Genomic DNA, 123,596 nt, shown 5'->3' on the forward strand with positions numbered 1-123,596 from the left:
AAGTGGAATCATACAGTATTTGTCCTTTTGTGACTGGCTTATTTCACTTAACATAAGTCAGAATTTCCTTCCTTTTTAAGGCTGAATAATATTTCATTGTGTATATGAATACCACATAATACCGCAATAATACCACATTTTGTTCATCCATTCATCCGTCTATGGACAGTTGTGTTGCTTCTACCTTTTGGTTACTGTGAATAATACTATGAACATGAGTGTACAAACATCTCTTCAAGACCCTACTTTCAGTTCTTTTGGGTGTCTACCCAGAAGTGGAATTGCTGGGTCATGTGGTAATTCTATTTTTAATTTTTTGAGGAACCTCTGTACTGTTTTCCATAGAGGCTGTACCATTTTACATTCCCACCAGCAGTGCACAAGCTTCCAATTTCTCCACATCCTCACCAACACTTGTTATTTTCTGGGTTTTGTGTGTGTGTGTGTGTGTGTGTGTGTGTGAGGAAGATTAGCCCTGAGCTAACACCTGTTGCCAATTCTTCTCTTTTTGCTGAGGAAGATTGGCCCTGGGCTAACATCCGTGCCCATCTTCCCCTACTTTATATGTGGGATGCCTGCCACAGCATGGCTTGCCAAACAGTGCGTAGGTCCACGCCCGGGATCTGAACCTGCAAACCCTGGGCCACTGAAGCAGAGCACACAAACTTAACCACTATGCCACCGGGCCGGCCCGTTTGTTTTTTATAATAGCCATCCTAATGTATGTGATGTGGTAGCTCATTGTGGTTTTGATTTGCATTTCCCTGATGACTAGTGACACAGAGCATCTGTTCACGTGCTTGTTGTCCATTTGTATATCTTCTTTGGAGAAATGTCTATTCAAGCCCTTCATACATTTTTAAAATCGGGTTGTTTATTTTGTCGTTGTTGTGCAACTTCTTTATATATTCTGGATATTAACCCCTTATTAGATATATAATTTGCAAATATTTTCTCCATTCCATGGGTTGCCTTTTCACTCTGTTGATACTATCTTTTGATGCACAAATCAAATATTTTTACAGTTCCAGTAGCAGCCTCTCCAGAAGTTTGTAAACTCTCTCTCAAATTATCCTTGGGTGACATGAACAAGCAAGGTCCATAGTTGGCTTCTCAGGTTTGGGTTTGGAGGACTCAGACTTTCCAAGCAGGAAAAGTGATTGCCTAGAGAATGCATGATATGTGAGTTATCTCCTTTGACCCTTGAAGTAGGCATGATGCGTATGTTATTTACAAAGAAACTGAGTCCCATGGGGATTGTGACTGAAGCAGACACAGCAGCAGAGATGCCGGCACCCTTGGAAGATGAGTCATATATCAGAACAGTTCTGTTTCCCCAAATGTAAACTGGCAGTGAACACACCTCCATGGGCACAAGTGTGGTGGTGAATGAAGCCCCAGGAGCCACATTACGTAGAATTTGGAGGCAGAGAAGATTAGAGACCCACTCCTGGGCCAGGGCTTTTACAGGCCTCCACATTTGCAGGGACCTCCCTAGTTCCCAAAGGGCTTTCATATCATCTTCTTTAAACCTTACAGAAATCTTATACGTACATATTCCCATCCACGGTCTACCATGTTACCTTGGGGTCACTAGACTTGGAATTGAAAGCTCTGCTTTCACATCTCAGCCCTGCCATTGAACAGCTTGAGCCACCAGGCCAGGCACTTTGCACAGCTTGTAACCTTGCTTTGTAAAAGGTGGATGAGAATGGCAAGCTCAAAGCTTACAACTGCCCCACCTAGCCCAGAACCTGGTGCATAATAAGTGTTCAATAAACGTGGGTTGACTCTGAGGAGGATATGAGACACAGACAGGAGAAATGACTCAGGGTGATTCTGGCCTTCAAGGAGAACGTCGGAGCAAGGAAACTATGTGCCAGGGGCTCTGCATCTACTTCATTTTCATAGCGGCCGTGTTACTCCCGTTGTAGGATTTAGAAACAGGCTCAGAAAGGTTAAGAAATTTAACCAAGCTCACACAGTTATGAACCTCAGATTTGAACACAAATAGTGTAATTTCCAAGGACCTGCTCCTCACCTTCAATTTTTTATTAAAAACATACAGAGGGCCAGCGACGGTGGCCTAGTGATTAAGTTCAGCACACTCCTCTTCGGCGGCCCGGGGTTCGGTTCCTGGGCGTGGACCTATACCGCTCTGTTAGCGGCCGTGCTGTGCTGGTGGTGCACATACTAAACGTACAGAAAAGTTGAAAGAACAATTCGTACCCACATACCCTTCCACCAGGTTCAGCAACCGTTAACACATTGCCACATTCACTTCAGCACACTTTCTCTAAATGTAGACATATTGTGAACCACTTGAAAGTAAGATACAGACATCATGACCTTCACCCCTGTTATGGACTGAATGTTTGTGTCCCCCCAAAATACATATGTTGAAGCCCTAACCCCCTATGTGATGGTATTTGGAGATGGGTCTTCGGGAGGTTATTAGGGTCAGATGAGGTCACGAGAGTGCAGTTCTCATAATGGCATCAGTGCCCTCATAAGAAGAGACACCAGAGAGCTCCCTCTCTCTCTGTCTCACTTTCCCTGCAGGCACACACCAAGGAAGGGCCGTGTAAGGTAAGCGGGAAGGTGACCACCTACAAGCCAGTAACGGGGCTCTCACCAGAACCCAACCATAGGGCACCCTGATCCCGGGCTTCCAGCCTCCAGAACCGTGAGAAAATTCAACTCTGTTGTTTAAGCCATCCAGTGTATTTTGTTACCGCAGCCTGAGCAGACTAAGATAACCCCTAAGTACCACCACGTGCCTCTGCTAAGAATAAATTCATTCTCCTACATACTCACACCCAAGGAAATTAGCAGTAACTCCGTAATATCTAACATCCTACCCAAAGTCAGATTTTCCCCAATTGTCCTAAGAATGTCTTTTTATAGTTGCTTTTTTTTTTTAACAGTCATTTATTTATTTATTTATTTATTGTGAGGAAGATCAGCCCAGAGCTAACATCCATGCTAATCCTCCTCTTTTTGCTGAGGAAGACCGGCTCTGAGCTAACATCTATTGCCAATCCTCCTCTTTTTGCCCCCCTCAAAGCCCGAGTAGATAGTTGCATGTCGTAGTTGCACATCCTTCTAGTTGCTGGACACAGAGACGCAGTACCGCGCGGGGATCTGAACACACACACACACAGGGGATCTGAACACACACACACACACACACACACACACACACACACACGGGATCTGAACACACACACACACCCGGCGCACACGCCCCGGTCTTTCTGTTCCGCAGGGGAGCCGCTGTCTGCGTCACACCGCCCCCTATGGGGCAGCCGGCAGGCAGTGGGGACACGTGGGTAGCGTGGTCTTGAGGACCCGCTGCCACCTCTGCACAAAGGGCCACCCGCCTTTCAGCTCAGCGCCTTTTTTGAAACCAGCAAAGTCAGCTGCCGTGGGGACCCGTAGTCCAGGGTTCCTCGCCCAAGATTCGCTCCCTGTCCCCCACGCCCGGCTCCCGCCCCTGGTGACCTACTGCACGGCCCGCCACGGCTCACGCTGGCGGCCTGCACGCCCGCGGAACCAATAGTGCCTGGCGCTCCGCTCGACGTCATCCGCCCGGACTCTCAATCGCGGAGCGCCGGCCGCCCGAGGACGCTGTTCCTGGTGGGCTTCCGGGCGCACGCTCTTCCGCCGCCGCCGCCGCCGCCGCCGCCGCCTGGCCGGAGCTCCGGTGCCGCCGTGGCCCGTCGGTTCTCCCAGTGCAGCCGCCGCCATGGGGATCCTGGAGAAGATCTCCGAGATCGAGAAGGAGATTGCTCGGACGCAGAAGAACAAGGGTGAGGGCCGGCGCGGCGGGGCCTCGGTTTCCCTCTCTGTAAAACGGGGCGGTAGCCCCGGCGTCGGGGCCGAGCGGGCCGGAGGCCGCTGAGGAGTGGCCGGCCGCCCAGCGCCCGAGGCGGGCGGGGCCAGACGGGACCGGGTCCCCCGCCCGGGTCCGATTGTGGACGACCCCTGAGCGGTCTGAGCAGTGGGGGACCGGGTGACCGAGTGACGTCCCGGCTCGCAGAGCTAGCGTCTGACCCGGGCAGAGAGAGGCAGGCTCGGGCCTCGAACCCCGGCTCCTGGTGGCCGGGCCCGGGGAGCTGGTGCCCTCCCCTTTTTTGCCGAGAGGCCGGGGAGGAGCCCTCGCGCAGGTGCAGCCTCTCCTAGCCCGCAGCCGGTAGGTGCAGCGGAGGCAGGCAGGGCTCTGGAGTCTGGGGGCCGGGATTGAACCCTGGCCCCACCACGCCTGCTGTGAAAGCGCGGAAAGCCACTTCACCTCCTTGAGCCTCAGTGTCCTCTTCTGCAAATGAGAATAATAATCCCCTGTCCCATCCTAGCTCACAGCTGAGTTAACTCAGACAGTGTTGCAAGGCCCTGGGCACGTGGTGAGCGCTAGCTATGTAAAGTGAAGCCCCAACGTAGAGAGCACATAATGAAGCATCGAGTCTGGACTTCAGATCCTAAGGGCCAGAGGAGCCAGAGAAGAGAGGGGAGGAGAGGAGAGTGACACCCAAGAAGGCTTCCAGGAGGAAGTGGGACTTGAGCTGGTTGAGGGGAGCGTATTGCAGGTGGGGGCTCCCCTGAGGCAAGGGCGTGGGAGTGGAGGTGAGCATGGTGTCTTCAGGGGACAGTGAGGAGGACAGTCTGGGTCAGAAGGAGCAATGGGAGATGGAGTTGGCCGAGGTGGGTGGGGCCCACTGCCTGGCCAGTCCTGCTGTGGGGTTGCAGGAGCGGGAGCAAGGAACGCTGGGTGGCTGGTCTCAGTGTCTGTCCTCCTTTGGCTCCACCTAGTTCTGAAGGCTGAGGCGTTGAGGGGCTTCCTGCATTGGTTCATTCTGTAAATCTTCACTGAGCTCTTACTTTGTGCTAGGCGCTGCGGTTAAAGCAGTGAACACAGCAGGCATGTCCCTGCCCTCACAGACTCATCTTCCAGTGGACAGTCTGTAAGCTAGTAACTAAATGAACAAGATAATTTCAGCCAGTGATAAATGCTGTGAAAACAAAGCAGGGTGATATAGTAAGAGTAGCGGGGGTGGGGGCTTGGCCTACTAAGGTGGAATGGTCAGAGAAGACCACCATGAGGTGGGGACGTTTGAGCTGAGACCAGAATGAGACGCAGGAACCAGCCATGCAAAGATCTGGGGGAAGAGTGTTCTGGCAGAGGAAACAGCTGGTGCAAAGGCCCTGAGGCAGTAACAAACTTGGCTTGTTCAAGGATTTGAAGGTCTGGGGCTGGAGTGCAGTGATGGGAAAGGAGAGGGCCAATCACGTAGGGCCTTGTAGGTCATGGAAAAGAGTCTGAGTTGTGTTCTAAGGGCAGTGGAAGCTAGTGGAGGCTGTTAAGCAGGGGAGAGACATAGTCTGATTTTTGTTTAAAAGTTCCCTCTGACTGCCCTGTGGAGTATCATCTACAGGGCTCAAGGAAAGTGGCAGGGGGGCTAGAGATGCTGCCTCTTTGGTAGTGGCAGAGGAGGTGATGTAAAGGCGATGAAAGGGTGAAGACCTAGTCCTTCCCTTCGGAGCTGCTCAGGGTCTTATGAGCTGGGGTGACGGGAAGGCCCGTGTGAACCTGACTGCTGAACCCATCTTGCCCATTTCTCACTGCTGTCAGTTCCCTCATTCAGTTGGTAAAACATTTCCCAAACACCCGCCCCATGCTGTGCTGCCGGAAGGTGGGGACCCTGCCCTACTGGAGTGAGGGAAATGAAGAAACTAAGTAGTTTCAAATAGTGATAAGAGCCGTGAAGACAGTAAACAGGGTCATGAGGCAGAGGGGGGCTTAGGGACAGGTGGGGGTTACTGTAGATAATAACAGTAACCAACTTTTGTTGGTTGCTTACTATGTGCTAGTCGTTGTTCTTAGTGCTTTCTTTAAGCCTTACAGGAGTAGTTCTTACTGTTAACATCCCTATTTTGCAGGTTGAGAAACTGGTGCACAAGAAGATTAAGGTTACCTTTTCCAAAGTAAAATGGCCAGTAATGGCAGGGTGGGATTGCATCACAGGCTCTTAACCTCTGCATGACATTGCTTCCTGAGGCCAGGCAAGGGAGGCCTCTTTGAAGAGATGACCTTTGAACTGAGCCTCAGATGTTGAGAAGGAGCCAGCCCTGGGAAGATAAGGTTGAAATGGAGGGAACAGCAAGTGTAAAGGTCCTGAGGCAGGAATGGGGTCAGCATGTTCTGAAGAAACAAAAAGACAGCCACTGTGGCTGAAATGTAGCAGATAAAAGGGAGCGTGGTAGGAGATGTTGGGGAAGAAGCCAGGGACCAGGTCACCTGGCCACAACCCCTTTTGTAGCGAAGATTTTGTAACACCCTCTTTACTGTCCTGAAACGCAGCTCCCCATCAATAGTGTAACTTTTATACACACACAATTTGAAAAAATCAGTATAATGCCCTGATGGTAGCATAAAGGAGGAGAAAAAGGGAAGTAACTTGTAATTAAGGTAGTGTTTATTTCAGTGTGTAAGTGTTGGGGCCCAGCCACGGTGTGGTGAGGTTACGGTGGAGCGATGAGGTGCTCGCGCACTCTGGGGAGAATCACTGGGCGTGGGGCGGCCACAATGCAGACCACCGCGGTGCGTTGTTGGCGACTCGGGTGCCCACGGGAGTCATCGCTGTGGGCAGCCTGGGCTCCCAAGGTGGTGAGCATCTAGGTAAGGTCTCAAACAAAATATGCTCCAGTCTTCCCTTCACACAGGAGTTGCGTTTCTGGAAGTTTCCGTGTTTATTAACGCTGTAACAAACGCCCTGTGTTTATGTGTGAAACAGTCAGGCTCTAGGCGCAGGTGGTCCTGCCCCTGGTTTCCCTCTGTGGGTGTCTTCGGGACGTGACAGTTTACGTGGGACACGGACAGTTCCTGATTGCTGGGCTGACTCACACCTTGTAGGGTAGCTGGCTCCCCTGCCTGATAAATGCCTGTGAGGATTTCACCATGACAGTGACAACAGAGAACATCCTGCGGAAAGCCCCGGGGAGTGCTGCTGCCCCTGTTGGGAACCACTGATGTGAGAGGGGTCGTGAGGTCCCAGTGAAGAGACTCGTTTTTATTCTGAATGGAGAGGCCAAGGGGGCATTTTAAGCAGAGGGGTGGTTTTTTCTTTCCTGATCTCCTTGACGATTGCTGTCTGGCTCTGATGTTCCCAGCCAGCATTTGGTTGTGTGGAGGGGCCACCCCCCCGCCCACAGGGCTCGGGTACGCTGGACACTTACCTTCTGTCTTGCTTTACGTCCTTTAGCCACCGAGTATCACCTGGGCCTGCTGAAAGCAAAACTCGCCAAGTATCGGGCCCAGCTCCTGGAACCGTCCAAGTCAGCCTCATCCAAAGGAGAGGGCTTCGATGTCATGAAGTCAGGAGACGCCCGCGTGGCACTGATTGGATTCCCCTCTGTGGGTAAGGTCAGTGATGGTCATGTGGGCCGTGGAGGAAGGCAGGTTGTCTCCTTTCAGACATGACTGCCTCCTCTCACTGCCTTTCTGAATTAGCTCCGGGGACCGAGAAGACCCAGCCTGCCCCTTTATCGTCCTGACGTAGCGAACAGTGTCCTCTCTCCAGCAGAAGTGGCTCCACTCTGGCTCTGGTCTCTGGCTCATCCATCGTGCACAGACACTTGCTGAGCGTGCACCGTGTGCCAGGCACCACACCAGGTGCTGGAGATACGGCAGGGACGAGGACGGTTCTGTCCCTGCCCCCACAGAATCCCAGTTCCTGGCGGAGAAGAGACAGTAAGCAATAGAGTAGGAGATCAGGTGGATCGGGTGGTGAGGACTCTCTGGATGGTGTGCGGGGTTGGGGGCTGAGGTCCCGCCAGTTTATGTCAGGGGTCCAGGAAGGCTGCTCTGGTGAGCAGATAGTTGAGCAGAGGCCTGAAGGAGGGGTGGGAGTTTGCAGAGCCCTCAGGAGAGAACATTCCAGGCAGAGAGGATGGTGAGTCAAAGGCCGTAAGTGGAGCTTGCTTGGTGTGTTCACAGGGGCCCCGGGCAGCGGGCTCTGAGTGGCCCACAGGGCAGCAGGAGATGAGTTAGACAGGCCTTGTGGGCTGCCGTACTACTTTGGCTTTGAGTGAAGCGGGAGCCGCTGCAGATTTTTCCAGAAGGTTTCTTCGGTAAAACCAAAGGCGTCCCAGTTTAGTGTAAAATCCGTATTTAATTTTTATGTGGGAAGTTAGACATCATTGCAGAGTTTTGAGCAGAAAAGGGACTGAACTGACTGGCTTTTTTTTTTTTTAATAAATTTTAGATTTTAGAGTAGTCTTAGATTTACAGAAAAATTGCAAAGATGCTACAGAGAGTCCCCGCGTGCGCTGCCCCCGCTGTCCTCTGCTGTTACATCTTCCATTAGTAGAGTGTACTTGTTGCGCTAATGAGTCAGTATTGACCTGTTATTATTAATGAAAGTCCACACTTGATTCAGATTTCCTCAGTTTTTCCCTAATGTCCTTTTTCTGTCCCAGGATCCCACCCAGGATCCCACATTACATTCAGTTGTCCTGTCTCCTTAGGATCCTCTAGACCTTTTCTTAGACTTGCCTTGATTTGAGGACTTGGACAGTTTGGAGAGGGGATGGTCAGCTGTTTTGTGGAACATCTCCCAGTGGAGATTTGTTTGGTGTTTTTCTCACGGCTGGACTGGGACTGTGGGCTTTTGGGAGGAGGAGACAGGTGAAGCGACATTTGTGTCACCTGTCCAGGGCACACACTCTCAGAGGGCTTGTCTCCCCTGGTGATGACCTTGAACCCAGGGCTGCGGCCGTGCGCGTCAGGGTCTGCACTGTGAGGTCCCTGTGTCCCTCCCCTGTGCGTACTCTCCTCTCAGGAGGGAAGTCGCTTGTGCAGCCCACGTCAGGAGTGGGGAGTTGGGGCCACCGCCTCGAGGGGGGGTAGCCACACAAATTATTCCGAGTTCTTCTGCATAGGAGGTTGCCTCTTCTCCCCCACTTACTTATATCAGTATAGACTCCTGGGAATGTATCTTGTACTTTGCGTTCCACCCTGTGCTGTGTTATGTTGTTACTCAGTTTGTTCTAGCTCTGGGGCTAGTTCAGGTGGCTTCTTCGACATCCTCCTGTTGTGTTTTGAGCACTTCCTTACTTTCTGGTACTGCAAGATGCTTCGGGCTCAGCTTGTATGTTCCCTGCCCCAGCCCTAGAATTGGCTGTTTTCCCAAGAAGCCCTGATCCTCTTAGTGGAGAATGGTATTTAGAAACCAAGATCTGGGTTGCTGACTTCCTTTGTGACAGGATCACTCTGGCTGTTGTGGGATAATAGGCTGGGGTAAGGGTGGAGGCAGGGAGGCCGGTGAAGAGGCTGCTCAGGTGTAGGCCGAGTGAGAACGGCCAGGGGGCTTGGACCAGGTGCAGGCGGAGGAGCCTTGAAATCAGTTCAGCTGAAAAATGTGTTGGCCCCATTGCTCTGGGCCACGCCTAGGGGAGGTTGGTAATGGCTGCCGTCTCTTGAGTGCTTGCTGCAGGCGGGGAGGATACTCTGTGCTGTCCGTGTGTTTTCTTGCCTTCGTTTTCCTCTCCGCCTATGTAATGGGGGTGGGGGTTGATCTGCTCTCTGACTCCTTCCCACGCACACAGTGAAAATCGGATCATATCTACATCTGCCACTGGCATTTGCACTTCACCGTGAATATGTGTCATGTTCATACATTGGAGTTACCTCGTCTCTTAACGGCTGCCTGGAATCCCCCGCTGTGGTCATATCACCAACAGTCTGTTCCTTCCCCTCCCGGTCGATGGTAGCTAGGTTGTCCCCGGGCTTCTATTCGACCACACAGTCCTGTAGTAACCGTCCTCGTGCTTGAATCTTTGCACCCTCGAGCTGGTGTTTCTGGAGGAAGCCTTCCTGGAAGTGAGCATGGTGGCTGAGGGGTTTGTGGGTTTTAGAAATGGCCATCGAGGGGCTGGCCCGGTGGCGTAGTGGTTAAGTTCATGTGCTTCGCTTCCGTGGCCTGGGGTTCGCAGTTCAAATCCTGGGCACAGACCTGCGTACCGCTCATCAAGCCATGCTGTGGCAGGCGTCCCACATAAAATAGAGGAAGATGGGCACAGATGTTAGCTCGGGGCTAATCTTCCTCACCAAATAAAAGAAAACAAAAATGGCCATCAGCACTGCCAGTTGCCCTGCAAAGAAGCTCTAGCTGACTCCATCTGGGGACAGTTAGGAGCGTCACCTAGTGTCTGCTCACGTACCGCCACACACATGGCTGTGTCAGAGCTGGGCTGTGTGCTGGGGCAGATGCAGATTGGAGTCAGACTGGTCTCTGCTTCGAAATCTGCAGAAGAATTCCTTCTTGATGGCATTAAGTGCTTGGTGATTTTCAGGAACACTCACCCCAGTTGGATTTTACTCTCGGTCCCCAGCTGCGTGCTTTTTTCTCTTTGTCCTCCATCGGTGTGGGCCCAGGAAATACCCTGTCACTTTAGTTATCGTCTGAGCCAGGTAGAATGAGGAAGGGAGGTTGCTGTGGAGGAAAGTTATAAAATACACTGGAAACCCTGCAGCTCCTGCTCCTCCAAGCCACTGGCAGCTCCTCTAGCCTGCCCTTCTCAACCCTTCCAGAGAACGTGAGCACCCTTTTACTTGCAGTTTCCGGGCCTGAGCTCAAAGACCTCTAGTGACTGAGTGCTCCTCACTCCCAGCTCCGCAAAGCTGGACACAGTGGCTCAGGGGCCTCCTGCTTCAGCCCCTGGGGAGGAGCTGACACCCCCACTGCAGGAGACCATCCAGCGGAAGAGGACCGGGACTGCCCCCAGGCGTGCCCTCTGCCAGCTGACCACCCTCACAGTCTTCAGTCCTGGCATGGCTTCCAGCTCCCCCTCTGCCTTTTTGGTCCTTTTTCATTTTTCCCACTTTTGAGTAATAAAGGCATCCAAACCTGCAGAAGAGGTGAAAGAACCAGCACAACATACCCTCTGTCTAGGTGTGTCGATTACTGGCGTTTCGCCGTATTGCTCTCTCTCTATATTTGTGTGTATGCGCATGGGGGGTTGTTTTTGTTTTGACTGAACCATTTGAGAATAAACTGTAGACGTCATGCTTCATGACCCTTCACCCCTAAATGTTTAAGCTTGTATCTCCAGAGAATAAGGACATTTTCCTACTTAGCCACAAACTGTAATATCACACCAAATAAAGTGAGCGGTCATCCAGTCTTCCTCTAGAGCCCAGGCCACATTCTGATGTCAGCAGTTACCCCAAGTGACCTTTGCAGCCGGTCTGCCCAAACTGGGGTCCGTTCTGGGACCACATGTGGCCCATGCATGTGTTGTCCCTATGTCTGCTTTAATCTAGAACTTTGTCAAGACCCTGGCTCTCTGACTCGCAGAAGGTCCTTGCTCTGGAGTTGTCTGCTTGCCTCATCGTGGGGTGCGTTAGCTTGTTCGTCTGTTTGTTGTGTTTCCTGTGAGCCGAAAGCCAGGTGGGAAGCAGGTCTGTGTTGGCAGGTTCCACCTGGGAGACGGTGTGTACCTCGTTTGTGCCATGCCTGAAAGCCCCTGAGAGCTGGTTGTGCTACCAGAACCACTGGGTTAAGAGGAGGAACACCATGTGTCCCCTCTGTATAGTTACATTCTTCCACCCCCCAGCAACCAGAAAGTCCCCTGCAGGGTGTCACTGTGGTGGCTCGCAGAGCTCAGGTCCTGGCAACACCCTTTTAGTGGCTCTGACACCCGTGGACTGTGCTTGCCTGGGGGTTCTTATTCACGTTGTCAAATGTCGATTTTCTAGTTCTCTTGTTCCTTCCTCACCTGTCAGCTGACATTCCTCTGTAAGCTAGCGCTTCTCTCAGCAGTGTGGGCTGTTTGGGTACCCTGAAAAAGTTGCTCCTGGAAAGGCAGGACAGATGCCTGTGTGTTGCACTTAAGTGACCAAGCAAGATGGTGGGTTCAGAGCTGTCCCACAGGGCGACAGGTGAGTATTTTCAGGCTTTAACTCTTCAGGTGTTATTATGGACTCATTAGTTTTAGCCTTTTCTTTTGATTTTATTTTACAGCCTGTCAAGGGCTTCTTTCCTAGGTGAGAAGCCCAGGCTGGGAGAAGCTGCTCTAGTTACCAAGGGCTGTGCCCCTGGGGTCTGGGCCCTGTGGCCAGATCCCACCGCCCTGTTGAGAATCTGTGCTTCCCGACCATGGGAAGGCCCAGGCCTCTCTCCTGCAGAGGCCAGACAGGATTGGGAGTGTCCTCCAGGTTGGCATCCAGTAGCCATTGTTGAGTGTCTTGGCAGCCATTGCTCTTGGGGCCACCCTGTCTACCCATACCTGTCCATCCTACAAGGTTGCAAGAGGTCCTCAGGGCAGAGAGTTTCTGGTTGTGAGGCCTGTGTTTCCTTCACATGCCCCATTCTGGGTTTCAGAGGTCTGAGGGTGTGTGAGTGAGATGTGTCCCCCTTCCTGCTTGCCAGTGAGGGGGCAGAGTCCAGGCGCCACTGGCCTCTTGCAGCTGCATCTCAGGCTTCTTGTTCCAGGTGCCCTGCTGACTAGGATGGGGCTGGGACGCCAGGGCTGGGTTTCTTCCCCTCCTGGCGCAGCCTTCTGCTTTGCTGGCCTCTGGGCCACAGTGTCCATCACTGTGGTCTCACTGTGCTCTGAGCCTGGTGCACCACGTGCCTTATCATCTCCTTTATGGCCACGCAGCCCCACGAGGTAGGGACTGGGTGCGTGTCCAGTCTACCTCTGAAGACTCTGAAGCTAAAGGATGAAGTTTCTTGCCCAGCGTCCACCAGCAGAGGTGGAATCCGGGGCAGGGTCTCTCTAACTCCCGGCCAGGTCACAGCCCTGTGCCCGCAGTGAACTGTGACATAAGTGTTCCCATCCAGATCCTTCCCAGCTTACCCCTCCCTTCCTCGCAGCACCTTCTTCCACATCTGGCTCTGTCTCAGACCGGAAGGTCGATATCTCCTTGCACATCTCCTCACCTTCCCTGGGTGAGCAGAAACTCTGAGTGCCATGGGGCTGTCTCCTGCTTAAAGTTCCCTGGGGCCCAGGAGGCTCTGGAGGGTTTTGTGGAGCTAAGGAAGGGCCCTTGATTTAGTCGGGGAACTCACTTAGAAACTAGGTTCCTGTGTCCGCCTAAGACAGGCCTTGAGACCTCCAAGGAACAGGGGGGCCGTCTGCTGCCTGAACCCCCCCAGGCAGGGCCAGAGGTGCCTTTTCCAGCTGTTCTCTTCACACCCACCAGGATTACCAAGCCGAGGGGGAGGAAGATCTCCCTGCTGCCTGCATGGCAGGCTCCCAGCCTGTGGGGATCCTCCAAGGAGGCTGGGACTAGCCTCCTCACTGCAATGACCTCCTTTCTCTCCTAGTCCACCTTCTTGAGTCTGATGACCTCCACAGCCAGTGAAGCTGCGTCCTATGAATTCACGACCCTGACGTGTATCCCTGGGGTCATTGAAGTAAGTTGTGGTTTGCTGGATCCCAGGGGACAGCGTGTGTGGTTGCGTCTGCGATTGTGTATATGTATGTTTTGTGTGGGTGTCCTTGTTGGAGGAAGGCTCTGAACTGAGCTGCTTTGCCCTCAAGCACCGGCATCTCTGGGGAGTCTGGCTGCTGGGACCCCAGGATGCCTGGCCAGTCCTGGAATCCTGACTAATACCTGAAATCAAGCCAGCATATGGCAGCTCTCCCTGGTGCCCTTTTGCACCACTGCCCCACACCACCCCAGCTCGGGTCACTCATTGCTGGTTGGCTGGATCCTTCTGTTTCCCATGAGGCTTCGGAGCCTTGGGCAGCTGGGGTCCTGTGGCCTTGAGCCTCCCACAGTGAAGTGATTTGTTTATGAAGAGCTGTTACCATCAGTGATGAGTGTTATGGGTTTGTAAAAACTCAAGCGTCCCCCCAGGTGGCTCTTCAGCTCACAGGATGTGCCGGGCTGGGGCAGTGACAAGGCTTAGGCTTGGCCCTGGAGGCGGACCCTGGGTTTCCTATAGCCGCTGAACCGCAGGCTGTTTTAGGTGTCCTGAGTTCAGGCAGGCCCGTCCCAGCGCTGACCCATCCTCAGTTTACCTTCTTCTCTTCTGCTTCCTAGTACAAAGGAGCCAACATCCAGCTCCTGGACCTTCCTGGAATCATTGAAGGCGCAGCGCAAGGTGGGAGGTGGGAGCAGGCGGTTGGGAGACAGGGTGGCACTCAGCACCTGGGCGCCCTCTTCCACTCTGGGTGTTGGGTGTATTGGCCTCACTGTTAAAATTGGGGGTGGCTGTGGAGGGTGATGGGTAGGGGTAGGCTCGCAACCCCTCCTACTCCTCAGTGCTCTGTACTTAAGGGACTCTGGCCTCCCACAAGGCCCCATCTTAAAGCCGAGGAAACTGAGGCCCAGCGAGGTGAAATGACTTGCCCAAGGTCACACAGCTCTCCAGGCAGGTTTGAATTCCGCTTCACTCCACGTGCTCCACCATGCCACTGGTTGGACGCCTGTGAGGAATGGACACTTGTCAGCTGGTCAGCTCGGACCACGCTCCTAGTCCTGGAGCCCTGCCCTTTGTTATTTTGTTTTGTGTTTTGAGGTGGGAACATGCCTGTGGCTTGTGGTGGCCGGTGGCTGCCTGCAGCATTTGCAGAGACGCTTACCAGCTGATGGTCACCCAGCACTTCTAAGTGCCGGGCTGTGTCCTGAGCGTTGTCTCACTGACCCCTCAGGTAGCCCTGGGACTTAGGACATGTCATCCTTTCCTTCTCGTAGCCGGGAGGGACCTCAGGGATGGAAAGGTAAAGGGTCTGTCCCAAACGACTGTCCGCCTGAAAGTGCTAGGGCTGATGCTGGAGCCTGGCTCTCTGGCTCTGCAGCCCGCCCTGCTGGGCCTCCTCCCTGGGGGTCCAGCTGCCGTCTCTCTTCTGCCCCCTCCCATGCCCCACCACCTTCATCGGGGCGAGGTCCTGCCTGCTTATATAGGGGTGGGAGGAATGGTGGTGGTCCCCCAGGAGCCCGCCATCCCAGCCAGCCTGATAGGGCCTGGGGGTGATCTGGCCACTGTCAGGGAAACACACCGGTGAGAATCGGGCAGCGGGCCGGGAGATCATCTGGTTCAGCGCCTGATTCGCAGAAGAGGAGGCAGGTCATGGTTGGAACCCACACTGTTTGGATCTGGTGCTGTGACCTCAGGCCCAACTTGCCATCTGACCTTAACAAGATGCCTGACTTCTCTGGTGACAGGGTCTGATCTTTGTGTGGCAGTTCCTAAAGCACCTCATCCCGTGTTGTCTTGTGTGATCTTTTCTGCAGCCCCAGGTGGGTGGGTTCTATCACCCAGTTTTCCGGAAAGGAGAGACAAATGCTGGTACCACACTAGCTTTGTGATCTTGGGCAAGTGACTGAGTAGCTCTCAGCCAAGCCTCAGTTTTCTCATCTGTAAAATGGGCTTGATAACGCTGACGATACAGGACAGTTCTGAGGATTAAGTGAGGAAATGTTCGTGAAGCACTTACCAAGGGCCTGCTGCACAGCAGGGGCAGGGGGAGGATGGAAGTCCTCCTAAGGTGAGGGTGTCGATTTCCTTCTAAAACAAGTCTCCAACGAGTGAAGCAGCCCGTGGCTTAAAGAAAAATGCCAAGGAAATCACAGCCTGGGGTTGGCAGGTGGCAGAGACCGTGGCAGGTCTGAAAAGGGCAGGAGTCTGGGGCGCCATGGGCTGGTAGGTGTCACATGGGTCCTACCTATGTCACTGTGTAACCACATCCCTTCCACCTGTCCAGGGAAAGGCCGTGGCCGGCAGGTGATTGCTGTGGCGCGCACAGCTGACGTTGTCATCATGATGCTGGACGCCACTAAGGGAGAGGTGCAGAGGTCCGCACAGTGGGGCAGGGGGCAGGCTGACGTGTCTGGGGAGGCCCCTCGGTGTGGCGGGGGAACACTGTGGCTCGAGCTGGTGTGTCTCTGAGCTCATGGTGGGCGGTGTGAGGGGCCTTGGCCCTCTCACGTGTGGGAGTGGCAGGACTGCCCCCAGGGGAAACCCAGTGCAGTCAGCTTGGAGCGTCCTCTCCGAAAGGCCTGCGTCTGGCACAGAGGTGTCTAGAGGCTGGGGGCTGTGCCAGCTGAAGCCCCTGCTGGATGCTCCTTGACAGCACAGGCTGTCCTGGCTCTGGCCTCTGCCTGCAGAGGCCCGGGTGCCCCAGTCACTGCCTACATCCCACCAGGGGTCCAGCCCCGAGCAGCAGAAGCCTTGTTCATGTCCTGGCCTGCTAGCTAATTGGCAGGCCTGCCTCTGCACACCGACCACAGACCCAGCCGGTCGCCCCTAAGACTGGGCAGAAGGTCCAGAGGCTCCTTCCTGTCAGCCTTGGGCTATTGGGAAGGGATGATCCGGGCTGCTGGTGGGGGGTAGAGGAGGGCGTTGGTGTCTGTCTGGTGGAAGGGCACTCCCTGTGTAATGTGGAAGCTGCACAGCCTGCTCCTGGGCACCCAGGTCTCTGCTGGAGAAGGAGCTGGAGTCGGTAGGCATCCGCCTCAACAAGCACAAGCCCAACATCTACTTCAAGGTGAGGCCCCTCCCCTGTGGGCAGGTTTGGGACTGCCTCAGCTGGCAGCTGCCCGTTGGTCAGCAGCTCTCCCTCTCTCCTCCTTCAGCCCAAGAAGGGTGGTGGCATCTCCTTTAACTCAACAGTCACGCTGACCCAGTGCTCGGAAAAGCTGGTGCAGCTGATCCTGCATGAATACAGTATCCTTCCCGGAAGAGCGGCGAGGCAGGGCCCACAGCCCTCAGGGCAGGGTGGGGCAACCTGGGGCAGGAGGCCCCGTGGCCCAGGGTGCCAGCAGACCACCTGAGCCACCTCGTCTCCCTCTGAGCAGCTCCAGGACAGCTGCAGCCGGCAGACTCGAGGCACTTCCTGTCCCCCTTGCCTCCCGGCTCACCAGGCTGGTGGGGCTGCAGCCACACACTCAACAGTGGCTTCCTGGCTTCTTGCTGGGGTCTAGGCGCTGTGGCCAGTTACATCTGGAAGGAAGACGAGGTGGTGAGGGAAACAGCCCCGGAGGACCGTGGGTTCCTGGCCTGGAGAAGCCTTTGTGCACACTGCTCAAGTATTGTCGGGGAGCTGGGGGAGTCCTAGGCCCCGGATGCCAGGGCGGGGCCCCAGAGGCAGAGTTGAGCTCAGCACAGGGAGAACTCGTGGTGGACAGGCTGTCTAGTGAGGTGATAAGGCCCCGTGACTGTGGGTGTGCGTGCAGAGGCGGGATGGGCCCCAGAGGAGGATGCTGCATGCGGTGGAGCTGGGTGAGAGCAGTGCTTGCAGACGCTGCTCCTGCACTGAAACCTGGGGTTCCACTGAGGTGCTTTGGGGATTCTGGCAAACATGTTATTTCTCTTGCCTAATAGTGAAGATTCAAACTATTGATTGAAATGTTTACATATTGTGGTTCCTTTTGAAGAAAAATGAGGGAGCTCCCCAAACTTTAAAATTTTATAAAGCCTCAAAAGCAGATAACTTCCGAGGTCCGTTCGAGCAGCGTATTTCCTGACAGGGGCACGAGGGGCTGCTGGCACGCAGGTGGCCCTTAATCTGAGCCTCTCAGAGATCTTCAATGCGGAAGTGCTCTTCCGAGAAGACTGCTCCCCAGATGAGTTCATCGATGTGATCGTGGGCAACCGCGTGTACATGCCCTGCTTGTATGTAAGTGGCGCCAACCCCACAGGGTGCCCGTGTGGGAGGGGGCCCTTGTCCCTGGCTGACCCCAGTGGAAGACAGGGTCTGAGAGGAGCAGGGAGCCTGGAGCCGTCTCCACCTTCCCCTCCCCGCTACCCTCGGGGCTGCTTGAACCTGGCAGATGTGTTTAGCTTGGCACAGGCGTTCTAGCCCAGCCTTTCCTTCTAGGGGCCGGTGGCCCCAGGGCCCTTCAGCCTTTCCCCATCCTTGAGGCACCGAGGGGAGGGAAGACACCTAGCATCAGCCCCCTCCCCTCGTGCCTTGGAGCGCAGGGGCGGAGCCATGTGGAGGCTGTGGCTGTCTGGGGCCCTGTTCCTGCGCTGCTTTGTTCCTTTCCTTCCCCAGCACCCACCTCCATCTTTTCAATCCCAGGTTTATAACAAAATTGACCAGATCTCAATGGAAGAAGTGGACCGTCTGGCCCGGAAACCCAACAGTGTGGTCATCAGGTGAGGCTCCCAGCATCCTGCTGCCCTTCTGTCTTTTCTGTGTGTGTGAGCCTGGCAGTCAGGCCTCCCAACCACCTCGGCTCACGGCCCAGGGCAGAGACCATCCTGGTAGCTGCTGGTGACCTTGGCCCATCCCACCCTGAATTGGCATGGGCAGGGTGAGTGGTGTGGGGTGGGCTCAGGTTAAGGAAACAGAACGATTTCATCCACCAAGATAAATGGTTCAGAGGCTTAGTGGTTACCTGCAGACCCCCAGAAAGCCCCAGAGTGTGAGCCGGCTGCTCCCGACGCTCTGGAAGATGTGGCTTCTGTCACCACGGTGGGGAGGGAAAAGGGAACTGAAGTCTTCAGGCAGGTGGGACTGTCCTTGGCCACCCCCTCCCTGCCCTTCCTCGAGGGTGGTCCTGAGGTTGCCGCCTGCGCTCTGGCTGAGGGCCGTGTGCTCACTTCCCACCTGCTGCGGGGTTCTCTTTTGGGCAGATTGACTGGGGTGTTCCACTCTGCTGGTTTCCCAGCTCAGACAAGGCGCTCTGTAGCTTCACAGTGAGGCTTGGCTTATGGGGAGTGAGATGCTCAGGGACCAAGCGGGGTGACTGGTGCCAATGATGGGTGAGGGTCCTGGACCCAAGTGTGAGGACCATTTCCTGGGCATTGCCAGCTGCCACAAAGGGCAGCAGAGAGCGGGTGTCCTTCCCGCAGGACAGCCTCGGTTCCTCTCCACCTGCATCCCAGGCTCCCTCAGGGGCTGCCTGAGGACATGGGCTTCCTCAGGGCGTGAGAACACCTAAATGGCACGCCTTTACCTGCTTGTGCTCACAACACCTCAGTGGAGGTCAGAATAACCGCTCAGGGTCATACCACTACAGGCCATCAAACCGAAGGCCACCCCATCACTGAAAACTGTGCTGGGCTGCCTTGGGCTCTTTCGCAGCCCCTCCTGCCTCTCGAGAGTGGGGAGCTCTGCATTGTCATCCTGTGCCCACAATCCTATCAGAGTCCCTCGCCAGGTGCCAGGAGGGAAGCCCAGCCTCCAGGCGCCCTGTGTCAGTTAGCGATGCCATGTGCCCTTCACAGAGCGCAGCTGTGATCCCCAGGAGAGACAGCTGAGCTTGCTTGGGTGTGATCGTGATTGGTGACTAGAGGCATTGGCAGCTGAAGTGTCAGGCTGCCATCAGAACTGTGGGCTTGATTCCCCACTGGCGCCATCTGGGCCACACTGGCCTGGGTGCCCGTGCCCAGCCAGATGGAGGTTGTCCTCTGCAGCAGTGGGAAAGCAGAGAACCCCGGCCTCTCAGCCCGTGGGGCTCCTCTGACTGGCCGCCTTCCTCCCCGGTAGCTGTGGCATGAAGCTGAACCTCGACTACTTGCTCGAGATGCTTTGGGAGTATTTGGCCCTGACCTGCATCTACACCAAGAAGAGAGGACGTGAGTTGTGTGGCATGTGGCCTGAGAAACGGGCTGAGCCTCACTCTCCCTAGACGGCTGCCAGGCCCTGCACGTGGTACCCAGAGGGCCCAGTGCCCCGGCCCCACTGGTCTTGTACACGTCTCAGCTTTTCTCCCATCTCAGAGCCAGCACCGCCCCAGCTCGGGCTGGTAGAGACCTTGGCCTGAGCCCTTACAGCAAAGAATGCCAAGTTCTGGGCTGCTGGTCTTGAGGGTGCCATGTGGGGCTGGGTGGGCAGTGGGATAGAGGCTGTCCTGGAGTTCCCCACCGGCTACAGCAGTGGCCCCGTCCTGACCTCCCCTAGCAGTGGCAGGCCCCATGTCAGGACTTTAGGCGACTGGAATACACAGGAGCCTTCCCCGTGACCCCATCCCCTGTATGCACACGTCGCACACCCCGGGACCTACCCGCTGAGTTCTGGAAGTTTGCGTCGACCTTGACCCAGTTGGCAAGAGAAGAGATGCAGCTGCCCCTGACTGGCCACCAGCAGCTGTCACGTCTTACCAGTTCAGTCCAGACGCTCCACGTGGCTCGTCTCAGTCGGGGCTCTCATGGCTGAGGGGGTTGCAGGCAGTTTGAATCCTGGACTTAGATTTATTTAGATTTTCTGTGTTAAGGTCAAGGTTGTGGAAGACTACACGGGGATCTATAGCAAGGGTGTGCCAAATGGTGGGGGGAAGGTTAAGCCAAGGCTGGGGGCCGGGAGGGCCTCTGTTCCCTTATGGAAGGGAATCACAAAGCAGCATGGGCCCATGACTGTGCTTGATTCCCTGTCGTCCCCTGCCCCCCCGCCCTTATGCAGAGAGGCCAGACTTCACAGACGCCATCATCCTCCGGAAAGGGGCCTCCGTGGAGCACGTGGTGAGTTGACGATGCCTGTCCAGACAAGGATGTCGGGAGCTCTCCATCCCATCTGAGGGGCTCTGCCTGACATGCCCTTAGCTGAGAGGCTGCGGTGGCAGAGTGGCTGAGGGCACGCTCTGGAGTTAGGCCTGGGTTTGCACCCCGACCCCCTTCCTAGCTGCACGTCGTGCCTCTCCTGTAAGACAGGGATGCTTCTGCCTACCCCACTGGCGTTAGGAGTGGGCATTGCTCGAGGTCAAGTGTGTGAAGTGCTCGGCATGCTGCCTGGAGCTTGGTAGATGTCCAGGAAGCAGTGGTCGTCTCTGTCCTGTCCTGTCGCTGTGCTGCAGGGTCCTCAGGGCCACAGCTATTGGGGTGTTCGTTCCAGGAGAGCTGCTGCTCTGGGCACTTCCGTATTTTACTCCACCTCGTGTTTCCCCAGGGCTGGCCTAGGGCTCCAAGTTGCCGCCTTCCATGCCCTTGGCCCCTACTGGCTTCCTGTCCCCCATTCTGCCCCAGTGTGACCTGCCCCTCCCTACTCCCACATCCTGCCCCCCAGCCCGGGGATGGCTCTGAATGCTTCCTGCACTCCGCATGCGTTTATTGAGCATCAACGATAAGCAAAGTAGCCCCAGTTCCTGCCAGAATCGGGGTCCTTTGGGGTCAAGAGATGTGAAACCTCCAGTCTCAGAGCTAAGCAGTCGCACACAAAGGTGAGTGCAGTGAAGGAGGAGGATGGCGAGTGGCGAAAGGTGGCGCCAAGTCTACACAGAGAAGCCAGGAGGTCATGGAGGAGGCGACCTGAGCGGGCCTGGAGAGCAAGCGGGCCCTGACAGTGAGGAGTTGGGGGTGGGGGAAGCCCCCAGGCAGGGGAGCGGGATGTGCAGAAGCCCCTAAGTGGAAGGGCTCTGGCTGAGCCTGTGGGCTCGGAGAGGGAGGGTGTGTTTTTGGGTCTGGAGCTTTGTTGGAGGCCCGGGGGTCACTCTGCCCCCTGGACATGACCCTGCCCGTCTTCTATGCAAGTGAAGCACAAGTGCACCTGCAGGGTGCAGGTGATGGCCTGAGAACCCGGGCTGAGGCTCCAGGTCACACAGCCGTATTCTTGTCCTTTTGTTTCCTTTGTTTTATTTTCCTCTGGCTCGTTTCTTCTCAGGATCTGTGCTGTGGCCCGTGGTGGGTGGGCCTGCAGTTTGATCTCATGCATTCGTCCATTCGGCAGGGCCAGCCTGAGGCCTCTGCTGGCCTAGAGATGCTGATACAAATGGGGCAGGGCTTGGCCTTGAAGGCTCGAGTGCTAGGCAGAAGCCAAGGAGACCCCTCCCGGATCCCTTACATGGCTCACAAGGAGCTCCATGAGGGAGTCCCTGTCCCCTGGGCCTATTTCAGAACCCGTGACTGCAGCGTCTTCTGCTGGGGGCCCGGCAGGCTGCTGACACAGGTGCCATGAGTACTGGCCTTGCCTGGGATTACCCTGCACCTTCTGGCCACTTCCCTCAACCCTCTCGGGCCCTTGGCCACTTGCCTAAGAGGATGTGATGCTTCAGCCACTCCAGGGAAGAAAAGCAGGAGATAGCGGAAGGTTGTTCCAGGCAGTGGGAATGACAGGTGCAGAGGCCAAGGGGCAGGAGCGAATGTGAGAAATGCTGGCTTGTTGCCATCAGCTGGCACAGAGGGTCACAGGCAGCAGGTGCTGGACCCAAGGGTGAGGAGGGGCTGGCAAGGTGATTAGGAGGGGCTGGCGGGTGAAGAGGGGCTGGAAGGCTGGTGAGGAGGGGCCTGCGGGGTGGTCAGGAGAGGCCGGCAGGGTGGTCAGGAGGGTGAGGAGAGGCTGGCAGCGTGGTCAGGAGGGTGAGGAGGGGCCGGCAGGGGGATGAAGAGCTTTAGAGGCCTTGCCCCAGAGCCTGGACTTTGTCCCAGAGAGGCCTGCTCTTCAATCGTCCCTGCGTGCCCTCGCCACAGTTGCCTCCCTCCCAGGACACCCAGCTGTCCCAGGTGCCATGGAGTGTATCTAAAGGCCTGCCTGAAGGCTGGCAACAGGGACCCAAAGTAGATGAACCAGGTAGACATTGCAGCCAGGCAGACCTGGAGTCCTACCCTGGCTCCACTATACTAGCTGTCAGCCTCCCTGTGCCTCAGTTTCTTCATCGGGGGTTAACCGACCCCCTGAGGCCTTTGTAATGCACCCAGCCCAGGCCACTGGCACGTATTTAGTGAGAGCCAACAAAGGCCTGGCCTGCAAGAGGGTCGTGGGCCGTAAGCCTCAGAGGCAGAGAGGACCGTGCAGGGCTCTCAGGAGCGAGAAGCACAGTGCACACTGAGGAGCAGTAGTCTTCCCATCTCCAGACAGTATGCTTTCTCCCTCACTGAAAAAGATGGCCTTGGGTGCCCTTCTGTTCTCTCCCATTGCCGGAGATGCAAGTCCAGAGACATACTTCTCTCCCACAAGCTCAGTAGTAGATGGCCTTTACTGATAATGCTTGACCTCAGTGTCAGAGACACTAGGGCACGGTGGGGCTGTCGCAAAGTGGAGCGTACATGCCCCGTCTGCCTTGAGGGCGTGAGCACCAGCCCAGTGCTCCCGAAGCTCTCAGGGTCCCAGGAGAATCCTTGTGATTATGTGACCTTGCCTTGTAAATTTTGCCAGTGGGCTCAGTTTTTTTTATTAGACAAGCTGAATAAATATAAAATGCATATTTACAGATGAGAGCTGACTTCTGGGCCATCAGATTTCATTCTGTGCTCTAGAAAATAGCAAGTGTTGGAACCGATTGTGTGGGTATCTATGCTTGTCACCGGCAGCGTGGCAGCAGTATCCTCTCTGCCATGGCCACCCAGAGGAGGTGCAGATCAGACTGGCTCCCTGTCTACACTCGGGAACTGTTCTTGCAGCCCTGGCGTCCCCACAGAAGCCGGGCGGAGGCATTTGCTCTCTGACCAGGGCCTGGAGGGCTTGTGGACACGTGGGAGGAGAGGCACCATCCACCGTCTTCTCCCCAGCCTGCCTCCACAGTGCCACCCAGCACTGTGCAGCGAGGGGCCCACGTGCTCAGGGGAAGAGCTGGCTGCCCCTCCAGGGTCTCCTCCTGCCAGCCTCCTCGGAGCTCTGGGATCCCATGACCTCAGCCCTCCCCGGGAATGCTAGAGGATGTGGGCTGACCGGGGGCCGGGGGGATATGATGTGACATGCTGGCGGGTCCAGGTCACAGCTCCGGCCAGGAGACAGTGACCAGGTCTGGGGACTCCAGGCTGAGGCGAAGTGTCCTGAAAGCCTCCCTTGCCCATCTGAAGGAGCATCTGTCAGGGCTTTTGTTCAGGCAAGGCAGGCAGAGGGCCACTGACAGCCAGATCCCGGACCTTCCTCTGCGAAGAACAGTCCTAACCGGGCACCACAGCCCTTGGACAAACCTGGAAGGGGGTATGAGAACAGCCTGCAGCTGTGAATATGAGTCTGCCTGTGGATTGAGCACGTGGTCTTCCTTGACACGAGGCCAGTGCTGTTTGAGCACCTGCCTTGGGAATTGCTGCTGCTTGGCACATGCCCAGGGCTTGGGCGTGTGGCTGAGCTCGGTGCGGGGTTGGGTGCAGCCTCATCTCGCTGTCTGCCTCTCGTCCTCTAGTGCCACCGCATCCACCGGTCGCTGGCCAGCCAGTTCAAGTACGCGCTGGTGTGGGTGAGTCTCTGGGTGGAAGGTGGCTGGGGTCACGCCCAACATAGCGCCTGGCTTAGGCAGGAGCAAGGCATTTATGCTGGTCTGCACGGTGTCCCACTGGGCGGGGTGTGCGTGCTGACCCAGCCTGGACTCGGGCCTCTCCCACCTTGGGATCCAGGGGTGGTCAGACCCCCGGCGATGTCCTCCTGTCTGAGGCCTGTGGGGTTTTCCAGTGCTGGGGCCCCTGCTTTAGACTCATGTTCACACACCCAGCACGCACTCCTTCCTCCCCGATAGCTCCCTCGACCTCGGTCAGTACAAGGCTGATGTGGCCCTTGCCCCGTTCCCCATGCAGGGCACCAGCACCAAGTACAGCCCGCAGCGGGTGGGCCTGACCCACACCATGGAGCATGAGGACGTCATCCAGATCGTCAAGAAGTAGTGGCTCCTGCCAGGCTCCCACCCGCCTTGTCTCCCTGGGGAGTCGGAACCAGTGGGACACACCAAAGCCCAAACAGGAAAAATACAAATACACCCCAGGAGAATCTCTTAAGTCTCTGCTGTTTCCAGAAGTTTCTTCACTAGGCAGATGATGAAGAATATGTTGGGGCAGAGGGAAGGATGAAGTTGGGGGATTTGGGTGGGGGGCATTTCCCATGAGACCAGCTCCTCAGATGGGGGTTCTGAGTATGGAACCCTGGGCCTGGGCCCCCCCCAACCCCCGGCCCCCTTCAGGCCCTAAGGGAGCAAGTTGTCCACCAGACCCCCAGCCAGGGCCTAACGCAGATGGCTTGCTTTGGTGCTGGGGTGGGGTGCCTGGCCTGCCTGGGTCCCTGGAGGCAGAAGTTACTGTGGGGGCCCCTTAGCCCCTGCCAGCTTCTCTGGCACTCAGGGAGGGGCTTCCCCAGGACAAAACCCCCACACAGAGCTGCCCTGTGGTGGAAACCGGAGGTCAGTGGTTTTAAAGGCCCTGCTCACACCTCTGTAGCCTGAGTGGGGTGCTGGAGTACCGCCCCCAGGCAGCCCTGGCTCAGCACAAACCCCGGAGCGGGGCCCTGCACGGACACCGGGGGTGGGGACTTGGGAGTTTGGGTTCTCTGTTCTCTCAACCCCTGCTGTCTCGGCTCTCCTTTCTGCAATAAAGGATGAAAACGCTTCCTGTTCTGACTGAGGCCAGTTTTATAAATTTGGTGAACCCAGTTGCCAGGTGATGAGAGAGTGGTGGAGCCTGGGCTGTGGGGAAGCAGGCCCAAGCCTGGGGTGCACGAGAGTCAGGTCTTCCAGAGCGGACTCTGCCCTGCAGGGTTGGCCAGGGGCTGTAGGCCCCAGATGTGGCCCCTCCTGAAGCCAGGCCCAGCTGCTGAGGTGGGCAGCATCCCTAGAAGGCCCCTGTAACTTTTGGGGTGGCAGGGAGGCTCCCCTGTGGCAGCAGGGTAGCCGGGTACACTTCCTGCTGCCTCAGAGGCAGGAGTGGAGGAGCCCCAGTGTGGCGGCAGGTGTTTGCTGAGTCCCTGCTGCCTCCCCGGGGCTGCGCGGCAGTCTCCACAGAGGTCTGTTCTCCAGGGGCAGCCCTGGGCTACTCAGCTTGTAAGTGCAGAGCCAGGATTTGAACCACAGTCTGAGACTTCTGAGCTGTAGGGAAGGCTTCCTGCTGGAGGTGCACCTTTTGGGGGTGAATGGTAACAAATTTTGTGAGGCTGCCAGGCAGTGGGCCACCAGGAAGGGTACAAGGCTCCCCTGGGGGTCTTCAGGCGGCGCTGGAGTGTGGAGCAGGCCCACTGCTGCTTTCCAGGCTGTTCTGGCTCCTCTGTCAGCTGCTCAGGCTCCTTTCCAGAGACAAAACAGGAATAATAGACATCATTAAATATACATGAGGCCCCAGGCGGTCGGCGTGGTGGGCTGGGCCTCCCTTCCCCACAACACTGAGCTGCTCTCCTGGGCCAGCCGCACTCCTGGGGCCAGCCACAGGACCCCCATTAGGCGGCATGCAGGCAGGGAGCAAGCCACGAGATCCAGGTAATGGCCCTGGGCCCTTGGGGTCTGCCACTTGCCCCCCCAGTTTGCAGAGGGGAAGAGGGAAGAGGGCAGTAGCAGAGCTGGGGCCTTGCCCCTAACTCACTGTGAGGTCCTTTTCTGAGCCTCAGTTTCTTCATCTATAAAACGGACATGAGGATGCCAATGAAATCCCCCCTTGGCGACAGTGGGATGCCAGGACAGGTAAGTGCTCAGTGGCTTACCTCAGCCCCTCTCTCCACTGCCACGAGGCATGGCCATGAGCTCCTCAGTGAGGGTTTCTGCCTGGGGAATGGTCACTGCCACTTCCTGCCTTATAGTAGGAAAGGGCCCTGCATTCATAGGGCTTTAGATCGAGGCCTATTCTGTCCCCAAGCTGGCCAAGAAAGGGTGGTACATGCGGCCTGGCTGGAGGTCGCGGCATCCTCAGGCAGTGTGGGCTCAGGGCAGGCAGCGTGAAAGGCTCCAGCTACTGAGCCACTGTTCCTTACCTTGGAGGGGCTTGTTTCCTGGGCCTGGTCTGTGTGTCCATGGATCAGAGCAGTCTGTCTGTGTGTGGAGTCCTTGGTTCTCTGGATCCGTGGTCGCCATGGTTATACTGTCGAGGCCTGCATGACAGCCAGAGGAGCCTCATGCTGTGCATGCCGAGGTCGGTGTCAACTGGCAGCTCACAGTGCCTCGTGCTGCGGGACGTGTCCTTAGGGCTGGAGAAGCCCCCCTAAGAGCCCCCCAAAAGTCCCTGCCTCAGCCCACCAGGGTGAACTCCAGGGTTGGGCCCTGCCACCGAGGGCCACCCTGTTCCCATCACTCACCCTCCCTGGGCCTTCTGGGCAGGGAAGCTCTGGCCAGGGTGACCCGCAATCCTTCCTGCTCAGACAGTCTGATCGTCTTTGTGAAGGTCAACACCACCGGCATCCTCACCCAGGCCCACACTGTGGGCCACAGGCAGACTCCCAGAGGGTGTGGCCCGCAGCTTCACGAGACTCGGGTGCAAAGGGGTCCAGGACGTGAGTGTTCATCCACGTCCGTGTGTTCGTCTCTATGTCCCATCCTCTCCAGTGTAGAGTCCACAGTTCTTCATTTCAGAAACTTCCTTTGGCAAGAAACCTTTAGCTCATCTGTCCTCCTCCAGATCCCATCTGGCCTGGCCCCAGGGGCAGTGCTGTGCCACCAGCGTCTCCCCACAGCACTGCCTGCCACAGCAGCTCTTCTAAACCTGCTCTGCGTCCTCGAAGCCTGGCTAGGAAACTCGAAACACCCCGACACTTATCCGCCCTCCCTGCTCCCTCCACGATGGAGAGACCACGTCCAGGCCACCTCCCTCAGGGCCTTCACACTCCAGGGATGATTCAACATCCCTTCTGTTTCTCAATATCGCCCTCTCTCTCTCAGTCTCTCTCTCTCTGTATCCATCCATCCATCCTCCCTCCCTCCCTCCTGGATCTGTCCCATTGATCTGCCAACTAATCTGTACTAGTTTGCTGGGGCTGCCATACAGTACCACAGACTGAGTGGCTTAAACAACAGAAATTCATTTCCTCACAGTTTCTGGAGGCTGGAAGTCCCAGATCAGAGTGAGTGCCGGCAGGGCTGGTGTCTCCGGAGGCCGGAGATGGCTTGGCTTGCAGATGGACCCCTTCCGGCTGCAACCTCACACAGCCTGTTCTCTGTGTGCCTCCCTCACTGAAAAAGCTACGAGCCCCCTGGATGCGTCATTCCCTGTGGCCACTTCGTTTTCATGACTTAGCTTCTGCAAGTCCACCGTGTCAATTCCCTCACCTTCCTCACCCCTCAGCCCTCTTCAACAGGCTGCCAGAACAGCTCCTCCAAGGCCTGAGGCCACATGTTGCTCCACAGCAACCAATTCCAGCCACACTTACTTGGCCCAGCACAGCTGGCGGCAGCCCCTCCTCCGGCTCCTCCTCCTCCTTCCTGCACAGTCGCTAAGGGCCAGAGTCGGAGGCCCCCTTCTGGCTCTGTCCCTCTCTTTGACAGACTCACCTCCCCCCACTTCACCTGACCTGTGGGTCTAAGCAGCGTCCTTGACTCTCCACCTGATGTCCCATAGTCACTCCAAACCCTCCACGTCCCAGACCAAACCTGTCATATTCCCACCCCATCCTGTCTCAGAGAATGATTCCCCCATTTGTCCAGATGCACCAAGCCAACCCGGAGAGTCCCCCAGGCTCCACCCTCCCCCCAGCCTCCATGCAGCCCCTCACTGAATGTGCCCACTGTACTCCGTCCAGCTGTCCCAGGCCAAGCCACTGTCCTCTCTCCCTGCCTGCACTGTGCATCCCCTCCCCGTCCGTCTCCACACTGTGGCCCAAGAGCTTTTTTCCAGATCACCTTCCAAGAGGCAGTGTGAGGCAGTGGCTGAGAGCACGGACACAGAGTCAGCTGCCTGGGCTTGAATCCAGTTTCAAGCTGCGTGGCCTCAGGCAACATACTGGATAAACCTCTCTGGGCCTGTTTCCCCATCTGTAGAGTGGGAAGAAGAATAGTCCCCACTTCCCGAGGTTGTAGTGGGGGCTGAATGAGGACTGCGTGGCCGGGTTCTCAGCACAGCCCCATCCCTTCCTCGCCGTGGGCTCGCTGCGGACGGAGCCCTTCATCTGTAAAATGGGAATAGCACTTCCCACCTTACGTATTGTGAACATCTAGTGAGATATTATAGGCAAGCATTCAGGACCAAGCCTAGCACTCAGGAAAACTTGGCAATGTTAGTTACTTTTATTATTATTTTCAAAATGCAGGTGTAGTCACAGCGCTCCTGACAGCTTAAAACCGTGCCATTGCGCCCCACCACCTTAGGGATGGAGACCAAAGTCCTGCCCCAGCCTCCACAGTCTTGTGGAGCTGCTCCCTCCTGCCTTCCTGGCCGGTTCTCACTCCACATGCCCCACATCACTCGACCCTTCTCACCACTTGGTCTTTGCACGTGCTGTTCCATCTGCCTGGAACACTGTTCCCTCTTCCATTTGATTAGCTCCCTCTCATTCTTCAGATCTTAGCTCACAGTCACCAACTCAAGGGAACCTTCCTGGTCTTCCAATGCAGTGCTCGCCCATCTCGGTCGTGGCCTGGTCTTCACAGCTCTTCTCACGGCTGCAGTTTCCCCCTTGTTAGTGTGGCCCTTTGCTTCAACTCTGTGTCTCCATGACACTGGGAGCTCCATGAAGGCAGAGACCATGCCTGGTTCTGCTAGACTCTGTGACCCCCAGTGCCCAGCACAGTGCCTGGCACATGGTAGGTACACAACCAATACTGAGGAATGAGTGAATACGTGAGAGATTTGTTCCCTGACACCCTCTCTGTGGCTGTTGCAGAGACTGGGGACCCCAAAGCCACCAAAGAAAGGGTAGCCCTGGCTGACTGGGGACACTGTCCCCAAAGCCTGGGGCAGCCTGGGCTCGAGCCCAGAAAGGGTCATGTGAGCAGGCCCTGCTGCCAGCAGTCACCCAGGCCTTCCCAGAGCAGACGGGGGCAGTGGCCTATCATAACAATGATGGCAGTTATAATAATAACCGCCTTTATTCCGGGCCAGGCACACTGCCTGGCTCTCTGTTTACCTCCTTTAGTGCTCACATCAGCCCCAGGAGTAGGGCTGCTATTAGCAGCCACACTTACAGATGAGGAGACCCAAGTGCAGGGGCTGCAGGACCTGCTGTGGTCAGACCAGGATGGGAACAGAACCTGACCCGGAGCTCCGAGCTGCCCAGCCCCTATTCCTCTGGGCTCCGTCTCTGAGAGCGTGGCCCTCCCACAGCTGGGTTCACCTCTCCGCGCTTCAGTCTCTTCATCTGAACAACGGGGCTTCGGAGCGCCAAGATGCCTGCCAAGGACCCTCCCCTTGGGGCTGGCAGGGGGTGTGGCTCCGGGAGGTGTCTTTGAGCTCGAACCCTCCCTGCCCTCTCTTCCCGCCTCAGTTTTCTCAAATGTCACACTGAGCTGGGGGGCAGGTTTGGAGCCTACAGTCTCAGGCCCTGCCGTTCTTCCGGGATCTCCTCTAAGGGGGTGTTTCCACTCACTCTCTCCAATTCCTTTGTTCCCATTTTCATTTTTTAAATGTTACTTTTGGGGCTGACCCGGTGGTGCAAGCGGTTAAGTGTGCGCGCTCTGCTGTGGCGGCCTGGGGTTCGCCACTTCGGATCCCGGGCACGCACCGACGCACCGCTTGGCAAGCCATGCTGTGGCGGCGTCGCATATAAAGTGGAGGAAGATGGGCACAGATGTTAGCCCAGGGCCAGTCTTCCTCAGCAAAACAAGAGGAGGATTGGCAGATGTTAGCACAGGGCTGATCTTCCTCACACACACACAAAAAAAGTTACTTTTTTGTGTGTTTGAATCAGAAATGCATTCACCTGGGTCAGATATCAAACTGACAGAAAGGTTTACAGCGAGATAACCATTTTCATCAATTTCTTGTGTATCCTTCCCAGTATTTCTACATGTAAATGAAAGCAAATATGAATTTATGTCCCCCCCCCACACACACTTCTTACAAAAAGAAAGGCCTAGGTATATACTATAGACAGCACTGTTCTGTGCCCTGCTCCGTTCATTAGCAGATCCTGGGGGTCAGCCACTGTCAGTACACAGAGATCCTCCACGTTCTTTTTTATAGCTGTGTACTACTCCATCATGGAATGTACAATAGTGCACGTAGCAACAAGCAGCTTGGTGTGTACATCCTTCCCGTGTGCACAAGGGGCTCTGGAGGATAGATTCCCAGCAGTGGGCTCCTCTCTCCCTCCCTCGCTTCCTTCTTCTTTTGTAACAGTTTTATTGAGATATAATTCACATACCATAGGGTTCACCTACTCAAGTGTGTATGATGCAGTGCGTTTTGCTATGCTCACAGGCATGCACGCTCTGTGACCACCACAGTCTTTTCTTCCTCGAACCTTCTCCCATCAGGCTGTCACTACCCTTGCACCCACCACTCCACCTGGACCACTCTTGTAGCTGCATCCAATGGTTGGCTGTCCGTCCTCACCTAACCTGCCCCATGTGCCCATCTGCTGCAGCTGCCCTGCCCTCCTACTCAGCCCCTCACCACCACCTGGTCCCCAAACAGTGCAGCTCCAGGGCTCACTCCCTGGTGTCATCCTGCAGAACTGTGGCTTCCACACCGCTACCGGCCACCGCCTCCCTAACTGAAGCCGTCAGCCCCAATCTCTGCAATGTACCCCCCAACTGCCTGGCAGTGCCCAACTGGCATCTGAAACCAACATGTCCAAAGCTGCCGCCTAGTCTTTCCTCCTCCACCTGCCCTGCCCACAGCCTTCCTCATCTCAGCTAATGGCCTCTCCGTCCTCCCCCTTGTTCAGTAAGGAAAGGTGCTTGTGACCTGCCTGTAAATCCTGGTGGCTCTGCCTGCAAAAGACACCAGCATCCCACCCTTTCTCTCCACCTCCCCTGGCGTCGCTCCCCGGACCACCACGGCAGCTTCCACCCCAGCCCCTGCTCCTGCCGTCACCTCCTGCAGTCTGTCTTCCCCAAAGCAGCCAGGGGGTCCTGTGAAGACTGAGGTCCAGTCTCTGACCTTACTCGGGGTCAAAGCCAGGTGCTCACCCCACCTCTGACTTCACCTCCACCTTCGCCCTGGCCTTGCTCTTCCTCCATCACATCAGGACCATTGTGCTTCCCCCACGGCTCGCTGCCTCTTCTCCTGCAGCTCTTGGCCCCCGTGTCACTTCCCAGTGTCGCCTTCCCCAGCCCCCATTCAGTATTGCACACCCCCCCACTTCTCGATGCCCCTTCCCCGCTTTATTTCAATCCACAGCACTCATCACCATCTGACCAATTCTATCTTTTACTTATTTTCCTTGTTTGTTGACAATCCCCCCCTGTACGTCAACTCCACGAGGGCAGGGTTTTTATCTGTTTCCTTCTTAGCTGTGTTCCCAATGCCTAGACAGCGCCTGGTGCACGGAAGGCTTTCAGCAAATACTTCTGAACGAGTGAAGGAACGAACAAGCAAATGAGTGCTGGCTACGGGACCCTGAGGGGCAGGGGCCAGGCTGACTGAGGAACCCAGGTGGGGGCCCCAAGGAGGCGCACGACCTGGGCAACCACCCGACCTGGGCAACCGCCATTGGCATGTCAGGGAGGAGCACTGTGGAGGTCTCACTGGGTCTCCAGCTTGCCCAGTGGCTCAAGCAGGGCCATCGGCCCCAGAACTCCCGGAAGGCCCAGGCTCTGGGGTGAGCTTTGTTAAGGCGCTGCCTCCAGCCGGTGTCCAGAGCTGCTTTCCTCCCGAATGACAGCCTAAGCACCCAGGAGCCCAGGGAGCAGGAGGGCCGAGGAAGGAAGGTGGCTCTGGACCCACCCAGGCCTGCCCTCCCAAACTGGGTGAACTTGAACAAGCCACTTCACTTCTCTGAATTTGTTTCCTCATCTGGAGAATGGAGATGATAGTGCTCACTCCACAGGCCTGTTGTGAGAATCTCAGGAGATAATAGTGGCCGAAGCCTGAATTTGGAAACGGGCTCCAGCAGGGGCAGGAGTGGGTGTTGGCATCTCTGCGCTCAGGAAGAATGAACCCTTTGCCCTTTGTTTTTCCTCATGTGGGCAGCAGCCACAGCCTGGAACGAGGCTGGAGAGTGGGCAGGGTAGGAGGCGAGGGGGAGAGTGGATGCCCCCTCAACATCCCATACTGCAGGAGGCCCGGTTCCTGCACGCCCCCCCAGAAGCTACCTGTGTCCTCAAGCGCACCTTCAACTCCCCGGGGGGCACCTGCAGCCCGCACCACCAGCCCCTGGCACAACCCGCCCGGACTGCTGGGCACCTGACTGGCTCTGCGTGAATCTTGGGGGATGAAGAGCAGAGACAAGAGGAGAAAAGCAAGAAGAGAAGGTGAGGAGAAGAGGAGAGGAGATGAGGAGAAAGAGACTTTTCTCATTCACCTCTCAGCTCCTCACCCCTCCTCTGAGACGGGCTTCTCTTCTCGCTGTCTCCATTTCACAGCTGAGGAAGCAGAGGCTGTGAAGCCACCTGAGGGCATGGGGTCGGCAGGTGGCAGAACCAGAGCCTCTCTGCTCTGAGGCCTCCTAGGCAAAACCTTAAACGACCAAAGAATTCACTGTAGGACTTGAAGACTAAGCAGTTCAGTGAGTGGAGAGCCTGACATCAGTTGGAGATCTGTCTTCAGCCACGCTGGGCCCTGTATGTCCTGATCCTTGATCTCTGGGCAGAGAGAGGAGGAGGGGGAGGGGGAGGCGGAGGAGGGAGGTTCCGGGGCTTCAGCTCCCAGAGCGGCCGGCTGCCCCCTTCAACTAACAAGCCACAGCCCCTACCTCTCATAGTGCAGATTCTCAAAAGTGGACTGGTCACTGGCCAGACAGTGGGCACATGGCCTTGGGTCAAGTGTCCACCCTGGAGCAATCAGCTGCACCCAGAGAGGGCAGGGGGCCACACAGCCACTGCCTTCTCAGCAAGGGCAGAAACTGGGAGGAGGGGCCAGGGCTGGGGCGGGACCTCAGATATGAGCCACACATGTGGCACCTCCAGCCACTCAGGTGCTCCATCAGGTCTTGCTTCCTCCTTGTTAAGGAGACAAAGCGTGGCTTATCACTCCCATCCTACAAATGAGGAAACAGGCCCAAAGAGGGCAAACGGCTTTCCTGAGGGCACACAGCCAGTCAGTGGCAGAGCTGGGGATCAGAGCCAGGCCTGACCCACCCTCTGTTTCTACTCCCCCAGCCCCCCAGCATGTAGCCTCACAAAGCCGTGCCAGAGTTCCACTGAGACGGCCCCATCTTAGCCTGCCTGCTGAGCCCACAGCCTGGTTCTCCCCAATGCATTATTCACGCTCCCCAGAACCAGCCAGCTCCAGTTACACTCACCACAGCCCTGGGCACCTGCCCTGCCACTCCCCTCCTCCCTTGCCCAAGACCTGGAGGGTCCGAGGTTCCCCTCCAAGGTGGCTTGGTGGGTTTTGAACGTCCCACCCTGGCTCAGGAAACCCAGCTCCTTCCGGCCCAGGACAGACATGCCGGTTGGTTTAGGGCTGGTGGCTTCCCCTCTCTGGGGCTCAGGGTGGTCCTCTGTGAAGTGACAATGACCCAAGCTCTCACTGGGGTGGGCTGAACCCACTGAGGCACAGGGAGGGCCTGACCCACGTCAGCATAGTTATCCCCGCCGGCGACTGGAGGGACAAGATGGTTCCCCCAGCGCAGGCCTCCGCCAGGCTTCCCCTGCTCCGGTAAACAACACCCAGGCACTTTCCGCCACGGCTTGAGGGTGAAACCCAAGGCGGCGCCTGGAGGAGATGAATTATGGATCCACCCTCTTGGAATCCCGGTTCCGGCCAGAAGAAGCTTGACCGTCCTTCCTCAGGCCACCCAGGCCAGTCCCAGCTGCTTTGAGCACAAGGAGGCTGCCTGTCCAGCCACAGGCAGGAGACTCAGCAGGTCCCCGTGTGTCCAAGTCCTTGAGCTTGTGGCACCGGCCCCAGCCACCATGGCAAAGGAGGAAGAAGATGAGAAGAAAGCCAAGAAAGGGAAGAAGGGGAAGAAGGCTCCGGAGCCGGAGAAGCCCAAACGGAGCCTGAAGGGGACGTCGCGGCTCTTCATGGGCTTCCGCGACCGCACGCCCAAGATCTCCAAGAAGAGCCAATTCCGCAGCGCGTCGGCCTTCTTCTGGGGCCTGCACACCGGCCCCCACAAGACCAAACGCAAGAAGAAGGCGCGCGCCGTGCTCAAGTCGACGTCGAAGCTCATGACGCAGATGCGCATGGGCAAGAAGAAGCGGGCGATGAAGGGCAAGAAGCCGTCCTTTATGGTGATCCGCTTCCCTGGGCGGCGCGGCTACGGCCGCCTACGGCCGCGCGCCCGGTCGCTCAGCAAGGCGTCCACGGCCATCAACTGGCTCACCAAGAAGTTCCTCATCAAGAAGGCCGAGGAGTCGGGCAGCGAGCAGGCCACGCTGGACGCCTGGCTCAACCGCTCCGGCTCCCGCGTGGGTTCCCGCAAGCTGCCCTTCCCGTCGGGCGCCGAGATCCTGCGGCACGGAGGCCGCCTCCGGAGGTTCCCCCGCAGCCGCAGCATCTACGCGGCGGGCGAGCCCGTGGGCTTCCTGCCCTTTGAGGACGAGGCCCCGTTCCAGCCCTCGGGCTCCCGCAAGTCCCTGTACGGGCTGGAGGGCTTCCAAGACCTGGGCGAGTATTACGACTACCACCGCGACGGCGACGACTACTACGACCAGCAGTCGCTCTACCAGTACGAGGAGGAGCAGGAGCCCTACCTGTCCGGCTACGGCCCCTACAGCGCGGCCTGGCCGCCCTACGGAGGCCACCCCCACGGGTACCCGCCTGAAGACCCCTATCACTACTACCACCTGGACTATTATGGGGGTTCCTACCACCCCACCTACGGCTACGGCTATGGCTACGACGATTACGAGCCCCCCTACGCGCCCCCGTCGGGGTACGCATCTCCTTACAGCTACTACGACGGGTCCGAGGGCGAGGCATACCCGCACGGCTACTACGTGGATCCTTATGCACCTTATGATGCGCCATACCCGCCCTACGACATGGCGTATGACCTCCCGTATGACGGACCCTACCTCGATCCCTACGGGGTGCCTTATGGCGCCCCCTATAGCACCCCCTACGCCGAAGGCATCTATGCTGGCGGGGACCAGGCCATCTACCCCCCGGCAGAGCCCTATCTTTACCCGGAGGAGTCGTCCTTCGCGTACCCGTGGGTGCCGCCACCCATCCTGTCGCCTCACAACCCGTACGCCCACCCCATGGATGACATCGCGGAGCTGGAGGAGCCGGAGGAGGCGGGCGGGGAGCGGCCGAGCACCTCCTTCCGCTTGCCCAGCGCCGCCTTCTTCGAGCAGCAGGGCATGGACAAGCCCGCCAGGTCCAAGCTGTCCCTCATCCGCAGGTTCCGCCTCTTCCCGCGGCCACAGGTGAAGCTGTTTGGGAAGGAGAAGTTGGAAGTGCCCCTGCCCCCGTCCCTGGACATCCCTCTGCCTTTGGGGGATGCAGATGAAGACGAGGAAGAGGAGGAGATGCCCCCGGTGCCATACGCCCACCCTTTCTGGGGCTTCCTCACGCCGCGCCAGCGCAACCTCCAGCGGGCCCTGTCGGCCTTCGGTGCCCACCGGGGCCTGGGCTTCAGCTCCGAGTTGGGTCGCCCCCCGCCTCGCCCGGCCACCTCGCTGGCGCGGTTCCTCAAAAAGACGCTGTCAGAGAAGAAGCCGCCCCCGAGGCTCAGGGGCAGCCAGAAGGCCCGGCTGGGAGGCCCGGCGGCCAGGGAGGCGGCCTACAAGCGCTTCGGCTACAAGCTGGCGGGCATGGACCCCGAGCGGCCCGGCACGCCCATCGTGCTGCGGAGGGCGCAGGCGCGCGCTCGCAACAACAACAACTCCCACCGCGCGCCCGCGCCGCCCTCCCCCTGGAGCGCGCTCCTCTCCCCGCCGGCCCCCCGGCGGCCCCCCAGCCCCGGCCCGCCGCCCGCCCCGCCCTTCTCCCCGGCCCTCTCGGGCCTCCCGCGGCCCGCCTCGCCCTACGGCTCCGTCCGCCGGCACCCGCCGCCCTGGGCCGCCCCCGCTCACGTGCCGCTCACGCCCCAGGCCAGCTGGTGGGCCTTCCTGGAGCCCCCTCCCGGGAGCCCGGAGGTGCCCCCCGACCTGCTGGCCTTCCCCGGAGCCCGGCCCTCCTTCAGGGGCTCCCGCGGGCCAGGGGCGGCCTTCGGCTTCCAGGGCCCCTCCCCACGGGCGTCGCGGAGGAGGGCCTGGCCGCCCCTGCCCTCGCCCCAGCCCTCGCTCAGGAGCCTGCCGGGCCCGGGCTGCCGCTCGCCCGCGGGGCCCGCGTCCCCTCAGCCCTCCGTCCGCGCCGGCCTCTTCCAGCCGTCCTTCTCGCCCCCGCCCCGCCGGCCCCGCTCGCGGCGGGAGCCCGCGTCCCCACTGCGAGCCTCGGGGCGCCTGGGCCCGCCTTGCTCGCGCGCACTGGGCTCCCCGCGGCCGCCCTCGCCGCCCCCGCTGCTGGGCTACAGCCCGCGGCGCCGCTCTCTCCACCTGCCCTCGTGCCTCGCGCACACGTGGCGCGGGCTCAGCGAGCCGCCCACCGGGGCCGTGAAGCCCAGGGTGCGCCAGCCGTTCCACCGGCCTCCCAGCGCCGGGGCTTGGCCGGCCGCTGCGGCTGCTCCGGAGCGCCGGGAGAGGCCACGTGAGCCCGAGGACTCGGAGACACTCTGGACGGTGCCCCCGCTGGCCCCCAGCTGGGACGTGGACATGCCTCCCACCCAGCACCCACCCTCACCCTGGCGAGGAGGTGTGGGCAGTCGGCGCGGCTTTTCCAGGCCACCACCTGTACCCGAAAACCCCTTCCTCCAGCACGTGGGCCCTGAGCCATCGCCTGCTCCCCAGCTACAGGGCCCAACTTCTGACTCGACCAGTGTGTTCCTGGGTAGACACCACGACCCGGGGCCTGGACAGCTGGCCGAATCGGCTGGCCCAAGCCCCAAAGAGCCTGAAGAAGAGGCCACCTTGGAGGACCCCCAGACACCAGCAGACACTGAGGTCCTGACCCCAACACCCCCCAAGGATCCCTCCCCAGAACAGAAGACACTAAGGCTTAGTCTCTCCCACCCACTGGCCTCGTGTGACTGGAAGAGGTCCACGTGGCCGCCGTGGCGCCACTGGGGGACCATGCCCAGTGCCCCAGCCCCCTTGGTGCCCTCTGGGGCCCCGGGGCCCCTGCCCAAGGTGGGTGAGCGGTGCCAGGCAGGCCTGGGGCGTTTTGCCGTGGTCATGCCTCAGGTGCAAAAGCTGAGCTCTTTCCAGCGCATTGGTCTTGCCACCCTGCAGCCCCCCATCCAGCCCACCCAGGAGCCAGAGCCCCATCCCAAGCCAAAAGCCTGGAGTCTGCTCTGGTCACACAGCCGCCTGCTGCCAGGGAAGGCCCACCAACCCTGGCCACAGGTACACAACCACCACCTGTCCTGCTGCCTGGGCCCTGGAGCTGCCTACCTGCCCCCCGGGGGCCCCTGGGAAGAGGTTGGCCCCAAAAGCTGGTGGAATAAGGTATGGGGGTGCAGGTCAGAGGGAGGGCTTGGGGTCCGTTCTGGGAAACAGGGCGGGAGACAGCCTCAGGACTTCAGTGAGCTGCTGCCTGCTTGGGCCTCAGTCTTCCCATCTGTAACTTGGGGAGAGCAGCCTGGGGCTCCCAGAGCCTCTGGAGGGTTGAACAAGGGGATGCTCAGCACAAGCAGGCACAGGACAGGTCACTCTGAGGAAGGGATCTTGTCCAGCCTGGGCTCTGAGCAGCCCTGTCCTGGTCCAGTCTAGATGGCATTTCCATCCCCAGCTGCCCTTCAGAGGTTTTGGCTGAGTGCAACACCGCAGTACTGGCCTGTCCACCCTGGCCCACCCCCACAGTGATGTCCATGTTGGTTCTCTTGCCTACCACTGACCCTCCCCAAGATTGGAGTCTTCTCTCTCTCTGGGGCTCCTGCATGAGGGCAGTCCCCTGGCCTGCAGGATTCTGGACTATCCGAGGGTGAGGGGCTCAGAAACCAAACTTCCAGCTCTTCATTGCACAGTGGGGAAGCCCAGGCCCAGAAGGTCACACAGTGGATCAAGGCTGAGCCAGGAGTTTCCCTGGGCCCACTGTGGGGTGCAGGGTAGGCATCTTGTCTGAGGGGTGCCAAACCTGTGCCTGGCCACCACGGTCATGGCGGAACACAAGCTCAGTGCCGAGTGGCCGTCAGCGGAGGGGGTTGGTCACTGGAGCCTCCCCCGGGACGCCTGGGGTGGGCGGGGCACGCAGGGGTGGCTGGTGTTTCTCAGCCTCTGCAGGAGTGTCCCGGGGAGTGGGCAGCCAGCCGGGCCCGGCAATGGCGACCGGGGCAGCCTGGCTGCTGGGGGGCCCCTGGCCCCGGCGGCGGGTGCCCCGTGCCGTGTGGGCCGCAGCATTGCGGGAGCGGGGCGCAGGGCGCCCAGGGGTGAGGGGCAAGGATGCCTGGGCCCTCCTCACCCTGGAATACGTGAGTGGCTGAATTATTTAGGGTCTGCAGCCACTGGCGCACATGGGCAGACGGGTGGGCAGGAGGCCAGGGCCTCAAGGGTGATACTCGCTGTGCCCTACTTAGCACACAGAGCTCCCTCCTGGTGTTCTCTTTCCTCACCTGCTCAGGGAGGGGTGCGGGCTGGATCTGAGCAGCTGGTAAGCGTACACACGTGCTCGCAGTCATGCGGGTCACCCCAGGCCTGTGTGCCTGGGACGTGTGCTTGGGCGAACTATAGCCAAGCAAGGAAAGTACGTGTGTGTGCGCGCCAAGGTCTGAGCAGACACGGCATCCATGGGGTCACACGTGTGCACATAGATGGGCACAGCGGAAATCCTGCAGCCCAAAAGTGGCATCGGGACTTTTGCTTCGAGACCCCCCAATTGTGGGGAGAGCCCCAGCTGTGAAATGGATGTTGAGCGTGTGTGCCTCCAGCAGGCACCGCAGGCCTGCATGCGTGTCCACAGGCATCTTGCATCTGTGTGTGGGAGTTGTATGAGTTGCAAATACCATTGTGTATAGGTCTGTGCGTGTGGGTCTACTGTTCGCCCCGAGCTGGGCACAGGTGCTGAATGGGACAGTCTCAGTGTTGGCCCTCCTGGAGGCCCCATGCACCAAGATACAGATGTTCCTCATGCTGTCACATAAGCAGAGACTTGGGGTCCACCCTGGGGAAGGGTGTCAGCACTGGGAGAGCATGAGGTTGGGACGGCTTCAGGCAAATCAGAGGGGCCAGTGCCCATGTGCGTGTGCTCATCCGCCTGGGTCAGGACACTTGGAAACACGTGGGAGCACCCCCTGCAGGGCACGTGTGGACAGAGGGCAGGCAGGTGTGTGTCCCTGTGAATAAGGGTTCCATGCAGGCTCCACGGGCCATGGCGTTCGGAGGCAAGGAGTTCTGCAGAACCCACCAGGCCTGGCCTTAAGGTTCCCTCCTGCTCAACGGGGGCAGGTCCCGGTCTTGTCCAAGCCAGAGGGCTGTGCACAGGCGCCCTCCCAGCGGGCCGACCATGGACTCTCTCTTGCAGATGCACTCCATCCGCAACCTGCCGTCCTCGAGGTTCCGAGAGCAGCACCGGGAGGAGGGTGTAGAAGACATGACCCAACTGGAGTGAGTGGGCGGGGCGGTGGGGTCAGTGAGGGGTCGCCTCGGGGTGGTCACACTCCTGGCCAGAGCGCCCCCTCCTCCCAGCGGTGCCTCACCTACTGGAGCATTTTCAGAGCCTCAGTTTCCTCTTCTGCAAAGTGACAGTCATGCAGTGTCATAGAAGCCAAGTGTGTGCAAGTCACAGCTCCGTGAGTCAGACGGGGCTGGGTTCAAATCCGAGCCCCACTGCTTACCAGCTGGGGGACCTTGGGCACATCACTTTGCCTCTCTGTGCTTCAGTTTCTCATCTACGAGACAGGACTGGGGTGGCTGTTGTGAGGGTGCTGGCACGTTGGAGGTGCCTAAAATGTGAGGGCTGTGCTGGTCAGTGTCATCATCCAGTCACGGTGACTCAGCCCTCAATGGCAGCTACCTAAGAGCTTCCCCCAACCAAGTGAGGCGGGGCAGTGATTATCATACCCATCGGACAGATGGAGAAACTGAGGCACAGAGAGGTTAAGTAACTTGCCCAAGGCTTCACGGTTTGTGTCAGAGAGAGGTCTTGAATTCAGGCCTTTCTGACCAAGGCCCTGCACCAAGGGGAAAGGTGGGCTCTGACTGCCCCTTTCCATGCACTGCCAGAGACCTCCAAGAGACCACCGTGCTGGCCAACCTCCAGAACAGATTTGAACGGAACCTCATCTATGTAAGTCCTAGAGCTGGTCTGCCCTGGGCTTAGATCTGGAAGGCAGCTGCCTCCCTGCCCCCTGGGGCCACAGTGGGAAGCAGAGATTTTCCTGCTGGGCCCCAGACATGAGGCCCCTGGTTTGAACACTGGGGTTTCTGTTTGAGCGTACTAGAACCCGGAGCTCTAAATCCCAAGTCCTGAAACCCAGAGTCTTCGAATGGTGAATGCCAGGGGCAGAGACCTGCAGACAGGGAACCGAGAAATGTGACCCCACCAGGAACCTGACGAGTACAGCTTCCGGAATCCTAGAATCCATAGACCTGGATCCCAGGATGGGAGCCCCTGGCCCAAAGTGATAGAACGGAGGCACAGAACCACAGGGCGGGAGGCAGGGCCGGAATCTCCTGGGCTCCCAGCTCCCTCCCCACTCCGGGCAGTGGAGGTGTGACCTCACTGTGAGGCAGAGGCTCCTGGAGCTGGCCAGACTATGAGTAAATGAAGTAGGCAGCAGCCAACACGACCGTGGCAGAACCGTGGCTGTGGGGCTTTACTTCCTCCAGACTCCTCCCAGCCTCAGCCTGGTAGAGTGCCTGAAATTCTACTCCCAGAGCAGATGACCCTCCAAGCTGTTAGAGGGTCCAAGGTGCGAACACGGAGGCCAGGCAGCCAGGAGCAGGGGAGGGAGGGACACGGGGCCGTGAGGACCCGGGGGCACTGAGGCCGCTGTCTGCCCCACAGACGTATATCGGCAGCATCCTGGTGTCAGTGAACCCCTACCGAATGTTTGGAATCTACGGGCCGGAGCAGGTGCAGCAGTACAGTGGGCGCGCCCTGGGAGAGAACCCCCCGTGAGTGGCTCTGGGGCTGGGGGAGGGGACTGCCCTGGGGTCTCCTGGGTCCCTGCCTGAGCTCTGCGACTGATGGCGGTGGGCAGCTCACCTGCTCAGCCCAGCGGTCTCTCCCCGAGCCTGGCCATGGTCCCCTCTGGGTTGGAGGCCACGGTGGCTCAGACCAGGATGGGGAGCATTGCAGGAAGCATTTCCCCGAGGGGGTGGGGGTGGTGCAGGCTTGGCTGCTTGGCTGGACAGAGATGCCCCCCTGCCTGCCCCCAGGAGGTTTGGGAGCAAGGAGGCAGGGGCCGGCTCCAGTGAGCCTGCAGCCTGTCTCTCCAGGCACCTCTTTGCAATTGCAAATGTCGCCTTCGCCAAAATGCTCGATGCCAAACAGAACCAGTGCATAATCATCAGGTGAGCAGCGGGAGGCCGGGACCTGTGCGTGCGCGTGTGTGGGGGCTGTGGGGGGGAATCTCAGGGGTCAGGCCAGACCTGCGGGGGCACTGGGGAAATCACTCCACGTCCCTGGCCGGCCTGCCTGCCCGTGTCCTCTTGAGTTGTGGCGGGGTTGGGGGAGCCCAGAAGAGGCAGTGAGCAGGTTGAAGCTCACTCTGCCCCTTTGCCCCGTCAGTGGAGAGAGCGGCTCTGGAAAAACTGAGGCCACGAAGCTGATTCTACGCTACCTGGCCGCCATGAACCAAAAACGGGGCATCATGCAGCAGGTGAGTCTGTCTGTTGCGTGGTCTGTCTGTCTTCCCAGATTCCTCAGCCGAGCGGCCCTCGTGCTCCCCAAGAGACAAGACTCCTTGGCCCCACTTGGAGGGCGGGGAGGCTGAGCCCAGGGTTGCACAGAGAGGGCATGTAGAACTGGGGCTCCAGGGCCCCGCCAGAGCAGAGGCCACGTGGGCAAGGGGAGCCACTCCAATTCCCCTGCCTGGCCTCGTCTTCCTGCTTGTGGCTCTTGGGCGTGAAGGAGGCAGGACAGGCCTGAGTGTGGGGGAGTAGATGCTGGGGCACTGAGGAGGCCGGGCCAGGGTCTGCAAGATGAAGGTTTGCTAAGAGTGCTGAATCCTCCGAACCTGCGAGTGTTAGAACTTCAGGGAAGGTTTTCTGAGGAGCTCCTGTGAGCCAGGCAGCAACAACGCAGACCGATGAATGTTCCTGCCCCCGTAGGAATTTCATCTTAGAGGAGGATTAGAATGAAAAATATACACAAGTAGATGACATATGTGTGAAAGGGTGGTAAGTTGTGGAGAAAAACAGTAGAGAGACGGGTGGGGAGACTTGGGGGGTTGTAATCTGAAGTGTAGTGGTCAGGGTGGGCCCTACTGAGAAGGCAAGGCAGCGACCCCTGAGGACGTCGGGGAGAAGAGCAGACAGGCAGAGGGGAGAGCAAGTGCAAAGGCCCTGGAGTGCAAGCCAGTCTGGTGTGCTCAAGGGACAGCAGAGGCAGTGTGGAGTCCAGGCGAGGGAGGACGGTGGCTTGGGCCAGGGAGGTGGCGATGGGGTTGGTGAGCACGGCTGGACCTGGTACAGTTCAAAGGCCAGCCAGCAACTTGCTGAGGAACCAGACAGGTGTGAGAGAGGAGAACAGTCCAAGGGCAGCTCCAGGCATTCAGTCTGAGCCACAGGCAGCACAGAGATGCCATCAGCTGAGCAGCAGGGCTGCAGAAAGAAGACACTGGTGCCCTTGAGGTGTCTGCTGGGCGTCCATGCAGCAGCGCTGGGGAGGCAGCAGATACGCCACGAGCCTGGAGCTCGGGGAGGGTGGGCTGCAGGCGAAGGCTCCCAGCTTAGACTCCAGAACCCGACTCTGCGACTCCCTGCCCTGGGCCCATGGAGGTGTGCAGATGGCCACAGTGTCCCAGCCAAGAGTGGTCTTGGCATCAGATGGGGGCTGCTCGGCCCTCGGTGGCGAGTGGGTTGGCCCAGGCTTTGTGGTCAGGAGGGGTTGCTTCCTGGCAGGCCCCCTCTGATGCCTGTCTTGTCCTGCCACCCCTCCCATCCCAGTTTGAGGCTCCTGGCAGCCAACCAGACCATCCCTTTGCTCCAGGCAGGGTTTAAAACCTCTAAGGGTTGACTTCTGGAAAAGCCGGCTAGGTCGGCGGGCAAATGTGTGCATCAGGCCTCTCCTGTGTGTTGGGTGCCTTCAGCTATGTCATCACACCAGCGCTTCTGTGCTGCCCTGGGGGCAGGTACATTTGTGTCCATTTACAGATGGGGAAACTGAGGCCTGGGAGGGGAGATGACTTGCCCAGTGTCCCAAAGTGAGAGGATGGAGGAGCTGGGATCTGCAGGTCATAGCAGAGAGCTGCCCTGACGGGTCGGGGAGGACGTTGGAGCCATGGGACGTGGCTGGGCACACAGTAGGTGTGGATGCACTTGCCAGCGGGAACAACCGCGGGCTCATTTTCTAGCCACCGCTTGGCTCTGCTGGTGTAATTGGATAGTCTGACCTGGGGTCAGTTTTAGGCGTGTCTGGATCCAGGGTCTTAAACAATGTCCCTTGTCTTGGCTCCACCCTCGCCAGGTATGGGCCTCATTCTCAACCTGTCTCCCATCGGTCAGCAAGACGGTGCACTGTACACAGCCCACACCTCCCAGTGTGCTGGGAAGCCTCAGGGCCCCTCTCGGTGGGCTGGTTTTGGCTGTGTGTCTTCACTGGACACAGTCGTGCCTTGACGAGCCGAGTGCCTCTGGGCTGGGAATGTGACAGGGGTTCCCGGGGTAGGGGGTGCCGGATGCTGCACAGCCCAAACCACAGGCATCACCTCACCTGGGGGCCGGGCTGGATGCCCCCACAGGGCCAGATGTTCACCCGCCTGGCCCACCAGTCCTCGCCCCGGCCCCTGGCTGCGTGCCCCACCCTGTGCTGGACATAGGAACAGAGAAGCAGCCAACCTTCTCCAGGTGCCCTGAAGGGGCTCCTAGGCTGAGGGGTCGCACAGGCGAGACCCTAGGCGGACCCTGACTCACCGAGCAACCCCAGGCTGGCCCCCGCTCCTCTCTGGGCCTCAGTCTACTCCTCTAGGCAACGGGCACAGTGTTTCCTGGCCGAAACAGGACCATGGGAGTGAGCAGATGGAGGGAACCGGCACCGTCCCCAGGGTGACAGTTACTGTTTCTGCAGAGACTGGGCCTCCCCTGCTTCTCCCCTAGGAGTTTATCTTGAGGAAACGCCTCAGCCAGAGAAAACGCCGTGTACACATTGTGCACGTGCTCGTCGAGGTGTGGTGATCTCCCTTTTACGGACCCTGGAATCCCTGGGCCCATCACCTCACCTCTCCAAGTCCCGGTTTCCTGATCTGTCAACAAGAGTGGTGTTAGGACCTGCCTCCTAGGACTGTGAGCAACCACGTAATGCGGGCAAAGGGCCTGCGCATGTGGGTGCTTACTGAGCAGGAGCTGTGATGAGCTATGCGCTGGGCCGCTCTGCTCATGTAAAATGCTGTTCCTTCTTGCATCCATTTAGCAGATATTTTTTGAGGGACTCCTCTGTACCAGGCCCTGTGTAGACGCTGGGACCCAGAGGTGTGCAGACAGATTCCTGCCGGTGGGGGCTGACATTCTGGTTGGGGGAGAAAGACGATATGAGGAAATGAGAGAATTTGCCAATGATGCTGAGGGGTAGAGAGGAAGGGAATTCTGGTGCCCAGAGGCAGGAGTGTGCTGGGTGTCCAGGGCACAGTCAGGAGGGCTGTGGTGCTGGGCAGAGCGAGGGAGGGGAGAAGGGACGGAGATGTGGCCAGCCAGGGCTGGGCTGCGCAGGGCCTTGGAGGTCACTTCGAGGACTTGGCCTTGAGCCTGAGTGAGGTAGGGGCCGTGGGGAGAATGTGACCCAGAACAGGTTTGCAAAGGAGCCCTGGAGGGAGCAAGGGCGGAGTCAGGGAGGACGCTCCTCCAGGAGCCCAGGTGATCCATGGCTGCAGTGGCCATGGGGGTGGGGAGAAGAGGACATCCCCAGAGCCTTTTGGCAGGTGGACCCAGCAGACTCCCACTCTGGGGTCACACTGCAGTCCTCAAGCCAGACCCCTGGGGTCGCTGAGGCTTGTTCTCACCTGGTGGCTCTCCTGCCCCCCGCAGGGGCCCAAAGGGGTTGACTAGTCCCTCCATGGTCTGAGGCCTCTGCTGTCCTGGGGGGAGAGGTGGTCAGTCTTACGGGTGACCCGCTTCTGTTCTTGTTCCTCTTTCCTCCTCCTCCTTCCTGGCCACTCCTGAAGATAAAGGTACTCAGTGTGTGCGTATGTTTGCACGCTCGTGACCCTGTGAAATGCATGTGTGGATTTGCATGTGTGTGCACACTTGTGTGTGACGGCAGGAAGGGGTGTCTGAAGGCCTGTCCGTGCTGGGGGCTGCTGTGCAAGGGGCCCCGGGGCTGGTGGAGGGGTAGCTGAGGTCTGCACGTGGGACTTGGGCAGCATGTGGTCGAGACACTGGGGAGACCCTGGGCTTCTGGGGGGAGCCCACCTCCAGTTGCCCCTCACAAAGGGCGTCCTTGGGGGGGTCTGTGTCTGGGGAAACCTAGAGGTGGCCATAGCCATGCTCCCCAGAACATTTCCCACATCTTCTTTTGGGGTCCAGATCCTGGAGGCAACACCCCTCTTGGAGTCCTTCGGTAACGCCAAAACCGTCAGGAACGACAACTCCAGCCGCTTTGGGAAGTTTGTGGAGATCTTTCTGGAAGGGTAGGTGGGACAGTGGAGGAGCGCCCCAAGGCCTGCAGCTCACTCTGTGTCCTGGAGCAGCCCCTCAGAGCCAACGCCAGCCACCCCCACCCCCCACCCCGTGCTTGAGCTGACTGTGCTCCCCACCTCAGGGGCGTGGTCTCTGGTGCCATAACCTCCCAGTACCTGCTCGAGAAGTCCAGGATTGTGTTTCAGGTGGGCCGGGCCCTCCCACACCCTGTGTGTTGGAAGGGGGTTGGGGTGGGGGTGTGTGCAGATGCTCAGAGCCTGGTCCCTGGCAAACGTGGCCAGGGGAATGGCCAAACGTGGAAGTAGTGAATGAATCCAGGTGTGTGTATGTGTGTAAGCGTGTAAGCGTATCCCCGCCCCTCCCCCATGCCCTCCAACCGCGTGGGCGCTTCCTTGTCCCTGGGCTTGATCCTGCCTCAGGGCCTTTGTAAGTACCATTCCTTCTACCTGGAGCACTCTTCCCCCAGACACCTGCATGGCCAAACCCCTCGCCTTCAAGTCTTCCCCGAAATGTCCCCTGCTCAGGGAGCTACCCCATTTAAACATGCAGCCCTCTCCATCCCGCCAAAACTCCCTGACCCCACCCCCTTCGCTGCGTTATTTCTCTCCGGAGCGCTTCTCATCGCCTGAAGGCTTTTCTGTCTTAACCAGTGATTTGCTGAGTGTCTGTCGCCCCAGCAAGCAGGTGGGCTCCGTAGGGTCAGGGGCATCTGTCTGCCCTGTTCCCACTGTGTCCCTAGAACAGGGCCTGCACGCGGTTAGTGCTCAGCCCCTGGCTGAGTGAATCCTCAGGAGGTGCCGTGTGCGCACGTCTGGTCTGTGGAGCCACGTGTACGTGGGCGTGCATAGTCGGCAGAAACTCGAGAAGGGCCACCTTGCTCTTATTTGTCTAAACAAAATTAAGTCCTGCCCAGAGTCCCCTCCCCGCCCCATCTCCCGGCTTTAGCTCCGCCCCCACCCCCGCCAGTGACAGACTGGGAGCTCCCTCATCACGGAGGTGCCTGTCTGCCCTGCGGGCCCGTGTCTTTGTGTTTGTGGGGACACCGGGGCCTGTGTGTGTGTCTGGGGGTCACCTAGGTGGGTGGCTCCCCTCTCCGTACCTACCCACCCACTTGCAGGCCAAAAACGAGAGGAACTACCACATCTTCTATGAGCTGCTGGCCGGGCTGCCCGCCCAGCTCCGGGAGGCCTTCAGCCTGCAGGAGGCCGAGACCTACTACTACCTGAACCAGGTGAGCGCCGGCAGGCGCGCGCGGGCCCCGGGCCTGTACCCCAACCCGTCAGCCCAGGGGGGCCTAAAGAGCCAGGTCATGGTGTCCTGATGGCCAGCCAAGGTGATGGAGGTTTGCGAGGGTGAATTTGGATTTCAGGTGTCTCATCATGGCAAGGGGACAAGCGTCTTTGGGGTGCACAGCCGGGGTCGGGGAGGCCTGCCTGACTCTTCACTTTCCTGGAGCCTAGAACAGAGCTGAACTTCCCCTCTAGTGCCTCGGATTCCTTAGCTGTGAACTGGGGACCCAGTCTAGTACCCGTCCTCAGGGACACAGTGAGGATTAGGTGCAGGAACTGTAGGTGAGGCACCTAGCATGGAGCCTCCGGCCCACGGGAACGGAGCAAGAGTTGAGTGACCAGCTTGGCCACGCTGCAGCTCTGGGCAGAGCGGTGACGTTGAGGGCTCCAGGCCCCCACTCGGGGTCCCTGACCCCTGCCCTGCCCTCGCCCAGGGCGGGAACTGTGAGATCTTGGGGAAGAGTGATGCGGGTGACTTCCGCCGGCTCCTGGCCGCCATGGAGGTGCTGGGCTTCAGCAGCGAGGACCAGGACAGCATCTTTCGCATCCTGGCCTCCATCCTGCACCTGGGCAACGTCTACTTTGAGAAGTATGAGGTGAGAGAACGTCGTGCCCGCCCCAGGGCCCGGTGCCCTGGGGACACAGGCGTCTTTTCAGAGGCCTCACAGTGCACATAACGTTTGTTCTTTTCCACTCCCCTTTGGGCTGTTCATCTTTTTCTTATTGATGTGTGAGAGCTGTTTACGTATGTTAAGGAAATCAGCCCTTTGTCTCTGATATGAATTGCAAATATATTTTCCAGTTTACCATTTATATTTTGGCTTTGTTTATGGGTTTTCTTGGTGTTTGTTTGTTTTGGCCATGCAAATTTTTAAAATTATTTTCAGGCATTTCATTTATAGATCTTTTCTTGTATAAATTTTAGACTTTTTATCTTTTTTTTTTTTTTTTGCTGAGGAAGATTCACCCTAAGCTAACATCTGTCGCCAGTCTTCCTCTATTTTGTATGTGGGCCACCGCCATAGCATGGTCACTAGTAGATGAGTGGTGTACATCCACATCTGGGAACCGAACCCTGTCCACTGAAGCGGAGTGTGCCGAACTTAACCACTAGGCCACCAGGGCTGGCCCCTTTTATCGTTTTTAGAGAGTCCTATCTCCCTAAAATTATAACAGCCTTCTCCCTTGATTTTTTCAAGACCTTTTATGGTTTTTTTGTGTATATATATTTTTTAACATTTAAATCTTTGGTTTGGGCCAGCCCCATGGCTTAGCGGTTAAGTGCGCGCACTCTGCTACTGGCGACCCAGGTTCAGATCCCGGGCGCGCACCGACACACCACTTCTCCAGCCATGCTGGGCCGCGTCCCACCTACAGCAACTAGAAGGATGTGCAACTATGATATACAACTATCTACTGAGGCTTTGGGGGAAAAAAAAGGTGGAGGATTGGCAATAGATGTTAGCTCAGAGCTGGTCTTCCTCAGCAAAAAGAGGAGGATTGGCATGGATGTTAGCTCAGGGCTGATCTTCCTCACACACACACACAAAAAAAATCTTTGGTTTATCAGGAATTTACCCTAGTAAGGTGTGAGGTAGGGATTCAGTTTATTTTTTTCCGGATGGTTACACAGTTATACTAATCCCCCAACTTGAGAGACACACATTTATCATGAACTAAATTCCCGTGGGCATTTATGTCTAATTCTAGACTTCCTGTTGTGCTTCATTAATCTGTGCACGTCCTCTATGCCTGTCACCACACTGTTTTGATTGTTGTAACTTTATGAAACGTTTTATCATCTTGTAGGGCCCCCTGCACTCTTCTTCTATTTCAGAATTGTCCTGGTTATTCTAGCTTGTTCGTGTTTTTTATTTGAATTTTAAACTCAGCTTATATAGCTCAGAACACGCTCCTGTGGTATTTTGCGTAGACGGATGCACAGGAGGTGGCCTCGGTGGTGAGCGCCCGGGAGATCCAGGCCGTGGCGGAGCTGCTGCAGGTCTCCCCCGAGGGCCTGCAGAAGGCCATCACCTTCAGAGTGACCGTGAGTCTCGGGCTCCGGGGACTCCGTCTGAGCCTCCTGCTGGCCCCCAGAGAGAGCGTCCTCGTGCCCCATCCTGTGTGGACCCTGTCTCCCTCTCCCTGCTCCTCCTGTCCCTCCCATCTTCTCCGTTGGGCCCAGAGGGGGGTGACCTCGGACCCCAAAGGCATTAGGCATTAGACCCCAATCTCCAGGCCTTTGCATAGGCTGTTCCCTCTGCCTCAAATGCTCTTTCCTTTTTCACACCTACTCATCCTTCAAGACCCAACACAGGCATCCCCCCCAGGGAGCCATCCCTGACCCTTGGCTGGGTCAGTACCTCCTTTGGCCTCTCACACCCCTGGCCCTTCCTCCCTTCCCATGGCTGGTCTCCCTGTGTCTGCTTATGCTCTTATGCTGCTTACACTCTCTGTGTCTGCTATGCCTCTGTCTCCCCCATTAGTCCAGTAGCCCGCACCCCCACAGCATAGCCGGGCAGAAGGAGGGATGAGGGGGTCCTGTTCTGCCCCTGGCTGACTGTGTGCCCAAGACCAGTCACACCGTCTCTCGGGCTCCCTTCCCTACGTGCCACCCCCGCCAATTCTCTGGGGACTTCCTGGAGATGGTGGCCAGCCTGCTGTCACTCAGGGGCTGTGTCCCTCCCCAGGAGACAATGCAAGAGAAGATCTTCACCCCCCTGACCGTGGAGAGTGCTGTGGATGCCAGGTGAGGCCACGTCCCTCCCTGCCTGAGCCCCCAGACCCCAGGCCGCCCCCTGTGCCTCAGCACCCCAACACCATCTCTGCTTCAGGGATGCCATTGCCAAGGTCTTGTACGCACTGTTGTTCAGCTGGCTCATTGCCAGGGTCAATGCGCTGGTGTCCCCACAGCAGGACATGCTGTCCATTGCCATCCTGGACATCTATGGCTTTGAGGTAAGGCCTCATGGGTGGGCAAGGAGCAGGGGACGTGAGGCTTCATCTCTCGCGTCTCTCTGCCTACAGCACGCGCCATTGTCTGTTCGGGGCCCTCCGTCACTGCCCTCTCCCATCTCTTCACTCACCCACAGGCACTCTCTGAGGCCTCTGAGGGCCAGGCCCTATGCTGGGCAACACCAGGGACCCTGGGAAGGGCCAGACCTGGGCCCTGCCCTTGGGGAGTTTCCAGAGGGACTGGGTGGGGGTGAGGGACTGACGCTGACAAACACACGTGGTCAGAGCCATAACAGAGGCAGCCTGGCACTGGGGGAGCCTAGAGAGGGCCCTTAGCTGGGCAGGGGTCAGGGAAGGCTTCCTGGAGGGGGAGGAGACATCCCTGAGCTAATTCTTTAAGAACCAGTAACGGCATTTGAGGTGGAGGAAACAGCATATGGAAAGGCTGAGAGGTGTGGTGGGGCATGGTGTCTGGGAGCTGGAAGTCATTTGCCCTGGGCAGGTGGGGTGGGGCAGGGCGGGGCCGGGGTGGGGGTGAGGGGTTGAGTGCACAGTGAAGGAAGTGGTGAGAGACAAGGTAAGGTCATCACAGTAAAAGTGATGGCTGGTCCTCACTTGGCACCTGTTGTGTGCCAGGTACTGTTCTGAGCACTTTATGTTTATTGTCACTCAATCCTTACAACCACCCTAGGATAGGTACTATCATTATCCCCATTTTACAGATAGGGAAACTGAGGCACAGAGGGGTTGCCCAGGGTCACATAGAAAGTGGCAGAGCCAGGATTGGCACCCAGGCAGAAGGTTCCAGCGCCTGGGACTTTGCCCACTACCTATGCTGCCTGTCATCGGGCCCTGGGCTGTCAGGCCCTCACCTGTGCACGGGGAGCCATAGAGGGTTCCAAGCAGGGGGTCTGTGGTCAGGGCTCAGCCTTCTGAAGCTGTGGCCACGGAGGGCAGGGAGGGCACTGAGCCTCAGCTTGGTTGTGGGGGCACGGACAGGGCCCTAGGCGGGGCCAGATGGGCTGCTGGCCAAGGAGGGACCAGGCCCAGCCTCACCGCCCACCTGGCAGGACCTGAGCTTCAACAGCTTCGAGCAGCTGTGCATCAACTATGCAAACGAGAACCTTCAGTACCTCTTCAACAAGATCGTCTTCCAGGAGGAGCAGGTGTGCGGGGCCTCCGTGGGCACGCCTGTGCCCATCCTGACTGGCCTTGGGGCCTCCCTGGAGACAGACAGGATATACTGGTTCTTTAAAGGCAAATCAGTGGTGGTCAGTAAACTGAACGGGGGAAAGGCATTCTGAGCTGGGGGCCGGCATGTGCAGTGCGAAGGCCTCTATTCTGGAGGGCAAGGTGCTGGGGTGCTGAGCCCAGACAAGGGGGATCTGCAGGGCTGGGGGAAGATCTTCTCACCCTCTGCAGGGCCGTCCCAGGTGGAGGGAGGAGCAGGGCCCAGAGGTGGCTCATGTTGTCCTGCTAGGGAGTGAGCTCCCTGTGCCAGGAGATGTGCGAGCAGAGGTGCCCCTGGCCAGGCCCATTCAGATGGATTCAGCCTGGGAGGCAATGTGGGTGCGACTTGGGCAGGGCTTGGAGGCTGAGCTCCTGCTGCCCTGCCCGCAGGAGGAGTACATCCGCGAACAGATCGACTGGCGGGAGATCAGCTTTGCCGACAATCAGCCCTGCATCAACCTCATCTCACTGAAGCCCTATGGCATCCTACGCATCCTCGATGACCAGTGCTGCTTTCCCCAGGTGAGCCACAGGCGCTGTGTGAGCCTGTTGGGTTGCTCAGTGTCTCTGAGCCTCATGTCCTCATCAGGCCTGAGTCCTGCAGTCTGCTCTGCTCTGGCCTGGCTATGGGGGCTCAGTACACCCAACCTGCCATGCACAACCTGGGTAGTTGTGACTGGATAGAGGGCTACGGGTGTCCAGAGGAGGGGCTGTGGCAGGCTGAGAAGTCACCGAAGGCTTCCTGGAGGAGCTGACCTTGGGATTGGGCCTCAGATTTTGATTGGAAAACACGAGGGTGGGATGGGTGCTCTGGGCAGTGGGATAAGAGCGTGCAAAGGCAGCTTGGCTGGAGCGGAGGTGGCTGGGAGCTAATCAGACTCACCTGTCTGCAGGGGTCCACTCAGGGCAATGGGCAGCCAGGGAAAACTGACCCCGTGCTCGCTGGGGACCAGTCAGGGCTGGAGAATTTGCCACTAGGCCGGGAACACGCTGCCCAGGCCTCCTGCCCACCTACTGACCCCCACCTACCCCCAGGCCACAGACCACACGTTTCTGCAGAAGTGCCATTACCACCATGGCGCCAACCCACTCTACTCCAAACCCAAGATGCCATTGCCCGAGTTCACCATCAGGCACTATGCAGGCAGAGTCACCTACCAGGTGAGACCAGGACAGCCCACGGCCTCCAGGGCCGCAGTCCCTGCTGTTGGACACGGAAGCACCACGTGGCTCCAGGCACTTGCACCTGGTCCCGGGTCTGGCCCCGCTGATCCTTATCTATGTGACCTTGGGCAGAGCACTTTACTTCTCTGAGCCTCAGTTTCCTCATCTGGGAAATGGGGATACTACAGTGCCCATGTCCTGGGGTGAGGGAGAGAAGTCTAGGGCTAGGCGGGTTTAATGCAGCGTGGCTGTGGTCAGTAGCAATGGTGCTGTGGTCGCTCTCATCACTGTTGTCTCAAGCACGTTCCTGCCCTGAGGTGTCTCGGACCAGGCTGCTAAGCCTCTGTCCCTGTCTGGGCCTCACTGTCATCGTCTGTAGAGTAGGCACTAGTCCAAGGCCTGGACTAGTCGTGTGAAGCTGCGGCTGGTGCCCCCCTACCCCAGGAGTAGAGAGGAGAGTGGGGGCTGAGGGGAGGGGCCCAGAGCGGGGGTGGGGGGTGGGAACCAGGAGACAGGCCTGGAGGGGCAGGGCTGGGGTCGCCCAGGGGCTGTAAAGAGGAAGGGAGGAGGAGGGGAGCAGGCAGGCTGACACACCCTGGGGGTTACCCTCGAGCGCATCCCCAGGCCGTGTGGGGTGGGGTCCAGCCCGAGCTGCCCCGCTGTAACCCCTTTGCAGGTGCACAAGTTCCTGGACAAGAACCACGACCAGGTGCGCCAGGACGTGCTGGACCTGTTCGTGCGGAGCCGGACGCGAGTGAGCAAGCCTTGCCTCCCGCCGCCCGGGCCCTGCGGTCAGGCTCCTCTCCCAGGGCACCTAGCCCACTGTCATGCTCCTCTCCCTGTCCAGGAAAAGGGGAGGTACCCTAGCCCACCCCCCAAGTCGTTCATCTGCCTCACCCCAGCCCCGACCAGGCCCTGACCCCAATCCCAACCCTAACCCTGCACGCCCCCAGCCTTGCCTCGCTCTGTACTTGCTCCCATCCCTGGCCCTGCCCAGCCCCTCTGGATTGCCCTGTCTCTCCTGGCCCATCCTGGTCACGCCCTCCCAGCCCTGCCCCATCCCCTCGTTGAGCAGTTCTCCCAGCTGCCGGTGTTCTCAGCCATCAGCTGCACTCTGGACTTCCACTTCCTCCTCTGTTAAGTGGGCACCCTCCTCCTGGGGTCGGTGCCAGAGTTCATGACCATGTGTGTAACAGGCCACCTTGGGGCCGGGTACACAGTCAGTCCTGTGTGTTCCCCAGACTGAAGAAAAAAGTCAGCCCAACCACAGGGTGGGTCCTTTGGGAGGTGCTGAGCACCCTGACTCGAGAGGTGTACAAGCCAGGAGCACAGTGGCCCTGCAGAGGGGACAGGGTCCAGTGGGTTAGTCTTCTGAGCCCTCTGGTCCAGAGACTTGACTCCTTTTGTTCTCTGCCTTTCCCTCTCCGTCTGTTTCTCTCCTCGTTTCTGTCTCTTGGCCCCTGCCTCTCCCTGTCTCCCTGTCTCTCGGCGCCGTGACCACTGCCGCGGCCCGCCGCCCGCCCCTGCCCAGGTGGTGGCCCACCTCTTCTCCAGCCACGCCCCACAGGCTGCCCCTCAGCGCCTGGGCAAGAGCAGCTCCACCACCCGGCTGTACAAGGCTCACACGGTGGCCGCTAAGTTCCAGCAGTCGCTCCTGGATCTGGTGGAAAAGATGGAGAGGTGGGCATGGCAGGTGGGAGGGTACCCTGCCTCACCTCGGACCCACTCCATGACCCTCAGCAGTAAGCACCTTTCTTCTCTGGGGCCTCACACTGCCGTCCTTCCGCCCCTGCCCAGGTGTAACCCCTTGTTCGTGCGTTGCCTGAAGCCCAACCACAAGAAGGTACGTGATGGCTGAGGTCCCTAGGAGAGCCAAATCCTCTTCCCCATGCTGTGTGACCTTGGGCAAGTGGCTTTGTCTCTCTGGCCCTCCATCTGCCCGGCCCACTGTGGGGGCTATTCACCATTGCTAGTGCCCTTTGCACATGGGTGGGCCAATGTGCAGACTCCCTATCTGTGTCCTCCCTGCAGGAGCCAGGCGTCTTTGAGCCAGATGTGGTAATGGCACAGTTACGCTATTCGGGGGTGCTGGAGACCATACGGATCCGCAAGGAGGGCTTTCCAGTGCGGCTGCCCTTCCAGGTGTTCATCGACAGGTACCTCAGACCCCTACCCAGCCCCCCATGACTCCAGGAATACACAATCCAGGCAGGAGAGGGCTTGCCATGCACAGTTGCTCAGGTTGTGCACTACATAAGATCACCACACGCTAGCTGTTATGTGGAAGATATATTTATTGTTTTGCATTTTTTCATTGTTTTATTATATATGTGTTGATTCTAAAGAATAGTTTTAATAGTTATTCTGACAAGCTTCCAGCAGATGGCAGTAAAGTGTCTTATTCTACTGAAACCATCTAACGATTTTCTGACACCCAAAAGTAGAGTTTTATTTATTTATTTATTTATTTATTTTTTGTGAGGAAGATCGGCACTGAGCTAACATCTGCCAATCCTCCTCTTTTTTTGCTGAGGAAGACTGGCCCTGGGCTAACATCCATGCCCATCTTCCTCCACTTTATATGGGACACTGCCACAGCATGGCTTGACAAGTGGTGTGTCAGTGCGCTCCCGGGATCTGAAGCGGCTAACCCCGGGCCGCCGCAGCGGAGTGCGTGCGCTTAACCGCTTGCGCCACCAGGCCGGCCCCCAGAAGTAGAGTTTTGAGGATGGAGTGCCTTTTTCTGATTAGAAGACACTATGAGTAGAGCCACTGCTGGGACCTGCGCCTCCTGGAGATAGGAGGATGGGGGTGGGGGACCCCATGGTCTAGTGGGCAGCTGAAGTAGGTCCCCCAGCCCCAGGCTGAGTTTGGGCCCCTGCAGGTACCGCTGTCTAGTGGCCCTCAAGCACAGCCTGCCAGCCACTGGGGACATGTGTGTGTCGCTGCTGAGCCGCCTGTGCACAGTCATGCCAAACATGTACCGTGTTGGTGTCAGCAAGGTGAGTTCCACGCCACACTCAGCCCCTGGGGGCCCCACGTTCAGGGGTTCCAGAACTGGAGCCCATGGACTCAGAATGCCCCTGCTAAAGATCCCTGTCCCAGGGGCCATCCCCTTGTGCTTGGTTAATGGAATCTAATCCCACCCCTGACCTTTGCTCGGTGTTCCCACTGCCTGATCCACCATCACCCTTTCTTCTCCCTCTCCAAACCCAGCCCTCCCCCCATCCAGCTGCCCTGTCTGTTCTGGCTCCATGGACTTCTGGAGAGGGCGGGCCCCCAGTCCAGTCACCTGGCCCTCACCTGCCTCTTGTCCGCAGCTGTTCCTTAAGGAACACCTACACCAGTTGCTGGAGAGCATGCGTGAGCACGTCCTGAACCTGGCTGCCCTCACGCTGCAGCGCTGCCTCCGGGGTTTCTTCATCCAGCGGCGTTTCCGCTCTCTGCGCCGCAAGATCATCCTGCTGCAAAGCCGGGCCCGCGGCTACCTGGCCAGGTGCGGTCCAGAGAGGGCAGGACTCCCTGAGCCTCCGGCTGGGCTTGGGAGGTGCTATGCCTTAGGTAGTAAGCTCCCTGTTGCTGGAGGCATGCAAGCTGAGCGTGGGGCCCCCCATAGGAAGGGTGATCAGATTCTCTGCGTCTCTGCTTTTGGATGTCCTTCCCTCCCACCCCTTGGCCCTTGTGACTGGTGTGTGGGTGGGAATCCATCCAACCAAGAGAGGCCCCACTTTGCATCTCAGGGACCCTGGGATGGCAACCTTGATGGGAAGTACATGGTCCAGTTGGTTAAATCCAGGACCTGCCACTTAATTTGCTGTGTGACCTTGGCCAAGTCACTGCCCTTCTCTGAGCCCCAGTTTCCCTTTGTGCCAAAGGGTCCCAGGGTGAAGTATAGGCACTGGCACCCAGGCCAGGCTGGTGTGGGCATCTCTGCCCCTTGGTCACTTGTGACCCCGACCCTAAGGGCCCCTGCCCAGACACTCCTTTCCTCCCCACCCCCAGGCAACGATATCAGCAGAAGAGGAGGAATCTGGTGAAGTTCCGGTCCCTGGTGCACACATACATGAGCCATCAGCGTCACCTCAAGGTGCAGGCCTGCCCCGCCCGGGGCTGGGGACAGCAGCATGGGGAGGAGGCACTTAGCACCCAGCAGGGACCATTGGCCTTGGACATTCTTGGGTTCGGACCCCGGTCTGCCACTCACAGCTGTGTGGCTGTGGCCCCTCTCTGGCCTCGCTGTCCCCCTACCCCTTAGGGTTGTGCAGAGGGTTAACTGAGATCTGCACGCAAGGCTTGGCCTGGTGCTGGGGTCGCAGCGGGGTCCTGGGTGACGGGGTATGATGAGAATCTGGCGACCGAACAGCACAGAGACGGTTTTGCTCTTACTTCGCTGCCGGCCTTGGCCCGCTGTCATGTCAACTGTCCACCAGAGAGATAAATGTAACTCCCCAAAGCACCGAGGAACTTCGTGGCTTTGACTGCAGGTTCTGTGGAGCGACAGGGAGGGGCTTCCTCATGCTCCTGGCTCCTTCCCAGAAACCCTCCTTGTGCAGAGCATCGTGCCCTCTGCCCTCTGCCTGTCTCTCTCTTGCTCTGTCCTCCCTTCCTCTCCTTTTCTCTGGCCACACCTCGCCTCCCCCATCTGTGAGGTGGGACAGTTGCTCCCCGACAACAGGTACACTGCCCCCCTGCTTCTCGTGCCGCCACCTTGTGTGAGCCTGGGGCCTGCCGTCGCCTCTGCCCCCACTTCCCGCCTTGACCGTCTGCTCTCCTGCAGCTGAGGGCAGAGCGGAGGCTCCGGGTGGAGGAGGCGCGGCTGCGGGAGCAGGAGGTGGGTGCGGGGGTCTGGGTGGAGCAGGGCACAGGAAGGGAGGCTGCAGGTGGGGCTTAGGGCAGGCCTGTCCCCTCACCCTGCATGGTCCCTCTAGGAGCTGAGCAAGCGGGAGGTGGTGGCTGTGGGGCATCTGGAGGTCCCAGCAGAGCTGGCTGCACTCTTACGAGCGGTGGCAGGTACACCAGCGCTGGACGGCGTGGTGGGGTGGGTGGGGTGGGCAAGGGAGCCAGGCACCTCATGCCCTTCTCTCTACAGGCCTCAGGCTGGCCCAGGAGCCCCGGGTGGCCCCCGTGCGGACTCCCCGGCTCCAGGCCGAGCCTGGTGTCACGCTGCCCCTGGATATCAACAACTACCCCATGGCCAAGTTCATCAGATGCCACTTCAAGGTAAGGGCTGGCTCAGGCCCAAGGGGCTCTGGCCAGTGGGCACTGACCGATGTGAACTGACCCTGTCGGCAGCCTGGGGCAGGCTCCTGGCTGTGCCCTGTGGGGCTGGGTGTGAGCCCTTCAGTTGCTGGCTCCTGAGGAGTCTGGGGACTCCTGGGGGCCTAGGTAGCAGTGGAGGGCCCTCAGGCTCGAGAAGTGGCTATTTCCAACAGTCTGGAAATGTTTCAGAAATTTAACAGGTGGTGGAGCCACCACATGTCATCCCTGCTGTAATTTCCTGCCCTCCAGAAGGGGCTTCGACAGGGCTCAGACTGTCTCCCCCACCAACTTGCTGAGGGTCGGCACCTGCCCCCCGAGCCTCAGTTTCCCCATCTGCACAGTGGAGACCGGTCTCCCACCTGGCACAGAGCTGGATCCAGATGTGCGTGTTAGTCCCTGCTCTGTCCCCACCTGCCTGCCTTGTGCCCCCAGGAACCTGCCTTTGGGATGCTGATGGTGCCACTGAGGATGCCCCTTACGCGGCTGCCGGTAGAGCTCCACGCGGAAGCTGTGAGCCTGTTCAAGCTGGTATGGGTCTACCCAGACCACCTTCGAATTCACAGCCCCTGCCCCCAAGGCCAGGCCACAAGGCCCCTCACCGGCCCTCCTGGACCCTCCACTAGCCCAAGCCATGAGCACAGGCCTCTTCCTTGGAGGAGAGACTTCTGTCAGGGGGCAGGGGGAATCTGGCCTCCTCTCTAGGCTGGGGTTGGGGGTTGGGAGCCTTTCTTTTCCCGGCCATCCTCCTGGCTAAAAGGCTGCCTCGGAGCCCATCTGGAGCTTCCCTGGGACAGGAAGAATAGATCCAGGTCCTCTCCTCGAGAACTTCCTAGTCTGAAGGAGGAGGCAGAGCAGACCTGACTGTTGACCACTAGCATAGACAGAGGGAGGCACGGAGGCTGGGGAGTCCAAATGGGCTAATCCTGCCCCTAATCCAGCTCTGGGCAGGGTCCGAGAAGGCTTCCTGGAGGAGGGGGTGTTTGAGCTAGAGTTGAAGGAGTAGTCAGGATATCCAGCCAGGGCGGGTGGAGAAGGCACCGGGAGAAGAGGGAACCGACGTGGTCAGAACAGAGGACCAGGAGAACGAAGGTGAGAGGTGTCACGAGGCCTTGACTGACAGACCCAGAGCTCAGATTTCATCCCAAGGGCCCTAGGGAGCCAAGGAAGGTGCTTCCATGGGAGGGATGTCATTGGATATGAATGTTGGAAGATATCCTCTGGGGCCTGGATGGAGCAGGAGGAGAGGCCAGCGGTGTGTGGAGGGGGCTGGGGCCGTATGGAGAGCGATAGAAGGTTTGTGAGCAAGAGAGAGAGTCAGTATGTACTTGGATCTTGACTTTTCCCCTAGTTGGGGTGAACTGCCTGGGTTTTGGCATAGGCTATGGTTATTCTTTTGTATTATGGGGGACTTTTATACGGGCAGGGGGACCCACGGGAAGGACATGAGAGGGATGCGTGTTGGGGGTGGGGATCTGGCAGGAACAACCTTCGGGAGGCCCAGGAGAGTCTGTTTGTGGCCCAGATCCTGCGTTTCATGGGTGACCCCCACCTGCACGGTGCCCAGGAAAACATCTTCGGGAACTACATTGTGCAGAAGGGGCTGGCGGTGCCCGAACTGCGGGACGAGGTCCTGGCACAGCTGGCTAACCAGGTGTGGCGCAACCCCAGTGCCCACAACGCTGAGCGGGGCTGGCTCCTGCTGGCTGCCTGCCTCAGCGGCTTTGCACCTTCCTCGAGCCTCAACAAGTACCTGCTCAAGTGAGTGGAACCAGGTTGGGCCGGGGCCTGGGGACAGTGACCCTGGGGTGGGATATTAAAGGTCAGGAGAGGAGTGAGGTCTCTGCGTGGGCGCTCAGGCACGGAGGCTGTCCGGGGACTACTCTCCGTCTCCACTGGGCTCAGAGCAAGAAAGAAGGGCACATCTTCACTGCGGAGGGTAGGAGTCAGGTGAGACTGGATTAAGGACTTCTAGAACTCAGAGGGTCACAAGACCAGGGTGTGGGGAATTTGGAAGAGAGACATTGACCTCTCATGTCATGGGAGTATAGCAGGGTAGTTAGGAGTATAGACTGACAGTTTGTGTTCAAATCCCAGCTCAACCATGTATGAGTTGTGTGACCTTGGGCAAATTACTTAACCTCTCTGAGCCTCAGTTTCCCCATCTATAAAATGGGGACAATAAGAGTACCTATTGCATAGGCTATGTAAGAATTAAGAAGTGCTTAGAAAAGAGCACATGGTATGTGAGTATAGCCATCGTCAGCATCCTGATGATGATTGGTGATGAGGTCACCTTGCTGGGTGATGAGGATGATCTGCAAGGAGAGGAGCTCAAGCAGACCCTGGGTGCGAATCCCAGGTCTGACACTTCCCTGCTCGGTGACCTAGGGCAAGTCACTGCTCCTCTCTGAGCCTCTTTCCCTACCTGTGAATTAGAGACGGTGACAGAACCCACCTTACAGGGGACCTGTGAGCCCAGAGTGGACAGAGCTTGGCCCGGGCCTCGTGCAGGAGGTGGGCAGCTCACTCAGCCAGTCTTGTGAGTCTGTGGCAGGAGGGTAGGGCTGCTGCCTGCCTGTCCGGGGCTTCCTGTGCACACAGCTCCAGGTTCCTGCTTGTAGTGTCTGAGGCCTGCTCTGCTGCTGCTCCAGGCCTGGCAGCGGGTGGGCGGCAGACAGGGACAAGGCACGAGGAGTACCTGCCCCTGGCAGGGGCCAGACTCCCTGGTCCCGGGTCAGGCTGACCCTCACAGCCATCTCTGGTGTGGAGGAGAGCTTGCAGGCAGGCTCAGAGAGGGCAGGTGAGCACCCGGGGTTGCCTGTTGGAAGAGCAGAGGGCAGAGTCCTCCAGAGTCAGGTGTTTGCCCACACCCTGCTGCAGACCCCACTCTGACAGTGACGTTTTGCTGCAGCAAGCTTAGGTAGGCAAACCTGCAGCCTCTTTGGCCTATCCTCAGACCTCTATGCGTGCTTGAGATACTTCTGGGCTAGCCTGGGACCGTTTCGACTTAGTCCTGGAATTCTGGGCTAGCTTGAGATCTTTTTTAGCCTCGTCTCAGACTCTGGGCTAGTCCAGGGCCTTTTCAGCCTCACCTTAGCGCTCTGGGCTAGCCTGGGCCTCCCTCAGACTAGCCTCAGAGTCTTTCCCCACCCCGGGCTAGCCTCAGATCCGTCTTCATCCTGACTCTAACTGCTGCCCCTCAGGTTTGTGTCTGATTATGGGCGGAATGGCTTCCAGGCCGTGTGTCAGCATCGCCTCATGCAGGCCATGGGCCGGGCCCAAGAACAGGGCTCCAAGGCTGCCCGCACCTTCCCTCCGACCCAGCTCGAGTGGATAGCAGCCCAGGAGAAGGCTGCCATGGCGCTGGATGTGGGCTGCTTCAACGGTGAGTTGCTTTCTCCCACCTTGCCTGCCTTCCCTCCCTCGCTCACGGAGGGGCAGCTGGAGTCAGCAGTCCCCAGTGTGCCCTGGGGTCAGGAAAGCCACGGAAGGTTCTGGAGCTGGGGAGGGGCCTGCTGGGTGTGGCCCCGGAAAGAGGTATGCGTGTGGATGGGAAGGCTGGACCTGGAGTTGGGGAGGGGACGCAGGGCTGTGAGGATGCAGTCCCAGGGTCCAGGATGAGAGCGCTGAGGCCTAAGAGCAGGAAGCAGGTGGGGAGGCAGCAGGACTGGACCACAGGCGTGCCCGGGCTGAGCCTGGCACTGCTGCCGCCCCAGGTGACCAGTTCTCGTGTCCTGTGCACTCCTGGAGCACGGGGGAAGAGGTGGCTGGAGACATTCTAAGGCACAGGTTGGTTCCTGGAATGCCCTGCCCAGCACACCCTCGTGCACCTGGGAAGGAAGGAGGGAGGGGCAGGAGGCCAGATCTCCCAAAGGGTCCCGTGGGGCCCACTCTGGTCATGCTTGGGGTCTGGCTCCTATCCCAGGGTCTCTTCAGCTGCTACCTCTTGGCTCCGCCCCTCATTTCTATCTTTCTACATGCCGTCACCAGGGGGCTGGCAGACGGCTGGCGCGGCTGGACAGTGGCCATGAAGAATGGGGTCCAGTGGGCAGAGCTGGCAGGCCACGACTACGTGCTGGACCTTGTGTCAGACCTGGAGCTGCTCAGGGACTTCCCGCGGCAGAAGTCTTACTTCATCGTGGGTGCAGAAGGGCCTGTGGCCGGCAGGGGAGGCTCCAGAGCGTAGGTGGCTCCCCGCCCCTCATCACACGGCCTCCCTTTGGCGTGAGGCTCCTCCCAGCTCCTGGGAGAGACTAAGTTCTGCCTAAGCTTCTTGAGGAGGTGGGGCTTACCAAAAGGTCCTGCCTTTAAAGGGAGAGTCATCTGATTCTAGGGCAGAAGACAATGGGGGGTTCTTCTGGGAGGGCCCTGGGTTTCTGGGGGTCAGCTGCTCCCTGTTCCCCTTCCCCACAGGGTGTTTGGGAACAGCTGGGACTCGGATGAGGATACGCCCACTAGGCCCCAGCCCCAGGGGCACGTGCCCACAGTGGCTGACTCTGATGGGTACTGCAGCCACAACCAGGACGGTATAGATGGGGAGCCGGAGGCCCAGAGAGGGACAGCAACCCACCAAGGTCAGCCAGCAGTGGCCGAAGAATCTGGTGGGGAAGGAGCCTGGGGGCGGCGGGAGGTGATCAGCCGGAGAAAAGAGCTTGACTTTTGTGGCTCCTCTCCCGCCGCACCAGACTTTGACAGCCTTGGAGAGCCTGCTATGCCCCACAAGGGCCTGGACTGCTACCTGGACAGCCTCTTCAACACCGTGCTGTCCTATGGGGACACGGTAGGGATGGGTGGGGCATTTGCGGACAGCGGGCACAGCATGTACACACCAAGTCACACACACCCACAGGGTGACACAGGAGCCTTTCCCCCCCAGAACCATGGGGTGGTGTGTCTCAAGTCTCTGCAGGGAGCTGGGCAAAGGAGGAGGGTGTCCTCATGGTTAGAGATGCTAGTGATGCCCCTGGCAGACTCCGGAAAGAGCCACGGCGAGAGGTCCAGGGCCCCTCCCCCATCTCCTGTGGGAGCCAGAACCCTCAGGCCCCTCGCTTGCTCTGGGAACTCCCAGGAGCCCCTCCATGGCGTGCTGTGCAGCCCTGTGCAGAGCACAGCCCTCTCTGAGCCTCAGTTTACTCCTTTATGAAAGAGGGTGGGTCGAGAGCTCAGGAGGTCGTGGGAGGACGGACTGGGATGCCGCCTGGGCAGAGGCTGGGCACAGAGCAGATACCGGGTCGGCAGGGGGCCCCCGGGGCAGAGAAGGTGGCTGGTGTCAGGTACCCGTTGCCTTGGAACCCTGGGTGTAAGGCATTGGGGCGGTCACTCAAACCACCTGCTCCCTCCAGGACCTAGAGAAGCCAACGGCCATTGCCTACCGCATGAAGGGGGGAGGCCAGCCTGGAAGAGGTGGCAGTAGCAGCATGGAAGACACCCCCAGGAGACCCCCAGAGCCAAAGCCAAAACCAAGTCAGTGCCTGCCCCCGGGTCAGTTCCAGGGCTGGGCAGGGCCCCCTGCTGGTTCCTGGGGCTCCTTCATGTGCTAGAACATGGAAGCAGCCATGGACATGGTGGGGGTGAGATGCTGGGGGGGGGGGGGTGGCGGGGCATGGTAGGGAATTTCCACTTCCCCCCATCTCCCACGCCTCGGGATCCACGCCCTCCGACCTGGCTCCCCCAGTCCCAGGCCTGGACGCTTCCACACTGGCTCTGCAGCAAGCCTTCATCCACAAACAGGCCGTGCTGCTGGTGAGTGCGGGAGGGGCTTCGGGGGGGCTCCAGGCATGGGCCTGCCTGGTCATCACCGCACCCTCTCCCCAGGCCCGCGAGATGACCCTGCAGGCCATGGCGCTCCAGCAGCAGCCCCTGGGTCCCGCCCCAAGGCCCTTGTTGCCTGAGGTGAGCCTGGCCCGCCCAGGGGAGCGCTGTGCTGCTCCAGGGCGTCATTGTGCCTCTCTGAGCCAGGAGCCCCACCGCCCACCCTGGGCAGACAGAGGGTCCCTGAGACCAGGCTGGTGTGTCCCAGGAAGCCCACCTCACAGCTTGTTTTCCACAGAAACCCCTAGCGCCAGAGGCATGGCCAACGTCGGTAGGCACTCGGCCCCCAGCCAAACCTGTGCTCCTGCGCCCGGCTCCAAAGCCTTTGGCCCCTGCCCGTCTGGCCAAGGCCCCCAGACCCCTCACCAAGCCTGTGGCTGCCCCCATTCTAGCTCAGGACCGGGCTTCTCCGGAAACCAGTGAGTGTCCTGTCCGAGCTGGGGCAGGGGTTCCCGGGATGGGGTGGGAGTGTGGTCCCACCCTGTCCCCCCGTCACCCCTCGCCCACAGCTGCGCCCTGCCTGGAGCTGGTGCGGTACTCAACGCTCAACTCGGAGCACTTCCCGCAGCCCACGCAGCAGATCAGGGACATCGTCAGGCAGTGCCAGCAGCTGCCGCGCGGAGGCCGGCCCGAAGCCCTCAGGTCAGTTCTGCCCCTACCCCAGTCCTCCTGCCCAGCGGCCTCGTCACCGGGCCTGAGCGCCAGCCATCCGTGTGCCCATCCACTGGTCAACAGCGCCCCCCCAGCAGCCTTTAGGGAGTGAGTCTATTTATGCAGGTGGTCCAGATGAGCCCCGAGCAGAGGGAGGCCCATTCTGCTCTGGGTGGTGCGGTGTGACCTCAAGCCAGTCCCTGATGCTCTCTGGGTCTCATTTATGATGATGGGGCGGAGGAAGGAGTTCCCTACTGTAGGAATTTGTGGCTGGGAAGAGGAGACTGAGTGTGCCACCCCCCAGGAAGGACTGTGGACGGGCGTTTGTGAAGCAGGCAGACCCCCATGAGGAGGCCCTGATGATCCTGAAGGGGCAGATGAGCCATCCGTCGGCAGCTCCTGGCGCCCAGGTGAGGGGCGGGGTCGGGCTGGGCCTGGGCAGACAGAAGACAAAGCGGGGCCTCCAGGGAGCTCAGAAACCAGCCGCCCTGTGAACTCTGGCCCTGCTGCTGCCCTCCACCGGTCCCACCTTGCCCCTGAGCACTCTCTTTGGGGTGGGGACAGGTCCCCAGAGAGGCTGTGGCCCTGGTGAAGCCAGTGACCAGTGCACCAAGGCCATCGGTGGGGCCCACTCCAGGTAAGGGGCACGAGGGAGGGAGGGGGCAGGGCAGGTGTCCAAGGGTACAAGTAAGTCATTGTGAGCACAGGTGCGTCTTGGTCTGCGTGTCAGTGGTGTGTGTGTGTCTCTGTCCCTGAGCTCGTGTGGGCCTCCTCTGTGAGCGTTTGTCTAATTATATCAGCACTTAAATAACACGGATTGCAGGCCAGGCCCACCCTGGCCTCACTAAATCCTCACTAAAACCCTTCGTTGCAGTACCGTTTGTGCCTACAGACGTTACAGATAGGGAAACAGGCAGAGAGCGGTTAAGTGACTTGCCCAAGATCACACAGCTCAAAAGTGTCAGACCAGGGATATAAACCCAGACCTCCTGGCATCATAATTGGAGCCCTGACCTCTACATCCTCTGCCTCACTGCAGTCACAATGTTAAGAGAGATAAATCAGCTCACATTGTGTCCTTGCCAAAAATGCTCCAGTGGCTCCTGGGATAGACTTCAGACTCTTCAGTGTGGCCTATGAAACTCTGCACATCTGCTCACCTCCCCAACCTCGTCTCTTCATACTCTGCTCTTGGTGTACTGTTCCTAGAACACACCAAGCCTGCTCCTGCCTCAGGGCCTTTGCACTTGCTATTCCCACTGCGTAGAATACTCTTCCCCAAAAGATCTTTGCATGCCTGGCCACTTCTTATCATTCAGGTCTCGAATGTCACCTCCTCAGAGAATTCTGCCAGAGCAACCAGACTGAAGGACCCTCACAGACCAGCCCTCCAGACTCTTTCCTGAGTCACCCAGTGTTATTTCCACCCCAGCTCCTAGCACTAAGAGCTTTGTGGCTTCTGAAGTGTCTATTCCACCCACACCTGCAAGGAGACTCGACACTCCAGGCAGCGCCTTGTCTGCCCTGTTGGCCGTAGCACCCCAGCACCTAGCACAGGCCTGCATACACTAGGTGCTCTATATATGTGTGGAAGGAAGGGTTGGGCGGTGAGAGTGTGTGTGTGTGCCCGCAGGATCAGGCGTGTCTGCGCCCAGGGTGTGGGAGGCCACTCTGCCCCAGCCCTTTACCTGACACGATCGCGCCGAGTCTCCCCCCGCTGACCCTCCTCTCTCGCTCATGCCGCCCCCACGCGCCGCAGCGCTGCGGTCGCGGTCGCTGGAGCCTGCGGAGGAGCCCGTGCAGACGCGGCTGCACCGCCTCCCCAACCCCAACGTCTACGGCTACCACGACGCCCCCTGGCGGCTCTTCCTGCGCAAAGAGGTGCCGGGAGCCAGGGGAGGGGCTGAAGGGGGCGGAGCGGCCCCGGGGGGCGGGGCCAGGGGAACCGGGTCAGGGCCAGGCGGGCTGGTACAGAGCAGGCTGTATCCAGTGGGTGGGGCTGGGAGTGGAGCAAGGTGAGGGGGCCTCGGAAGGTCCTCACTGAAGCGCGCCCCCACAGGTGTTTTACCCCAAGGACAGCTACAGCCACCCTGTGCAGCTCGACCTCCTGTTCCAGCAGGTGAGGGCCTCGCTTCCCTTTCTGCCTCAGTGTACTCAGCAGGGCAGTGGGCACGTAGACTAGCTGTCTGCAGTCTGCTTCTGCACTCTTGGGTTTGGGGTCCTTGACCAGTGAGGATGGGATGCTGTTCTCCTGAGTCCCCATCGCCGGTGAACACAGCCAGTGAGCCCACAGTTCGTCTCACCCCACTCATGGTTTATCCGAGTTAGGCAGAACCCAGAGGTCGAATGCAAGCCGGCTGTATAGGTTAGGAAACTGGGGCCTGGGAGAGGGGCGTGGCGTGCAAAGTGAGGAAGGAGAGGGCCCTTGGAGGTGGGCTCTGATTCACACACAGGACCCCACGCTGCATAAATGGGACCCCCACATTCCTGCTCCCTCACAAACAGTCCAGCCTGGGTTCCCAGCTGAGGGAGTCCCGCGGGCTGCCTGCGTCATGGCTCGTTCCCGCAGATCCTGCACGACACACTCTCCGAGGCCTGCCTGCGCATCTCCGAGGATGAGAGGCTCAAGATGAAGGCCCTGTTTGGTACCACATGGGGAGGGAAGGGATGTTGATGGGGCAGCCAGCTAGAGCCACAGCAGCCCTTTCCCAGAGGGAGACTGGTTCTGATGGGCCTAGCCCCATTGGCCTCCCAGGCACCCCTCCTCGCTTTGCTTCCGGCCTCTCCCGTGGCCAGGCCAGGTGGAGTTTGGCTCTGCCTGACAGGCTGTGTGGTCTCGGCCCTCCTGTCTGTCTCTGGATCTCAATTTCCCGGCATGGACACTGAGAGCACAATGATCCAATACCTTCTTGTTGTGTGTCGGCCTCCCTCCCTGCAGTGGGGGCCGGCAGGGGAGCAGGGAGAGGGTGCTGACCTGACCTGGTGTCCCCTAGCCCAGAACCAGCTGGACAGGCAGCGGCCCCTGGTGACGGAAAGTGTGAAGCGGGCCGTGGTCAACGCCGCACGCGACAGCTGGGAGGTCTACTTCTCGCGCCTCTTCCCCGCCACGGTTGGAGCCCCCCGCCCGCCCCCTACCTGCCCTGCCTGCCCCGGGGCTTTAGAGATGAGGCTAGACGACCCTGACGTGCCCATTATCCCCACCCCAGGGCAGCGTGGGCACTGGTGTGCAGATCCTAGCCGTGTCCCACACGGGCATCAAACTCCTGCGGATGGTCAGGGGCAGTCGGGAGGCCGGCAGGCAGCTGCGGGTCCTGCGCACATACAGGTGACCGGCAGGCGGGCCAGAATGGGGTCGCTGGACACTGGGGCATGGACTGGCTTCAGTGTTTCCTCGTGGCTGTGCCCACAGCCAGTTACTGAGTGCCTAGGGTGTGCGGGCTCTGTGCCGAGTGCTTTGATCAAGCCCATTTTACAGATGAGACAGGGCAGAGAGAGAAGTTGCTGCCTGAGGTCGCCCAGCCCCTGTCCTGCCGTCACCGAGCTCACTGCACAGTGGGGGCGACTGTGTTGTGAACAACCAAGTTGTGATGCGACCTGGAAGGGAAAGGGTGCTCGATGTGAGACCTTACCGAGTCCTCGGGCCCCTCCCTGCCCGCAGCCCCTTTGTCCTTGATAGCAGCAGGACAGGAAGAGAGCCTCACTCACCGGTTGGGTGAAAGCTCCTTGCTCTGAAAGATGGAGAGAATTTGGTCAATGAGTGAAAGAGATTTGTGTGGGCAAAATCTGGGAGGTTAGATCAAGAGGCGGGGGGAAAAAAAAAAAAAAGGCAAAGGGCAGGGAGGGGCTGGAATGTTGCCAGTTCAAAGGGTGGTGGGCAGTGAGCTGGAGCCGTCGGGGCAGGCAGGGGAGGCCGGTCCCAGAGGCTGGGCTTCAGGAACAGGACAGGGCAGGGGCAGAAGGAGCAGGATGGGTGGGGTGGAGGGTGTCCCTCTAGCCATGGGGTCCTGCCCTCATGCCACCTTTCATTCTCCAGCTTTGCAGATATCCTGTTTGTGGCCATCCCCTCCCAGAACATGCTGGAGTTCAACCTGGCCAGTGAGAAGGTCATCCTCTTCTCGGCCCGAGCTCACCAGGTCAAGACCCTGGTGGACAACTTCATCCTGGAGTTGAAGAAGGTCAGGGTCCTCCTACAGATGCCCCCCCACCAGGGACTGAGGGCCCAAGAACAGGGCTCTCCCACCCCAGATGTACACCAGCCACCCGTGCCTGGGAAGTATGGATGCGTGCGTGTCAGTCACTGTGTCTGCAGACTTTAGTCAGGCCTCAGGCCTTTGCACAGCCTGTGCCTGGGGTCCCCGCCTGGGATGCCCCTCTCTGTCTTTTGTGTGACCCTTACTAACGCCCTCAGCGGGGCTGTCACAGCACCTTCCCAAGCTCCACAGCAATTGCATTCCTGACCCTGCTGCAGTGACTGCACTGTCCCCCACTGCCCACTGCCGCGGCAGTGTCTACCCCCACCCTCCCTCCAGGCTGGGCAGCCCCGGGCCAGAGCAGGTCCTCTCTGCCTCAGGCCCAGCCTGGCCTCAGTGGGGAAGCTTTGCCGAGGGCTGGAGTGGATAGGGCATGTGCATGGGTGCTGACATCTGTGTGTTCAACACTCAGGCCTCCAGCCCTTTGGGGGGCCATCCCCTCCACCTGGAATGCCTTTTCCTCTGACCTCAGGAATGTTCCTTTGCTGATGAATCAGGAGGGATGCCTGCGGGTGTGAGGGGCAGGGGAGTGGCTGCAGGCCTCCAAGAGGAGGGGCATGGGACTGCAGCCGCTCACCCAGCCCCTGGCTGACCCAGGACTCGGACTATGTGGTCGCCGTGAGGAACTTCCTGCCTGAGGATCCGGCCCTGCTGGCCTTCCACAAGGGTGACATCATCCACCTGCAGCCCCTGGAGCCACCGCGAATGGGTCAGCGCCACACGGTAGGGTGGGGACAAGAGGGGGACCGGGGTCCCCTGGCGGTGCTGACAGAGCCTGGCCTGCAGGCTACAGTGCCGGCTGTGTGGTCCGCAAGAAGGTCGTGTACCTGGAGGAGCTGCGGCGGAAAGGCCCCGACTTCGGTGGGTCCCTGGGGTCCCCTTGTCCAGCCTCTGCTGCTCCGAAAGCTGGCACCTCGAAGCGGAGCTCAGCCCAGTTCCATGCACTCACACTGTAGTGGGTTCCCGGGGCGCCACAGGTGTCTGGCCTGGCTCAGTCTCCCAAGTGCCTGCCGTGGCCTGTCAGTGCCTCCTGGTGGCCATGCGGCCCAGCCCTCGGCCTGCATATCTGGCTGAGGGGTCTTGGTGGCATCAGTGTTTCCCTCTTTGTGGCTGAGACCACAAATGCTGCGTTTCCCTGCTCCACCTCCCTTAAGGCAGTGCCGTCTTTCCCTGAGCCCGTTTCCTCATCTGTAACTAGGCTCCCTGGCATGCCTCCCTCCCAGAGCTCTAGGGAGGGGCCGAGAAGCTGCTCAGGTCACCCCAGAGGGCCCCCTTAATCCCAAGAGGAGGCCCTCTGTTTGCCTCAGCCTCCTTCCCCGGCCCCTAGGCTGGAGGTTCGGGACCATCCACGGGCGCGTGGGCCGCTTCCCTTCCGAGCTGGTGCAGCCTGCGGCTGCCCCTGACTTCCTGCAACTGCCAGCGGAGCCAGGCCGGGGCCGGGCCGCTGCCGTAGCCGCTGCCGTGGCCTCCACTGCTGCTGCACGGGAGGTGGGCCGCAGGAGGGAGGTGAGACGGATGGGCCAGGGCGATGGGGTGGATCCAGCAAGGGGCATCAGCCTGACTGTGGAGGTGGGTGGGAGCAAAGTCATCCAAGGGCGTGAACACTCCTGGGATAGGGCGAACCTGGTAGGGCTAGCTGGATATGTGACCTGTGGGCTGTGACCAGAGATGGCTGGAGGTGTGGCCAAGTGGTGTTGGTAAGGGTGGGTCAGCGGAAGGTTGTGACCAGGCCACTGGGCAGGACCAGCCTGGGCCCACTGGTAGGTGAAGTTAGACTGAGATTGGGTGGGCTGGGTGAATGGGGTGGGGTTGGGCCTGTGGAGTGGAGCGAGCGAGGGGTGGGGTGAGGAGCAAGGTCAACCGGGACCAGGCAGTTGGGGAGGCCAACCCAGGCGGGGAGGGGTCTGGTGTTGGCGTGTGGCCAAGTAGGGCAGGGGGTGGGGTCAGCTGGGTGTAACCAGGCCAAGGAGGCGAGGTCAGGTGAGCAGGGTGGGTCCATATGGGCTGGGGGAGGGGCACAGTCAGCCTGGGGTCTCAGGCAGTCAGCTTTGACATGGGTGGGCAGGCGGGGTGTGGCGGGCTGAGCCCTCTTAGCTCTGGCCTTCCCGCAGGGTCCCCCAGTAAGGGCTGGCTCCGCTGACCGTGAGGAGGACGGTCTGGCTCTCCCACCACACACAATGCTCGAGTTTGCCCAGAAGTATTTCCGAGACCCTCAGAGGAAACCCCAGTGAGTGGTGGCCCCACCCCCCTCCGCACTCTGAGGAGGGTCCTCTTGGGGCGTCTTGCAGCCGTCCAAGTGGGGAGGCCCACCTGCAGCTCAGCTTCTGGAGCCTTCCTGCCTGCTTGACTGACGATGGGTCTAGAACATTCCTGTGTGGGAAAAGGATTTAGCCAAAGGCCCGGAGGCAAGACTGGTCAGTAGCACCCCCTTCCTATTGCAGGGATGGCCTCAGGCTGAAATCCAAGGAGGGTCAGGAGTCCAGAACCTTGGAGGACATGCTTTGCTTCACCAAGGTGTCCACCCCCAGGCCTCAGTTTCCCCCTCTGTAAAATGGTGATATAAGAGCCTCCTCCCAGGCCAGCCTCCTCCCAGGCCAGGACACAAGGCAGACAGCCTTGTGTTTAGCGGGACCTCCCAGGTCTCAGCCTCCGGGGCCTGGATTCTTCCCTGGGGGGCATCTGTCCCCAGTGTTGGCCGGCTCTCTTTTTGTTGTGTGGATCCTCCAGTTGTCGGACAGGAGGCGCCTCGAGGCCCTCCTCTGTCCTGACGTGTTCCTCCTCGTGGTGACACAGCTCCTCCCTCCCCTCACAGACACCACTCCAGGAATCCCTCATCGAGCTCAATGACAGCAGCCTCAACAAGATGGCCACAGACATGTTCCTAGGTGTGGGGGTGGGGCTGCGGCCAGGGCCCTGGGCCGGGTGGGCTCCAGCACTGTGTGACCCCCGCTCATCTCCACTCCTCTGGGCTTCAGATTCTTTCTCTTCCTCCACCTCAGGTGTGGGGCCCCTGTAAGAGAAAAGAAGCCTCCGGCCTCCTGGCCACAGCCTCTTAGTGAGGGGCCCAACTCTGGGGTCCCCTGAGGTGGGTGGGTAGCTGGGGGTCTGGTGGCCTGAGTCGAACAGGTGTTTTCTGCAGCTGTGATGCGGTTCATGGGGGATGCCCCGATGAAGGGCCAGAGTGAACTGGACGTGCTGTGTGCCCTCCTGAAGGTCAGTCCAGCCCACTTTGCCAGAAGCTCCCTTTCCTGCCTTGTGCCTCACTTTCCCCATCTGACAACCAGAGTTGCAGAACTGTGGAGTGGGAAGCTTCTTGTGTGGCCCAAAGAGGAATGCATCCCGCTGGTGGGAAGGGGCCTAGGGAAGGGACACCAGCCCTATCTCCGAGTGCCCACCCTGTTCTTACGTGCCTGGTGTGTGGCACGGGCCCTGGCCTGCCTCCTACAGCTGTGCGGGAACCACGAGGTCATGCGGGACGAGTGTTACTGCCAGGTTGTGAAGCAGGTCACAGACAACGCCAGCACCAAGCAGTGAGTGTGCTGGGCCTTTGACTCCGTCTTGCCCCTCCCCGACTGTGTCTGTGCCCAGGAGGGGCCGGTTCCGCCTCCCCCTCCCAGGCCTGTCCCCTCTCTGGTTCTCTCTCCCTTACCCTCCTTCTCACTCAATAGACAGGGCATGTGTATTTGGAATTGCGTGTTCTGGGACAAGCCGTTTCTGCTCTGTGAGCTTCAATTTTCTTGTCTGTAAAACAGCAATCGTAACATGTGAGTCCCAGGTTCTGGGTGCAAGTGACAGACCCAATTCAAGCTGGTTTAGGCAAAAGAGGGTTTGGGGAACTGAAAAATCCACCGTTTGGCTTCAGGTGTAACTGGATCCAGGTGTCATCAGGAAGCAGGTTTTCTCTGTATTCTGGTCCTGCTTTTTTCTGTGTTGATATTATTCCCAAGAAACATCTCCCATAGATTGGCAAGATGGTAGCTCTGGGGAGACATTTCCCAGCTCAGCAATCCCAGATAAAACAAGATTGACTCAATGTTTGCAGCAAGAATTCCCAAATCCAGTCTTATTGGCCTGACTTGGTCACATGCCCATCCCTGAACCAACCACAACGGCTGGAGGAGACAGAGCTCTGATTGGCTGGACTTGGGTCACATTCCTGCCTCCAAACCAATCCCCATAGCCAAAGGGAGGCTGAACTCTAATTGGCCGGACCTGGCTCCCGTGCCCATCTCCAAACCACAGGGACCCAGGGAGTGGTGGGTGGTTTCCCAAAGGGGGCCCAAGTGCTGTCGCAGACACGAGAGGTCCCCACAAGTGAAACCGTCACACCAGGGCAGTGTGAAGGTGCATTGCCGTGTCTTGCACAGGACGCACACACAGCAGGTGCCCAAAGTGTGCGCTGCTCTCCTTACCTCTGGGCTCCCTCTTATCCCCATCTGCTCCACCCCCTCCACTCACCCTCCACCCCTGGGAGTTTTAGACTCGCTCAGCACATCCTGCTGCCCCTCCAGCCCAGGCCTTACCTGCCCTATCTCTGCACAGCCCCAGCATGTTTCCCTGGCTCTCCTTCAAGGATCTTCACCCAGCAGCTTCTCCAGAGACGTTCTCCCTGGGGAAGGCTTGCTTCTTTGTGCATGTCGGGCATATCGGGGGCTTCATCCCCTTCCTTTCCTACCTCCCACCCTGGCTTCCCCAGCAGAACATACCTCCTGCGTGGCTTTGGGGCTGCTCCCTGCTCTCACTGGGCGGGGAGGAACATCCTCATAAGACAGGAGACCTCCAGCGCCATCCCAGGAGACTCTTGGCGTGGTGCTTTGGTGCTGTGGCCACCTGTGCTGTGGCCCTGTACGTGTGTCCTTGCAGGGACAGCTGCCAGCGAGGCTGGAGGCTGCTGTACATCGTGGCCGCCTACCACAGCTGCTCCGAGGTCCTCCAGCCACACCTCATTCGCTTTCTCCAAGATGTGAGCCGGACCCCAGGCCTGCCCTTCCAGGGTGAGGGGCCAGCAAGTGGGGACCCAGGGCTGAGGGCCTGTCTGCATGGGGACTGGCCAGGCAGCCAGCAGGAGGGAAACTCAGAGGGCCTGTCTCTTCACAGGTGCCAGGCAGTGTTTACTAATGTGAATTCACTCCCCAGATGCTTGTGAAGGCCCCGCAGGGGCTGATGCCATGGGTTGTCTGATCAGTAGTTGGCATGTCAGGGAAGGCTTCCTGGAGGAAGTGTTGCTCTGGTCGTGGGCATATGGAAGGGGTTTCTAGTTGGGCTGAGAGGGCAGGAGCAGAGGCCCAGAGGTGGATATGTGTGGCCTGTGGAAGAAGAGGAGAAAAAGGTGACAAGGGCCTGGAAGACTGGGCTGAGGCCCTACTTCTGTGGTCTTTGGGAACCAACAAGGCTCTTGAGTGGTCCAGGCAGGGGTGGGCCTAAAAAGCTGGTGGCAGGGTCTTAACCTTTCCCCGCTTGGACTATGGAGGAAAGGGGCCACTCCTCAGCCTTGTTGCCATAGCAACCCCTGGGTTCCCCTGAGAGAGAGGCCAGGGCCCCTGTGGTCACCACTGCAGCCGTGAAGGAGATAGGGGATCGCGCTCTTTCCTCTTCTGAATCCTCGTCTTTGATTCAATTAACAAACTTTCCCAGATTCAGAGATGAATAGACTCAGCTCCAGGGAAGGGCTCTTAGATCCATGAAGGCAGCAGAATGTGCCCTAGAACCCTGGACTCAACCCCTCCCCAGAGCAGGGGGAGGACACTGCTTCACCCAGAGAACCGGAGGAGCAGATGGGGGAGTCCCGCACTGGGACCCTGGGTGAGGGAGGGTGGTTGGCACGGGGGCCCCTCTAGCAGGGACCCAGCCGCATCACCAGCGCCATCACCCAGTCAATGGCTCCTGGGGACAGGTGTTTCCAGGGCTCCTAGGGAGCCAAGGGGACCAGGTGGTGGTGGGTTCGCCCCGGCTCCTGTGCTCCAGCTCTTGACCTCGGGCGGCTCACTCCCCTCTCTGAGCCCTTTCCACAGCTGTCAAATAGGAGAGTAAACGCCTCCCCATGGGTGCGGAGAGAATGCAGTGGGCTCGTTGCTGGCGGCCAGAGGAACCCCTTTTTCCCACAGCCTACCCTGGGCAAGGCCTTGACTCCCTGTCTCTGCAGGGGTCGCCAAAGCCTGTGAGCAGAACCTGCGGAAAACCTTGCGCTTCGGTGGCCGTCTGGAACTCCCCAGCAGCACGGAGCTGCGGGCCATGTTGGTGAGTGTGGGGTGGGAGGGGGCGTCGGGGATGAGCGTGAGACGCAAGCCCTGGCCAGAGACCCCGTCGTGGGCACTCACTGCTTAGAGCTTGCAGACGGGCCCTGTCAGGTCCAGGTGCACAAGTGTTCCTGTCCAGAGCCCCTCGGCTTGGGGACTCCCATGGCAGGGGACAATGGCTGGCCCAGATCCCAGACCCAGCTTCTCCCGTCTCCTCACTCCTCCTTGTTCCAGGCGGGCCGCACTTCCAAGAGGCAGCTCTTTCTTCTCCCCGGGGGCATCGAACGCCATCTGAAAATCAAAACGTGCACTGTAAGTGAAGGACTGTCTCCAGCAGGCAGGCACGGAGGGGTGGGGACACCCCAGCCTCCAGAGCAAGTTCCAGGGGTACTGAGCCCTCCCGGACTCTCCCACAGCGCCGTCAGGGAGGACTGAGTTCTCAGAAGAGCGAATGGAGCCCCAGGGGCTCAGGGTCTTACTGCAAATAAGGGGCGGAGCCGCATTGGAACCTGAGTCTCTCGACTCCCAAAGCCGTGCTCCTTCCCCGCGTGAGGCTCATTCTCAGAGACCTCGGAGGATCCTTGCCTCTGTGCAGAGGGGCTGAGGAACTCCGTGCTCAGCTCCTGGGGCCTGAGCGGGCTGGGAGGACAGAGGTCGCCCGCTGGCCAGTGCAGCCTCACTCTGCTCCCGCAGGTGGCCCTGGACGTGGTGGAGGAGATCTGTGCTGAGATGGCTCTGACACGCCCTGAGGCCTTTGATGAGTACGTCATCTTTGTTGTCACCAACCGAGGTAGGTGGCCAGGAGGACTGAGCATGCTGGGCTCGTGCCTGCCACTCGGCCTGTAAGGCCCAGGTCAGATGCCACTTCCTCCAGGAAGCCCCTTGACCCCCATGTGGAAGGACCTCTCTGCACATCGAACATCCCCAGCCCTCCGTCTGTCCCTCTCTGCTTCATTTTGCATAAGTTTGTCTCATCTAGCAGACTGGGAGCTTGTGGAGGACAGGGCCCTCTCTGATTCCTCCCTCTGCCCCTTGGGGTCTGCTCAGTGTGCCCTGGCCTCAAGGAGCTTCCACCCTAGGAAGGTTTCCCTTAATAGGCCCTGACTCCTGGAACCCACAAGCACAAGCATTTTCTCCTGCCTTTTGTGCCTTAATAGTGGCCGTAAGAGCGCCCTCCCTTGGTCTCACCAGGCCCTTCTCATGCGGCCCAGAGCGCCGTCCATTTGCTGCCCACCCACTCTAGAAGGCGGTCTTCCCTCTTGCTACCAGCTGGTCGGCTCCGTCCACCTCCAGCCGACTCTCCCCACTGCCGCCTCCCCACCGACCGTCTGTCCTCAGCCCTGTTTGCCCCGAGTCCAGCCAAGACATGGGGAGAGGGGAAGGTGGTAGCAAAATGGTCCCAATACCTGACACATATGGGGCAGATACAACGTCCCAGGCACCGTTCAGAGCATTTAATTCTATAAACTCCTTTAATTCCCACAACAGCTCTGTGAAATGGAGACCATTACCATCTCCATTTACAATGGGGAGGCCGAGGCCCAGGGACTCTGTATTAGTTTCCTGTTGCTGCTATAAGAAATCACCACATACTTAGTGGCTTAAAACAAGACACATTTGTTATCTTATAGTTCTGAGGGTCTGAAGTCCTGAAATCAGAGTGGCGTCAGGGTGGGCTCCTTCTGAGGCTCTAGGGGAGAATGTTTTTTTGCCTTTTCCAGCTTCTGAATGCTGCCTGCATTCCTTGGCTTGTGGCCCCCTCCTCCGTCTTCAAAGTCAGCAGTGTGGAATCTTCAAATCTCTCTCTCTTTTCCTCTCTCCGACCCTCCCTCCTCCTTCTTATAAGGACCCTTGAGATTACATTGGGTTCTCTTGGATAACCCTGGATACTCTCCCCGTCTCAAGATCCTTAACTTAATCTTGTTTGCAAAGTCCGTTTTGCCATGAAGGTAACATATTCACAGGTTCTGGGCATTAGGATGTGGACGTCTTTGGGGAGGGTCCGTTATTCAGCCTGCCACGGAGGTTAAGGGACTTAGCGAAGGTCACACAATTGGGATTTGAACCGAGGCAGTCTGGCCTCAAGAGTCTGGGCTTTATCATCATGCCACCCCGCTCCCACCTTTGGTAAAGTTTTCCTGAGAGTGTGGGATGCGGAGCAGAAATGTCAGAGCAGGAAATAAAAACTTAAGCCTCTCCTGTGAGCTCAATGCCAGACCCCAGTCCCCCCCGCCCCCCCACGATCCAGGAGCCCAGCAAGGGGTGTTTTCTGAAGGAGTTCTGCAGACAGGCACCCATTGGGTCTCATGATCTGAGTCCTATTATGCTTCTCCTTGTCCCCAGCCTCCTCTGGAATGGGGCTGGGCTTTCCCTGAGGCTAAGCCAGGGCTTTTTCCTAGACCCAGTTCGGCTGTGGCTTTGAGTTGGAGTCATTCCCGTCTGTGGTCATCAGCATCCACAGGCACGGGGCACCCTGTTCTGTGCACATGCTCTCCTTTACCGAGGAAGCCGTGTCCCAGAGCGGGGAGGGGGCTTGCCCCAGGAGATGCTTCAACTGGGTGGCAGGTTGGGGTCTGCACATGTGCTCTGCGCAGAGGCAAACACATGCACATGAGTGCCCCCGCCCAGCTGCCCCCGGCTCTCCGCAGGCCAGCACGTGTGCCCGCTCAGCCGCCGCACCTACATCCTGGATGTGGCCTCAGAGATGGAGCAGGTGGACGGCGGCTACATGCTCTGGTTCCGGCGTGTGCTCTGGGATCAGCCGCTCAAGTTCGAGAATGAGCTATACGTGACCATGCACTACAACCAGGTCAGCACGCGTGGGCCACTCTGATGCCCTGGAACCTTCCAGGCTCTCCCAGGCCTGTAAGGTCAGACACCGGCCTTGGCATTTGAGGCCTTCATGATTCAGGCCCTGCTGGCATTTCTAGCCATGAGGCTTCTGCTCCCCTGCATGGTCTTCCTGGAGTGGTCAAACCATGTCCCCCTTACTACCTAAGTCTCGGGCCTTTGCACGTGCTGTCACTCTGTCTGGCCTGCTCTTCCTGTGTCTCTGCTTATTTAAGTCCGCCCCTGCAAGGCTCCCCCAAACAGCACCTCTCCCATGAGGCCTCTCTGACTTCCCCTTTCCTGCTGATTTTCTCCTCTGTGCGAGCGCCTGGCCTGTCGCTCGCTCGAAGTCCTGAGCAGGCTTTGGCTGTCATTGTTGTCTTTCTATTTTTCCTCTTTGAGACTTGGTTCTTTAAGTCAGGATCGTGGGGTTTACAAAATCTGGTGTCCCCTCCTGGGCTAACATCTGTGGAAGTGCTGGGACAGAGAGCACGTGTTTTTGTGGAAGTGATGCCAAAGCTTCGGCACTTCTGAGTACAGAACACGGTCATGTAGCTTTTCAGGCCGTGTGGTGTTGCTATCGATGACCACCCTGAGCACTCAGTACAGTGCTGGTCAGGGTGTGGCCTTGCGGGCCAGCAGCGTCCCTCGGGACTTGTTAAAATGCACATCCTCAACCCTGCCCCAGAGCTAGTGACTCAGAGTCTGGGGGTGCAGCCCAGCATCTGTTTTAGTAACTCTGGCGCATATGCTCAGTTTTCAGAAACCCCAGCTCAGCAGACACTCCTGCACACCGCAGCGTGGATGCCCACACGCTTCCCGGGGCCCTGTGGGACTCCCCTGTGGGCTTCAAGGCCACAGCCCTTGCAGCTCACCCTCACACGCCTCCTTTATCTTTCCCCAAAGCCCAGGAAAGTGACAGGCCCCCCAACCCCAGGAGCAGAGGGGACTGGAACCACTCACGTTGTGTGTCTGTACATCCCTGCAGTTGCATGCCTGAGTGCGTGCCTGCCTGCAGCCCTCATCGGAGTGCTCCTCCGCAGGTCCTGCCCGACTACCTGAAGGGCCTCTTCAGCAGCGTGCCGGCCAGCCGGCCCAGCGAGCAGCAGCTGCAGCAGGTGTCCAAGCTGGCCTCCCTGCAGCACCGCGCCAAGGACCACTTGTTCCTGCCCAGTGTGTGAGCACCGCCCCTGCCAGCCCGGCTGCCAGGCTCCCCTCTTGCACAGTGAGGCTTTGTGGAAAGGGGCTGGCCTGGCCTGGAGCTGAAGGCCTCCAACTCGCCTGTGAGCTGGGTCCCTACCACACGTCACTTCTGCCTGGTATTAATAGCTCAGAGCAGGGTTACTGATCAGAAAGCTTTCAGGACACACACCCTCTGTGGTCTAGGAAACACACGTGGCCATGCAGAAAGATTTGCTCACAGAAACGTTCACCGTGGTGTTGCCTACAACAGCAATCTCCATCTCCAACAACAGGGGATTCCTTAAATAAATTCTCGGGCATTAGGCAGCCTTTAAAATGAGGTTCTCAAAGAGGTGATCACTTAGTCATTCTCAAACTTTTGGTCTCAGGACCATTTTACTTAAAAATAGGACCCCTAAGAGCTTTTGTTTATGTGGGTTGTATCTACCGATATATTTACCCTATTCAAAATTAAAACTGAGAAACAATTTAAAGTATTGATTTATTAATTCAAAAATAAGGATAATACATGTTAATATAAATAACTGTAATAACTATAATTATAATCATATGTAATAATTATAATACAAATAATATAAATTAACATTACATGTTAATGTAAATAACTTATGAAAAAACAACTGTATTTTCCAAAAAAATTTAGTGAGAAGAGTGGCACTGTTTTACATTTTGCAAATCTCTGCCATCTGGCTCAATAGAAGACAGCTGGATTCTCCTGTCTGCTTCTGCCGTCAGTCTGTTGTGATCTCACGTGTCATGTAGCCTCTGAGAGGAGGGAGGGAGAGGCAGACAGGGTCCCAGTGTCACTGTGGATGCGGCTTTGACCTCCCAGACCCTCGCCGTACTTGGAGAACTCCTGGTGTGAATAATAGTAAGATGATGTATGTACAGTGCATGTTCCAGTGCCCAGAGCACAGTAAGGGCTCAATATGTAAAGCTCTTTTTATGTTCTAATTCTAAGCAAAAAGCACAGGAAGCACACAAAGGTATAATCTCCATCCTGGAGGAAAATAATCATTGACTTCTTACTTTTTGCAAGGCACTCTGCACACATTATCTCAGCTAATCTTCCCAGCCGCACTTTGTTTTCCGTTTCACAGATAAGGAAACTGAGGCCCAGAGAGGTTACATGGCCTGCTGAAGTTTACCCAGCTAATAGGTGGGGGAGCCAGGATCCAAACCAGGGGAGGCTGGGTCCTGATGCCAGGCTCTCACCCCAGCAGTGCAAAGATGGAAAGATGTTGCCGGTAGCGGGGGAAGGGAGTTCCCCTGACTTTCTGCCAACCCTTCCCTAGTCTTCAGCCAGGGCAGCTCATGGTCTGGGACTGCTGCTGGTATTTTTCAGATGTCCTGAGAGGCAAAGGGGCTGCCCTGAGGGAGCCAGCATGTGTCAGAGAGAAGGGACTGGAGCAGGTGGGGGTGCTGATGGCCCTGGGGAGCCAACCTGGAGCCAGTGCTCCTCTGCCCCACGCTCTGACCAGCCGGTGGTGGTTGCTTTGCCCACCCTGATATCTCCCCCACCCGTGTGTTTGTCACCCCTCTGGCCTGGGTTTCTCCTTGGAGGCAGGGGCTACGAAGAACGAAACCGCCTTGGGTTGAAGTCTCGGCTCCCGACTCACTTAGTCACTGTGTGGACTTGGACTAGCTGGTGAATCTCTCAGAGCCTCAGTTCCCTCATCTTCAAACAGGGAGCCTAGTGGTACTGGCCAGCGGTTATTGAGTGCCTGCTGTATGCCAAGGCACTGTGTGAGCACTTGACACCCATCTTAAACCTGTCTGCACTCCCCGGCGTTTAGTCTACCAGGGGATGCAAAGATCACATCCATTTTGCATAACACCTGCCTCACAGTGAGGACAGAATGAGACTGCGTGTGCAGAGCACTTGCGGTGGTGGGCGCTCAGGACCACCTTTCCCTCCACACTCAGGCGAGAGGTCCAGGAGTACATTCCGGTCCAGCTCTACCGCACCCTGGCCGGCTCGGCTTGGCTCAACCTGGTCAGCCAGCACCGACAGCAGACGCAGGCGCTCAGCCCCCACCAGGCCCGTGCCCAGTTTCTGGGTAAGAGTCCAGGCTGGGGGAGATAATCATGGGGGGCTTTGCTGAGGAGGGGATCCTGGAGGGCGAGGATGGAGGCACCTTGTCCTGTGCACAAAGGCATTTTCCGTGTTAGCCAAGCTGAGCACCTACCTGGAGAAAACCCCTTTTTAAAATTTTCAGCACAGCACCAGCTAGGCTTGGGGTGGCCCTGGGTGGAGACAGCTGGCGCCAGGTGAGGGAGAAGAGCAGGGATGGAGGCGGGTGCCAGGATGGGGAGGCTGCAGGCATGGGAGGAGACCCGGACAGAGGGCTCACGTGCTGGATGCAGCTGAGGGCTGGCGCGCAGGTCAGGGCCGTGGCTGTGCCTGTTGAGCCGTGCTGTCGCGCTGACCGCCGCCTCCCCGCCCCAGGCCTCCTCGGCGCCTCGCCCATGTTCGGCGCCTCCTTCTTCTTCATCCAGAGCTGCAGCAGCATCGCTGTGCCCGCCCCCTGCATCCTGGCCGTCAACCAGAACGGCCTAAACTTCCTCAGCACCGAGACCCACGTGAGTGGCCTCAGCCTGGCACTGCCCCTTGCCGTCCTTCTTCCAGAGGCCGAGGTTCCCACTTACTCCTGTGTGACCTTGGGCAAGTCTCTTCCCGTCTCCAAGCCTCACCTCCTCATCTGGAACGTGGGCACGGTAGCGGAACCCACCCCGGGGGGCTGTGTGAAGGTGAAATGAGGTAGACCTCACGCTGAGCGCGCAAATGGCGTCTGAGTCTCACAGGCCCTGTGACAGGAGAGCGCAGACTGGGCGCTGCAGCAGCAGACAGTTACTCCTCACACTCCGGAGGCTGCGAGTCCGAGATCAGGGTGCTGGCGGGGCATTCCCTCTGAGGCCTCTCTCCTTGGCTCGTGGATGCCGTCGTCGCCCTGCGTCCTTTCTCTGCCCGCACATCCCTGGTGTCTTTGTTTTTCCGAATTGCCTCTTCTCAGAAGAACACCAGTCAGATTGGACTCAAGCCCACCCTGACTGCCTCGTTTTACCTTCATCAACTCTTTAGAGGCCCTGTCTCCCATGACAGTCACATTCTGAGGTACTGGGAATTAGGGCTTCAACATATGGATGGGGGGACACACACAATTCAGTCCCTAAAAAATAGGACTTCTGGGCCAGCCCTGGTGACCTAGCGGTTAAGTTCAGCGTGCTCCACTTCGGCAGTCTAGGTTCAGTTCCCAGGCGTGGACCTACACCACTCGTCTGTCAGTGGCCATGCTGTGGTGGTGGCCCACATACAAAAAGAGGCAGACTGGCACAGATGTTAGCTCAGGGCCAATCTTCCTCAGCAAAAAATAGAGCTGCTTTTTTTCAGTTCTTCCCCCGGAAGTGGACCCTGAGATGAGGACTCCAGGGCAGGTGGTTTATGTGGAGGTGATTCTAGGAAACACTGGAGCGAGGAGGTGAGACCCAGAAGGGACGGCTCACCCACCTTGGGAACACGCCTTGGGAAGGGTGTGTTAGCAAGCAACTTTCCGCTGTGGGAGCTGGCGCTCAGTCCGGCTGGGAACCCTGGGAGACAGCGTGTCTCCCACCCTCCTCAGAGGACGCCCTCCATCCTGGAGCGAGGGAGCCGTGGTGTCTCTCCACCCCATCGCCCTCTGTCATTCATCAAGGCATTAAGTCTTGTCCTTCTGGCTTTCCCTGCATGCACTCTGAGTTTGCTCCTGGGGCCAGAAAGAAAGCTCCAAAGAGATGCAGGTGTTAGAAGCAGCTTTGATGTGAAGGTCGGCACCACCGGCATCTTCTGCATTCCTGGATCCCGGTAGATGTATTTGTTGCGTCGGTATTTGTTGAATCAATTTCACCAGTGAGGAAACTGAGGTCCAGAGACGTAAAGCGACTTGCTCCAGGTCACACAGCAAGTCCCTGGGGAACTGGTACTCGAACCAGGGTGTCCTGCCTCCTACTAATCTGATCTACAGGAGAGGGGTAAGGGTGGGTGAGACTGTCCCATCTGCAAGCCTGTCTGCTCTCTTCCCCCTAGGAGCTGATGGTGAAGGTCCCCCTGAAGGAGATCCAGTCGATGCGGACCCAGCGGCCCACGGCCAGCTCCAGCTCCCCCTATGTGGAGCTCACCCTGGGGGATGCGGCGGCCCAGCGCACCATGCAGCTGCAGCTGGAGCAGGTGGGCCCCGACCTGCCCCCAGGCCTTGTTGCCCCGTGCCACCCTCCCTCATTGAGCTCACCAGGCTCTCCTCTGGGCCTGCCTCCAAGATTGGTCAGTCCTGGCTGTGCTTCAGGGAGTGTCCAGCCCAGTGCAGGAGACAGAGCTAACCTGACACTGCACAGGACCATGGGTCATTACAGGGCTCTCCCAGCGAAGCAGCCTGGTGGTGGGGTCATGGCAAAGGGCCCAGGTTGTTTGCAGAACAGTGAGGAGTTTTATGGGGAACTGGAGAGAGACAGCCAGGGCAGGGGAGGTCTTGAAGGTCCCTGAATTTCAACCTAAGAATTTGGGGCTTTCTCATGAGGGCACTAGGTAGCCTTAGAAAGTTGGTGAGAGGGCAGGGACACAGGAAGTTTGAGGAAGTTCCCCTGGGCTGAGGCTCAGATGGATTGTGGGGCCTGGGATTGAGGGTTGTGACAGACAGGGAAACAGGCCCACCCTGTCCCTTCTCATATTTGTAGCAGCCGCGGCTGCTTTTAACAGGCCGGGGCGACCTCTCGGCTCCTGTCCCAGTCTCACAGCCCCTGCAGGTGGGGCAGGACCAGAGTTCTCACCCCACTGGAGAGAGGATGGAGGCTCACAGAGTGGGCAGAATCAGGGCTAGGGTCCACACGTGTCTGCCCTTTTCTGCCCACCTCATCCCCCCTCAAGGTCTGAGCCCAGGACCACCCCCTATGCCAAGACCTGCCTTGAAGGGGTCAATTTCCCAGGGCAAGAGAGAGGGGCTTCCACTGCTCCAGCCCTGCCCCTGAGGCACAGGGCCAGAACAGAGCCCCCTTGGCCCCCTGCACCCCTGGGAGATCCTGCAACTCCAGACCAGGCTCCCCAGTCCACTTCCCACTGCGTCCTAGTCCTGCTCCTGCTGCCCCTGAGGCTTTCAAAACCATCTCTGCCGTGACAGCCCCCATATTTCTGTCTCCTGCCCTGACCCCTCAGCATCTCCCTTGAAAACCAGCAGGCCTCTCCACCTTCCCTCCCAGCTCTCACCGGGCTCCCAGGAGCACTTTTCACCTTGCCCCCTCCTCTCATTGTCTCTCTGGCCTCTGCTCTCACCCCTCTCTTCTCTGCTGGCTCGCTGGCAGCCCTGGCCTCGTCCAGCTCTCTGATGCCGAGCTTGCCCTCGTCTCCCTGCCCCAGACCCTTTGCACTCACTATGCCCTCTGCCTGGAATGCTGGCCCCCGGGTCATCACAGGGCTCCCTCCCTCCTTTTCTTCAGGTTTCAGCACAAACATCGTCTCCTTCTGGAAGCCTTCCCTGACGCTCCTCCCCGATAATCCACTCTCTCTGCCTCTGTAGGCCCCATTATGGGTTGCAAACCATTTAGTGATTTGTTTGTTTGCGTATTGTCTGTCTCCCCCAACAGAATGTCAGCCCCAAGAGAGCAGGACCATGTCCACAGCACAGTGCCTGGCATGGAGCAGATACTCAGGAAGTGGGTGGACGGAGGCCTTTTTGGCTTCTCTGTTTCCTTGCAGCCCCCCAACCTCTTTATGCTGCCCCCTCTGCCTCAGGCATGTATGTGGAAGGGGCAAGCATTTATTCATTCATCCATTCATTCAACACATACCCACTGAGCCTCTCTAGGTAGCAGGCTCTTACTGGTTCAGGGATACTGAAGTGACTGGGGGGAAGTAACAGGGGGGCTGGCCCCATGGCTTAGCGGTTAAGTGCACGCGCTCCGCTGGCAGCCCAGGTTTGGATCCCGGACGCGCACTGAGGCACCGCTTGTCAAGCAATGCTGTGGCGGCGTCCCATATAAAGTGGAGGAAGATGGGCACAGATGTTAGCCCAGGGCCAGTCTTCCTCAGCAAAAAGAGGAGGATTGGCATGGATGTTAGCTCAGGGCTGACCCTCCTCACACACACACAAAAATAATAATAAAAATAAATAAAATTAAAAAAATAAATGAAGTGACTGGGGACCCCCTAAGCCCTGGTTCTCACAGAGCTGTGAGTCTCATGGGGGAGACTGACATCAAAGAATCTTTCCAATAAACCATGACCAGTGCCAGGAGGGCATATGTGAGCTATCTGGGAGGTAATCAGGAAAGGCTTCCAGGAGGAGGTGATGTTTGAGTGTAGCAGGAATGTAGCCAACAGACCTGAGTCTCCATCCCACCTACTCTGCCAAGCTATGTGAGGGGGTCTCAAGGCAACCCCACTTCATATTGAGCCTCAGTTTCCACACCTGTCAAGAGGGGCAGCAGCCCCAGTGAACCTGGCGCACTGCAGCATGTGGGTAGGCAGAGGATCGGCTGGAGGGGAAGACCTCGTCATGCACACCCTTGTCTCAGTAGCCGAGGTGGCCCCTGGGGGGGCAGGCATAGCTCACCACAGCAAGGAGCACCTCAGAGCATGGCCGCGGCCTCTTGCCACCTGGGTTCAGGTCCCCACACCTGCCAGCTGTGAGCTCCGGGGCAAGTGGTTTCGTCACTCGGGCCTTAGTTTCCTCGCCTGTGGAATGGGCTCTAAGAGCGTCTGCCTCACAGGAACACTGCGGGCACTGGAGGGGTGTGACAGGACGCTCCCAAGACAGTGCTGGCTCGGTAGCTGCCCAGTGAGCGCCACCTTGTTCTCCGCGTCTCAGGGCAGCTTTCAGCAGGAACTTCCCGGGGGGCTCCGACACTGGCTGTGGTGTGAGAGCCGCGTGCACAGCTCCCCGCTCCCCCCCGGCCTCCCCACAACCAGGAGCCCTGAGGCGGGTCCAGCTTGTTCTAGGCTGTGGGTGCCAGGTGGTAACCATGGCAACACGTAGTCAGAAACTGTTACCAGCTATTGACTGGACTAATATTTTTAAAATCTAAAGAATTTACAGGTAATAAAATTTTATGGAATCCTCAGCACAGCCCTGTGAGGCAGGCCCTGGTAAACTGAGACCCTACAGATGAGCCCACTGAGGCTCAGAGAGGTGAAGGAACTGGCCCGGGGCCACACAGCTCTCGCACAGCAAAGTGGGCACCGCGCCTGGTCTCCTGCCGGCTCACTCCTCCCAGCCTGCGCCAACGTCACTCCTGCAGCTTCTCACGTCCTCCCAGTGTCCTGGGGGAGGGGGCCGAGGCTGGAGCCCGCCTCGCTGCCACCCACACCTCACCCCCAGGTGAGAGTCAGGGAGGTGGTGAGTGGGTGTGGACCCTCACTGTCTCCCCACAGGGCCTGGAGCTGTGTCGCGTGGTGGCTGAACACGTGGAGAGCCTGCTCAGTGCCCGCGAGAGGCGGCTCACGCTGCCCCCCAGCGAGATCACGCTGCTCTGACCCAGCGCCGGCCTCCAGCTGCCCTCTGCCAGAAGGCTTGCCGTGTGCCCCCAGGGGAGTTCCTGGGCCTCTCTGGGCCAGTGACCCCTGTAAGGGGCCAGAACCTTGGGGGACACCAAGAGGAGGTAGCAGGAGTAACCCAAGTCCCCAGGAACTGGAGAAGACCCATCCAGAGGTGGGATGGAATTACAGCATGCAGACTTGGGTCAGATAGCAAGAGGAACTTCTGAAGGCTGGCCAGTGGGCCTCCTGCCACGTTCCCCTGTGGGCCCTGCCCCTGACTCCTGCCAGTGGCAGGGCAGCCCCACACCAGGGCCTAGACAAGCTGGACTTCTCCTTTGGTTTGCCCAGGGTCTGACGTTCAGGTCTGCTCCAGCTCCACACCCCAGCCTCTCACAGGTCCTCCTCGGGTGCCCCCTCCACTGCCGCTCAGCTTGGATTTGTGACCCTTGGTCATTTCTGTGCAGATAAAAGGTGTGCCTGGCAGCCCTTTTTCCAGAGTTGCTGAGTGGCTGGAGAACAAGCCTGAGGGAGGAGGCGGGAGTTGGAAATCCACTTGTACCCTGGGCACTGCCCATGAACAGAGCTTCTGCAGAGACATCTGTCCTTACCTCTCCCTGCAGACCTCTGTGCTCCCACTCCACAGTCAGGTAGCCCCAACCCCAGGCCCCTATCACTGGATGGGCCACACAAGGTTCAAGAGTGGTATAGTGGAGGGAGAGAGAGATTTTTGTGTAAAGTGCTGGAGAGGGAGAAGTCTGGGAAGGGGCTTTCCAGAGTGGGACATTGGAGTTAGGTTATGAAGGATGAGAAGGAGTTTGTTTCTCCTAACAGAGAAAATGGTATTTTTTCCCTAGGACAGTGTTTAACACAAAGTAAGCACTTAAAAAATACTTGTCACATGACTGAAAAAATAAATAAATGATTGAATCTTAATGGAAAGTGCTGGTGCTTTGGGGAACTTGTGGGGGAGGGGAGCACTAGGCTCAGGATAGGAAGGCTGGATAGGTATGTGAGGGCATAATTGGCTGGAGCCATGGTATTAGAGGAAGGATTTATTTACTCATTCACTACCTACAAAGCACCTACTGTGTGCTACACATGTGCCAGGCACTGGGAGTTGCTCACAGTTAAATAACTATAAACCAGGACAAGACTTGTGAGTAGGAGTTAGTTAGGTGATGAGAGGAGGGAACAGCATTCCAGACAGAAGGAACAGCATGTGTGGGGACTCTGAAGTGGATATTACTAGGGAGTGGACATTCCTTGTAGTAGGACTTGAGACTGAAGAGGCTGCAGGGGTGGGTTGGGGAAGGCTTTGCAGGCTACACTAAGGATTTAGGATTTCATCCCAAGAGCCATGAGGAGGCTTCAAAGGTTTTTCAGTGGGAGGTGGCGCTGGGGCACTCTGCAGATTGTACTTTGGAAAGGTCATTCTGACCACAGAGCAGAGTGAACGTAGGAGGCAGGGAGCCCAGAAGAGAGGCTGCTGCAGCATCACCTAGAAACTGTGGCGTGGACACTGGTGGTGGTGACAGGTGGGGAGGAGAGAGATAATCTCTCTTGGGAGAAACTTAGGAGGTCCAGCAGGCAGGACTAAGGGATCAATCGAACGGTCCTGAGACCGGGAAGGTCAAGGAAGAGCCCTCTACACATATGCCACAGGGCTGTCCCATTACTGCCGCCCTAGGTTGGCTTCCCCCAGAAGCCGACCTGAGACGAGGAGTCCAGTGCACGGAGCTGATTTGGAAGGTGAGGGAGGCGGGGAAGGATCCAGAGAGTGTGTTATCCATCACGTTACCCCTGCTGCAGCAGCTCTGCCCAGGTGAGAGGTGAGCGGCCTTTTGGGCTTCAGAACCCAAGTGGGCCGTGGGAGCCACTTGGAAGTGCGTCCTCCAGGTCGACCTGCCCCGGCTGATGCGTGTGGAACAGAGAGGGGCCCCCGGGTGAACCCTGGCCGGATCTGTGAGATGGATAAGTGACTGAGGTCTAGGTTTTGGGGTGGTTTGTTACAGAACACTGGACAACCAGAACACTGGACAACCAGAATACCAAGGCTTTTGGATTTTAGGACCTGGGCCTTAAGGCATAAGGCTCATGTTTCAACAGCTGTTCTGGTGACTCTGTGGTGGCATCAGAGAGCCAAGCCCTTCTAAGAGGAGGCAACAGTCCTCATGAGGCAGAGTGGGAAGAGTCAGGGGTGGCAGGAGAGTCCTATGTCCCACAGACACCCTAGGTGTACCACACTGGGGCCCCCCACCGGGCCAAGACACAGGACAGGAACTCCAGGTCGATGTGGGGAGATCCAGAGCAGAGGCGACCAAACCCCAGGGTTCCTAGCCTAGCATGGGGTGTGAACAATACAAGAGAAATATCTAGGTGGCATGGGAGCCTGAGACAATCAACTGGTGAAGGCTTGGGATCCCAGAGGGGTGTGGCAGGATGGACCATATCTGGGTGCTGAAGGGTGACCGAAGGATCTCATTGCTGCCCCCATGTGGTACATGGGGCTGGACTTGGCCAGATCCCAGTGTCCACATACTCACCCCTCTGGTCTCCCCCTGCCCAGGGGTGCCTCCTCCTGCTCAGGACCCAAAAGCCTCTTAAGACAGTTTTGGCTTGGTAGTTGAAGGCCCAGGCTGTGGAGCCAGAGGCCTGTGTTCAAATTCCACATCTGTTTATTGATTAGCTGTGTGGCCTGTTGCAAATTTCTTGCACTCTCTGAGCTTCTGCTTCCTTTTTTATAAACTGGAAGCATTGACAGAAGCTTTAGGGCAAGTGCTTTCTAAGTGGTCATTATAATGTCCAGCATAGGATGCGAATGGATGTCTGGGGTCAGGAAGACTTTTTTTTAAAGCTAATTCTTATCAGGTTTTTACTATGCACCAGGCACTGTACACGTACTAACCAATTTAAGCCTCAAAATACCCCAATGAGGTGGGTACTATTATCATCCTTTTATATATGGAGAAACTGAGGCCCACAGAGGTGAAGCAAGTAACCACTAAGTGGCCTAGCCAAGATGCAGACGCAGGGAGGCTGACTCCAGGGTCCATGCTGTCTCTCACTGTGCCTCAGAGAAGGGAGGGCCCTGGCTCCAGAGCACAGTCAGGGAGGAGCACGTGGATGCTTCCGAGGGGGTCTCTCGGGTGGGAGGGGCTGTTGAGACCTAGAGCAGAGGTGATTCCAATTTTCGCCTCTGTGAGTGGAGCCGGGCCCCATAGAGGAGTCTCTGGGATGACTTGCTGAGGACTGAGGTAGTGAGCTCCCCGTCAGGCGGGTGTGTGAGCAGAGTCTCAGGCCACCCTGTCACAGGGCAGTTGAGAGATGAGCGCTGGGCTTCTGACGGGCCTGAGCCCTCGCAGCTGAACCGTCCATTATGCAGGCAAGGGGGTCCTGCCCAGGTGTCCACATGGTACGGCCCAGGCTGCCTGGCCCCCGACTTGCCCACTGGCCACCTTCTCCCTGCCTGCAGCTGCCTTTCTACCTCCATGACCACCCGTGCCCCACTAGGCTGTGGCAAAGTGGCAGGAGCCCAATTTACTACAGGCTTCCTACCTGCCCCATTTTTTCCCCTGCACCTGCTGCTGCTGCTCCTTCTTGGGAGGGAGGGTGGCCGGGTCACTACATAACCCCCACCTCTCAACAGAGATGGGAGGACCCTCAGTTTACAGATTCGGAAACCGAGGCCCAGCCTGGAGGTCAGCAATCCCCTCTGCTTAACATACATGACTTTATTACATCCTCACGACCACCATATGAGGTGGGTGCTGTTATTCCCCGAAATTCAGAGAGGAGAGGCCACTTGTCCAGAGTCATACGGCCTCTCATGAGGTCAAGATTCAAATCCATGTCTGTCCGATTCGAGTCTGTACTTACGCCCTGACATGCTGGCGCGGGGGCAGGGTGCCAGGAAGGCCCAGAGACATCCTGGCCGGGAGCAAAATGGCCAGGGAGGTGAAGCTGAAGGCACATCCAGAGGCCAGATCTACAGGCTAAGATGTATTTCGTTTCAGAGAGAATCTGGGAAGGCTGCTAGAAAGAGGTGAGCTGAGCCTCAAAAGATCAAAATGAAGGAGACGGGTGGAAAGGAACTGGCATTCCAGGTGGAAGCAAGAGCCTGGGCAAAGTCCAGGAGGTGTGACACGGTATGTTTGCAGACCTGGCAGTGCCAGGACGAGGCTGGGGCTCAGCGTTCCTGGAGGGGAGACGGGGCAAGGCCAGAAGGGTCTTGAACGCCAAGCAAAGCCGCTGAACTTTATCCTGGGGCGCCACGGGAGCCTTTCCAGAAGGCCGCGCCTGTGGCCCGGCCCGCGCGCAGCCCGAATTGCCGCGCCTCTGCTCCCGCCGAGCACCTGCCCGATCGTACTGCTTCCTAACTGCTGAACTGTCTCCAGTCATTCTCTACAGTCCTGCCTTATCCGTGCGCCTACTCTTGCCCTGGAGTTTCCTTCCGCCCTTCGGGAAGATGTGCGCCCCCACCCATCTCTAGCCCAGGGAGGAGCTACGCCACCGGCGGCGCGTGCCCGCGGCTGCGCACGCGCCCGCCGCCCCCGGGACGTGACTCGTGGAACGTCCACTCCCGGCGGCGGCGGCGGCAGGGGGCCAGGGAGGCGCCCCGACACTGCGTCCAGCTTCTGCGGCCGTCGTCGTCTGGGTTCCCGCAGTTTGAGAAGTTTACGCCGGTTTCAGAAGTTTCCTTAAGCGTCTGAGGGCTTTCCTGCTGTGGGATCTCCATTCAGGCATACATTTAGCCACCCATTCACCCTTCAGGGGTCCTCACCGCCCTCCCTGCCCTCCCGCAGCTAATTAAGTGACGGGCGCAGTAGCCTAGGCGACCGCCTGATTGACAGGCATGATTACCAACCAACTTCCGGAAGATCCCATCTGGGCCCGCCCGGCGCGTGGCCGGTGGCCCAATGAAAGGAGAGGAAGCGCCAAAAGGGGCGGTAACGCGGCAGCCTAGGTTGTGGCGGTTCCCTGGTGATTGCGCGCTAGGGGCTGAGGCGTTTGCGGGCGTTCGAACGATGCCGTGACGCAGCATAGCGACAGCGTTGACAGCGCGAGCGCACCCCGGTGGAGGGAGCCCTTCGGTCGCGGACGTGGCGCGGCTTGGAGACAGATTGCTATTTGATACTTGAAGGTGCTCCCTCGAAGCCCTCAGTGAGTGGGGGAGGGGCGGCGGAGGATGAGCGGTCCCCGTCTGCGCTTGCGCCGGCACCTCTGTTGACCCGGCCCGCACGCGCGCGCATGCTCGCTGCGCGCGGAGCCGCGGTGGCCGGCAGCACTGCGCGTGCGCGCTGAGGAGCCCGCTGAGGAGCGGCGCTGGCGGACGTCGGGCGGGCGGCCCGTGACGTCGTGAGGAGCGCTTTAAAGTGCGGGCCGGGCCGGGCGTCCGAGGGTCTGGCCGAGAGTCAGGCCGAGCCTCTGCAGCCGCCCTCCGCGGCATGAGGTGCTGCCGGCGCCCCTGCCCCCCAGGACGTGGAGAAGGTGGAGGAGGAGGAAGCCCCGTTGCCGCCGCCGCCGCTGCATGACCTGCCGCCCCTGAGTCCGACCCCACGCCCGGCCCCTCGACGCCCCCGCCAGGTCCTGCGGCCTCGCATGGGGGCCTGGCGCTGAGGCCCTCCCTCCCTCCGGGGCCCGGGGCGCGTCCCCCGAGAGCCATGCCCGGCCGCCCCGCCCGCCCCGGAGGACCGTAGAGCAGCGTCGCAGGGGCCATGGCGGCCGCCAGTGGTTACACGGACCTGCGTGAGAAGCTCAAGTCCATGACGGCCCGGGACAACTATAAGGCGAGCAGCCGGGAGGCAGCGGCCGCTGCGGCCGCCGCCGTGGCCGCCGCCGCCGCGGCCGCCGCCGCCGCGGAGCCCTACCCGGTGGCCGGGGCCAAGCGCAAGTACCAGGAGGACTCGGACCCCGAGCGCAGCGACTACGAGGAGCAGCAGCTGCAGAAGGAGGAGGAGGCGCGCAAGGTGAAGAGCGGCATCCGCCAGATGCGCCTGTTCAGCCAGGACGAGTGCGCCAAGATCGAGGCCCGCATCGACGAGGTGGTGTCCCGCGCCGAGAAGGGCCTGTACAACGAGCACACGGTGGACCGCGCCCCGCTGCGCAACAAGTACTTCTTCGGCGAGGGCTACACGTACGGCGCGCAGCTGCAGAAGCGCGGGCCCGGCCAGGAGCGCCTCTACCCGCCGGGCGATGTGGACGAGATCCCCGAGTGGGTGCACCAGCTGGTGATCCAGAAGCTGGTGGAGCACCGCGTCATCCCCGAGGGCTTCGTCAACAGCGCCGTCATCAACGACTACCAGCCCGGCGGCTGCATCGTGTCTCACGTGGACCCCATCCACATCTTCGAGCGCCCCATCGTGTCCGTGTCCTTCTTCAGCGACTCCGCGCTCTGCTTCGGATGCAAGTTCCAGTTCAAGCCTATCCGGGTGTCAGAACCGGTGCTTTCCCTGCCGGTGCGCAGGGGCAGCGTGACTGTGCTCAGGTAACCCACCTGGGAGGAGGGGGCGCCCTGCATCCTGCGGCCGTAGGCTGCCCACCCCGACTCAGGAGGCAGCAGCCAGTAGGAGCCGCGCTTTTCACAGTTCATACCCATTCTGTTTGTAGGAGGGGCGGGGAGGGGAAAGGAGTCTGCTTTTAAAACGTGTATACGTAGTAAGAAAGCAGGGAGGGGTCAGGGAACCGATCTAGAATTCTGTATCCCAAAGGCAGATTTGACGTGATCACGGACTTGACTGAGAGTTAATCTAAAGGCGTCTTTTCAGAAAGCTGAGATTTTAGGAGTCTCTTTCCTTTTGTGATTTTAGCAAGTCACTTTTCCCTTTTGGGCCTTTATTTCCAAATCTGTGTTTAAAAAGAAATGAGTTGGACTTACTGTTTAAAAGCGTTTCTAACTTTACCGTGCTTGGTTTTCTTAACAGAGAAAATGTTCATGGACTTCTTAAGAGTAAATACAGAGGAAGGCTCCTGAGTGTACTTAATTGATACACGGCTCTCCATTCCTAAGAGAGGGAGTGACTTCCCTGGAATTGAACAGATTAGTGATTGGGCCAGGAGTGGAGTGCAGCACACTCTTAAAATTCAGCTCCTGTTGGCTGCGGAAGGTCCCATCGGTCCTTTGTAAGAACCTGTTATCTGTTACCAGGACCAAATGAAACAAAATAAAACTGGTCTCTTTACCTGGAATTTGGCCTTGTGGTTATGTCAGCAGCAGAACTTAGGTTCTTGGCGTATTTTGGGTCCTAGATCCTGCTGAGAATTAGCTCAGTGCCCTGGCCCCCAGGGAAGATTGCCTGCTGGAACACCTTTGTTGTTTATATAAAGCAGAAAATTTATTTGGAAACTGCCTCCTTCCAGCCCTGAAATAAGTACATCTAGCAATGTACTTCAGTAATCCTTAAAACCTCTTAGGAGATCTAGATTGCAGCTGTTCAGAGTGGCTTGGTTGGCCACCCAATTCTAGTACGGGATCAGGACACACTGAGGTTTTGTTGTGAGCAGCTTAATCTGTGAGGTGCGGTCAGTGCCATAGGCCACAGTCATGGGGAAAAGTGGGGTCCCTGGAGCCCTCTTACTACCATGAGCAGGCTGTCTGTCTCATTTGAGTTGAACAGCTGAGGCTGCTTCTGTATTTGGGGATGGCAGTGGAGCCTCGTGATATCCAAGGTCTCCTGATGGGAAGTTTGGGAAGTCAGTGGCAGCAGAAGCAATGCTTCGGCTTCCTTGTGCATCTCAAACTTAGAGGGCCACTTATCTGTCAGATGCCTCTTTGTCATTTGGGCTTCCGAGCTTCTCCTCAGGTCTGCACATGGTGCTCCCAGATTGATGTCTTAGCAGAGCACTTTAAGGTGGAGTTTCCAGGGCATGCCTTCCCAAGTGGCTTGCTGTGTGAGATAGCTTGGTGTCTGACTTCACTGAAGGGCGCCGGGTGCTAAAAGGGTCTCACACAAGGGCCGTTTGGTCTCTTATTGGGATATTAATTTTCCACGTAGTCGCAGGCCCTCAGGGTTGTCGTCAGGAGGTCTAACAGTGGGCAGGTGTGTAATGGGGAGATCACAAGAGGCAGTTTGGACGTTGAGGCCCCTCCTCCCGCTGTATACACGTGCAGCCCTGTATTGAAGAGCAGAAGTTCCAAGTTCTGAAAATGCAGGTCTGTTAGTGATCAGCAACAGGATTGCATCATCAAGAAAATTCTCATCTTTTCCTTAGAATAGTCAAGTCCTAAAGCTTTCCCAGTCCCTTCCAACCCTCCTGGTTCAGACTTGGCTGTGGAGTCAGTGTGAGAGGCTCAGCCGTGTCCTGAGAAGTGCTGCCCCAGGCTTTGCATCCAGCTCTCGTTTGCTCTGGGATCTCGTGGGTGTTCTCTGAGCTGGCTTTCCCATCTATAAAGGGGATGATACCAGCTTCTAAAGCTTACTGGAATTAAATGTGGGGATTTGGTGTCTGACATAGGGCCTGGCACAGGGTAAGCACTTAATGGGTGCTTACTTTCATACACAACCATTTAATGATCCCCTGCTCTTCTGCTGGGGAAGGGGCTAGGGATTTGGTGGGGCCTAAAACATGGCTCTTCCTTTCATGGAGTTCATAGCCCAGGGGAGGCCATAGGCAGTTACAGCCCATGAAGGTAACTGCAGGAGTGCAGGAGTACACTGAGGGGGGACATCTTAACTGACTCTGGAGTGTTGGAAGTTTTTGAGAGGAAGTAAGCTGGAACTTGAAGGGTCACTAAGACTTAGTCAAGCAAAGAAAGTGAGGGGGTTTGGCAGCATGCAACTGCTTTGGTGGCAGTAGGAGGGAGTAGCCATAGGTAAGGGAGGCTGGTGGATGCTGACTTAAGGCAGATGGAGTTCATTATCAGTCCTCAGATGCAACCTGGACCTGAAGCAGAGATTCCGGTGAGGCATGCCTTGGTAAAGCTCTAGATCAGAACTTCTCGGCAGCAGTACTGTTGACGTTTTGGGCTGGCTAGTTGTTTGTTGTGTGGGGGCTGTCCTGTGCGTTGTAGAATGTTTAGTAGCATTCCTGGCTTGTGTCCAGTAGATGCCAGTACCACCTTCTGTGACAACCAGAAATGTTCCAGACGTTGCCAAATGTCTCTTGGGGGGCAAAATCATCCCTAGTTGATAGCCCTGGCTCTGGGGTTCTGGACACCCACCACCACCACCACCACCACCACTACCACTGCCACTGATTTAAATCTTCTGGCACCTGCTCACTTAGCACTCTCAGCTTACTTGGTGTGCAGGTGGGTGAACACCTGTCTGTTGGTATTGCCCCTCTTCAAATCCTGCCTGGGCTCCTCCCCAAGCTGCTGAGAGGCGATGCTTTCTTTCACTTCCTGGTCTGTATCCCAGCCCAGAGGTGATGAGCGGTGAAGCTGCAGATTGGAAAGGAGGAGCTGATGAAAAGAGTGGTTCTCTGTAGATGGGGAGGAGCTCTAGTAATTTTCATCTGACTCAGACTTCAGTTGTTGGTGGCAGTGATGACTACCCGTCCAAGGCAACGTGGCAGGAATTTAGTTTTATATTTGTAGTTGTCAGTGTGGATGTTAGTGTGTGGCAGACATTGACTGAGCAGTGTCCAAACGTGAGCATTTAGAGCAAGGCCTCACAGACCCTTCTGGAAGTGCTTCACTTTGTCCGAACCCAGTTGGCAGTTGTTTTCTTGTTACCTTCCTATGTTGGCCCTAGGTGAGTTTCCTCTTTTTTTTTTTTTTTGAATAGTTGTTGTTCACTCATTCAAAGGTCTTTATTTATTTACTTTTTGGTGAGGAAGATTGGCCCTGAGCTAACATCTGTGCCAGTCTTCCTCTATTTTGTATGCGGGTCCCGCCACAACATGGCTGATGACCAGTGGTGTAGGTATGTGCGTGGGAACTGAACTGAACCCCAGGCCACCGAAGCGGAGCACGCAGAACTTAACCACTAGGCCACGGGGCCAGCCCCTGGGTTTCCTCTTAATGGTGTTCTCTAGGGAAATAGATATCTTTTACCTGCTCTTCGTATTAGTTCATCCCACATTCTTTCTCCTGTTCCTTGTAGGATGAATGGGTAGATTAAAACAGATTTCAGTTGGATTAATTAGAATAATTACCTCAAGGCTAGTTGCTTACTTGCTGTGACTTTTAATCACTGCTGCATGGTCTGAGGTTGTGGTGGCTACATGCCCAGAGACCCAGGCCTTAGCCACCTGTCTGGAAACGATGTATCGCCCAGCTATGGGACATGCAAAGGTGAGCGTAGCCTGTGACTTCCAGTTAACAGTTGATATTGGCTGGAGTGGGCACCCATGTGAGTTCTGGGCTAAGGGCTGATCTTGTTCAGCTGGTTGAAAGCAAAATTTAGCTTTGTGGCTTAAAATAGTTGGGAAAGTAGGGCAGATAGGTCCTAGGTCACATCTCTTGTGTGGAATCTTCTGATTCCAGGGGAGGAGGAGGAACCTCAGGGTAAAGTCAGGGCTGTACATTCTCAGGAGGAGCTCTGGGCTGAGGGGTTGGCTGGCCTCAGTCCTGCCAGGCCTGACAAGAAGGCACAGAGGGCAACAAAGGCAAGGAAGCTAGCAGGCAAGCCGTGATCTTAATCATGAAGCTCAGAGCAAGCAGGAAATAAATAGGCCGTAAAAAGTTCAGGGCTGGCTGGCCATTTTTGGCTGGGCAGTTGGTGTGCAGCCGTCACTAAGATATGGTCCTGGGAGCATGGGCTCATCTTTGCAGACTTCTTCCAGGGCAGTAGTGGGTATGCATGTGTCCTTTGCTGAGGTCACCAAGGTCCCCAGGATGGATTGGACCTTGTCACCAGGAAACACAGGTGGACTTTTCTTCCTAGCCCTCATTACCTGCTCTACCACCAAAAAAACCAAGAAACAAAAACCAGTGTAGTATAGACACTGAACCTAAGAGTTTGATTGGAGTTCCACTGTCACCACGTTAGCTGTTTGACCTTGGGAAAGTTACTTAACCTCTCTGGGCCTTAGTTTTCCTCTGCAAAATGGGGCTATTGATGCCATAGAGTTGCTATTGAAAATTGAATCTCTTTCACACTGCTGAACGCTTGAAGTTAGGTAAAATGTCTGTGGACATGTGTTGCTGGGTGTGCTCAGCTACTCTTTATACCTTAATGTGTATAAAATTGTGACTTGGGCTGGCCCGGTGGCGTAGTGGTTAAGTGCGTGTGCTCCACTTCAGCGGCCCGGGGTTTGCAGGTTTGGATCCTGGGCATGCACCGACGCACTGCTTGTCAAGCCATGCTGTGGCGGCATCCCACATAAAGTTACAAATGTTAGCCCAGGGGCAGTCTTCCTCAGCAAAAAAAGAGGAGGATTGGTGTCGGATGTTACCTCAGGGCTGATCTTTCTCAAAAAAAAAAAAAAAAAAGAATTGTGACTCTGAGCAGGTTGACTCTCTTCCTTCTGGATTCAGAAAGCCCCAGGACTTCTCATAAAGTTAGGCCGTGGGTCTTCTTGGAGGTTCAGGTCTGCTTATAACTTGAGCCTGAGCTCACGATCCTGCCCCACCCTCTGCCCAGGTGGCTGGCCTGCTGCCCCCCCAAAGGCTAAGCTTCTCGGTCCTGTGGGCCTCTCAGTAGTGAGGCACGCTCGTGGGGGCTGCCTGGAGCAGATAGCCTCAGCCAGAGGGAGGCTGTCACCAAGCTGATACCTTGGCCAGGCTCTCCATTTCTGGTTCTGTGCTGTCCTGGGCAAGGTACAGGGTAGATGGGGAATGGTGGCCATCTTAGAAATGTGCCATTAACAACTCAGTCTCCAAGACTGTCCTCCAGAGGAGAAGTGTGCAGTCCCGCGCAGTCCCTGATAAATGAGTTTTTCAGATTCCTCATTTAACCTGCACCTTAGCCTCTGAGGAAGGACTTGGTGCGATCTCTGTTTTGCAGATGTAGAAACTGAGGCTTCAAAGCAGTAGAACATTTGAGCTCAACATACGTTTCCTGTAGTGTCCACTGTGTGCAGAGATGAGTTAGGCCTTTGCAGAGCTTTGTCTTTCAGGGAAGAGTTTCCACAAGGCCGAATGTAGTAGTGCAGAGGCATGGGTCGGCAGTGTGGGGGACTGGAGGAAGCTCTCAAGAGTCCCTCTCAGGCATAGGGCTAGTGGACGACAGAGCCAGAGCGGTTGGTCTTGATGCCTGCGGCATGCTGGTCACTGCTGCATAGGTTGGGGGCACTCGATGGGGGCTCAGTCCAGGCAGGGAGCAGGCAGGCTGACCAGCATGGGGTATTTCCTCCTCTCTCTGCCTTGTGAAAACACAAGAGCAGGAGGCACTGGAACTTTTCTTCATGCCAAGGGTAGGGCTGGACTCAGGGCATATTAAGTTTCAAGCTGGCAAACTAGGACTTTCAAACAGTTTGTCTTGTAGCGAGTAGGTTCCTTGGCAGTAAATAACCCTCTGTGGTCTCTGCTGGACACTTTCTGCAGAAGTTTGGCCAGAAAAGCTTCCCTTGGTCGGGACTTGGAGCATCCTGCTCCCAGAGGAGTCTGATACTCTGAGGTGGGGTCAGTAGGCTATGTCACACCTGCCCAGGAGGCTCTAGAAGGGCACTGTTAATGAGTTTGTCAGGTGGAGTTAGTGCCACAGTCATTTCTGTGGACCTGTGCAGTTTTGCCTCTACACTAGTTCTTCTGAGGCCTGGGCTCGGTGGCAGGAACCTGGCATGGCTTGTTCTTTATTCTAGAGCCCTTTGGGGGGTGGGATCAGTTAAGATTTGACAGGTGTCTGGATTTGCTCCAGAATTGCATTAAGGGAAGTGGTTCCTTGTTGGAGATGGGAAGTCACCACCCTTAGTAGTGCCTGTAGCCGTGTCGAACAGATTGGTAATACTTGTTGATAGTAGGGAAGGTTGCCTGCAGCCAGTACTGCAGATTCAGGCCCTAGATATGTGCCTTTGGGGAATTGGACTTAGCTCTTTGGGGAAGTCCTGTGTTTATATGGGACTGCCTTGCAGCCCAGACCCGCACGCCCCACCACGTGGAATAACAAGAGCATGGGAGGAGACCTAGAACTTCTAGCCCTGAGAATGGGGCCCAGGAGACCTCTGCTGCTGGCAGATCCCTGCAGGAGGGAGCCTGGATCACATCTCCTTGGCAGTGCTGAACCCGAGGCTCTGGCTTGCCCCAGGGTGGTCCAGGGCCCCTCTGGCTTGTGTCAGGCGCTTAGTAAATGGGAGTGGGGTGCCAGGCATCCTGTGTTATCTAACTTGATTCTCACAACAGCCCTGCGGGTAGGCCTCCCACTGCCCCTTTCCAGGGGTGCCAATCACGTAGTCATAGAACTCTGTAATTCTGCCTGGAAGGGAGGAGGCACTGTCCTACTTTTAAAATCTTAGAGTCATTGGTGGCCACGTAACATATACCTAAGGTATAAAGCATAACAAAATGAACACCCAGGAACATACTGTTGTCTGTATTACAGATGAAGAAACTGAGGTTTAAGCCCAGCAAGTGACTTAACTAAGGTCACAAAGTTAGTAGATGACAAAGCTCAGCTTCAAACCCAGGTCTCTTCAGCTCTTCCAGCCCCCTGTGGCATTTCTCACTGTGGGCCTACAGATAACTAATAGGTGTTATTTGAGAGAAGGTTCTTTGGTCAGTGCTCAGTTAAAGTCAGCAGATTCTTTAGCATAGTAATTCTCGGATCCTTTAACATACTAATGCTTTTTTAAACTCGTCAGTATTTTGCGAATTGCTTTGACTCTGGACGTTTGTCCATGGTTTCTCATGGGACTGGTGTTCACAGAGAAAAGTGAAAAACTCTGGTCTAGGAGCAGCTCTGAGGGGAAATCCCTAAAATAAAGATTCTTTTATTTACCCCTCCCATGGCCTCAAATTAAATTTCCAAATCAGAGCTGTTTCCCTCTTGGCCTTTTTATTATTTATTCGTTCTTGCATCCAGTTCTTGCCCGCACTTGAGGGGCCTGGCCATTCTGAGGAGTCCTTCTTGGGCCTGCAGTGTTTCTGACAGTTAAGCATGTGTCTTCACAGCTGCCCTTGAGAAGGGAGCTGATTAGCAGCCACGTAGAGGAAGAAGTGTGGTCAAGGGGTGGTCAAGGGAATCCTGAACAGGAGGAGAAGGCCGAGAAGGTACTCACCTCCCAGTAGGCCTGTGGTTGAGTGTGTTTCTGGCTGTGTAGAACTGCCTCAGCTCAGTGGAGGAACCTGGGGTGGGGTTCCTCTTAGGTGCCAATTCTCCCGTTGAGGGCATGTGAGGGGCTCAGGAAGCTGAGTTTCTTTCCAGAATTTCAAATCCCAAAGACATTAGCTGTGAAGAGGACAGTCATCTACCCACATTCATTGGTCTGTGAGCGGTTTTAAAAATTATGTAACTTGATGAAAATAAATAGATATTTAAGTGTGATGGAAATTCTTAAAATATCCCAAACACAGCTGTCTTTAAGATTTTGGATCCCCCCAAGTGGTGATTTTGAAAGCTTTTTTTTTCAAGTAGGCAAATTCTCTTTTTGAACATTGCAGTCTTAGTTCTCTCTGGTGACTCAGTGCTGTCAGCGTCTGCCTTGGCTTCCTCTGTGTGCCAAAGGGTGGGGGAAAGGGAGGGAAGAAGGAGGAGGTGCAGTTCTTGTCTTCTCACCAAGGTCTGGCCTGAGTCACTCCAGCTGCCTCTAAGGCCACTAAAGGTGTACCCTCTTGGGGGCCTTTTAAAAGAAAGACTCCTGAACAGGGAGATTCCTGCTTCAGTTTCTGCCTTGAAGGCCCTCCTTTGCCTCATCCCAGGTTTTTCCTTGAGTGGTTTCTGGGCAAAAGTGTCCTGGAGCTTAACATGTTATTTCCCTTCCGTATAGATCCTTGAACATCTCAAATAATGGAGCAGAGGGCAGCTATAAGACCTGAACCATATTTTTGTTTTCTTACGCCCCAGGAACTTTGGTTGTGTGTCTACTCTCCATGCTCACATGCTCTGTGTTTATTTTCAGTGGATATGCTGCTGATGAAATCACTCACTGCATACGGCCTCAGGACATCAAGGAGCGCAGAGCGGTCATCATCCTCAGGAAGTAAGTGCCCTGGTGTCTGGCACCTGCAGGCCTGTCTGGAGATGTAGGTCTGGGTTCCCTTAGAACTTGGCTCCTCTGTAGCAATAGCACGGCAGCGTGAAGCCTGAGAGCGAGGTCTGTTTACTTTTTGATTTTAATTCTGTGAGGATAAAGCTGTTTTGTCTTTTCTTCATCAGAAAATTAAGTTCTGTGGCTAACTAGGGAGGTTAGAGCTGAGCAAATGCACATGCTCCTGGTGTTTATGGGCACAGTCTTGAGACAAGATCTGGGGAACACTTTTCCAGACCCCCCTCTTCTTCTCCCTGCCTCCTTGCTTCTGACTTGTCACATGTTCTCTTGCTGATTATTTTTAGATAGTGCCTTAGCAGTCTGCTTTAAAAATCCCTCTATTTTCACTTCTGGGAGGAACAGGGAATGAGGAGAGGAAACGAAGATGGGAGGTTAGGCTGCAGTGTTGTGCAGGCACATGGCTAGTGGCTGTCCCTCCTCTCTGGCCAGGGAGTCGGGGATGTACTGACTAACATCGCCAAACCTGGCCTCACCAGTGCTTCCTTCTTTCTGCCCATGGGTGAATGGACTGAGCCAAGCAGACGCCGGGTCAAGACAAGCCTGTCTTTAGAATGGAGTTCCAGGGGGCTAGGTGGTTGCCCAGGGTTGTATGGATGTCAGTGAGCAGAGCAAGACCAGTCCCGAGACCCAGGCTGGAGCAGGATGTCCTATAGCTTGCCATCTTTTTTTTTTTTAATTAAACTTTATTTTTCAGAACAGTTTTAGGATTTCAGAAAATTGTGAAGATAGTACAGAGATTTCCCATGTACCCCACACCCCATTTCCCTTATTAATGCCTTACACTAGTGTGGTACATTTATTACAATTAATGAACCAATAGTGATCTATGATTATAAACTAAAGTCCAGACTTTATTCAGATTTCCTCGGTTTTTTCTAATGTGCTTTTTCTGTCCAGGATCCCACAGTACATTTGGTTGTCTCCTCTTGGCTTTGGCAGTTGCTCAGACTAGCCTCGTTTGTGATAATGCTGACTGGTCAGCTGTTTTGTAGAACGTACGTTTCTTTTTTTTTTTTAAAGATTTTCTTTATTTATTTTTTCCCCCCAAAGCCCAGTAGATAGTTGTATGTCATAGCTGCACATCCTTCTAGTTGCTGCATGTGGGACGCGGCCTCAGCATGGCCGGAGAAGCGGCGCGTCAGTGCGCGACCGGGATCCGAACCCGGGCCGCCAGCAGCGGAGCGCGAGCACTTAACCGCTAAGCCCCGGGGCCGGCCCAAGAACGTACGTTTCTTATTGGGACTTTCTGATGTTTTCTCACGGCTAGACTGGAGTTACAGGTCTTGGGGAGGAAGACCACAAAGAAGCACGCTTCTCCTCGTGTCATGTCTGGGCCCAGGACTCGTCCCCCTGATGTAGACCTTGAACCCAGGGCTGCGGCCGTGCGCGTCAGGGTCTGCACTGTGAGGTCCCTGTGTCCCTCCCCTGTGCGTACTCTCCTCTCAGGAGGCAAGTCGCTTGTGCAGCCCATGTCAGGAGTGGGGAGTTGGGGCTACCGCCTCAAGGAGTGGGTAGCCACACAAATTATTCCGAGTTCTTCTCACAGGAGGTTGTCTCTTCTCCCCCATTTGTGTATTTCTTTATTCAATCATTTACTTATATCAGTATGAACTCATTGGTAGGTATTTTATGCTCAACTTGTTCCAGCTTTGGCCATTGGGAGCTTTCTCTTTTTTAAAGTACATCCTTACTTTCTGGCTTGCCGTCTTTTTAATTTCAGTCGATAACTTTGGCATCTTGGCCACTTGGGCCGAGAACTCTAGAATAATGTGGTGGTGAAGTCTCTTTGGCATAGCTCTGCCACTTTGTCTCGTCAAAACTTTGAGACTCTATTTTATCACCTGTAGAATGGAGGTGATGCAGACCTGTGGGGCAGTCCTGTGGTGCAGGCAGAGCACTAGGCACGTTTAGGAGCTCCAGACGGGTCAGCTTGGCAGCTGGCAGCCTCTCTCCTCTAGCCTAAGAATATGCCCAGAATTCATCAGAAGAAAAGTTTTTATCTGCCTTTCCACTTTTTTTTTCCTGTGGTTCCAGCACAGGTCAAAACCCAGAACCTAGAAGTGATGGAGCCCAGAGTGTAGCACCCTTCTGGCCTCTTTTCCCCAGTCATTTCTTCTCGGGCTGTACCTGGCATCTCCAGCTCCACCTGCCCACCCAGGCTAGGAACCTGGAGAGGAGCTCCCAGGGTATATAGTACCAGAGCAACAACTTCCCAGGTCTGCCCTCCAAGCCTCTCCTAGTAGCTTATCCCAGGAAAATCTTCACTGGAGGTGCACATGGAGGTGGCCATAGCCAGTGACAGGTCTCTCTTCCAGCTGTTTCCTTCCTCTGGAATGGTGGCTCCCATACTTGGCTGCCCAGGCTGGCTGAATCGGATGCTCTTTGGTGGAGCTAGGAGTCTACACTGTTAACTAGCTGCCCCCTGGAAGCTCTTTGGTCACCTGGGCCCCTGGCAGTGGACGCGTCAGAGGAGGACAGTTCAGGCTGATGAGGAGCAGCTCCAGAGTAGCTGTAGAGGCTTGTCTTGGAAAAGAACAAGCTGTTGACAAGATAGAAAGGGGAGCATCCTGGCCCGGGTGCTGCCCAGATATCAGGGATATGGCCTTGGTGAGTACCTGGCTGACTTCTGGTGCAGCCGGGTCCCGGTGGGTGGAATTTGGGCATTGAGCCTGGTCCTGCTCCTCATGGTGGGGGTGGGGATAGAGCCAGTCCTGCTGCCTTTTAAGTTCAGGTAAGGATTGCACATGTCGCTGAGGGAGGGCCTGGGGGCTTTGTCATTGCTCAGGTCAGTCAGAGTTGGGTGGTCTTCCTAAGGGCCTTGGGGAGAAACAGGTGGGTGGCTGCCAAGTGCTTTCTGGTTCAGCAAAAGGTGGCTCCTTTGAATGTGGGTGGTGCTGAGTCTTCATGCACGTGGTACCATCGTGTCTCACAGGGAGGACTAGGAGGCTGGAAGTAACCTTCTGAGAGCTTCCACAGTAGTGGAATCCTTGGGCTGCAGCTTAGTGTTATAATTTGTTTGGGTCACAACCAGTACATGGCTGAGTGAGGCCTTGAACCTGGGTCTCCCAGTGCTGGGTCTTGTTGTCCCTTGGTGGTTTGCACAGTGGAGCACCCCAAGCCCTGCTCCTGCCCCAGTGTGTCGTTGGGGTGGATTCCATGAGTTTAAGAAACAAGCTCACATAGAGAAGAACTTTCTTGCCTCTGTTATGCAAGTAGAAAGCTGATTGGTGAGAGTGTTTTAAGTGGCAAGGGGGCTACTCTACAGAAAGTGGAGTGAGGCAGCAGCTGCAGGTTGGTCAGCTCCTCAGCATCCTCTGACTTCCCTGAATGTCGCTGTTTCTCAGCCCACCCAGGGCGAGCTGCCCAATATGCCGCTTTGTCAGTCATTGGTACCCCTGGCAGGGAAGCTGGGCCTAACTTTTTTGAAGATGTGGTTAAATTTTTAAATTACTGGTTAGAGAATGAAGAGGCTAACCAACTTCTAGGGTGTAGCAATTCGTCAGGGCCGATCGGGGGGGGTGGGGAGTGTTCCATTTTTTCCTACAGTTCCCTAATGTGCAACCTTCTGAAGGACCTTGCGTGCTGCCGCATGCCGAGTACCCACCTGTTAGGTGCCAGGCTCTGGGGAGAGTGTTGCCTACACATTAACCCTCAGAGTAGAGGGTGTGAACTCTGTTTGGAAAGAGGCTCAGGTAGGAATTGAGCTGCCTCAGGTCATCTAGCTAGTTTGGAGTCATCTTTGAGCAAGGATTCCTAACTTGGAAACAAGCATCTACCATGCACAAAGCACCTGAGGCAGGCATGCAGGAGACTTAGCGCTCCCTTGGTGCTTTGGTATTTAATAGGTTGGCACTTTGCAGGCCAGTACAACGCAAGTAGAGTGACCACTGTCCTAAAAGCACGGTATGTGTCCCCTGGGGCCCAGCAAAAACAAAAAATTACATCCAGCTTGTGTAAGTGGGGGAGCAGAATTTAAGGCAAAGACAGGCTTGGTAGATCTGGCTCCTGAGCTAGAAACTGCTGGCCAGGTAGAAATGGTAAGCTCAAAGGCTGGAAAGTGGTAAGTAAGGGGACATCTGTAGTTGAGGGGTGATGGGGGAAGGAGGCCTTGGATCAAAACTTGATTATCAGGAAAAGGCTTGTGGGTCCTCAGGCCTTCAGTTGATGGCCAGGGCACCTAGTCCCTTGGTCTTCAGGAGGCCCCCAGGGCTGCACCGGCTCTGCCTACAAGACTTTATTCCAGCATGTTAGTCCTCCAGTTAACGACATCCAGTGGCTCAAGGCAGTGTAAGTAGCCCACTTCTTGGTCAAGTGCTGCTCAGCTAAGAGTGAGCAGAAGCTAGGAAAAGCAGCTAGAGATTCATTTGCCAAATGTTAACCAAGGCTAGTGTGTGCTAGGCTCTGTGCTAGTGCCAGGAATGGTTAGTATACTAGTCTCTTCTCATTCCCTTTGTCTTTTGGGGAAAGGCAGACATTTAGCACCTGACTAGGGACTGCGCAAGGAAGGCTTTCCAAAGAAGTGCTACCTGAAGGTGGTCACGGAGGTGTGGGCCTCAGGCATGCATAGAAGAGGCTCAGGGGAAAGCCCATTCAGGCAGAAGAGATGCTCTTTACAGAGGCTCGGAGTCCGGGGACTTGGAGGTAATCTGTTCTGGAATACTGAGTAGAGATGGAGTGGAGCACATGATACGATCTAAGCTAGTCAGAGAGGACTGCGTGCTGTGCCAGAGAAATCTAGAGGGCCTTGGAGAGCCATGGAGGCGTGTGAGCAGGGGGTGGTGAGGGATTTGCATGGAAGAGAGTGTTTGTAGGAGGCTGAGCTAAATGGCTTATTTGGTCATTCACCCCAAAGGGTCCCAGGGGTCAGAGGGAGACCCTTCCTGAAAGCAGAGCAGCCCAGATGTAGGCTATGTGTGTGGATGAGTGGAAAGTGAGAATGGAGGGTGTGCTCTCGGCTTTGTCCCTCAGTGGAGTGGGAAGAGTGGCCAGCTCTTGGTTTCCCTGACCCTGGCCAGGCCTGAGATAGTGCCCCCACCGAGACTCTGCCATTACTTCTGTGTCCATGATTCTTGTCCCCTGTGCCAAGGGTTAGCCCACCTTTGTTCCCTGGTCCAGTGAATGTGTGTGTCTACGTGCATACGCCCTGCTCATTTGGCAGCCTGGCCAGCCTGATATGTCCACAACCTGCCCAAGGAATAAGGGGGCAATGAGGGGATGTGACTGGCTTGGGCTCCTGGCCTGGCTCTGCCTCTTCCTCACTGAATAGAGGTCGGTTACCTGATTCCTGTGTTGTCACCTGTAAATTGGGGCACTTGTGGTGCTGGGGATAGTTAAACTCGAGAATGCTGTGTGCGCTTCTCCTAGCCCCATCCTCACCATAGCTCCCCTCTGAGCTTGAGGGGTCAGAGGTAGGGGAGGAGGAAGGCTGTGCTCAGTCGGGGTACAGTGTGAGCAGAGGCACATGGAGTGGGAGGAAAGGGAAACCCAGAGGTGTCTTGTTCAGTGGCCCAGGTGGAGGGAAGGTAAGCTTGGTGTCTGGCCTTCTGGTGTCCTGGAGGATGGTATCTAGACCTTACAGACCTGAGCTGGGGGCATCCCTGGGCACTCATGATGCTGGCCCTGTTGTCTGGATGGCATCCCTGGAGCCCTGGCTCCTGGAGCCCTGGGTTACACACGTGTGTGTGACGGGTGGTAATCGGGCTGAACGATTTGGAGAGGCTCCCCTTGGGACCTGAGTATCTTGCAGGCTATGTATGGGGGCAGGTCTGCTGGAAGCCCAGGACCATGTACTTGGGTTGCCTTCTCTTTGGGTGACACCCCTCGTGTGCCTTGTAGGCTCTTGTGACCATAGCAGGCTTCTACACCTGTCTCAGAAGTACCTTGTCGGGGAGCAGGGCAGGAGTTGGAGAGGGTAATGTTGGAGGGAGGTTGATGGGAGGTGGTGCCAGGAGGGGGGGCAGTGGGTACTGTTGTAGGAGAAACAGTGGCACAGGTCTGTGCTTTGTGGGAGTCTGATACTCAGAAGTGCTGGAGCTTGGACCTAGGGGCCCAGGTTACTTAGTAGACAAGGGGGTGCTCAGCATGTGCGCCACACTGCTCCCTGCCCCCTGGCTCCTTTGCGAAAGCCAGGCTTTGTAGCACAAGGGCGCTTGGTGAGGGTGGAACCAGAAGTCGAGGGAGTGGTTGGTAGCCGGGCCTGGAGTGCAGACTGGTTCCCCATCTCCCAGAAAGGGTGGTCTGCCCGACAGCACTCTGCCCTGCTGCAGTGGAGAGAGCCCACCTGGGCTTCAGAGGCCACCATGGGGTAGTAGCTGTGTGATTTAGGCCAATGACTTGGTCTCTGAAGTAGCATTGTTTCCCACTCCCACACTGAGAATAATCTTCCCCACAGCTTCTCTGCAGGATTCCATGAATGATGAAGGAACAGGAGGGGAGCACCTGGGACAGAGTCCCTTCTTTCCCCCCAGGTCACATGTTAATGTGTTACGTTACTGCTCCGTCATCCTTCCTGTGTTCTGGCTTCCCCTGTACCTAGGCCCAGTCCCTGCTTTGTCCTGGGAGCTGTCCTGACACCCTGGCTGACCTTTCTGGGTATGGTGGTCTGCCTGATTAACCCTCACCTCACATGCCTGGGGTGCCTTGCTGTGACCTTGGGTGTTGACTCAGGTCTATAACACAGGTCTTCGTTCCTGTTGCCACCTGAGGAGGCCCAGGCCCAGACCTTACTGCTAGAACTGGGCTTCCTTATTCCAAACTTGTGGCTCTGTCCACTGAACCCTGAGGGGCCTGGCCTGTTCCCTGGGAGTTGACTGCCTTTTAAGAGGGGCGTGCTCTGAAGGTTAGCTGCTGGTGGGCTCTGGGCTGGCATCTGACTTTAGCCTGGCTTCCCACAGCTGGGTGGCTTTTGGAAGTGGAGGGAGAGCAGGAGCTTCTCTGCCTGTTCTGAGGCGTACTTGTAACAGCTCCAAGGGATGCTTCAGGAGCCCTTTTGGACCCCAGAGCTCATATTGTCCCCAAAGTGGGTGCAGGGGGCTGGGTTGCTGGTAGGGCCACCTCGTCATCCCCCATCTGAGGGCTGCCCCCTGATGGCAGCAGAGCTGTTAAGAGGGGGAGGGTAGGGGTGGGGAACAACACCATTCTCTTCCTTTAGGCAGCTGGAGAGAAACAGAGCCAGTCCATGTCCCTAGCCTGTCTGTCCAGTCTCAGCTTGTCCCACCTGTCTCCCCAGCCTCTCCAGAAGTCCTAGACCCGTTGTGAGGGGCCACTACCACTGCCCCGTGGCTGTGGGGCCACACCAGGGCTCAGCGTGTACCAGCTGTGCCCGCGTGGAAGGATGTGCTCGTGTTTTCCAGCCTCAGAGGTGTGTAGGCCAAGCTCTCCTCTTGATGACTCTGCTGTTCTCTTGCCATCTGTCACTCACCCCAGGAAACAACTCCAGGGTGGTAGGCCCTGCCCACCAGGGCTTAATTAGGGCTTTTTTGGGCAAACAGGCTTTCCTGCCCTGAGTGTGTGCTCCCTGGCACACGTGGGGTCTTAATGTTGGACTTAGCTCCATAGTACCAGAGGGGGAAGTGTTGGACTTAGCTCTGTGGTTGCCAAACGGGAACTTTCTTCAGTGAGGCTTCAGACCCTTGGAGTCCTCTGAGTCAAGCTTAATGGCTAATGTCTCATTTGGTCTGATTTCTGCCACGTGGACCTCTCAGTGCAGGGCTATGAGGCCTGGCCTGGTAAAGATGATGTCCTCAGGGCTCAGGTGATTCTAAATACCACCCTCATATCTGAGTGTTGCCCAGCACCACTTCTTCCTGGTGCCCATCTAAAGAATGAAGGAGGTGGACTTGTCTTCAGTTTCTAGACCTTCGGAACTGAAAGAAGCCTTAGAGTCAGTTGCATTTCTCCCTCCTTTGCTTAGGTGGGGAAACTGAGGCCCAGAGAGGGATGGTGACTAGGCTGGATTCTGAGTGGCAGCATCAGGGCTGGATCTTCTCTTGCTGCTAGGGCCTGCTTTCCTGAGCTTGGAGTGCCCATAGTGGAGGCTCAGACTAGTGGGCCCGTCTGTGCAGCTGGGCCCCTTTGGCCTCCGTGTCTATGAGGCCAAAGCAGAGGGCCAGGGACCAGTTGCTTCACCTGCCTGCTCACCTGTTTGGGCCTGAGGGCCTCAGAACATTGGTTCCCAGCCAGAAGGCACCCCCTGCTGGCCTCAGTGTAGAGACCCCTTCCTAGGTTTAGAGCCCTGTGGCTCCTGCCTCACCGGCTTAGAGTCTCACCTAGGCTTAAACCTTTCTTCCACGACTTCCAGGACATGTGACTTCCTGCCTTTGACCCAGTTTTCCCTATCTGTTTACAGCAGGCCAGCCAGCAGGGGTGGGGGAGCTGTGAGGACTGGACGTAGTTGTTACCGAGAATGCCAGGCAGCCTGGGCCGTAGCGGCTCTCAGCTTTCGCTCCTGCTCTCTTCCCTCAGCGTTCTTGGAAGGCCGTCCTTTGAGTCCTGCCCCGACTACAGCACCTTCTCTCAGAACCACGTTACTGCATTGTACCCAGCAGCCCATGGGAAAGGTGCCTTCCGCACTTCTGCCAGCTGTGCCCCCATCGCTCCCACCCCCAGCCTCACTCCTGCCCCTTGCAGCCACTGGTCTGACTTGCCAGCACGCTCTGTACTCTGTACACAAGAAACCTTGGGGCTTCTTTGAGGTTTCCCAGGCCAGCTTCCTGCTGGCCTGGCTTCATCTAGGACTCAGATCACTGTCTGGACTACCTCCCTGCCCAGCTTCTCTGTCCCCCTCTATACTTGCGTGTTTTCTCTTTACTAGTTGGTGTGTTCCTTGAAACTCACTCCCAGTGCTAGTGAGGACTTTGCCTTCAAAAATGCTCTGGCCTTGGCTCGGCCAGCATCCTGGAACGAGCAGAAGCTACCAGGTAGCTGTGGCAGGACCAGAGCCAAGTGTGTGAATGTGGAGTTCGGCTCTTGGCTCTGCACAGCCTCAGTGTCCCTGTGTGAGAGTAGGGAAGCTCTTACTCTTTTTCTCTCCAGCCCTTCCACAAGACTGGACCAGGAGAACCTTCCTGTCTTGGTGTTTCAGGCAAGGATGAAGGTGTCTCTTGGAGTATGTTGGTGCCCACCAGTGGGGCCCTCAGTCCTCTGGCAGGTGGAGTAAATGCCTCTGGAGAACCTGAGTGGGGTGAGGTGGGGCTGCCTCGTCCAGCTGAGAGAGAGTCCTGGGATCTTTCTCCTGGGGCAGCAGATCTCTATCATTGGAAGTCTCATAGGGAAGTCTCCAAACAGAAGTATTCCTATGCCTTACTGCTAAGCTTGAACTTAAGATGGTGGGTCTTTGGAAGTCAGCCAGACCAATCTCTAGTTGAACCGTGAGGAACCTGAGGCACAGAGCAGAGACTGCTAGCCTCTCTATTCAACCTGGCCAGAGAGAGAATTGGTCCGATGGGGCCAACACCCTCATCAGAGGCTCACTGGTGACCCCATGTGTGTTCTCTTTGCAGGACAAGATTAGATGCGCCCCGGTTGGAAACAAAGTCCCTGAGCAGCTCTGTGTTACCACCCAGCTATGCTTCAGATCGCCTATCGGGAAACAACAGGGACCCCACTCTGAAACCCAAGCGGTCCCACCGCAAAGCAGACCCTGATGCTGCCCACAGGTACTCGACTTAGGACCCTCAACAAAGGCCAGCAAAGTAGCCCCATGGGCTGGCTACAGGGCAGATGGGTGGGGGAGCCTGGCATTGCCCACCTTTCCAAAGCCTTATATCTGGTTCCCCTGGGTTGGTGGCGTTCCCATCTAACCCCTTATCGACTGCCTATCCCCACTGAGAGAGGGAGTTGGGCCGAGACCCTGACAAGTGGGAATGCTTCGTGGCCTGTCCGTATCCTCCCTTGTTCAGTCCACCCAGACACACTTTTGTGGTTTATACTTAAATGCTAGGAGATAAGCTTGAGACTTAGAAGATAGTGGACCAGGGACCCATTTGAGGAGGGTTGGGGGAGGTTTCTGAGGAAGTATTGTTTAAGCTGAGACCAGAAGGATGAGGAAGACATGCGGGAAGGGGGTTCTAGACAGGAGGTACTATACGGACTGAAACTCAGGCTGGAAGAGCTTGGTGGTTTCAGGGGCTAGTAGGATTGGTGAGCAGAGGCAGGGTGGGCAGAGAGAGAAAGTGGGAGTAGAGGGGAGGGTTGAGGAGTAGAGGTAGAGGGTGGGATCTTGAGGTTGTGAGAGGGAATGACTCTTTCTGTGTGGCAGCCTTGGCAGTACAGGGCACTGGACTCCAGAGCCAAGCAGACCCCACAGCGTAATTGGGAAATGTCTCAAAGACTAGGAGTGGCCACTAGCACTTAGTGGGCAAGGACAGTCACACCAGTGCTTCTGCCAGCACTGTCCTTTGTGGAGAAGCACCGAGCTGGAGTGAGCTGTACCGCATATGAGGGTCAGACCCTGGCGCAGAGGTAGGAGGCCGGGCCCCTTGGCCAGCCTCTCTGGTAATCCCTCATCCCTTTCCTTGCAGGCCTCGGATCCTGGAGATGGACAAGGAAGAGAACCGGCGCTCGGTGCTGCTGCCCACACACCGGCGGAGGGGTAGCTTCAGCTCTGAGAACTACTGGCGCAAGTCCTACGAGTCCGGGGAGGACTGCTCCGAGGCGGCAGGCAGCCCCGCCCGCAAGGTGAAGATGCGGAGGCACTGAGGCCTGCTGCGCCTCCAGGGACTCTCTTAATCCTCATGTAGCTGCCCCCTCCTTCAGTTTCGTTTTGAGGGTTTGTGTTTCCGTTTCTTTTTTTTTTTTTCGGGTTTTTTTTTTTTTTCTTTTTGAGCTTTATATTTTTTCCTTGGTTTGTTGCCTGATAAGGCTGAAGAACAGCGTTTGCTGGGACCTGGTTCTTATGTTCTTAGTTTTCCTCCTGGATGGAAAGGCTGTTGGCATCCGCAGGGGACAGAAGCTCATGCTGCAGTGGCCAGTAGAGGCCTGGGGGGCAGCTGTCCTCAAGTGGGGCTGTGTCATGCTGGGTTTATTTAAAAGCAACAAAATGTTTTGGTTAAGGAAATTCTTGTTTTGCTTTAAATGTAAATCTTCTCAGTGTTGTAAATGAAGTTCAGTCTCCTGTCCCCTCTCCGCCCACTGATGTCTGGGTTGAGGTCTTCTGGGCCTTGCCCGCTGCACAGGGGCCTGCTGTCCTCCCACCTCTCACCTGCTCTCCAGGCCCTGGAAGCTCATGCAAACGCCCTCTTACTCCTGCAGCAGTCATTCAGGATGACCAGGCAGGGGCTTACATAGTGCCAGCCCCTGCACCCCAGAGCTATTGGCTGAGCCCCCGGGCTTCCTTCACGCCCGCTGGCCTGCTCTGCCCATGGGTCGGTCCCAGGGCAGCTGAGGGGCTGGCTGCAGTGGTCCTGACCTCTCTTGCCAGGAGCATGCCTCTTGGCTGGGTTGCTCCCTTCAAGCATATGCGTGTGATTGTATGGAACAATTAGACTTGCCATGTTGGGGCAGTTTTAGAAATTGTTTCTAGCTAGAGGGACTGGCGTCCTTCCAAGTCTAGCATTTGGGGTATGGAAAATTGTTGTGGTGTGTGCTAGGGTTTCTGTTTTCTTTTGTTTCGAGTTTATTTTTTCCTTGGGTCTCCTGGCTTTTTCCTTTCCCTTTCCTTTCTCCTACCCTGGCCAGCTTGGGCCTTCTTCTTACGTCATCCCCATAGGAAGGCGTGTGCTGCCTCTGTCCGCCTGCAGCATGCATCTAAGGCCACAGCTCAGGCTTGCAAACTGGGTTGGTGCCTCCTCAGCCTTAGGGGTGTAGGAGCTGAGGAAGGGGCTTTTAAAAAATAATAATAAAAGGAAAGAAAAAGGTAAACTCTTTGGCAATTTCCACCTACTCAGATCCTCAAAGGCTGCAAGGTTTTGCTGATCTAGGTTCGTTAGAAATGTCTCCTTGCCAGCCAGGGCCAAGACCCCGGCCTGCTGAGAGTAGAGACCCTCCCAGTCCCCAGGCTGCCATCACCCCCAGGGGCCTTGTCTTACAGAGGCCCAGGCCTGAGGCTGCAGAAGTCGGGGGCAGTCACCATCGAGGAGCCCCTCTCAGGGGCCAGAACTCCTTTGCCAGCGTGGACTCCTCACATCGGGACTGCATAACTAAAGCAGTTGCAGTTTTATTTTTTTTTTACAGCTTTTTTCCCAAAAATGATTTGTAGTTGTGTGTGCAGCACTTTGCCCTGATATGTGTGCTCTACAATAAAAACCAAATCTAATATATTTTGAAACAGTTGTCTGATGCTGTCGTAAGAGAGGGCTTGCCTTTGGTGCTTCTTCCTTGATCCTTTTATTTTCTCTTTAAACTCTGAATGGGGCAGGGGGCAGGAGGCAGAGCTCATTGCCCACCAGAGCCCCAGAGGAGTCGCTGACCTGGAGTTGAAAGCTGAAGGTAGACTTGCCTACTGCTGTCTCTCCCACTCCAAGGAGGATGGATTTCATAAAGTGAGTGTCCAGGTGCCCAGGGTGCTATGGGCCCACAGGGGCCAGGATCACACCCTGCTGAGTTCTGGAAGCCCCTCTTCTGGGGGCGATCAGAGAGGCTGCATGCCAGTGAAGGAGGGACAGCCTGAGCAAAGGCAGGAGGAAGGCCTTTGTAGAAGATAGGCAAGTGGTTTTGCTCATTAAACAAATTCTTGAGTTCCTACTATATGCTGGCCAAGCTGTCAGTGTGGCCCCAATAGTGAACAAAACTCTTCTGGTCCCTGCTTTTTAAGATGTGTACAATAGAATTGTGGGATTTGGATCCAGGCATGAGGCAGAAGTTTTGGGGTGGAGTAGGATTGGGAGGGTTTTAGTCCCTCCAGATCCCGGACCTGGCTGCCAGGTTCTAGTCAAGGGCTTTGGTCTCGCATCGCCTTCATTTGCTTCCAGTACCCAGAACAAGTCTGCTTGGCCAAATTCTTGCTGTGGAAACCTGGCAAGCCCCTGAACTGCCCGTTTAACAGAGGAGAAGAGCGAGTCCAGAGGGAGCAAGTGGCCAGCCCAGGCTCAGTCCTGTACATTGGTGACAGGATATGAAGAGGGGGCCAGAGCCTCCCTGTGGTCTGTGCCCAGTTGGGCCTGCAGGGGGAGCCACTGGGCTGGGCAGACGGGGCCTGGATGCCTCAGAGGGGACACGTTGGAGCTGAGAGGGAACATGGCTTGCCAGAGATCATCCTGACTGTACATGGCATAGGTGGGCACCCCCACCCTAGGCCTGGGCCCCTGACACTGGGAGCATGGGATGGGGACACATGTGGAGGGACTCTTCTGTAGCTGTGACAAAGCCAGACTCAGGCTTTTCCTAGTCCCTGGGCGAAAGAGGCCCTTCGCCCTGCAGGATTGAGGGACAAGAGAAGCTAGAGGAAGGGGCTCCAGCCCCAGCAGGTCCTGCTGTGTCACTGGCTTCAGTCTCTGCACCTATACAGTGGCTCCAAAGCACCCCATCTCTGGGACTGTGATAATCCTCTGAGCAGTCCCCACGCCGGTGGGGGCCTTAAGGGAATGTGGGGGTCCCATACCTGATCCCTGAATCTGACTGTTGCCAGTCATCTCCTGGGGCACCAACTGTTTGGGCCAGGTGCTGAGTACCATCAATTTCTGCCCCAGCCCAGTCTTGCACACAGTAGGTGCTCTAATAACATCTGTACCAGACCTGCCCACCTGAGGAGCCCATCCCATTCCTCCAAACGTGTTGTGTGGTGGGGGAAACTGAGGCCCAAAGTCATGTTCATTCATTCAAAAAATATGAGTGCCCTACTATTGTGCCAAGCTCTGTGCTGGGTGCTGAGGATACAAGACAGACCTGGTATATGTCACATACACACATACATGTAAGGTTATTATAAACTGTACTGATATAAAAGATGTGTAGCACATAAATTGCAAGTAATAAAATATACAATATTCTTTATTATAAATTCTGTATAGCCAATTGTTTCTCACAGAATGCTGTTGTTGATTTTTTTTTTTTTTTGCTTAGTTCTTGTGTTTGTAGCCTACTGTGGTTGTAATTCAGCCATGATATGGCAAATGGAGTTGCATCCCATCTGCTTGCGTTAGTTTCCTAGGCTGCTATAACAAATTATCACGAACTTGGTGGCTTAAAACAAGAGAAATTTATTTTCTCACAGTTCTGGGAGGTCAGAAATCCAAAATCAGTATCATTGGGCTGAAATCACAGTGTGGGCAGGGCCATGTTCCTTCTGGAGGCTCTAGTCCTTGCCTCTGACAACTGGGGGCTGTTGACATTCCTTGACCTGTGGCCACACAACTCCTGTCTCTGCCTCTGTGGTTCCCTGGCCACCTCTTCTGTGTGTCTCCTGCCTCACTCTCATTAGGACACTCGTGATTGGATTTAGGGCCCACCTGGATAATCAGAAATAATCTCCCCATGTAAAGATCTTTAATCATATCTGCAAGGTAAAAAAAAAAAAAGGAAAAAATTTTACAAGTTCCAGGGATTAGGACCTGATATATTTGGGAGCCACTGTTCAGCCTACCACACTCCTCTTTTCCCAATAAATTTATTGTCATTAAATCTGATACATGGCCTACTGATTTCTCATTATTGAACAAATTATGTTAATTGGATTGGAATTTCTCAGCACTACTTTTAAATTTAATCTGCATCATTAATATTTTCTCCATCGATTTCTTAAATCTAGACCTGTGCTGTCCAATATGGCAGCCGCTGGACAATTCAGCCGCTGAGCACTGAAATGTGGCTAGTTTGAATTGAGATGTGCTTTAAGTATAAAATACACGTTAGAATTTGAAGAGTTAGTATAAAAAAGAATGTAAAATTTATCATTAGTTACTTTATATTGATTACATGTTGAAATGATAATATTTTGGACATACTGGGTTAAATAAAATATGCTATTTAAATTTCACCTGTTTCCTGTTACTGTTTTAAATCTGGCTACTTGAGAATTTAAAAGTACATGCGTGGCTTGCATTATATTTCTATTGGATGGCACTGGTCTAGAAAATCAACCAAAAATCAAGCCTGATTTGTGGTGTTTGCCAGTTTCCATGGTGTAAAGACTCCCATCGTGGCTGATTTTAAGCAGTCAACCTAAGGTCACTGAGCATGGAATTGTGAAGAGATGTGCAGAAGCACACCATTATGTAGTGTTTCCACCACACAAATACAGTAGATGTAATTAAAGACCACAGACAGTCATAAAATAAAGTGCTTAGTTGTGAACATTACCTTTATTTTTAACAATTTTAATTTTATATAATTTAATTTTTAATAATGTCTGTTTGACAACTGACTCATAAAAATTCTTAAAATTTGACAGTTGGCTCTTGTGAGTGGCTTCCCATGGGAGGGTTTTGAGCAGAGGAGGACGTGCTCAGACTTAGGATCCCTTGGGCTGCTGTGTTGAGGACAGTCAAAATCAATAAGGTGATTGTGCATTGGTGAGAGATTCAGGGGCTCCAAACGGGTTGGGGCTCCAGGCCAGGTGGGGTTAGAGCCATTGGGTGGTGTGGGGGCTGGGGTCCTCCGGCCGGGTGTCAGGGTGCTCACTGGTGCAGTTCCCCCCGTGCCCACAGTGTGGCAGCAGAGTCCAAGACGGTGCTTCAGAGTGGGGCAGGGGACCGCTGTCTCGGTTTGGATGGGGAGCTGAGGCCCCAGACACAAGCACTTAGGCTCCCCTCTGCTTCTGCCCCGCTCAGCCAAGGGCCCCAGGCTTAGTGGGTGTGCAGAGGAGCTCTAGCTCACGGGGGTATCCTCCCCTCTGAGTCTTTGCACATGCCAGTGCCATTTGCCTTAGGGGGCTCCTGCTGGAAGCCACCTTCTCTGGCCTCCAGCCATTCTCCTCAGGGCTGCCCCTGGCTTCCCTCAGCACAGCCCAGAGTGTACTATGTGGTCCCAGTGCTTCCACTGCAGGCTGGGAGACTAGGACTTAACTCCTGCCCTCTCCTGGACTCTCGTGGTGAGTGAGGCCCTTTACAAATTGTCTCATTTAATTCTCTCCACAACCTCTAATAGCTCACTTCCTGGGCTCAAATCCTGTCTCTGCCATGTACTAGCTGTGTGACTTTGGGCAAATTACTCAACCTCTCTGACCTTGGTTTCTTCCTAGGATTAACGGAATGACTATAGTGCCTGGCACAGACTAAGTGCTCAGTGTTAATAAATGGTAGCAATTAGTATGTGCCCCAATTTTGCAGGTGAGTAAACTGAGGGCCAGCAAGATGAAGTGGCAGAGGCAGGATTAGAACTTGGGGCCACAGAGAGGAATGAAGCACAGAACTCCGCTTTCCAGCAGGCCTGTGACAATGTCCACCTGCCTGCCCCTTGGAGCCTCAAACCTGACACTCGCTGCACCTGAATCCCTAGGTCCTGTGGCCCAGCACGAGCCGAGAACAGTACAGCTCAGGATGCGGGCTCAGGGCAAGCGTCAGGGCTGCGTCCTGCACCCAGAGAAGAGCACTGGGCTGGAGGTCCAGAAACCCGTGTATCATCCCCCATGTGGCCCTGGGCAGGTCACGTCTCTCTGAGCCTCAGTTTCCTCCCTTGTGAAATGAAGCCAGGCCTGGTCTGCCCCACCACTCCCCTACCTGTCTGGCCTGTCATTGAGGCCTAGCACACTGTTCCCTCTCTGGGGTCTGAGGGCCCCAGAGCCACTGCCCCTCCCCTTTCTGGGCCCTAAAAGACACCCTTCGAGCCAGCTTCACTTTGCACACCCTGCAGGATGAGGTGCTCACTCCTCCCTGGCTTGGGCTCCCCAGTGGTCTCCCTGTCAGACCCCAACCCTGCTTTCTCCCTCTTCTCCTACCCCAGGCCCCGCCCACCCCCGCCCCCAGCCCAGACTCCACTCCAGGAATCCTCGAGCCTGCCAGGCCCCTGGGGGAGCCTCCAGGAAGAAGCTGCGTGTGTGGTTTGGGCAGCAGAAGAGGCTCGTGGCCTCAGCAGGGATCTGGGCCAGCTCCGGGAAGGCAGGGCCCGCCTCCCTGAGCCGGGCTCTCCTGGTTCTCCTCCCACTCCCTCAACTGCCCTGCCTCTGCCTCCACCTGGGGCTTTCCCGTCACCCCTTCTTCCCCCCATCCCTCCACAGGCGGCCGTGGGCAAGGCCCTTCTCGACCCTTCCACATACTGTCTGTAGGGTGGACTCGTCCCTGTCCCACCTCCAGCGTCACTGCAAGCATCCGAGCAGAGAGAGCACAGATCCAGCGTTTACCAGGGCGCCTGCCTCTGAAGATGCCCTTGAGCCTGCCAGCCTGGCCCAGACACCCTGCTCTCCACCTGCCTCACCACCTCCCAGCAACCACCATTTCCTGTGGACTCGACTCCTAAACAGTGTGTGCATTATTAGTATCTGTGTTTTATGTTTTTTAAGGAAATATTTCAAACACACTGAAAAATACTTAGAATAACCAAGAAGCCATACAAGCACCCACCACCCACACACATTAACATTTTGTCATATTTGCTTCAGATTTTTAAAATTAATTTAAATATATTTTCAGGGGCCATCCCGGTGGCATAGCAGTTGAGTTTGTGTGCTCTGCTTCAGCGGCCCGGGGTTCACAGGTTCGGATCCTGGGCGCGGACCTACACACCACTCGTCAAGCCATGCTGTGGTGGTGACCCACATACAAAAATAGAGGAAGATGGGCACAGATGTTCGAGTGAACCCTCCTCAAGCAAAAGGAGGAAGATTGGCAACAGATGTTAGCTCAGGGCCAATCTTCCTCACCAAAAAAGAAATATATATATATATATACTTTTGTGTTTTTAAATGTGTTGTGCACCTACTGTGTGCCAGCACAAGGGACACAGCAGTGAACAACAGCATTAAAAACCAAGCCCCAAGGGAGCTCATTCTCAAGCTGGGGAGACAAGTAATACACACATAAGGAAGTTAAATAGGTGGTGAGTGAGAAGAGGGAGTCAGAGAAGAACCAGGCAGAGGAGGGCATCAGGAGTGGGGGAAATAGAGAGGTCAGGGAGACTTCCTTTAAGTCAAAATCAAAAGGAGGTGAAGGGGCTGCCCGGTGGCCCCGGGTTAAGTGTGCGCGCTCTGCTGCAGCTGTCCGGGGTTCGCAGGTTCAGATCCTGGGCACGTACTGACGCACTACTTGTTAAGCCATGCTGTGGCATGGGCCAGCCCTGTGGCTTAGCGGTTAAGTGTGCGCGCTCCGCTGCTGGTGGCGCGGGTTTGGATCCCGGGCGCGCACCAACGCACTGCTTCTCCGGCCATGCTGAGGCCGAGTCCCACATACAGCAACTAGAAGGATGTGCAACTATGACATACAACTATCTACTGGGGCTTTGAGGGGAAAAATAAATAAAGTTTAAAAAAAAAAAAGCCATGCTGTGGCAGCATCCCATATAAAGTAGAGGAAGATGGGCACAGATGTTAGCTCAGGGCCAGTCTTCCTCAGCAAAAAGAGGAGGATTGGCATCCGATGTTAGCTTAGGGCTGATCTTCCTCACACACAAACAAACAAAAAACAAAACAAAAGGAGGTGAGGGATTTGGTTAAGTGAAAACCTGGGGGCAAAGCGTTCCAGGCAAGGAAACAGCAAGTGCAAAGGTCCTGAGGCAGAAGCTCATCTGGTACATTTAAAGAATGGTAAGGCAGCCAGCATGTCCTGGAGTAAGAGTCCTAAAAACAGCTGGCTCACTAGGTACAGACCCTGCCAGGCCCTATGCTCAACTCCTGTTTTGTTTATTTATTTATTTTTTTGCTTGAGGAAGATTGTCCCTGAGCTGACATCTGTTCCCATCTTCCTCTATTTTGTATGTGGGACACCACCACAGCATGGCTTGATGAGCAGTGCGTAGATCCGTGCCTGGGATCCATAACCATGATCCGTGGGCTGCCAAAGCGGAGCATGTGGACCTAACGACTATCCACTGGGCCGGCCCTCAACTCCTGTTTTGAATCATCTCATTTAGTCCTCACTAGATTTTACAGAGGAGGAAGCTGATGCCCAAGGTGGACAAGTGGCTATCCTGAGGTCACCCAGCCAGCAAAAGGATGTCTTGGAACTTGAAGCCAGACCTGAGGCCTACCTCAGAGCTGGGCTCTGGTCCTGGAGTAGCCTAGGAGGAGGGGGGAGGGAGAGGCCACCCCACCCAGGAAATGCTGAGAAGGCAGCCCCTCCCTGGCCCGAGGCTGACCCAGGGCTGGGAGGCTAGAGGAGGGACCCGCTTCCCCTTCCAGTGCTGCTGACTCAGGTGCCCTCCTGCCTCCCCAGCTCCCAGGACAGGTGCCAGGGCGCCTGGGATCCCCGAAGACCCTGTGTCCACACCCTGGCCTGGCCTCCCCTGAGCCTCTGTTTCCTGCTTCGAGCTGTGAGTGGCCTTGGCCTTGCAGCCTGGCCCTGTTGCCTTGGGCTCTTAGGGGAAGGGAGAGAGGAACAGTTGTGGTGCCCCAGACCCTCGTGCCAGTCCTAAATCCTGTCTGGAATGTGGATGGGCTGGGCCTGTCTGCCCAGGTCTCAGTTTACCCATTGGTACCTCAGTGTACCCACTGAACCCCTTTCAACTTGATCGCATGCGGCCAAGTGGGGCCTCAGTCACCTGGGAAAGGGCTGGTTTAAAATCCTGATTCTAGGGCCCCACTCCACAGGCACTGGCGTTTGGTGGACCCAGACTCTGCACTGTGAACAAGTGTGGGGGAGCTTGGACACTGCGGGAACCCCTGCTTGCCACGCCACCCTTCTGTCTGCCTAGCCTCTCCACCTGTTCAAGTCTACCCATTACAGCCTGCTGGGACTGCCCTCCCTCCAGGACACCTGCCCCGGGCAGTGCCTCTGCTGGGCTCCCACAGCCCCTGTGCGTCCCCATCACAGCACAGCGACCTCCTGATGGTTGTGGTCTCTCCTCAGCTCTGTGCCCGCCTAGACTGTGAGCTGGTTGTGTGGGGAGGCATGCTGCTCACGCCTGATGACTAAGTCCCGTTTCAAAGACAGAGAGATGGAGACCCAGGAAGGGCAGGGACTTGCCCAGGGGGATGGAGGAGAGGAGCTCAAATAGCAATTAGCGGGGCCGGCCCGGTGGCGCAAGCGGTTAAGTGCGCGCGCTCCGCTGCGGTGGCCCGGGGTTCGCTGGTTCGGATCCGGGCGCGCACTGAGGCACTGCTTGGCAAGCCATGCTGTGGCGGCGTCCCATATAAAGTGGAGGAAGATGGGCACGGATGTTAGCCCAGGGCCGTCTTCCTCAGCAAAAAAAAAAAAAAAGAGGAGGATTGGCGGATGTTAGCACAGGGCTGATCTCCTCACAAAAAAAAAAAAAAAAAAAAAATAGCAATTAGCAAGAACTCCAATAACAGCGGACACTCACACGGCCCTTCCTGTCCACCTGGCGCACCCTCAGGGCTCTACAAGTGCTAATTCATTTCATCTTCACAATGACGCTTTGAGGTAGGGACAAGTATTATCCACGTTCTTACAGATGAGGAAACTGAGGCACAGAGAGCTTAAGTAACTTGCTGCAGGCCGCACAGCTGCTAAATGGTGAAGTTGGGATGTGAATCAACAAATTCCTAACACATCACCGAGTCCCTGTGCGAGGCCCTCATTTCGTGGAAGAAGCAACTGGGGCTCAGGCCTTGTCACTCAGCCAGTGGTGGCAAAGCAAGGACCAGACCCCCAGTCTCAGAGCTGCCTATGCTGGGGATGAGGTGGGCAGTGGCCGGAGGGGTCTGACCTTCTCAGTGCAGCCAGCTCTGCCCACAACTCAGGTCAAAGCCCCTCTTGCCTTCGCCCATCTGTCTTAGCTTGCTCATCAGTAGAACCGGGCAATATTGTGCCTCCCTCACAACTGTTGAGAGCATTCCGTCAGTGGAAACCAGGAAAGGGCTGTGAGTGTGCCAGCACACAGTAGGCACTCTGGGGCTTCCTTGGTCTTATCATCTTCCCCTCACCTCCCGACTCCCCCGCCTGCCCCTTGCAGATCCAGCCCCAACCCCAGGGAAGCGCTGAGCAGGGCTGGCTGGGTGGAGGAGGCAGCCAGGCCCCTGTTGCTCAGCAGCTGCCTTGGGTCAGAATTCAGGCCCGCCTCTCTTGACACAGCTGGTGGGGTTGGGGCCTGGTCCACCTGCCCCACCTAAGCTTCTGGGACCTTGGACCTGGCTAGCCCTGAGCCCAGGGCAGCCCATCCTCAGCCTGGAAGGAAGGGTTCAGCCTCCAGGCCATTGTCCAGATGAGAGAAAGAGGCCTGGGCGGTGGGTGGGGACAGGCCGATTGTCCCTCGGAGAGTGGAGGCGGGGCGCAGCTTTGTTTATAGCTGTTCCCTGCGCAGAGGGGAGGCCCTTCCCCCATCTCTGAAAAGCCCAAATCCATTCTCAGGACTGTCCCCAATGCCACTCTGAAGAAGGGCCTCTTCTCTCTGCTGGGTCTCTGTCCCTCTCTTTGGCTGATGGCACTCCTAAGAATCCCCAGTGCTGCCCCACAGAGCCTTTTGCGTTGGGTCCTGAAGGATGTGTAGGAGTTCCCCAGGGGGCTGAGGAGGACGTTCCGACTGACCACACAGCCGGGGCAAAAGCATGGCCGTGGGAAGCGTTCCGGCACACTGGAGAACAATCGAAGCGGTGTCCCGCGAAACTGGTAAAATACAACCTGGCGATCAAAGGACCAATGGCATAGGTGGGGAAACTGAGGTTGAGGGGCCAGGGAGTTGCTCCAGTCAGAACTCTCCTGGCTTTCGGAACAGGACTGACTGCCTCATTACCTGAATATGCACGTCGCTCGCTCG

The 123,596-nt window shown here is 57.1% G+C and overlaps 3 protein-coding genes across 4 annotated transcripts; all 3 read left to right on the top strand.

The window, feature by feature from the left end:
- Positions 1–3,688: 3,688 nt before the first annotated feature.
- DRG2 (developmentally regulated GTP binding protein 2) lies at positions 3,689–24,968 on the top strand. Of its 2 annotated transcripts, XM_058559543.1 has the most exons (13): positions 3,690–3,812; positions 7,260–7,420; positions 13,329–13,418; positions 14,051–14,111; positions 15,715–15,805; positions 16,425–16,497; positions 16,586–16,676; positions 17,531–17,628; positions 18,034–18,110; positions 19,447–19,535; positions 20,359–20,417; positions 24,017–24,070; positions 24,405–24,968. In XM_058559543.1, exons 1-13 carry the CDS (start codon positions 3,749–3,751, stop codon positions 24,489–24,491), a joined length of 1,095 nt encoding a protein of 364 aa, XP_058415526.1. In that variant the 5' UTR covers positions 3,690–3,748; the 3' UTR covers positions 24,492–24,968. The 2 variants fall into 2 exon arrangements, with proteins under 2 accessions (XP_058415527.1, XP_058415526.1); XM_058559544.1 differs by lacking the exon at positions 19,447–19,535 and having other exon boundaries at positions 3,689–3,812.
- A 9,509-nt stretch (positions 24,969–34,477) lies between these two features.
- On the top strand, positions 34,478–88,056 carry MYO15A (myosin XVA). The gene is made up of 65 exons (XM_058559545.1): positions 34,478–38,107; positions 40,119–40,201; positions 40,820–40,883; positions 41,604–41,713; positions 42,038–42,112; positions 42,330–42,420; positions 45,919–45,924; positions 46,280–46,383; positions 46,515–46,578; positions 47,511–47,624; positions 48,117–48,278; positions 49,616–49,729; positions 50,373–50,431; positions 50,517–50,640; positions 51,708–51,803; positions 52,258–52,389; positions 52,903–53,028; positions 53,708–53,785; positions 54,563–54,711; positions 54,829–54,874; positions 55,063–55,187; positions 55,916–56,033; positions 56,352–56,527; positions 57,034–57,118; positions 57,809–57,862; positions 57,960–58,041; positions 58,121–58,251; positions 58,723–58,818; positions 59,813–60,048; positions 61,494–61,675; positions 62,007–62,079; positions 62,281–62,472; positions 62,704–62,864; positions 62,976–63,070; positions 63,633–63,753; positions 63,965–64,032; positions 64,105–64,182; positions 64,340–64,520; positions 64,611–64,743; positions 65,057–65,162; positions 65,317–65,389; positions 66,512–66,633; positions 66,812–66,871; positions 67,322–67,397; positions 67,746–67,861; positions 67,959–68,077; positions 68,786–68,927; positions 69,600–69,711; positions 69,789–69,863; positions 70,330–70,508; positions 71,114–71,229; positions 71,444–71,516; positions 71,815–71,887; positions 72,142–72,215; positions 72,450–72,532; positions 73,866–73,996; positions 75,145–75,239; positions 75,473–75,550; positions 75,932–76,028; positions 77,887–78,047; positions 79,111–79,244; positions 81,197–81,330; positions 81,720–81,853; positions 83,334–83,474; positions 86,667–88,056. The coding sequence occupies exons 1-65, from the start codon at positions 34,529–34,531 to the stop codon at positions 86,766–86,768; spliced, it is 10,569 nt and encodes a 3,522-aa protein (XP_058415528.1). The 5' UTR covers positions 34,478–34,528; the 3' UTR covers positions 86,769–88,056.
- A 3,680-nt stretch (positions 88,057–91,736) lies between these two features.
- Positions 91,737–116,417, top strand: ALKBH5 (alkB homolog 5, RNA demethylase). Its single transcript, XM_058559547.1, has 4 exons — positions 91,737–93,255; positions 101,709–101,789; positions 111,359–111,514; positions 112,379–116,417. The coding sequence occupies exons 1-4, from the start codon at positions 92,486–92,488 to the stop codon at positions 112,554–112,556; spliced, it is 1,185 nt and encodes a 394-aa protein (XP_058415530.1). The 5' UTR covers positions 91,737–92,485; the 3' UTR covers positions 112,557–116,417.
- The last annotated feature ends 7,179 nt before the right edge of the window (positions 116,418–123,596 follow it).

This window comes from Diceros bicornis, chromosome 18 (assembly GCF_020826845.1).
Source record: "Diceros bicornis minor isolate mBicDic1 chromosome 18, mDicBic1.mat.cur, whole genome shotgun sequence".
Lineage (NCBI taxonomy): Eukaryota > Metazoa > Chordata > Mammalia > Perissodactyla > Rhinocerotidae > Diceros > Diceros bicornis.

Coding starts and splice junctions, on each gene's coding strand:
- DRG2 (XM_058559543.1), top strand. CDS start 3,749: ATGGGGATCCTGGAGAAGATCTCCGAGATCGAGAAGGAGATTGCTCGG. Junction 16,498..16,585: donor AGCCCAACATCTACTTCAAG/GTGAGGCCCCTC, acceptor CTCCTCCTTCAG/CCCAAGAAGGGTGGTGGCAT. Junction 24,071..24,404: donor TCAAGTACGCGCTGGTGTGG/GTGAGTCTCTGG, acceptor TTCCCCATGCAG/GGCACCAGCACCAAGTACAG.
- MYO15A (XM_058559545.1), top strand. CDS start 34,529: ATGGCAAAGGAGGAAGAAGATGAGAAGAAAGCCAAGAAAGGGAAGAAG. Junction 60,049..61,493: donor CTCAACAAGTACCTGCTCAA/GTGAGTGGAACC, acceptor GCTGCCCCTCAG/GTTTGTGTCTGATTATGGGC. Junction 81,854..83,333: donor TCCTCAGCACCGAGACCCAC/GTGAGTGGCCTC, acceptor TCTTCCCCCTAG/GAGCTGATGGTGAAGGTCCC.
- ALKBH5 (XM_058559547.1), top strand. CDS start 92,486: ATGGCGGCCGCCAGTGGTTACACGGACCTGCGTGAGAAGCTCAAGTCC. Junction 93,256..101,708: donor GGCAGCGTGACTGTGCTCAG/GTAACCCACCTG, acceptor GTTTATTTTCAG/TGGATATGCTGCTGATGAAA. Junction 111,515..112,378: donor GACCCTGATGCTGCCCACAG/GTACTCGACTTA, acceptor CTTTCCTTGCAG/GCCTCGGATCCTGGAGATGG.